The sequence below is a fragment of the Chelonia mydas genome, chromosome 10 (genome assembly GCF_015237465.2).
Source record: "Chelonia mydas isolate rCheMyd1 chromosome 10, rCheMyd1.pri.v2, whole genome shotgun sequence".
Lineage (NCBI taxonomy): Eukaryota > Metazoa > Chordata > Testudines > Cheloniidae > Chelonia > Chelonia mydas.
The window spans coordinates 61,807,995-61,909,990 of NC_051250.2; the positions used below are offsets into that span (position 1 = coordinate 61,807,995).

The window sequence follows — 101,996 nt, forward strand, 5'->3', positions numbered from 1 at the left end:
TCAAGAGATCTGTTCTTTTGCTGTGGATCCATTGTGACCTTTCACTCCACTTTTTTTATGAAAATATGCTTATGATAGGAATATGACATAACAGATATACTTTATGCAAGATGGTACATGTAAGATATTGGAAAGGTTGTGATTTACTGAATGTGATTATCCAATTTGTATGCTTGTATGATTTTTGTATCTGAAGTTAGGATTATTGACTATGTATCTGTATTTCAAACATGTTACTTTGGGTGTCACCCCCAAGTAGCCCTTCAAGTACAACAATGGAAAAACCAGAAAGGGCTAATGGCCCATTAGCAAAAACAGTGGACTGTAAAAGAACTTTGTCTCCCAATGGAAGAACACTAACACTCCAAGGGGTGGGTCCAGTACCAGGTGACTCACACCCAAGTTTCTGCAGGGCTGTGGCAGCCATTACTCGTAGGCTGTCTGGAGCATCCACAGGAAGACAGAGTTCCCCGCCATACACAAGAGCTATATAAGGCAGGAGTGATGTCATCATGGTTCTCTTCTGCCTCCCCACCCAAAGAGACACAGAAAAACACCTGGAAGCAAGAACTGAACTGGGGGAAGAAGGGGTGAACCAAAGCTGGAAGGGCATCTAGCTTGTAACAATACCTGAAGTCTCAAGCTGGAGACCTGTGTAGCTGCCTTAAAAAAAGTCTCATGGGGTTTGTCTGTACTAGGACTTCTTTCTTAAAATTTCCTGTAGCTGCTCTGAGTGCTAGCACCAATGGGTGTTCCAGAATACACTGGGTACTGATCTTCTACCCCAGCATGACCTAATTCTGCTTGGAGACGCTCTAGAAAGAATGTTGGTTACAATGCTGCTGGCCTGTCAGCACCTTGTCTTTTCGAGCTCTCCCACAGGTGGAGCTGTGGCAGTAGATCAGCTGCGTGGCTGTTTCTGCTGACAAGTTAATGGCTGGTGATCAGTGGCTTTCAGCCTTTCCCCTGAAAAGCTTATCAGGCTCCCGCAAAGGGACACAACTTGGGTGTCCTAAGCTCTCTTTGTGGGTGGTCAGAGACCTACATTATTTTTCAAAGTGGCATGGGAGGAACAACAATGTGCATCCGCCCTGATCACCTGCAGTCTATACTGCCTCTCGGGTCAGCATGTGCTACCCTTGCAAACCTCTTTCCTTTGTGACATTAGGCAGCTACTGTTCCCCACTGAATGCTTTCCACACAAATCTGATTAAAGGGCAGTGTGACTATCCACCTGTGTTACCTTTTCACTCAGACAATAAAATGGTGCTTGGCTGAGATTAAGGAATGCTTTCCTTTTTCCTGTCTTCATTCCCCTAGAACCAGAGCACCACAGCAAATACGTGTTAACATCTTCCACATTACACTCACTCTCCCTCATATAAAATGGTGATCTGTTTACAGGAAGTTTTTTTTTTTTTTTTAATCTCCCTGCAACAATATCTAGGGTGAGAAATTACTATTTGTAACCAGTTTCTTTAGTGAAACAAGCTTAGTTTGTGTGTTTGCTTTTATTTGCTTAATAATCTGCTTTGTTCTGTCTGTTATCGCTTATATTCACTTAAAATTCACCTTTTGTAGGTAATAAACTTATTTTATTATTAAACCCAGTTTATGTAATTTATAATGGGGGGAGAGAAAGGAGTCATTCACATCTCTCTTCACACTGAAGAAGAGGATGGATTTTTATGAGCTTGCGCTGTGCAAATTTTTCTGTACAGTGCAAGACAGTATTATTTTGGGTTTATCTCCCAAAAGGGGTATGTACGTGAGTGCTGGGGGAGTCCTCTCACACAGAGCTGACTTCAGTCTGTGACTGCAGCTGGGTTGGGCCCTACCTGTGTGTGTGCGTATGTGTGTGTGTGTGTGTGTGTGTGCTGCAAGAGGCTGGAGAGCCTAATTCAGCAAAGCAGGGAAAGGAAACCCAGGCTGGTTGAGCAAGAGAGGCTCAGTGAAATCCCAGTGCCTCAGGTGGCATCCCAGAAGGGGGGTCCAACCCATCACATCCGTACCTAACAATACTTAAGTACGGAGATGAAATCTTGGTCCCATTGAAGTTAATGGGAATTTTGCACTCATGCATTGTGAAGGGAGGCCAGACTATGATTTCAGTTACACCAGGCTAAATCCAGAGTAGTTACACTTAAATCAATGGAGTTACTACAGCTATTCCAGCTGTGCAACTGAGATGAGACTCTGTTACTAGAACCTTAATTTCAACCTAACTCTCTTTCCCAAGAGCTCAGTTGGCTTGCTCTTCCATTGTCCCAAGCCCCAGGTTTTTACATGAGTGTGAGTGGGGGTGGGGTAAGGAATTCACTACTAAAGCAAAATTGTAGTACTTTAGTCTCACTTTTCACCAGTGGGAGTAGCTAAGCAAAGGTGCAAGGTAATAGAGCATCATGCCTCCTCTATTAATCAGGTATCCTGTAGACTAAAGATGTTATCTGGGGTCTTGACTGCATCACCAGTGGAAGCTATAGTGCAGATAGGGTTCAGGCCTGAGTATGCTACATCTTCCACTATTGCTACAACTGGTGGTGAAATGTGGCTACAAAGTTTGCTGGTGAGGACACAGCTATGACTACTCCCTTTGGGGCTGATCCTACAGTCCTTATTTGTCAGAACTCCCATTTACCTTGAAAAAAAGTTTTGTCCAAGTGTGGACTCTATAAGCTGGCCTCTATTCTTATCTGCATTTGGCATACATGTGCCAAGATTGCTCTGCCATACTGACATTTAAACACTCAGTTACAAATATGGGTTTTCCTGGTAATAGCGCTGAAGTAGCCTAAAGCTATTCAAAAGGAAGGTTGCCTGTAGTAGGCTCTTACCTTTTCAGTGTCAGGTAGTCATACCTCAGTTTCTCCCTTGGAGCTGTGCCTCAATTTCCAGCCTGTTGCAGGGTCATTTGGGGGTATTCTGAGTGATTTTGATCCTCCAGCCAAAGCCAGAAGTCCACTCCTTCAGGGGTGGACAAAGAGTCCAGAACAAAACAGTTCCTTCAGTTCTCCCCAGGCTATGCAGTTTGTTGGTGCAGGGCTAACAGTCTCTTCGCCTTGCAAACGGGACTTCCATGCTTACTGAAAGCCCTGGCCTAGGTCTACTAAACAAACCCCCATGCCAATACTAGGCCTTAAGACCACACCATTGCTGTGCTGTCCCTGCCCCAGCTTCCATTTTCTCAACCTACCTCTTGACAGATTCTTTTCAACAGCCCTCCTGAATAACTTCCCCTGCTCTCTCAGTGAACAGCCAAACCCCAGATCTGCCCTCTCCCTGTTTTTCTTTTACATTTGAAGGAAAACTGCTCCTTATATTCTCTGGCACTCCTCCCAGCATGCCTTGCAGCAGCCTACAAATCCCAGGGTCCCTCAGGGGACTAGCCACCTCAGAATTCCTTTGTTTCACAATGAACCAGATGTAGGGTGTGCTTGACCATTAGGTGTCGTGAAAGGGTCAGAATGCACTCTGTTACACTGCCCGAGGTTTGACCTGAACTTGGGGACCAGATCCTGAACTGGTGTAAATCTGTGGCACTCCATTGACTTCACTGGAGCTATGCCAAATTAATTAACCCCAGTGGAGGAGCTGCATCTGTGTATATAACACAATTAGCCTGTTAATGTCTTAGATTTATTTAAATGGCAAACATTCACTTTCTTTGGCCTAACCTTTTTGAACATGGATTGCAAAAAATTACAAATTTGCCCTATTCAGAGGATGGCTGTTGCTGGTTTTTCAGATTGATGGATTTTATATTTCATACTTTAAAAGGTGAATATATGTCTGTGACTGAGTGCGTGCAGAGTTCATTTTAAAATTGCCTCACTGTGAGTTCCTCGGCATACTATTTGTACACATCCTTTTATTCCAGTGAAACAAAGGCTTCTGCCACACCGACTGAAGGTTCCCATAAAATGAATTAAATTGATGCTCTCCCATTAGAAGCATTGTCAACGCTTTTCCTGTGCTTTCGAAATAAAGGCCTCCTGTGGAATTGTTTAGAGGTTACCACATATTACTGTTGAGTTTCTTTGTCATTTTGAATGCTCTGCGACTTGCACAGAAGGCAACTGCTCCAGCACACACTCTCATAGCTAAATGGTAATAAAAATGTAATTTAAACATGTTGAACTCCAGAAAACAGAAAATAAATTAAAGAACTTGGTGCTTACTAGCAATGTCTCTTTATTGCTACTGCAGGGGGAAGTTTCTGCATTTGGTGAGGGAAGGGCTCTTTAAGATACTGAAATGTTTTATGTATTAGAACCTTGGCTGTCATTGTACCAGTCAATATGAGTGACAGTTTCAAGGGGACTGTTCTCTTTGTATAGTCCTTGTTGCTTCTCACTCTACCTCTATTGTTACTGCACATGCAATTAACTTTATTCACTTGGGAAGACACTATTATGTCCTTGTATTTGTATCAATTCAATATGAAGGGAGAAAAATATTTGACATGTGAGAGTCTCAATGGCATGAACCAAAGTGAGCGGCACAGGGATAGACAATATGAAAAACTTGTTTGGATCGGAGATGGATCAAGGAAGCTGCAGCCTGGTTTTGCAAAACCTCATCTGTTTTAAAACACCACCATGAGCAGTGGTTCAGGATGTGAATGACCAGAGTTCTGGCAGGGGTGAAGAGCACAGTGTGTAAACACGTCTGGTTTTGTTGTATTTTTCTGATGAGCAAACCAGGCATTTGTGATTTCAGTTTTCCAAAACCTTTTTCAGTCAGGGTTTGTAAAGTCAAAACCTCAGGGGGATTTGGACTGGATTCCATTTGACTCAAATCACCAAAGACAGGGTGTGTCAGATAAAAGGTTTTAGTTTTGGTTTGCGGCCCATTGCTAGTGTGGACAGAAGCGTGGATGTAGGGCTCAGGCTATGAAGTCTGTCCATTGACTTTAGAGGGTGATAGACTGAGCCCATAATTCCAGCCAACATTCTTCAATCATTGGGGCCTATGGTATTCACATTGATACCCATGAGAAACCTCCTATTGATTTCAGTGGAGCAGGATTGGGCCCTTCAAGAGCCTGTCAGTAGGAACGATGTATTTAGTCCGTTTCAGAAGAAAAAACAAACCACCCTCAACTTCTGTAGCTTGTAGCAAAGTGTTTAATAAAGTACAGTATCAGAAACAATATTCTAATAGAAAAGCTCATACTGTGAATACTGTATATTTTGTACTTGTTACAATTGTCAGTGATCATTTAGATAATGAAAGATTTTTTGATGCATCTAGCAGAGATACAAACAGAACAACAAAGACAAATTTCTTTTGTGGTATTAGAACTAGAGATGTGCAAGGATGGAAAATATTCCCCCTAGTTGTTAGTAGAGAAAATGCTGGCAGAACATGGTCTACTGATTTCCACCAAGTGCCCCGGTAGCAAGCAATGTGCTGCAAGTGTTGCATTCATAAATGGCTATTAACCTGCAGTACCACTTATAGCTCAGATCACTCTGACCTTCATTTAGCACAAGCCACAGCTGTTTTGCAGCATAGGATGATGCATCAGGCTGGCCCTGTCTTGTCATGTCATGTTATGAAAGGTGATGTGACTGCCTGAACTTGACCTGATATGCCACCAATCAAACCAGCAGCTGAAACATTCACATAACAAACTGGACCAGCTGTCAGGAGGAGAAATGAATCCAGCTTAAACAATGGTTTAAAAATGCGAATCTACTCACCAGAGTAGAGCTTATCTACGCATCTTTTCATGTTGACTTCAATGGGACTACATGGGTGAGTGATTACTCAGCAGGTTTCAGGGCCACAGAGTGAGATTCTGACCGGTTTAGAGCTGGTCAAGCAATGGGATGTACGTTTTTGGAACAATTTTCTCAAAAATTTCATCCCTTTTTGGTCGAAATTAACAATTTTGCAAAAGTTCAAAAAGTTTCATTAAAATTGTGAATTATAACAATTTTGGGCGAGGTCTGCTGTGGACACTGATTGCCTATAGATTCGTCACATGATATTGGCTGGCCGTGCCTTTCTTATGCTGTCACAACCCTGCATAAGCTTCTGACAATACCCAGCTAGGACCTCATCCTTGAAAAATCATTCAAAAATATTCTGTGACCCCTGATGTTGGCAGAAGAAGAAAGATTAAACAAAGGAGGGAGGGGAAAGCGGTGGGGGGAAGGAAGCAACTGTAAGGAGGAAGAAGAAGAGTCTGGATTAGTAAAATAAAAAGACAACAGTCTTAATGTGCTATTGCCTTCCAAAGTGCCAAGAGTTACAGCCACTTTTAACTCACTTTCTCTTGTAACCCCCAAATTGGAAATGAGTCAATATTTCCAGTTTAGTTTTCAAACAAGAAAGTGAGTTAAAAGTGGCGGGTGGGCCACGAACTGCTATCAAAGGGTAACTGATCTTTTGAGGGGCATGAGGAGGAAAAAGGAGTCTAAATAGTCTAGGGAACCTTAAAATGGGGAGTGGGCGAACAAAAGGAAAATGTAAAAGAGATAAGAAGGGCTAGGAACACCCCGCCACACATTCATTTGAAATAGCAAGGGAACCTTTTCCCCATAATTTTCTCTTATACTGCTACTAGGTACTGTTTTTCATAGCAGAGGAGTACACGGATCACATTATTCAATATTCTTTTTGATTTCTTAAAAAAAATATTATTAATGAGCAAAGCTATAATGCAATAACCCATACCGATAATGCACTAACCAGGGTGCATATAAGCAGGTTATGGTACACTTCTTGGATGCTTGAAGGCACTAATCAATCCATGCACCAACAGCCTTCTAACGTACATATTATTATGGCTCATTGCTATTACGTTCGATTGAAGTTTGCTACTGGTAACGTTGGTAGGTGTTTGCACTATGCTGGCTATTGGCCAGAGTTCATTCTGGCCGTCAGGAAAAATGTAGTTCAGATCTTTTCCCTTCTTATTCTCAAGAGTGCTGAGAAAATAAGGAAGTAGGTAGTCTCCCTATGTGACGCTAACACAGACCTTGGGGTGATCAAGGGCATATTGTACATCCACAGTCCCTACACAGCCAGACAAGTATTTACCTATAGTCTTCATGGCAGTCAAGTGAACATCCCAGATTTAAAACTAATGTCAAATGGGAGTTAATCTCAATCATCCAAAAGGAAGCCAATGAGTGCAGGAGACAGAACTTTCCCAGGAGCTAGACTAGAGAACTCACTCAATCCCACAAAAGTTAAGGCTGACAACTTCCAGAACTAACTTCAAAACTCATTGCTTTGCCTTCGCTTTTACATACAACAGAGAGAGAGAGAGAGAGAGTTTTCCCATAATGCTAAAGGAAATAATATCATCCAGTACAGTTCAGAGGTCAATAAATGGACCATTGGCCTGATTTTCAGAAATGCTGCACTCCTTCCACTCCCATTAAAGTCTGTCTGAAAATCAGGCCACATGTTCCTAAGCACATCTCTAATTGCAAGCCCCCCTCAAAATGATTTCATTATCTTTACATTTTTTACTTAGCAATTCAACGCTATTTACACTGTTACCAGGCTACTCACATCAAGAATGCAGTTGTTTATACATGCACAAAGAACTGACAGTTATCAAAGGATACACTAAAGAACTGCTAAGGGTGTTAATGACAATGTCTCTACCATGGTTGGCAGGGGAAACTTCAGCTCTTTCCTGTACCACCTGTATTAAAGGCAGTTGCAGTGTCAGAGATACATTAGTTAGTTAATGGCACACGTACTCAAGGAGCTGTAATAGTGAATGTGCAAACACAAACACTGACAGGAAAAACGATGATACACCAATGATTTAAAAATAAGACATTCTAGACATAAAATAATAATGAGACTAATGACAATTTTAATATGGAAATTATTTTCAAATATTTATTTGTAGAACTAGTAACTATCATTCATGTTCTAATAATGCCCTTTACAAATACATACAATAGCATCTTTGAAAAGCTAATGGAGTGAGAGCAGAAGGATGCAGTGTCAAAATAACTTTCCTCCAAAAACACACGGCTTTCGACCAGAGCACACCAAATGCAGACAGTATGTCAAAGAGAACTTTTTGTTGTTTACCCTGTTAAGTATAAATTTGATGTCATAATTCAGCCTTTGGGGTTGATATCTGTGTATAGGAAAATACAGTATGCAGTCTGTGTACATAGCAATAGAGCTCTTCACTTTTGCCTAGAAAAGATTCAGTACAACGCAAACAGAGCACTTTCTAATGATATCCTCAAAGTAACAGATCTGAGGTCACTGAGCTAGGAGTGGGTGAAGCTATACTATAGTTTCCTACATATTGGGCAGTCAAGTGACTTCACCATCCTTCCTGTGTTTTTACAGGCTGCCGTATATGCGCTTGATCACATCCGCCTCTTCTTTGTCAAGGATGCCCTTGTCCACGTAAGCATCAGCTTGCTGATCAATGAAATCCCTCAGCTTTGAAAGATCATAATCTGCAAAACATGAATTCATGAACACCATAAGCTTTCCCCGCTTTGCTGTTTCACCAATGAAACAATGTAATTGTCAACATTATCCATCAAGTCCATTCTCTGTCACCTAGGAAAGAATGGAATTCACTACAAATGAATCTTGGCATAGTAATAAAAAACACCCTTGTGCAAAGTCCTCTTATTTGTGAGATGCAGTAAGTATTATTCATGTATCTTTCTTGCTCTGTAATTGTTTTTTTTTAACATAGATCATCCTTCAGTCCAGTGGTTCAATGTGCTGGAAGTCTGTGCATGCAGAAGTTGTTGTTAAGGCCCTATTATGTTCCCAGTTATCACGGACTTCACAGAAAAGACTAAACTGACAGTTTCCCATCAAAAAACATAAAGCCTGTGTTCTTCAACTCTGACAGCTTTTTGCTTATGACAAACTTCCCTTCCTGAGAACAGACGTAAGAAATTCAAGAAATCAAGTCACTGGGATTAAGTGGACAGGATATGATTATTCAGCTTTGGCAGGCTCCAAGAATAATTTCCAGATTTGAAAAATATTGCGGTGAGTTTTCTGTATGTGCCAGTCCACATTACAAGTACTGAAAGACGCTTCCCATGTTGTGCTGCACTGCTAAATGATAAACACAGGCGCCTACACCAAAGAATTTGCATCTACCCAGCATAATGCAGGCTGAACGCCACTGAACAAAACCTTGCTATGATTGAAAATATTACTGTTTTCCATGGAAGAAGTATAGCTTTAGGCACCAATTCTGCAAAGAAATCTGAAGAACTCTCCCTGAGCAGCCAGTGGGCCATCTTAACTCTGACATTAGATATAATACACTAATGCACACACAGAGGCAAGATTCAATGGAGGAAACAATGGCTGGCAGTCTGGAGAATATCAATGTTCTAAAGATTTATGTTAATTTAAATGAATGAATATCTTTCCTAGAAATGTATTCCTGTTTAATTTTTACAGTATGAATTATTTAGTCCATAAACAGAGGCATCAGAATTCTCATAGAAAATTTGTTGTGACTTGTTCAAATGTGCATTATCATATAAATATGAATTTAAGGACTTCTTCCTCTAACTGTGCACTATTTGCATAATAGACCATAATACCTTTCTCTGCCTTGTAATGGTTGAATGAGTAAGGAGGGACGATGTGCAGGGACACTTTCAAAAGCAGATTAATTTATGCAATTCAGTTTTTGCAATGAAAAGAGTTAAATATTGAGGCAGTGGTAACAGTGCAATGATAACAGTGCCAAGAGCAGGGGGCTGGGAGTCAGGACTCCTGGGATGAAATCTTGGTCCCACTGAATCCAACAGGAGTTTTGCCACTGATTTTAACGTGGCCAGGATTTCACTCCTGGTTTGTGTTCCATGGTCTGTTACTGACCTCAGGTAAATACAGCCTTCCCTCAGTGTACCCATTTGCATAATAGCTATAATAATGCTTACCTATCTAATAGCAGAGCTGTGAGGTTTCATGAATGTTTGTAAAGTGCTGTGAGATTCTCAGATTAAAGGGAAGTGAAAAATATTTATTGTAATGGTCTTATTTATTTATTATTAACCATTTCAATTCGCTCCAAACCTTCCCCTTTTTAACATGATACTGCAGGTCTGGCTATCAGTAACACTTCACCTGTGACCGACCTGACATGGAACGTTTCTTGTGGACCTAAATTAGAAGGACTGAACACCTCATAATCGTGGCTTGTGTTAAAGTGCCAATACTGAAAGGCTGTAGTTCCTGGGAAATTTCTGTGAGAGCTGTGGATAAAGCAGGCTATCAAGGTAAGGATTCTGAAGGCACTAGTTTAAGACATCTGCTCAAATGACAGGGCCAAATGCAGCCTTGCTGTGAAAGTGACATGACGGGTGGAGTTTCACCGAGGCTGACTATGGTCCATAGACATCAGACATCAGAACAGGCCAGAGATGGGACATGCTCTCTTCTTTATGTGGAACAGTTACTACAGTTAACTGCATACATATAAAAGGAGCCAGTGCCCTGTTAGCATAAATTTCACATTTCTATTAGGTTTCAATACTAACCCCATAACTTCTTGCTCCGGAGCCAAACTAGATTACCAAAAAACAGCAAAGTCAAGAATGAGCAGATTAATTTGCAGAAAGTGAAAGGTAACACAAGACAGGCCTGCATTTAAGAATATATATGCCAGGTCCTTGCAAAGCATGGAAGATATTAAACACACAGTCTATGAACCCAATCTTTGTACATGAGAACTCTTACTGAGCCCAGTAGAAGCAATGTGTGGGTAAAGGCTGAGGGATTGGGCTTTTAAGAGAGCACTTTTTCTTTGGCTGAGATACTCCACAGTGTTGCCAAGCTGTTCTTGGTGCAAGACTGCATGCGATAGGCAAAGATGGCGTTGAGTCTTTATGATCCAATGAGCTGAGGGCCTGCCAGAGACCAATCTAGTTCTCAGCATAAGATAGAGCAGCCCTGAGGCTGCTCTAAGTAATGCCTAGCTGAATATAGCCTCAATAGGATTAATTCCACGGGTCAGCAGGATTTATAGATTCTCCAGCCATGCTCCCTTTTCCCTGGACATGCATGCACCTTTATGCCGGGGGCAGGGTGGAAAAGCTGTGTATGAGCCTTCATGGTGGCTCTATGCCAACTGAGGATTCCTATATTCAAAGGAAATGCCTGGGGACCAGATATGCTGGTTTTACAGTTGCTTTGCACGACCAGAGCATGGCAAAATAGCCGGAGCAGGGTAAAGACTCTGGTTTTTAATATGCAGATACATTAATGCTAGTGAGTTAAGTCTTATATGCCTCCATGATGAAAATATGCCCAATTCTTCAGCCATTACTCAAGCAAAATTCCTATTGCTTTCATTTACAAAATCCCCAGATTCACTCTTGTTTTACATTAATATTTGCAACTACTGGATCAATTACATGGAAATTTGATGGTTTAATTAAATGCTAATTGAAATTACAACAGTGAAGATTTTATCCAATTTTGGCTAATTTGCATATGTAAAATGGCAACATTATTGTAGTTTCCTTTCGATCTCAGCATATGTCAGCTATGTAACATGCCTTTTAACTGCAATATTTCTTTACGCCTCATTAACTGGAATATGTAAACAAAAAAAAATCTTCTTTCACACATCTGAAACATTACACTGAACTCTGAAATAGCCATACTAAATTATACTGAGGCTAATTTACATATACAAATGAAGTCATTTGGTGGTATTTCCTAAAAATAATCATCGAAATCTTTCTACTCTATGAATGGTGAGAGTGAGTGTTATGAAACTTGATGGTTCTCTCATTACCTAAGTATTTTGTGAACAATTCAAAATATGCTGATTTGCATATAGTAATTAGGTAACTCACAGTTATGTTTCCGAGGACTAAAAATTAATATAGAGTTATTCAGAAAGAAGGCAACCTTCAGGGCTGGGAGCTATGCCAATTTACATCAGCTGAGAATCTGGCCCTAAGAGTGTGGATCTCAAAGGTGGATAGAGCATTCAAATAACAGCCTAATTCACCACTGCATTGCTTGTTTTATGCCAGTGTAACTCCACCAATTTGCCTGGGTCTTCAGCTCCCACCAGGACTGGAGACAGCACGGATGGGCCCACAGAATCAGGGAGCCATAACTGGCTCCCTGATGACCTGCCTGTTCCCGTGTTCAGCAAAGTTTGGTTATAGAAGAGAATAAGGCCAGAAATCAGGCCCCAATTTCTATTAATGGTCACCTAAATCACATGGGATTGTTTCTGTTTCCTGATTGGATGACTGACTGTTTTTAAACAGAAAAATGGCAAATAGCAAATAAGGGCTGATGAAGTCCCAGAGGGAATTTTCAGATGAATAATCATTTCTGTTAAAATTCATGAAACATTCTGGACTTGCAAACATTTTCCCAGGTAAGCTGACTCATCCATATACTTACAAGCAATTACTAATACAGGCCCATGAGTGGAGCAAATGTGCCATGTTTATGCACAAATATATTTGTGAATCACTTTTTGTATTATTCCACCATGTCCAATTTGCTAGTTTGAAAGTAGACAAAGGATTGATGAGCATATAATCTTGAAGTGAAGGATTATGACCCTGTATGATTCAGTCTGGGATAAACTTACTCAGTTTGTACTCCAATTACAACCACTGCTAGATTTTTGAATGAGCAGTTGCCAGAATACACAGTATAGAAACTAAGGGGTAAAGCATCAGGAGATTAAGGATTTTATTCTCATTTACTTATAGTTTAAGGCCCTAATAGTATAAAATATAATGATGTTCAAGATTGCCATTGTGGATCCATTCATTTAAGGAATTCACATCAGCACATCTTACTGCTTTTCCAGACAGATAAAATGCCAGTATATCCGTAGTCACCGTCATTTGCAGTAATTTGCAGTAATGCTGGGGAAAAGGTTACTGTGAAGAGGAGTGAGGGGCTGCTCAGGAAATGGTAAACAGAAAACAATCCCATGTGATTGAACACTAATTGCTGTAACAAACGCACTGATAAATGGAAATATTTATTGGAATTGGCATGAAAACTCTGCAGTAAAATGCAAGCCTGCCACCAACTACAACTGTTGCTGTGGGTTGTTTGGAGAGGATTTGAAGAGGGAAGGAGTTATACGTGAGAAAATCAGGTCATTATTGTTCAGTCCAAACATCTTTTACTGAGCTTCTACAAAGGAAATGAATGTGTCAAGCTGTACTCATGCACTGATTAAATAGCGCCCATCTTACACTTTATCACATATAGGGGCTGCTGAGAGCACGTAGGACAGACTCAGTCTCAACTCCCCCTCCTCCATGGCTGGTGGCGGAGCTCTTTCTCTCCTTTTCCAAATACTTTACACACTTTCCCCCACCATGCCCTGTGGTTTCTCCTTCCCATGGACAGGATGATGGTGAAAATCCAGCCAATAGCACCAGGGCTGAGACAAGAGCTGGAATGCTGGTTCTGTATGATGCTTTGAGGGAGGAGATTGTATGGACAAGCCAAGTGGTCCTGTTGTTCCTGTGGATCCTGCCCTTGCCCCTCTACCCCTCCCCAGCCTTTCCACACTGTTGCCAGCCCCATCTCCTAGGAGAAGCAACGTGTTGGAGAAACAGTCTACGGAAGGTTGGGCAGCTGTTTCAGTCACTGTTCCTCTTCTACAGAGCTTTACATATGAAAGATGCACAGTGCCCTTAGAGCCAATCCTAGGAGCAATTAATAACACCATAATGCTCTCATCCTGCAGATGCGACTCCTAGATGTTTTCACCTTGACAGTATATGAAACAAAATCTACAGGATTAGAGTTTCCTGCTACTTGGAAAGGGATGCACAGCACTAGCACAGTGCCATTGGGTTCCCACAGATGCATGCATACATTAAAAAGATCCTCTTCATGAATGCTAAAAAAAATAATCCTTAAAACACCTCTATTGATCTCACGGTGTAGGACTGACATTCAATGCATGCTGCAAGGCTAATTTATTATGCTCTGGAGTTTGGTGAGTGGGTGCTTAGGTGGGGGGATGAGGGGACTCAAGGAGTTTATTTCCAGCAGGTTAGTCAACATAAATTTTGTGAATTCAGGGCCAGTCTGGACAGGCTAGTTTTTATATTTTGTAGTAGTTCAGTGCAATATTAAATATATTTCCATAAGATCATGGATCTTTATAACAGACTATTTATATAATTTGTACACATAGCCTACATTTGGGCCTAGACTACTTGACAGTGATTCTAGCATCACTAATTATGAGGCTGTGATCCAGACATGTCCCTAGTCTCACATTTTATATTTCTATGGTTCAGCTCATCTCATCAGGCTAATTTATACGATGTAATTTATAAACTAAATTGTAATCTGAGTAGCGTCCACCCCACATGTGCAAGATTATTCATTTCATACCTTCTTTATTTCCCTGCTTGTTGTGCTTCTTCAGCCATTCTATATTCTTCCTGATGGCTTCCAAATACGCCTCAGCTTTCCCTGGAGGAACAGATGAGAGACAAATCAAACATCCTTCATCAATGATTGATGCAGCTTGTTTAACTGAGAAAACTTGGTTACAGTGAAGGCAGATTAAAACTGTTCTTAGTTTCCATTTAAGGGACCAGCCCTGTCATCCTTATTCAGGCAAAATTCCCATGCATGGCTAGCAGATCCTGTCTGCGAGAGATTAGTCAGCTCTGAAATGAATTTATGGCCGTTTCCTCGCTTTGATTTGTGTAACTCCTGTTGATATCCAGAGATATTGCATGAATGGACTAGGTCAGTCTGTGGTGTTTAGAGCACAACAGCTGTTAAACAAAGATTAAAATGTTAAGTCACTGGGGTATGATTTTAACAAGACTGAAAGCTTTGTGCATCAGCTCACATACTAAAAACATCAGAAACCTCTTCTATTGACTGGTATAACAGTGCACATCAAATATAAGATTGTGATGTTCTGAAAGGCATAAGAAAAAACCTACAACCTGAAATGCAGGCACAGTATTAGCTGAGAAAAGGAAAGCATGAAAACTATATAATCTCGTTATAGCCTTTATATTTTGAATTTTGAAATAGTGTCTATTTTTAGCCCCAAGAGCACACAGGTCAAAATTAGTTCAAGGATTACCTAATAAGGCCCTGAAAGGAATGTTATAGATAATGGATTCTGAATTCTTAACTTGGCTAGAGCTTTATTGATGTAACATGCTCATATTTGTCAGGAAAAGACTAGTGTGATTAACTTGTGGAAGACTGTTACTGCCTACTGTGCATGTCTGATCCCATCAATAAGTGGATACAATAGTAAATATACTGAAACCTTTGAGCTAGGAGTGCAGAGTTAGCGTGGAAGGAAGTCAATCTGTGAAACAGCAAAGCATGTTAGATGAAGAGACAAAGGGTCAAATTCTGATTTAATTTATACCTGTGCAGGTCCATTGAGTTGAATGTGGTCGTGAAGGTCTGAGAGCAAAATTTGGCCCAAACTGGATACATCCTCCGTAGACATCCCACCACTAGCTAGGGTATCTTGCCTCAGATTGTTAAATTAGTCTGCAGTTGTAGACTTCTCACTGCTACTGGATGCTCAAATAGCCACAGCAGCAAAAATACCCACTTCTCTCTGTGATTGGCTATAAGAATGCACCCCATCCTACTGGGTGCCAACCTAGGTATGGTGACTCATGAACTGTGACCTCTAGGCTTGATTATTGCAACTCGTTATATCTAGCAGTGAAACCACATATGCTGAAAAAGCTCCAACCAATACAAAATACAGCAGCTGCCAGCTTGGCAACCAGGTTGCCATAAACATATCATCCCAGTTCATCACTCTCTGGTACTGGTTCATCAGTGAACAAAGAATCCATTTCAATGATTCTGCTCTGATGTTCAAAGTCCTCCATGAGACTGGCCTCAGTTACCGAACAAATCACCTGTCTCTGCAACCACGACCTCCCATGACAGCTACCTTCTACTGGAACAAGAAACTGTTGACCATTGAGGAGGCTTGTGAGTGTAAGAGACAGACGGTCCATGGGAGATGTAACTAGACTATAGAACTCACCCCAGCAACAGATACAAATGACCCTGGAGCTTGCCACTCTCATAGCTAAATGCAGAACACATGCAAAACTTAGCTTTCCCTCAGTAAGTCCTACACACAAACACATGACACCCACTCTCTCTCACACACAAACCACCACCAACCACAAAATCCTATGAAGGAATCAAAGTATTTTTCCTACAAGCTGCAAGGAAAGAATTATACAGAGAAAGTATTACTGTTCTATTTAAGTACTTGAGAGGTGCTGAAACACGATAGTGATGGGCATTATGGAAGTGCCTTGACACAAGAGATTTAGCTAAAAGTACATTTGTGCTTGTCTTTGGATTTTGGGTCATTCCGTGTCTGAAATACACACTGGCGAGACATGCTGTTTTCCGTGGATTTTCTGTGTGGTATGCGCGCAGAGTTGGGTTTTTTCCATTTACTATGGATTTCTGTGGAAAGAGTAGCTTATGGTCAGGCTAACCTGCCATTGCTTGCAACATTAAATGCTGTGTTGAGGCAGCTGGCATGGTAACAGGTATCAATGCTCTGTTTCCTCTTTGAGCTGCTAATTTACTGCCAGAACATAAAGTTCTGCATCACTTTGAAAAGGCAATTGCTTAGGCTGACAATGATTGTTAAAAGCACCCTCACTGTCTAGCAGTGGGCCATCCAAATTGCTTCATTCTGTAGAACAGACAGCTCACTGCCTTTCAATATCAGCTTCTCATAACACAGATTGGAGAAATCAATATGTTCAGTCCAGAATATTGAATGCACCGATGATCTTAGGTCACTAAAATGCCACAGATGCAAAGAAGCAATATCTCACTGCACTAGTGTATTAAAAGGCATTTGATCTGATTCCTAATGTAGGCTATAAATTCTGTAATAAAGGATTATGGCCATAGTTCAGCTAGGCACATGGATCTGTGTATTTAAAATTAGGCATATGCTTAAGTACATTTCTGAATCAAGGCCTATGTGCAGAGGCTTAGGAATAGCATGAAACAAAATAAAATACATTTTAGGAGACAAAATGAGAAAACAGTACTGTTGCTAGAGACATCTTTTGAGGTAGGATCATATTTACTAAATAATACACTAGCTGCATACACACTGCAATCACAACTACACTAACGAGTTATCTTCACTCAGCCATTGGGATTGCTAAAGAATCATGTTAAGGGACTATAATATTCATAAAATGGTAATTAACCAATTTAATAAATTAATTCATACTTTTTTGCAGATAATGGACTAAATTAATGATATTTTGACCTTACAGATGTCAGCAAGCAAGCCTGTATAAGGAGACTGTTAATCATTCCAGTATGAATTTCTTTCATTCATTCCTAAAAATCTTAAGTTGCAAAGGGTTAAAAATCTTAGAAAAGGAAAAAAATACTATTTTAAACTCATATTGTCTTATTTTCATAATTTAAAAATAAGCATTTTGGGTTCTTTTCTGAGCACCTTTGGGATTCAAAACAGATCAAAGGCCCAATCCTGCTCTCTCATTAGACTCAACAATATAATTCCGATTGACTCCACTGTACACAGCTGCACTATCCAGGCTCTTTAAATTACGCTTTAAACAAAATAATTTGCACCGAGAAACTTCTCAGGGCAGAGAGACTGTCTTCCTCTGCTTTACATGGAGCCAGCCATGTCTAGTGCTTAAACAAGTACTAAATGATAATATACATGTGACTATACTGCATTCACATTTAAGGGATCTCTTCTTCCCTCGATGTGTATGTGTATCTCATTTACATTACACAGAATTATGCTCTTGCATAAAGAGGCTGCTGATATTCCACTTCAGTCACTAGGGTAGTTTAAGGATACTAATAATCATTCCAGGCTGTTTAGACTGGGGATTGGTGGCAGGGAATACAGACTGCTGGATTTAAGCCAAAGTGCTAAATTAGAATTGTCATTACTCAGTACCAGCTTATCTGAAAGGCCTGAGCAATTCCAATCAGTTTAGGGGTCAAAGAATATATAAAGAAAAAACTTCACAGTGCAGAGGAGAGCTAGGGAATTCACTAGTTTGGGTTGAAATTCATGAAGGTCTGCCGCCCAGCAGCGCTGGGTGCATTTGGGAAGAGCAGGTCACATATGCATGAACGGAATTGTATTAATATTAGGGCTGGCTGAAAACTTTCCATCAATGGGAAATTGTTTTTTGATTAAATGAAAATGTTTATGAAAAATGTCTGCGTTCAATGGAAAATTTTGATTGTTCATCAAAACACCATGCACACGACAAGCATGTCAGCTCAGAGAGTGAGAGTTCAGACCCAAGAGTTGAATAGGAATTGGTCCCATGCCCGCACAGAGTGCTAAACACAGGACCAATGGGCTTGTCTCATTAAAAAAATTATTCCAGTGGTGGTATTATGCTGTATCCACACACCTGTGCTACTCTGCTGTGTATGTAATCCACTGCTAGCCTGACCAGGAAAAAAATCCAATCATTCGGTGCACAGGCTAATAGCAAGAGTACCTTTTGGTTCTTCATTGTTTCCTGCTGTATTTTGTTCTTCCACTTTTGTGGAATCCTTCAATGTTTCATATTGTTTTTCCATTTTAGCTGCTTCTTCCTTTGTACTGTCTGCCTCTTCATTGCTCTTATCTAAAGAAGCTGCAATCAGAACATTCCCTTACTTTTGTACCATACGTACCATAAGTGTTTTGAAATCACATCATTCATTGCTAAGCATTAGCATGTTATTTTGGGAAGTTCAAAGACTTTGACTATTGATTCAGAAAGAAACTCGTAGAAGCCTGAAAATGGTGCATCTCTAAAGGTCATCTCCTGACTTGGTCACTGAAAATGCCTACATTTTCTCTTGCAAACACTAGTTCAAGTCAGTCAATTAAGATATAATCATATATATTCCCTAAGGGCTGGTTTCAAAGTTCATGGAAGCTTATGGGAGTTTCTCCATTGACTTCAATGGGCTTTAGATCAGGCCATACAATCCACAGAATGGGGCCAGTCTTTATTTTTTTCTTGTATTTCAGTGCGTACAAAGAAATCAAACCCATCGAAGTCTAGGGCCAGGTCCTCCAAAGCATTACACAAGGGTTGTCCTTGCATATGGGTAATGGTCACTGAAGTAAGGATAGTCCCCAGTGGAATAAGGACGCTTGTGAATAAAGATTTGGAGGTTTTGGCATTATGTGACAACTCCTTCCTTCCAGCATAGACACGATAGTTACAGCCCTGCATTTTGCAGGCTCAGACCCTTAAATTACCAGTCTGACACCTCGTGCAATTAGTTTACTTATAACTAAATAGGTTGAACAACAATGTGCTATTAAACAGTGATTGCAAGGAGATAGAGGAACAGAGTAAATACCTGCTAGTAGCTTGTTTTTGGTGCTGGTCAGGGGGCTTTCAAGTTTACTCTTTGTCTGCAGAGCTATCATTGCATCCAAGTTTTCTGGAAAATGAAAAACATCTAGTTACTCTCATACTGAAAATGACAGTGCCCAGATTACCCATCTGTGCAAGAACATGGTTAAATTGCCTGTAGAAAACAAAAGGGTTAAACAAGGAATTAATAATTCTTGTCACTGAGGACATAATGTAAAGGCAATTGATTACCAAGTAACAGAATAGCTATTTGGCTACAGAGAACTTTGAATATTTTTAAGTTAGAAAATATGCTACAGCATGATAATATGGGCACTAAATAATACCAATATGCATAAAAGACAGCAAGAGAATGTAGATCTATTCAAATTAGAGTATTTAAATCATCCAGACTCTTCTTCCATTTTGATTCAGTGAATGAGCTGACAAAAAATACAGACCACATTGTGCCTACCAACTGCTTGTGGTGTAAGGAATGGATCTGTGCAATTACAGACATTATCTCAATCAAAGCTGCAAACAGCATGTTTCTTTTTCCTGGAAGGAGCATATTCCCCTGAACAGTTTCTCTGACAAGTGCTTTTATAGTCTAGTTGGGAAATTAGTCCAGTAAAAAGGTTTTGTGTGATATTTAAACTGGAATCAACTTTTAGAAAGTTCACTAGATCTAAAACAGCATTTGTACAAGTGCCGCAGAAAACAAACATTTATTAGAAACTTAGCAGACTGTGGAGACTTTATGTGGCCCTAGGAGCCTGTAGAACAATACTTTCTAGTACTTTAAAAATCTTTAGGGCTAACTCTTGTATCCTACAAAAGTCAAAGCAGAATTTGGCTCTTAGAAGGAAAAACATTAACACTTCAGATACAATCAGTGCATACTAGTACAAGGAAAACGAAACCCTTTAGATATTGTATTTAATTACACACATAATTAGGAATCCAGAATTAAACCACTCAAAAATTTCACAGAGCAGCTGCTGGTTTAGAACTTAAATTAACTGTTACCACTCAAGAAAGAGATCTTGGAGTCATTGTGGATAGTTCTCTGAAAACATCCACTCAATGTGCAGCAACAGTCAAAAAAGCGAATGGAATGCTGGGAATAATTAAGAAAGGGATAGATAACAGGACAGAAAATATCATGTTGCCTCTGTATAAATCCCTGGTACACCCACATCTTGAATACTGTGTGCAGATGTGGTTGCCTCATCTGCAAAAATATATATTGGAATTGGAAAGGGTTCAGAAAAGGGCAACAAAAATGATTAGGGGATGGAACGGCTTCTGTATGAGGAGAGATTAATAAAACTGGGCCTTTTCAGCTTGGAAAAGAGATGGCTAAGGGGAGATATGATTGAGGTCTACAAAATCATGACTGGTGTAGATAAGGAAGTGTTTACCACTTCTCATAACACAAGAACTAGGGGTCACCAAATGAAATTAATAGGCAGCAGGTTTAAAACAAATAAAAGGAAGTATTTCTTCACACAACGCAGAGTCAACCTGTGGAACTCCTTGCCAGAGGATGTTGTGAAGACCAAGACCATAACAGGGTTCAAAAAAGAATTAGATCAATTCATGGATGATAGGTCCATCAATGGCTATTAGCCAGGATGGGCAGGAATGGTGTCCCTAACCTCTGTTTGCCAGAAGCTGGGAATGAGCTACAAGGGATGGATCACTTGATGATAATCTGTTCTGTACATTCCCTCTGGGGCACCTGGCATGGTCCACTGTCAGAAGAGGGGATACTGGGCTAGATGGACCTTTGGTCTGAGCCAGTAGGGCCATTCTTATGTTCTTAAGTATAGAATTGTGGATTGATGTTCAACTGTACTTTTAAAAGGTTGCTGAAAGAACAAGCAAATTCTAGACTAACGCCACAATATAAATGAAAAAGCATAACTAATTACATGATAATCTACAAGACCCAATGGGATTTGTGCTCCTCAGTCACTTCACTGCTTCTGCAATTCCCACCCACATGCCTAACATTTCTTTGTATTTTTCTATATTATCAGTGCAGTCCAATTTCAACTCAATTTATTGCTGATAAACAATACACGTTATCATCTTGTTGAGTACTCTGTGCACAAGACAATAATGTCTGTTGTTCACCAGCAATGCAAGTATATATATATACATAAAATTAGCATTGTTTACGACTAGTAAATTGGGGTTTATCACTGAAATCAACATAGAACAAAACATGATGATAAAAAAAAGTTTAATCTTCAAAAGCTGATGTATAAAACTCTAGTCCTCACAAGTAGATGTGGACAATTTCTTATAGAAGCCCTTTCAATAGGGAGTGCTTTTTACAAGCAAAACTTTGAAGCTGCCTAGTTAGCTGCATGGCACGTTAACATTAATATAAACATTTAGCGAACTACTGTATTTTCAGTTTCATATATTGGGAGTTAGCTGTGCAAGCCATTAATGGGGATTGCAATGACACATTCTCACACACAACAGTGATACGATTACCCAAGAGGCCAGATTCTTATCAAAGAGGATTGGTTGCTTCCTTTTTTTCCAAATTAATTTCCCCTCCCCCCCAGCAGTTTTCATTTTTTCAAAGCACTGGTGTTTCCATCAGATGTGGATGGACCACGGTTGAATGATGTTTGCTTTGAGTTACATTAATGGCGTGAGTCATCTCAGAAATGACATGTGCAGGGCCAGTAGCTAAGCAACTGAATGTCCTATTTGGTGGTCTAACAAGATCTGATGACTTTTCTAGTCTGGTTACCCTAGCAACCTATTTGTTACAGAGAAAGAATTCATAAAGGTGTTGACCTTTTGTCAGCCTGGCCACCTCTTTGTAATGGTACTAATCAAGACAACAAAACAAGAGCTAAGGAGCTAATGGATGTGACTCAGGTTAGTAAAACAGCTATCCCAAGGGCAATAGGCTTTGAGAATGTTGTTACCTATCATGAAGGCACTGTTGTCTAATGGTTAGATCCAGACATCAAGCAGATCTGGTTTCTACTCCCAGCTCTACCACTAGCTTACTCTTTGATCTTGGGTGAGTCACTGGGGCCATTTTGCAAAGTGGCCTCTTATTTTGGGTATGCAATTTGAGACATCAAGAGACAAATTTACAGAGGTCCAGAGTACCGCATTTCCCTCTGACTTCAGCTAGAAATGTGAGAACTCAGCTCTTCTGAAAATCAGGCCCAAAGTTTCTCTAATTGGGCACCCAAAAAACGAAGGCACCTAAAATCAGAGGCCCCCTTAAAAATGATTAGCCTTACACCTCTCTGCCTCAGTTTCTCATTTGTAAAATGGGATAGTAATACTAATCTATTGTCATGAACCCCTTTGAAATTGTTGTGTAAGAGCCAATTATTGTTGTGAGAGCCAATTATTATTACTTAAATGACTATGGGCTTGTTAGTGGGCAGTGAGTAATCTGCCCATGCTAAAGTTTAGCTGAATGAATAATGAAATCCAACGCTGATACTTCTGCCCCTGTGTACAGATCTTTTCATGAGGGTTTCCGGGGTTTTGTAACATTTCCTGGAAAGACATCATTTCTTTGCATAATCAACCTGTGCCTAGGAGGCACTTTCACATTCTAAACTTGTTCACTTGTCAACTTAATTTGAAAGTTGACTGATGACAAAAATTTATGGCATTAAACAACACTTCTGCAAAAGACTTGTTCTGTTGTGTTGTTCCCATGCAGCATAGAAATGCTGGGTTTTTAAACAGAATGTGATGATCATAGCTCCTGACAGCAATCTTAACTACAGGTAAAGAAATCAGTTTAACATGCTGTAGCAGGCTTCAGCATAAGAGTTTGTGCTGCTAGTTGCCAGTACGTTGATGTATGTTTCAGTCACCAAGAAAAGCAGAGCTCAACCAGGCTCTCCTGCTTCTTGCAATGGGTGATCTGAGAGGTCTTGCAAGCTCTCTTTCCATCTCTCACAAGATGCAAGTCTGCTCAGTAATTGTTTATGTATTGACTTGAGTATATACGATTCACTGCTCCCTCCTGCATGGAATGTCAGGCTGGCTCAATAATTTGGGCCAAATTCTGCTCTCTGTTACACTGATGTAAACACAAGTAATTCTGTTGACTTCCATGGCTTTTCACCAGTGAAACTGAATGCAGTATTTGGCCCTTAATCAGCTTCACATATCTCACCCCATCAAAAAGGGGTTATATGAACTACTAGTAGCTAGAGATTGGCCTCCAGCACTGAACGAGAGGTGGGTTGCAGTCATGAAATGGAGGTAGCACTGGTTTTGCTGATGGATGATTCACTCTTGCCCATAGACAGGAGAAAGATGTCCACAGTGACACATCTATGGACATCTGGATCTGTCTGTGGCATTTATCATCACTGATCATGGCATACTACTGTCCTTCCTCAGAGGGAAGCACTGAAATGGCCCACATCCTTCCTCTAGGGATACTGCAGAGAGATGTGATAGTGATAGGTAACGGCCCCTTTGCCTCCAGAGAACTCACCTCTGGAGTGTCGAGTCTCTCCTCCATCCTATTTAACATCCACACCAAGTTAAAAGAGCAATCCTAAGGCACCATGGTCTCAAATGGCAGCAACATTCAGACAACACCCAACCCTACATCTTCATTACTTCTGACACAAGGAGCACCCTTTCCAGCTGTCCCATTGGCCAGCCATAACCAGCACCTGGATTTAAGCAAGCTGGCTGAAGCTGAACCCACACAAGACAGAGGTGATGGTGGGAAGAGGGAGATACTTTGAACATCTAGCAACTATTGTCACGTCATTTTCTACCAAGGGAGTCTGCCTCCATATCATCAGCTCAGACCATAGCTTTTAGGTCCTTCTAGACTCCCCATTGCTATGCTGTTTGTTTGTTCCCCAGGTCCCGAAAGGGGTAAGCATCCAGAGGGACTCGGCTGGAGAGCTGAGACTCCATCCCCTTCAGAGTGCTACAGCCACTTGAGTAACCAGATCTGGAGTTCGTGTATAACCCATCAACACCCACAGGGGGCACTGGTGCAGGACCAGAATGCTGACAGTCTGCCACTGGCTAGGAGGCTGAGGCCTCTACTGTTTGTTGTGAAGCTCTAGCTGTGCTGCTCCATGCTTTTGTGACATCCAGGCCATACACAGGCATAAACACACAAACATCCACAGAACTCGCCCCAGCTACCTAAGAGAACCCTGCTCTTTCCATGATGATAACCTCCCCTGACTGCTACATTCTGCAAGAAACATGGAACTCTCACTCTCAAGGGTGAAGTGTGGGAGAGCAGGAGACAGGGCTTCCTAAAAAAAGTAATGGCTATATGTCATGTATGTACACCATGTGGCCAGCAAAACTGCCCCCCGAGGCTGGGGTGTGGCTCCTTCTTACTGTTGATCATCTGTCAGAACACAAGGATCACTGGGAAATTCTGGCAGAGTAAATGTCCAATTCTTACTTAAGCCTTGTGAATTTGTCATGCATGTTTCTGGTACTTCTTCCCAACACACTTATCACCAGAATATTTTTACATGTGAACATGTCTCCTTTAGAATCTGCCTGCATGGTGTCACAACCTGCAGCCTCACCATTACCACTCATGAGAGTGTCGTGTCAGGTCACATATCCCGGGTGGGGGCACCATGGAATGAATCAGCCAAGAGGGGCAGGTTGGTCTGAAAGGAGACAGATGCAGCCTCACACACTGCTCTCTTGGTAATCAGCAATGAGAAGGAGAGGACACTCTGAGGGGGACATCACAATTAAGAGTTAGTTAGTTTGTTTGTTTGAGGCGGAAGCAGTGTCAGGATTTCCTTTGTTATTCCTGTGTAATCCCCTCCCACAAAGGCTGGGCGTCAAGCTAACTCCTTCCTGCGGCTCGGGATAGCTAGACGCGGCGCCCTCCAGAGCAGTGGTTCTCAACCTATTTATCATCGTGGGCTGCATATGCAGCTCTCTCTGTGTTGTGTGGGCCACCTCCACACAATATACATACTACCTGTATGGTCCTGAAGATGTCACAGGGGGCCGTAGCCATAGGTGCCGACTCCGTGGGTGCTCCGGGGCTGGAGCACCCACAGGGAAAAATTAGTGGGTACTCTGCACCCAACGGCAGCCAAGCTCCCCACCCCACCTCACCTCCACTCCACCTCCTCCACCTCCCTCACAGCAAGCTCTGGGAGGGAGCGGGGAGGAGTGGGAACATGGCATGCTCAGGGGAGGAGGCAGAGAAGAGCCAGGACCGGGGAGTGGATTTGGGGAAGGAGTCGAATAGGGGCAGGGAGGGGGCGGAGTTGGGGCGGGGACTTTGGGGAAGAGGGTGGAATGGGGGCAGGAGAGGGCAGGCAGGGGTGGAGTCGGGTGGGGATGGGGGCAAAGGGGGGTCGAGCACCCACCAGTGCCATTACAAACCAGCGCCTATGGCCACAGCTGTGTGCTGATTGGGCCGCAGGTTGAGAACCACATTGGTTAGTCTCTAAGGTGCCACTAGTACTCCTTTTCTTCTTGCGAACACAGACTAACACGGCTGCTACTCTGAAACCTGCTCCAGAGCATTTCAACAACATCACTCTGAGGTTAGCCAGATGGGAAATCTCTCAAGAGCCATATGATGCAATTCCTCCTCCTATCTAAACCCCTCCCTCTGTGGGGCTGCTCATACTGCCTGGGCAGCCCATTAAGTAACAGTTTGATAGCATGCATCTTGCGAAGGGCACTGGAGTGGGACAGGGGTCATGTAAACCCAGCTGTAACTCAAGGGGAGAAATTTAATTTGGGAAATTCAGATAAATGGCACCCTCCCCCGCCAACATCCTAGTCCTAATCCCACATGTACGGTTTCAGTGCTCAGATGTGCCTACAGAGACACTGACTCCAGAAGGCAGTCCTTATGCTGAGCTGTTAAATAACAACAAAGGGGAAGGAAAATGATCTTTTCACCACAAACAAAAAAAAAAGTGACAGGGTGCAAAGCACTGGGCTTTCAAGAATCAGAGAAACTAAACATCAACAGAGAAGATATTAAGAGATCCAGCAGGGAGAGCGGGAAGAAGTCAGCAAAGGGACGTAGAAGAAGAGCCATGGTATTTGCAAGAACAGAGGAATGAAACGTAATATCCTCTTTTTAGTTGAAAGGGTGTTTCATGGGGTTTGGAGAGTCAATGAGGGAGGAGTGGTTCAATGAGAGGGGACTAGTAATACTGAAACAACTGAAACCTCCCTATAGTAATTCAGCTGATGAGCCTGTGGATATGCTATGAGCTCACATGTCACTCAGATTTCTCCCTTGGCCCAAGATGTCCATATCTATACACTACAATATGGGGCAAATCCTTTCAGAATCTCAGTGCCATGTCCTAGGCCGGCAGTCACATGCTTTTCAATCTGGGGCTGCCATTGGCTCTTTCTGGAGTCAGATCTGGCACTCTCTCTAGACTGAAGAACTCCCACTTGAAGCCTCTGGGGCTTTGGATGGGAAAGAAATGTAGGGTCAGGTCATTATTGAAATTTTTGTTCTGGGACAACCCACACAAGCGCCACACTGTCTCTGGGGAAAGCAGGAAAACCATTTGACTTGTTTTGCTGTTGAATTCAATGCCGTCCCATAGATTGGCCAAGGGAGACTGACCCCCAATGTCCTTCTAGATAAGAGTGGATGGATCCAGACCATCCCTTTGGTGCCTCTTTATGGTGCGAAGGAGTGGATTTGGCCCTTAGGACCCAGGAGGGCTGGCTGACCAACACATCCCTTTTTTGAGATGGAAGGTTTAGGGCCAAACTAAGAGGTGTCCTACATGGTGGTGAAAGTTAAACATTGGTGAGTGTGTGCATATAAGTAGATGTAATTTATGTGTTGATGGGGGCAGAAGGTTGTAGCAAGAACAGCAACTGGCACTGTGTAATGAGGGGTTTGATAAGGCTTAATTATATTCATGGGGTGCCCGCCTTATGTCACACCTGCTTATACACTCCTGCCACAGCCCCCATCCTTCCTTCCGCTCATCATGTAAGTTACATTCACCAACCTATGTGTATCCTACATTGACAGGGAGGCTTTCACCTGGCAAGTCAGATGCAGTAACAGTGGCTGAAAGAGGAACAGGCTGCTGGACACTTTTCTGCTCTCTGCATTACGCTATTGGCCCAGTTCTGATCCAACCTAAGTAGCTGGAAATTTTGCCATTGGTTTCAATGGGAACATGTTCAGGCTCAGTGTCTGGAGTGGCTGTATTGAGGAGTACTGCACAAGCTTGGCAGTGTACTCAGCTGTGTCCTTGTGTCTCCCAATTATAGTCCAGGTTGTGTCTCCTGGGCACTGGTCTGTGTTGTGGTGGAGCTCTGAGGGGCACTGTGCAGGAGGGCCAAGGAAAGAACACCCACTTTAGCATCCCAAATGGTAGCAGAGACAGCATGAGAGCAGCACAGCGGGTCAGTGCCCCCATGGGATCAGAGGTGCATTTCCCCAGGGTCTGAAGGGTTTGGGGTCTGCACTCCCTGTGTCCTCAAAACTTTCCACCAGAGAAAATCTTTGCAGCTGAACCACATGGAGATTCCTGGGTCTTCTTTCCCCTCCTGGTGGGATTTCCTTCAGAGGTACAATTTGGCTCCAATATAGTGTTACAGTAAAATTGTATTATGAGTAATATCTTTAGAGAAAGGACAAACTAGTTTTAAAAACTCCAGGTATGTCCACCCTCATACGGAGGGTGTGTGCCTACCTATGAACCACCTACCCCTGCTGGTATGTCATGTCATTTAGAATCCTTCTCTGAATAGCCCATGAGAAACAAATGACAAGGCGAAGGGGACATGCACAGAGACATCTGTTCATGTCCAGTTCCAACCAAAATAATCTCCTACTCAGTTGTGGAAGGGGCGAGAGAATCTGACAGTGATTCAGAGCTGGAAGGAGGTGTGAAAGAGGTGGCTCTGGCTCAGATTTGAAGTAAGGAGGTGGTTCTGACTCAAATACTATAAATATTGAAGAGATGAAGCCATGTCTACTTTTCCTCAGAACTGGTCTGCTTTTGGTTCTGTGTCCGGCATGTTACAGCTCTCTATAGGTGCCACTGCTGCATCACCTCTAACCACAACATGCTAATTGCTTTACTCAGAGCAGGTTAAGCGGGAAATCCATCAGAGACAGCAAATCCACAGAACACTTAAACGTGTTTTCCTTCTCACTGCTCTGCTTTCATCTCTCCTCCTTGTCATGTTTCGCTATTCCCCTTCACACTTCAGTAGCTACTTAGGATGCCAAGGAGACGGCACTTGCTCAAAACCCAACCAGTCATCCTGGGTAATAACGGCCAAATCCTCCCATTTATATACCTACGGAATTACAGACGGGGCAATCTGCCTACACATGAATCCTCGTTTCCTCCTGTTCTCCCCTTTGTGCCCCACACTCTGCCCGTTCTCTCTCTTTGATTCTGCCTTTGTCCCCTTTCCCTCCTCTGTCCCCAAGCTTTTATCCATGCTACTTGGAGCAGCCTGATATTTCCCACCCACCAAGGCCCTGTCTAGATTGGGAAAACATAACATGAGTTACTTCTGCTCAGGGTACTGTTGCACAGAGGAACATGTTCCCTGACTCCTCCCCTCTCCACCTGGCTCCTTTAATCATAGGCAATCTATATTCCTGGTGCAAAGTTGCCACAAGCGACTATATGGTGGGAGGAAACATACCATGTAGATGCCTTTTCTTATCATCATGCAGACCGTGCCCCCAAATTCCACTTTATGTGGATTCTCTACAAATTTGCTCCCTTCCATGCTGTACAAAAGCAGGGCATGTAGACCTTAATTTGGATACTGAAAATAAACTGACCCACCCAGGTCATCACTGAAGATACAATACAAGACGTCTAGCACCAAAGCATAAGTCTCTCTCACTGGAGCTAAAGGAGTAACTCCATTAGCTGATTGCAATAGTAGGCTATTATCTTCTGTACACTAGCCACTAGAGCAGTGGTTCTCAAACTTTTGTACTGGTGACCCCTTTCACACAGCAAGCCTATGAGTGTGACCCCCCATATAAATTAAAACACATTTTTAATATTTAACACTATTATAAATGTTGGAGGTGAAGTGAGGTTTGGGGTGGAGGATGACAGCTTACGACCCCCCACGTAATAACCCCAGGGCTGCCTGGGGGGTCAGGACCCCCAGTTCGAGAACCCCTGTACTAGAAGGGATACGATACATTAAGGCGGCATGTTACGCAACATAACCTACACTTGGGGGATACATGGGGTTAGAAGTTCATGTGCTAGTGCAGATTTTATTGAATTGGGATGGCAAAGGATAAGATTGCTACCATATTACCCCCATAAATGCAATGCCAAGAGGTAAAATGTAACCCCCTATTCTCTAAAGAGTATAGGTTAAGTGTTAAGTAATTCATTACCATATTTATATGAACTGGAGCTCTTTTGGGAGCCATGCTATTTGTTTGGGATCCTGGCAGGCTTTCACACTAAATATTTATTAAAACTAGATGATTTTCTTTATGCATTTAGAATCAATAGAAGAGTGGGATGATAGATTAACCTGCACCCATCTTCATCTGCCCAACCAGAAAGAAGGAAATCCTAGCCTCACAACCAGTTATAAAGCACCATAGTGCAGTTCTGGATTAGCTCCAGATAAATTAAGAGCAATTCAACACCTGAAAAAAAAAAAAGATTCACCTACATGGAGATACCCTTCCACCATATTATCACCAGCTGGGGTGATAATATGGTGGTGGGGAACCCACATGCAACACACTGGAGAGGAGACTCTCGCAGCACACAGAGAAATCCCTTTCTTTGTGCTGTTCAGCCTGTATATATTTATCTCATCGTTATAGACACATGCCTCAGATAGGAGAGACAAGCGATCAAAGGGAAACTCCATCATGCTTCTACTCAGCACAGTGAACGAAAGCTACAGAAGGAAAGTGATATGTTGTTCATACTCCAATATTAAAATGGTGCATTGCACAAGGATCTGTATAATGTGGCCTTGATCCTGTCCTGCTGAAGTCAATGGTAGTTTTGCCATTAACTTGAACAGGAGATGAGGCCTGTCAGCACCTCTAAGGAGGCACTTGGCACCTTGCAGGATTTGGGCCTTTACTGATCAGTCTCAAATTGTTTGTAGAACATCCAGAATCAGCTAGTTGTTAAATAAGTAGAAGCCTTATCTTCAAAGTATAAATATAATGAACTATGTGTCCTATTCGGCATACAATAACCCAACTTCCCCACTCTGAAGGGCTCGAATGCTCCTTTGCATTGTTCAGAAACTGCCTGGATTCAGTCTCTCCGATAGATTTTTCAAAGCAGTCTGGAGGACAGTAGACACACATCTACAATTAGCTTTAGTGGCCGACAACATGTCTAAATTTCATAGACTGCACTGAAAATCTCAACCTGCCATTTTAAATATTGGATTTTGAGGAATGTGTGTTAGAGGGATGTAGACCATCTGCCTATTTGCTTTATTATTTATTAGTTGCTATGGGTCATGAAGTGTAGAGAACAGCTGTCTGCCCTTTCATCTGTGCATCACTTGCATGAATTTTCACCACAAGTCACTAACATTCCTAGATCTCCCTGCTCCAGAAATTCTGCTGCTCCTCTCCACTCCCCAAGCCAATGAAAATAGATCTCCCATACACCAGAGTTTAATATTTGAAATGTATGCAAGCTTTCTGGAATTTTTCTAAGCCCAGGCAATAAAACTGTACCCTATATCCATGTTGTCCCTTTTACCCTGACACCCTTTATACTCTTTTTTGGCTGCAAACATTTTTACTAAAATAGCATCCAACCTTCACAGGGCAGGGGTACTCCCCAGAAAGAATTTGTAAAGGGGAAGAGTCTCCCTGGAAACATACTGCAGGGCTTTCACATTGCTGAAGAATTTCCCCCCAAAGTGTGGCATCAGTAGTTAAAAAGTGGAGTGTGTTGGGAGGATAGCTGGCATTCTGCCAACTGCAGGACGTTGCCTAGTATGATGTGTTTTGGATGAATGCACATTTTACGTCAGTTTGTTCTAGCTTCTCTTTAATGCTTCCAGACTTGTGCTTTCTGCTAAAGTGCATCACTGGTTTTACATATATAGTGTTTCTTGATGTATGGCTTCTGCATTATGGATTAGTTACATTACAAGACTTTCAATATGTATTGGTTTTATATATTTAATTATCAATTTTGTTTTTCTCTCCGTGTGTGTGTTTCCCCAGCACCATCCTTCAGCTAGATCCTGTGCAACTTAGGGCTAAACCTAATAGCATCATTCACTGTTGCAGCAAGAAATTTTCCCCCCGAGTGGGATATAGTGATGATGACATAATGCTGTGGTTTCAAATCCCAAACCAGCGGTTACTGGTAGATGCATTTAAACTCACTGCCTCTATGTCCATGGAAGACACAAAAGCTTATGACTTGATTTAATAAATGATTTATTATTTTTAATATATAATTCAGGGATGTAGTTTCCACATGGCTTCAGTCATAAGACAGGCAAAAGTAATTTATGCAGCTTAATGGTGTAGTAAAACAGGGTGAGAATATAGTTCCATCTGCTCAGATACTCTAAGTATTTCCTCCTTTGTCAAGCAACATGGGATTTGATGCTGCCGACTAATTCTGGTCAGAGGGAGAAATTAAATAGCTGTGTTTTTTTTAATAAAGGCAATTTTTTCTTCTGACACATTTATAATAATTATATTTTTTACTGTGTATGTGTTATACATTGAGCCCATATCTGTAGCACCTAGACGTCACTAAATAGCACTTGTACATATGGCAGAATTTACATGTATATTAAATCATTTTGTAATGTTTAGATGTATAACATTGACTATGCCACTATACCAAGCTAATATTCTCATGTGTTTTCTATCCTTGAACACTTGAAAATATTTGCTCAATCTATGAAGGTCAAATTTAAACTCATTTCTCAAGTCAGTCAACAGTAAATCTAAAAAAAGATTACCACAGAAGCAACTTGAGACCTATGAAAGAGCTTTTTCCATTACAGTAAATTGCTTTGATGGAGCACAAAAAAATCTCTCTCTCTCTCTCTCTCTCTCTACAAATCACAGGTTTGCGAGGCATAACCTGACTACATCAGTTGCTAGAATATGTTTTGTCACCAAAAACTCTTAACCTAATCCCTGTCCTCTTCCCCACTGTGTCATCCTGGCAATTTGTTTCCAGGATTGAAGTATTTATATACCCAAAGAAAAGCCAATTTGAACAAATGTCCTAAATATTAATAGGCTAAATGTGTCCCCAGTGTAACTCCATTGACTTCAGTGGAGTTAGATTAGAGATAAAATGAGCCAGTTATGTTTTGACATGACACTATGGTGAAAAGCATACAGGCCACACTATCTCCATTTGCAACGATGATAGTGAAACCTCCACAGTACTTATATCAACCACTTTATTGTATGTGGCACCCTTAATACACATACAGAGACTGTGCAGTAAAGGACCAAATACTGACAGATGTTGTCTGAACATATGATGCTTTTAGCAGCCCACTAGAATGGAGTGCAAGACTTGTCCAGGGATTTACTACATTATTTAGAGTACAAAAATAATCATGCAGTGTATTTTCATTATGAGCTACAGTACCGTCTGTGACCAGGTTATTGATAACAAATCCATGCAATTAAAGTAGGATCCAGTAATCAGATATCTGCAACTGTCCACGTCATACAAGGCTATGGTCTCCATGAAAGGTCACTGCTGATCCTGGCTCTGTGACAGGCTGATTTATTTAGCTGAGAGGTCAAAAACTTATTATGCAAAACCAGACCAGGAATAGTTGAGAAAGTGACGGGTCGAGAAGAGCTCATGTAGATGAGCCCTCCTCCTGCATCCCTGGCTGCTCAGTTTGAATGGCTATGAATGCTTAATGCTTAATCACAAGAATATGTGATGCCAAAAGAGGAGGTTTATGAGGGAGAGTCTGTATCATTCCAAGATCTCTCAAAGAAAAGGGAGTTTGCATAGCCAAGAGTGATATGAAGGGGTTCTGGGAGCCAGCAGCTTCATAGCCTATGGCTGAGCTGTGACCCAAAGTTACAGTGCAGCAAACTTGACAGATGGTGGGATATTTACGTGATCCAGGTCCCCAGAGTTAGGCCCACTCTACTATAGGTGTTTGTGGATGGCAGAATAAAGGTCCCAATATGTAGTATTTCTTTTGGGAAAATATAAGGGCCTGATTCATAACCAGTGTAATGCCACTGAAATCAATGGAGTTACACCAGTGTCAAAATGGAGTAACACTGCAGTGAATTAGCCTCTAAATTTGCATTTGATTGATAACCTTTCATTTCATAAGACGAAAACAGTGAAACATATGAAATTCAATACTGTTGTGAAGAATGATCATAAAAGTGATTCCTCAATATTCTGAGTGATCATGCCTGAAATAAGACTGGCATCAAGTGGGATGACAATATAATTATCACTGTTAGTGGTATAAGAATTTAGGATGAATAACGTTATTATAAAAAGTAAAGTATGTGCTCTTACCCAGATACGAAACACCTTCTTCTGGTGTGATTGTTCCATATTTAACCATCATCTTCACAAAATCAATCAGTGTCTTCATGATAGTTATCAGGGTTTCTTTTTCTTTTGCCTCCTCTGTGTTAAGGGACAAAGCAAACTATAAGGAGTCAGAACTATGGCCAAGAGATTCAGTCCTGAAAACTTTTTGTCAAGTTCACGGATAAAAAACATGTCCTGGTCATGAAAAGAAAAGGCTGAGATGGCTTAGTGAAGAGGAGAGGTGTCCTATGTCTTATGTAATGAACTAAAACTGCTCCTTCAAAGCTGTTATGGCCTGCTGCGGAAAAAAGTACTGTAGAGATCTAGTCAGGCCCAAATCTATTCCCCAGTAGCCGACCCAGAACAACTTTATAAAGCCTCTGAGTTACAAAGCAGTAGGGGCTGCATCTTATTCTGAGGAGTTATTCACCCTCAGAAGCTGCCAGTTGCTCCGTTACCCAATTTCACTCGTTCTGTAGGGCACAGTCCATGACTTCATTTGGGGTTGTCAGCAGGTGAGCCTCCCCAATATCTGATATGGAAGGATGGGCTCTTCTCACCAGGAATCACAATGGACTCCGCAGCCCAGAGCATATGTCCCTGGCTGCAACCTTCAGAATAATGATTGTCACTTAGGCCTAGATTTTTAAATATATTTAGGTGTTGCTGTGCTCAGCATCACAAAGCCAAACAGATTTAGGAACCTAAATATCACTTTCAAAAGGGATTTAGGCACTTAGAAGTCTAATCCTAGGGACAATCAATTAGGCATGGTGATGCTGAGTCCAGCAGTGCATCAGTGCCTTTAAAAATCTTGGCCTTAGCTTTTCTATAGAGCTTTTTGTCTGTGTATCTCAAAGCACTTTACAAAGGAGGGCAAGTATCATTATCTCTATTTTACAGACGAGGAAACTAAGGGCATGTTTACACTGCAGCAGGAAGTGACTGACTCATGCTAGCAGGGCTCAAGCTAGCACACGAAAAACAGCAAGTATGGATGTGACTTTGGCAGCAGCTCAGGCTCTCAAGCCCACCTGACCCCGCTCACGTGTGATCTTGGGTGGCTAGCCTGGGTCTCTGATAGAACTGCCATGTCCACACTGCTATCTTTAATGTACTAGCTTGAGTCTACCTACCTACCTGCCCTTGGAGGCTTACTCTCAGCTTCAGTGTAGACATACCCTGAGGTAAAGTGACAATGGTCACCCAGCGGGCCAGGGACAGAGTTGGGACTAGAACCCAGGTTTTCTGACTGCCAGTCCACTTCCCTAGCCACTGGACCACATACCTCTCCCCATCTTCTTATTTATCTGCGAAGAACCTATCACAGTACTGGCATTATATCCTACCCTGCACTAGCAAGATAGCTCAGAGACTCTCTGCTTGGGCACTACTCCTCTGCTCTCCCCAAACATATGACTCAGAAGAGTGAGCCCTAAACTGTCAGCCTGACACAGAGTGGGTTACATGAAAGCAAAACTATATTTTACCACTTTAAAGTCTATTTACTTAGTCACATCAAGAAGATTGGTCTTCAACGACAATTACATTATTTTCTCATGGTGACATTCACTCCTGTGCAGAGGGGTAGCATAAGAGCTATGCAGCACTTACATACCATGTAAGTCCTCAAAACAGGGATGCTCCTCTGTATTTCACCCTCAGTGAGTACCTCTGAAAGCTGATGTCAATGTAGATATAAATATGTTTTCACTTACTGGTACTTTTACTTGAAACTCCTACAGAATGTGATGCCTGCATTCTCCCCTCAAGCAAAGACAGTAAAATCAACTGGCTGCTTACTATTTAGAACTTGAATCACTAGTCTTCGTACCTACACTACAGGGCTTTTTTCTTTAACTAAACAGACCTTAAAAAAGCCCAAGATCTAGGATGCATGGAGTTTATTTATTCATTTATACATGGCAATAATTGCAGTAGCATCTGGATCCTTCACTTGAATTAAAAACATATCGTTAAAATAAATATTACAATCCACATAGCCTACTCCACTTCCATTGACGATTGATGGTGAATGATTGGATGGAACTTAACGCACTGGCTTGGCAGCTGAGAGGGAAATGTCATCCAGTGAATTTTTCTTATCTGGATTTAGCATGGATACATGGGTCTTAAGCGATCTGCATCATTTAAAACACTTCAGCTTTAATGGGAGAGGAAATCCTGTACTGGCAGGATTAGGACCCTAATTTACAGTGCCCTCAATGCTACAACTCAATAATACCATTTAAAAAACAATCTGAAGGTCCTGATAACTGAGGGCTGAACAAGTCTTACACTACAAAGTCTCAATTTATACATAAAATGAGCTTGATGTTTCAATAATGCATATTCCACAGTCCTGGTGTGTTCTTTTACAGGTCTCATGTCCATTATATTTAACTTCCCAGCCCTAATTATACTCCAAAGAGAACTGAAGCCAAAAAAAGAAACAAAAGCAGTAAGCTTCTTGCTCTAATGAGTAATTTCTGCATGTTTCTAAGGGGATAAACTCACAGAAATATGGCTGTAAATTGAAGCTGCCTGGCCGTGGAGGTGTGGATCTACACTACTGGCTCTTCATCCAAGTGTTAACCAAAACATGAGACTGAAAATAGTGGCTGGAAGAGAAAAGGCTTGAGAGGGTGAGATTACTCTACCTAACAGGGTTAGCCTAATGGAAGTAAGAGCAGGCTTTGTTGTAGAGCGCTCTCTCACCCCCCCCCCCCCCCCCCCCAAATTCCCTTTTTAATATCTCCAGGGCAAATCCTATTCCCAGTGTGCGATACTGGGGCAGGCGGGGTGCTGGTGGGGAGGAGGAGGACGGACGACAAGAGGAATCATCCCCCAGCTAGAGAGAGTGGCAGTGGAATCATTCTGAGGTTATTATGAGGTTATTATTGCAGCCTCTGGACTTCAGCAATCTACACTGCTGTTGTGCCATCCCCCACTCAGTGGAAGTTAGGCTGGTGGACTAGCTCCCAGAACCCTTTTGTGCACTGAGGTGCAGGAGATCCCGCTGAGTCATGCTTCCCTTTATGGGGGGGGGTGCAAACACTTCCACTGTGCAGCAAAACTGCATCGGTTCCACTATTCTCAAAGCCTGATGTGACTGCAGGAGCTAAAGGGGATACAGAAGGAGTTTCCTTTATTTGAATTACCATATTGTGCAATTAGGTGGAGAGTTAACTGAAGTACTCCCCTATCTGTTGTTGCATTGGCTTTTTGCTAGTCCTCTTGTGTTGTACAGCGTAAGATATAGTTATTCAGAAGTCATCAGGACTTTTCCTAACATAGACAGGAGCAATTTTGACTCAGTAATCCAGAACATAAGGAAAGACCTGTGTTAGCCCTCTGTTTTTGTAGTAGAACAAGCACTAGTAAATAATTATATCTCCAAACTACAGTATCTGTTCCAAACGCTGCCTTAGATATCCCAGCTTCATGTTTCTAGCAATTAGAAACATCTTTCTCAATCTTCCTTTGAGTAATAAAGGCTCAGGATAAAAAAAGCCTCATTTTTTTTTCAAGACAAGACTAGAAGATCAGGGATTAAAGGTCTGATGCAAAGTTGATTGAAGCTAATAGAAAGACACCCAGGCTTTGAAGCAGACCCCAAATTTTAGTCCATCAAGCACAGGTAGTTGGATGAAGATTTTCCATTGTGAGTAAAGTTGGGATGTGAGAAAAACATGAGATCCTGACACTTGATACAATGTGAGAGATTTAAAACAAAAAAAACTAGCCTTTGAAATCCCCGAAATGCTTAACAAGAAAATTTATCCAGGATAAAAATAACATCCAGATATGTACAGAAATTGTAGTAGAAAATTTATTCTTGCACCAGAAATGTATATCCTTCCAAGAACTACAAGATAAAAACCAATCTGGAGGCCAGAGAGATGTCCAGGTACAATCAGCTGAAAGCTGCACCCAGGGTTAATTGTACATTTTCTGAAATGTTCAAGAATCTAATCTACAAATGGTCTTATCCTCCAGCAATCATAATGAACATCTTATACCTACAACTGGATAGCAGACCTTGAGGTCAAAACTCCTTGTGATGGGAAATTATTTTTGGGGAGCAAGAATTAATGACTTTTTAAAAAAGGCTTGGAATAAATCTGTTCCTTATGCTATAGAGTAGCCAGGGGTTGCCATGAAATTAATAAATTTTAATACTCTGGCAAAAAATTTACTGGACCCCTGGAGAACTTCACAGGCTTGGACTCAAGGATTCTAATCTTTTCTGTCAATGCTTGTAAGGTGCAGGGACAAAGCAGCATGTGTCTCAGGACTGTCCAATGAAGAATACTGGAAGAAAATATAATTCTTTAAAGGCACGTCTTAGAAAAAGATATGAACATGGCAATGCCACTTTGTATATGGGAAACTCATATCAGATCCATGGGCTCACAAAGGGAGACAAAGTGTCTCAAGAGAAGTTTATGGATTGCCACAAGGGTATGACTCACATATTGGAAAGATGTATCTGCACATTCAGCGTTGGGGTGGATCCTGACCATCTCAGGGCCTGCTTCTTAGCCAGCGACTTTCATGATAAATGGAAGCTAAAGTTAGAGCTAAATTTAACAATGTCCATATATCCTACTTTCTTGCCCATATGTACCCCCTAAATGACTTTCCTCATTACTTTTGCTCCTCATTCTTCTCTGCTCCATTCTACCACAGTTACATACCAAACAAGTCATTGCTATTTCTGCCTCAGCAGCATGAAACTCATCCACCCCCACACAGTTATGTGCATGGCCTTCCGCATGCCAAATTGTCACTAATGTACACAATGAGGAATCAGGTCCACTGTCAGGCAGGGCTAGGTGGAAACACTTTCCCTGCCTGAGCAGGTTTTTACATTGCTGCCTGTAAGTCAACACACAGCTGCAGGGTGTGATTGCATCTTCTCTCTCGTGGTTTGATGCAGGCTGACAGGGGAGGAGGGTGGGATACAAGAAGATATAGAGATATATGCAAGGGCTGGTGCCCAGTTCCTTGTTCTTGACAACCTACTGAGGCACACAGGTCACCCTCTTCTCTGTAGGCAGAGAGAGGAAAGAGGAAAAACCACCACCTCAGGCTACCCAGAGGAAGAGAACAAAAAGAAGAACCCAAGCCTTCTGGAATGGACCAGGGGAAAAATCCCCTCTGGTTCCTGCTCCCCACTCATTGCCTGTGGAGATGGGTTGGGAGAGGATCCAGACTCCAGCAGAAAGAGGAATCTGCAGAGTAAGTGGTTGCTGGCTACGATGGGGAGAGAGAGAGAATGTTGCTGGCTGGGGGGGAATAAGAGTGGGCGTGAGACCGAGTGTGTGCTGACAGTGTCTGTGGCTAGGTGCCACAATCTAGCTCATAATAAACTGGGACAGAATAATGCCTAACTCCAGAATAGCAAGAAGTGATTCAGGGCTTTCACTGCAATGTCTAACAAAGTCTGTGGTTTTGTGAATAGGGTGGGGAGGTTAAGGCCAATTTACCGGCACGATCATTGTGTTGATGATAACGTAGCCTGATTCACTTTTTGTATCTCCCTTAGCTTAGGAGACAAGGGTGTTACTGGAAATATCTCTGGGTAAAACAACTTGCCATCTCTTTCAGCTTACATCTTAGCGGGAGGAGATGAACAGAATACGAATTCAAGGCTCCTGGGTCTCAGAACACATGCCTGGTGGGGCTGCAGAGGTAGCATACTTTGCACCTGGTGAATGAAGTTCATCACATCAGTCTCTCTAGCTGATCTAGAAGTGAGGGTGATGGGATCCAAAGGGAGTTGCATTCAGCCTTCTCATCTTAAGGAAAGTCCTTAAGATATGGGGCTTTGAAGTTAGAAGGAAGGGGATTTCAGGCTGAGAGGAAGAAAATGGGAGAATCTTTTGCACCCAGATTTTTTTACTAAATATTTCTATAAACACATGACAGAGAAAATATAGAGATCACCTGAGTTAAGACTTTTTAGTAGTCCATAAAAGTTTGGGAAATACTGGAGGTCCTCAAAATTATCCTCAGAAGGCAGCTCGTTTCTTCTTTCCAAGACACTGGAGGAGGGCCAGGTATTATCCAAAGTATCATCAATTTCTCCATTCATAACACCAATTTGATCAGCAATGTTTGGTGTCTCCACAAACAACATTGAAAAATAAAAAAATATATAAGTACATGGATATGGATGATGTCATTAAAAGACCAACAAACAGCATCATTTTCTTATGCTGGGTCTCAACTAGAGCCAGCATTTCTGTAATTAGAAGGAGGTCAATGAGTTACTCGGTTATTCCAATTTTGGATCTTGTTATAAACTTTTATGTAATGCATTGCTCATATTTTCTAGTTGCTGGCATTTCTTTAAAAATCTTTCTATCGTTTCCAAATTGAACTAATTATTCCCTGAAGCACAGAACAGTGCATTGGTCTTCTCAGACTATTTGGTAAGTGAGTCAAAACAATTAGCTAACAATAATTACCATTTTTTCCTCCTGCTTTTCTTCTGTATCACTGTCTGTTCTGCTTGGAGGGTAATCAAGATCTTCTGACTCCTTCTCACGATCTTTTGCTTCATTAGCAATTAACTGCTGTAAAACCTCAGCCACTTCATCCTCTAATGTATAGGCCTGGCTCTCTGTGATCTGTTAATAATTTAATAACAGGATTTGTTTTTTCTTAAATTTAATATGTAATTTGAGAATTGAACTTTATAAACTGATCTTATGTTAGTTAGTTACTTAGCTAGCTTGCTTCAAGACTGAATGTAGCCAAATTAAGTTAAAAACCTACACAGACATTTTCCCTCATGAAATAAAGGACTGGCTTTTGCTATATATCAGTACAGTGCCTAGCACAATGGGTCACTGAGCTGATTGTAGCATGTAGATGCTACTAAGAAAGAATACATATTTGATAGAGTACAGTTACATAAAGATGGAAAATAAAGTCAATTGTCCACAGCTCCACTAAAATGCATTTGCTCTTTTATGTTACTTCTTAACAACTATTTTTTGAGCCTGGACTCAGTCCTGCACCTGTTCCACACAGATCTCCCATTCAAATTGGTGGGAGTTCAGCATGCAGCAACTGGAGGTTTAACAGGACAGATAATAGTACTATTAGATTAAAACATAAGGACTGGGTAGAGCAGTAGGTTAAAACACCAGCCCGTCATCTCTGGAGACCTAGAATCAAATCCATTTTATGCCATAAATCAACAACAACCAGCAGCACTTATTGCGCCAGATTCTCAGCTGGTGTAAATCACTGTGGTGTCACTGAAGTCAATGGAGCTATGCTGATTTACACCATTTGGAGCATCGTTTACAAAAATCACAAGGCACTTGACAATACAAAAGAATTCAATGAAAACAAAAAGTGAAATGGAAGTAAAAATGAATATGCTGCTTTCCTTCTTGTCCTCAGTGGACTTTTATTTACACACCATAAAACCATTTTACAACTTGGCATCTTTCATAGCAAAGCTCAGGACTGGAATAGCAGGGTTATTGCAGGATAAGATTGATGTGCAATGGCACAATTGAATTGAGAAGCTTGCTTATAGCCTGACTCACACGCTTCCTGATTCAAGCCAGTGTCATTAACTTTTCAGTTGCACAGACACCGCATTCAGCCCAACTATTAAAAAAAGAAGTAAGGGAAAATAAACTGACAAAATAGCTAGATGAAATGACAACAGGAAACTTACTAGACCCAGATTTAGAAGCTTTGAGACAATTTTGTCAAATACTCCTCTATCATTTTCCTCATAAATTCTCGTGGCAATCTTCTGGACAATGTCTTCAGCAGTTAAGGGAGTGCCATCTAACTGATGAAGACCATCTGGATCATCTAAAAGAATTACAATTTAACTATTTACTGAACGTCTCTTTTTCATTTGATTTAGATATCATTTAAAAAATATCTGTACGTTGCTTTCTCCTTTCAACACAAACATCCACTTTTCTCCAAATGTTGAAGTAGGGTTACAGTTATGCTTTGCCACAGTGTTTTGTAAAGCATTATATCAATAACAATACAATGATCTTAACACACAAGTGCTTACCCTCTTCTGAAAAATGCCTTTCTCTGGCTGAAGCTTTCTAATAAGCACAGGGAAATATATTCAATTGATGTTTGTAGAAAAGTACTTTAAAATGATATACCATTGCTCCCGTATATGCTTGCGTTGTTGGTATTTTATTTTAATCATATGGCTTTGTAGAACAAAACAGGTCATGTTGTTTTTTCCTGTTGGGATTTCAGTAAATCAAAGGTTCAATCCTGCAATCCTTACTTATGCAAATAATGCCATTCTAAGCCAATGCGACAGTGAATATGATGAGCAGGCTTTGACCCATGACCAGTCGGTTTTGGTATAAATATAAATCACCTTGAGCCAAATACTGCTTACCTTACCAATAGGACTTACTTAACCCACTGAAGTCAATGAACTACTCCTTCAAGTAAAGCAGGCATAATCTGGTCCTAAATCATTTTTCCTTCTCCACTGTGTGAAAAATAACTAATGTGCTAAATAATAGACTTAATATCTGAAATAAACAGGTATGCAAAGTAGGTAGTTCTTTATCACTAATACATACTTTCTTTTTACTAATTTAAATTTATGTTTTTATTTTTAAAGTGGTTTTGAGGTATAACACCATCAGGATACCCCTGCCACTGAATATGAAAGCTCTAAAACTATGCAGATTACACATTTGGAGCAAATCTATGCAAGTTGTCTGTGAAAATTGCCAATAATTGTAGGTTTCAGAGTAGCAGCCGTGTTAGTCTGTATCTGCAAAAAGAAAAGGAGGACTTGTGGCACCTTAGAGACTAACAAATTTAAGCCGTAGCTCACAGAAGCTTATGCTCAAATAAATTTGTTAGTCTCTAAGGTGCCACAAGTCCTCCTTTTCTTTTTGCCAATAATTGTGAAATTCTTTGTACTTTTGTGTCAAGCTGCACTTCCTATGTGGTAGGTTTCTAAAAAAATTGACAATAACTTAAATTTATAGGCCACTGATGAGTATTGTGCATTTTTAGGTAGGTAATTTTGTATGATCCATAACTGCAGTAACTTGCATGAAAAATCAAAGGTAGATGTTACTGAAAAGATTATGAAATACCTTGAAATTTATAATCCAGTCCACTTTTAGTGGAGTCATAGTCATCTACCAGCCTGCGGTTCTTGGTGGAGTCTGCATCATCAGGGGCCGGTTGTTGATGATCATGTAGGATTGATTCCCTCTCCTTTTCATTCCTCTCTTTTCCTGTTACTGACTTTAGCAGGTTCAAGTCATCAGTAAAGGAATAATTTCTGAACTCTGGCTTATTTTCTGGAAAATTTATGAACACACATGTCATATAGTCTAACCCTCACAATATTTTACTATGTAGATTAATATAATTGTTAGGGGACATGTTTTACCTGTAGGGAGTGTTTTCCTGATCTTGCCTGCCCCAGCTTCAGCAATCTGGTGTGTGAGAACAAATCCGAGATGGGAACAATGAGTACGTTGTAATCATACATTCTTTATTCAGTTATACACAATACAATTTATTTTATCAGACTTTATTCTGGAAAAGCCATAGGGCCTGACCTGCACTCTTTATTCAGGAGTTAGGAAGTTTGCCTAAGTATGATCAAGCTCTTAGGGTTGTTGTTGGGTTGTGGTGGTTTTTGTTTTTTGTAACATTGTATCTTTGGGTTAAAGAGCCTCTTGGTGGAAACTTGTAATATATTGCAGATTCGTAGATGGATGCTGATCCCGCTTTCCTTGTTCACCCCAAGCTCCCATTGACTTCAGTGAGAGTTTGGGTGCAAAAGGATTTGTTGTGCTGTTGGAGCTAATGGCACAACTTTAGCATCTAGGCCAGTAAAACTTTCTTTTAGCTCATTATTAATACTTATGAATTACTGGAACTCTAAGACATTTCACCAAAGGCTTCCAATGTTAATTTTACCCTTAGAGTTTCTGTTCAGCTGTTGAGAGTCTCATCGGTCTCACAACTGAAAGCTCACAAAATTATATTTACTACAGTTAAAATGTCAAAGAGCATTCGGATAATTTTTCATTTTACCTACCTGTTCCTCCAATGGTCTCTCTTCACTTAATTCTCTGTTGTATATACCTTTATCTAGAATAAATAAATACATATATTCAGTTATGGTATGTGTTATGCACACAGAGGCAGCATAATATTTAAAAAATGAATTGTAGTTTTTTTCCTAAGAACACATGCATTGAAAATTGATGTCAAATATAAATCCTTGTGAAATAAAATCAATACATCTGGAAAGAAGGGGGAATAAGCCAAACATTTAAATTAGGGGAAAAAAGAAATCCTTGTTTTTTCCTCCTATAAGAGAAGGCGCTACATACTGGACTAACCTTATGCTCTCTGATCAGAAAAATAATAAACACATTAAAAAAAACTTGTGTAAGAGCTTGACTAAAATAGTAATAGCATAATGGGATTGGCATAATCAAGAGATTAAAAGATCTATGACATCCAGAACACCACCAGAGAAAGAGACAAAGACTTGAAAGCTACTGCAGGACAGAGAAAACAGCCCTTGGAAAAGAACAAAATGTGAATTAAGAACCGATCCCCACCCCTCTACCTATTTTTTAAAATCTATTTTCAGTTTAAAATGCTCCCTCCCACCCCTCCAGTTCAGTGTGTTGATTCCTTGGGATCTACTCGTGTTTAGCCAAGGGAGAGCAAAGTTGTAACTCTTCTTCATTGATTCCATGGAAAAGTTTCCCCATCTCGGTGCAAAGGGATAATGAGGTCATGACTTACCTCTGCTGCTCTCGGGCTTAGGGAAGCCGTGAACCTGGCTCACGATCAGCGCCAGGACCTGAACCAGCGTCGCCCAGTTGAAAACCATCCTTGTGGCCTTCGGGGTAGCTGCTAGAGGCGAGGCTGGCTGCAGAGCTCGCAGGGAGGCGGGCTCGCTGGACTGAGGAATGAGGAGGCGCCCTGCTTTGCACAAGCCGGCTTTGTGTGTAACCTGAGCCCCAGCCCGCAGCGCCGAGCCCCGCACCAGCCTGCGGCGGAGGCACAGGGAGCTGTCCGAGCCTCGTGGTGCTGAAGGCCCAGGAGCTGCCGCGGCTAGAAGCCGCCGGCTGGATTGAGGGCTAGGGCGTGGTGCCGTATTGTTCAGCCCCTTGTTCCCTTCCCTGGCAGAAATGGATGAGCTGGTCCCTCTTGATGGCTCGGGACAGGAGTGGGAGGAGACGAGGCGGGAGGAGGGGGGATTGCAGATGGAGGAGCATGCGTGCACCACCTGGCTCCACCGCACTGGCTAACCCCGCTGGCTGGAGCTCTCCGGGCCAGGGCTGGGGCGGCGCTGCGGCCGCCGTGCTAATGAGCTCCCTTTCCAATGCAAAGACTGAGGCTTCCCATTCCCCTTCTGATCTGCAGGAAAACAAGATCACCGCCTAGCTCGTTTCCGGGGAGGCGCCAATGTCAGCGTCCCCACCCCACAGGAGAAGGTCAAATCTGACTGAGGCGTTTTTATGATATCCATCAAACTGATGCACATGACATATGATTCATGGGCAGCGTGGGCCAGCTTTCTTTCCTAATTGCATGGAGATGGGACTGAATAGCACGGTTTAATTGTAAGACAATCTTCCGGAGAAAGCCCAAGGGAGAATCAGATCATGCTATTCAAAGCCCGGTATCACAGAAAGATTTGGTTTGGAGTCAACACAGAAAAGCAGCATGTTACCAGCTTTATACTCTTTAAAGGTGAAATTCGCCCCTCTGCAGCAGGCCAGCCCATGCACCACTTAATTTCACCGTTCAGGCATATTCATGAATTATTCTTTTTATTCCATAGGCAGGGCACCATCAAAAGTTTAGCCGCAGCACATCTTGCCTATGAATAAAGAATAAAGGAACAGGAGAACAACTGAAAAGAGAAAATAGATCTAGAGGCTTAATTATGAATAACCAGACACGTGATTATATATGTAAATTAAAATGTAACCATATCAAATACTCTCTTGTGATTCCCCTGCAATCTGAGGAATATATTTCCTCATCTCAGTTTTATGTTAGGAAAAAGGGTCATGGCCTGTGCCTGCAGCAGTTCTATTTCAGGGCTAGTGGGAATCTTAAATAAGACTATTGGCCTGCTTGAAAAATGGGAGATTAATTATGGTCACATCTTCAAAAAAGGCTTCTAATTTTGCACCCACAGTTAACTGTGGATGGAAAAACTGAAAGTGTAATTGAAACATTTCAGTATTAACTAACTGATTGCATCTCAATAGTTAGAGTGGTGATAGCTGACAGAATTTCTGTCTAAAGAACCCCAATTTAGAAAAGCACTGGAGGTAAATTTACAAACCTGGAGCATGGTTCTGCAACTCTGAAATCTGAGAACAGAGACTGCAGTGGAGTGGTTCAAACTCCAGCTAGTTCCTTACACTTATTATTATAGAAATACTTGGGAAAATGTGTAGAACCACAGAAATGCAAATAATGCCATAAGTGATAGTAATGTCTCAGTTTCCTATCTGTCCATTTAGCCATATATCAATCTATCTATATTTGTATAAAAGCCACAATGGATTGCCATCCCTCCTCCATACAGTTTTTAATAGAATAGTGGTAGCAATGATGGATGCTCTTATGTACATAAGATTCCCTGCACCCTGCTCAGAGCAAGTCAAATGACATTCAGTTAAACACACTCACAATCACAGGAGACTTATCTACATTATGGCTCTCACTGTTACTACCACTGTTGGAGCTGCATTAGGGTTAGCAGTGATGCAGGAAAACATAGTTACGTTAAACAGAAGCTGCCCTGCAATTTAAGACCACGTGGGATAAGCAATTGACTATCGCTGGTAGTTTCCAAAAGAAAACATACAACATTTCTTTCCAGTTAATTTACAACTGCAATCAGAAATCAGATTTCTAAATGGGTGCAGTATGGGCACATATAATTGAACCAGTTTTTACTTGCAAGTACAAAGTACACCCACGATGCTACAGACTGTTTTTGAACATTTGGACAAATATGCATTATAGTACACTAATAACAGGCATGAACTATAACAGGGGTTCTCAAACTTCATTGCACCGTGACCCCCTTCTGACAACAAAAATTACTACATGACCCCAGGAGGGGGGACCGAAGCCTGAGCCCACCCAAGCCCTGCCACCCGGGGTGGGGTAGGGGGGCAAAGCCAAAGCCCAAGCTTCACCTCCTCTGGTGGGAGTGGGGGGCAAAGCCGAAGCCCAAAGGCTTCAGCCCCAGGCAGGGGGCCTACAACCTGAGCCCTGATACCCAGGACTTAGGCTTCAGTCCCAGGCGGTGGGGCTCAGGCTTCGGCTTTAGCCCCAGACCCCAGCAAGTCTAAGCCAGCTCTGGCAACCCCATTAAAACAGGGTCCCGACCCACTTTGGGGTCCCGACCACAGTTTCAGAACCCCTGCACTACAACATATAACACCACAATATCCACTAATAATCATAAGAACATAAGAATGGCCATGCTGCAGACCAAAGGTCCATCCAGCCCAGCATCCCGTCTGCTGACAGTGGCCAATGCCAGGTGCCCCAGAGGGAGTGAACCTAACAGGTAATGATCTAGTGATCTCTCTCCTGCCATCCATCTCCACCCTCTGACAAACAGAGGCTAGGGACACCATTCCTTACCCATCCTGGCTAATAGCCATTAATGAACTTAACCTCCATGAATTTATCCAGTTCTCTTTAAACCCTATTATAGTCCTAGCCTTCACAACCTCTTCAGGCAAGGACTTTCACAGGTTGACTGTGTGCTGAGTGAAGAAGAACTTCCTTTTATTTATTTTAAACCTGCTATTAATTTCCCATTAATTTCATTTGGTGCTCCTAGTTCTTATATTATGGGAACAAGTAAATAACTTTTCCTTATTCACTTTCTCCACACCACTCATGATTTTATATACCTCTATCATATCCCCTCTTTTCCAAGCTGAAAAGTCCTAGTCTCTTTAATAGTCTCTTTAGTGCTCATATGGGACCTGTTCCAAACCCCTAATCATTTTAGTTGCCCTTTTCTGAACCTTTTCTAATGCCAGTATATCTTTTTTGAGATGAGGGGACCACATCTGTATGCAGTATTCAAGATGTGGGCGTACCATGGATTTATGTAAGGGCAATAAGAGATTCTCCGTCTTATTCTCTATTCCTTTTTTAATGATTCCTAACATCCCGTTTGCTTTTTTGACTGCTGCTGCACACTGCATGGACGTCTTCAGAGAACTATCCACGATGACTCCAATATCTTTCTCTTGATTAGTTGTAGCTAAATTAGCCCCCATCATATTGTATGTATAGTTGGGGTTATTTTTCCCAATGTGCATTACTTTACATTTATCCACATTAAATTTCATTTGCCATTTTGTTGCCCAATCAATTAGTTTTGTGAAAGCTTTTTGAAGTTCTTCACAGTCTGCTTTGGTCTTAACAATCTTGAGCAGTTTAGTGTCATCTGCAAACTTTGCCACCTCACTGTTCACCCCTTTCTCCAAATCATTTATGAATAGGTGAATAGGATTGATCCTAGGACTGACCCTTGAGGAACACCATTAGTTACCCCTCTCCATTCTGAAAATTTACCATTTATTCCTACCCTCTGTTCCCTGTCTTTTAACCAGTTCTCAATCCATGAAAGGATCTTCCCTCTTATCCCATGACAACTTAATTTACGTAAGAGCCTTTGGTAAGGGACCTTGTCAAAGGCTTTCTGGAAACCTAAGTACACTATGTCCGCTGGATCCTCCTTGTCCACATGTTTGTTGACCCCCTCTAATAGATTAGTAAGACATGATCTCGCTTTACAGAAACTATGTTGACTTTTGCGCAACAATTTATGTTCTTCTATGTGTCTGACAATTTTATTCTTTACTATTGTTTCAACTAATTTGCTAGGTACTGACATTAGACTTACCGGTCTGTAATTGCCAGGATCACCTCTAGAGCCCTTCTTAAATATTGGCGTTACATTAGCTATCTTCCAGTCATTGGGTACAGTAGCTGATTTAAAGGACAGGTTACAAACCATAGTTAATAGTTCCGCAATTTCACATTTGAGTTCTTTCAGAACTCTTGAGTGAATGCCATCTGGTCCCAGTGACTTGTTACTGTTAAGTTTCTCAGTTAATTCCAAAACCTCCTCTAGTGTCACTTCAATCTGGGACAATTCCTCATATTTGTCACCTACAAAAGACGGCTCAGGTTTGGGAATCTCCTTAACATCCTCAGCTGTGAAGGCTGAAGCAAAGAATTAATTTAGTTTCTCTGTGATGACTTTATCATCTTTAAGTGCTTCTTTTGTATCTCGATCGTCCAGGGTCCCCACTGGTTGTTTAGCAGGCTTCCTGCTTCTGATGTACTTAAAAAACACTTTATTACCTTTTGAGTTTTTGGCTAGCTATTCTTCAAACTCCTTTTTGGCTTTTCTTATTACATTTTTACATTTAATTTGGCAGTGTTTATGCTCCTTTCTATTTACCTCACTAGGATTTGACTTCCACTTTTTAAAAGATGCCTTTTTATCTCTCACTGTTTCTTTTATATGGTTGTTAAGCCACGGTGGCTCTTTTTTAGTTCTTTTACTGTGTTTTTTAATTTGGGGTATACATTTAAGTTGAGCCTCTATTATGGTGTCTTTGAAAAGTGTCCATGCAGCTTGCAGGGATTTCACTCGTCACTGTACCTTTTAATTTCTCTTTAACTAACCTCCTCATTTTTGCATAGTTTCCCTTTCTGAAATTAAATGCCACAGTGTTGGGCTGTTGAGCTGTTCTTCCCACCACAGGAATGTTAAATGTTATTATATTATGGTCACTATTTCCAAGCGGTCCTGTTATAGTTACCTCTTGGACCAGATCCTGCGCTCCACTCAGGACTAGATTGAGAGTTGCCTCTCCCCTTGTGGGTTCCTGTAGCAGCTGCTCCAAGAAGCAGTCATTTAAAGTATTGAGAAATTTTGTCTCTGCATTTCATCCTGAGGTGACATGTACCCAGTCAACATGGGGATAATTGAAGTCCCCCACTATTATTAAGCTTTTTATTTTGATAGCCTCTCTAATCTCCCTTAGCATTTCATCATCACTATCACCGTCCTGGTCAGGTGGTCAATAATAGATCCCTACTGTTATATTCTTATTAGAGCATGGAATTACTATCCATAGAGATTCTATGGAACATGTGGATTCATTTAAGATTTTTATTTCATTGGATTCTACATTTTCTTTGACATACAGTGCCACTCCCCACCCCGCACGACCTGTTCTGTCCTTCCAATTTTGTACCCTGGAAGGATTGTGTTCCACTGATTGTCCTCACTCCACCAGGTTTCTGTGATGCCTATTATATTAATATCCTCCTTTCACATTCTCCTTTAATCATCAGACTATATTGAAGGAATATCACTGTCAGAAAAGTAACTTGTTAAAAAATATCCACATTTTTTCCTCAATAAATCTGTGGCTTTATTTGGAATCATCTACTTTTTTTTTTTTTTTTAAAACAGACAAAAATAAGTTTTTACTCTTTCCTACTTCTCTTCATACTGCAGACACAGACGGCAGAAAGCATGTGTGGTATTCTGTTTTGGCTCATGCATTATCAAATAAGCTCCTATTGTAGAATTGTTTGTTACCGGTGATGACGCATGAGCCAGAAAGCAGACAATTTGACAGTCAAATGACAGGACGAATTTAAAGGAATAGCAACTAAAAAATCCAAACTCTTTATTGGTAAATTGAGTACATTTGACACGCAGACACTGAGAATAAATTTTGATCCCATCAACATTATTTTACAGTCACATTTTGGGATATAACCACTCTTCAGGTTTATGATTAACAAGAAAAGCAGGAATTGAATATATTACAGGAATGCAACATTGCATCCTTACGCGAAGGGAGCAGTTTTATTTTGTGTTCTTTATTTCTCTACCTTAATGTTGCATTAATGCTAAATCTCCACATTAAGCATCCTTGTTATTTAAAGGGAAAGAAAGAAATTGTTAGGAAAAGAGTTATTAGCCAACCTGAATCATCCATAATAGAAATACCCAAAACTGGTCATCCTTAACAGTGCTTGTAAGTCACATAATATGTGACTTGGCCCCTGGTACTACAAATACTTATATATGTGGATAACTTTATGCATGGCAAGTAGTCCTGTTGACTTCAATGGAACTACTCACTGCACATCAAGTTTGTCAAGTATGTAACTCTTTGCAGAATTGAGGCCTTAGATTACATATTCTTCATAGCAGTGATTATCTTTGTTCTATTTTTACAATGGGGCTAGGACCTCTAGGTGCTACCACAATAAAAATAATAAATAATAAAATTGAGCTAATCATCCTCCAGAGCTTATGCAAATTCCATCATCTTCACTAAGAGAATAATTATCTTCATTTAACTGAAGACATTCGGTGTGCAAAGCTTGAAGTTTTGCCAGCTTCAGTCACACAGTAGGATGTCTTCAAAAGGGATATTCTAAACTGTGTTGTCCTTAACAAATGTAGTCCTTAAAAATATCTAAGAACACAAACAGAAAGCTTTTAATACATCTTCATGAAATTGCCAACTTTAAATATTTTAATTTTCAGACTACAGACCTGAGTTTCCTCCTAGTTGTTTTGTTAATATCAGAGAGGTACAAAAACAAGCCAACCAATTTAAAGCTTTTATCTTTAAGTCAAATGTTCTGATCAGACATATAAGGAAATTTTTTTTTTCCCCTTGCAATCATATAACTCAAAAATGGTTGACACAGTTTGCTCACTCTCTAAAACAATTACTCCTTGGGTTGAAATTAAATATGGGATATTTCAATCCAAAAAGAATTTGAGAAAATCATGCAAAACTAAAAAAAGAGGTGTATGTCTGTATTTTAAATGGAAGTGGGCATTCAACTTTAGCAAAATGGAGAGCCTGCTATTCTGCGATCATGAGCAAGCTGACTGACTCTCACTGATTTCAGTGGGACTAGGATTTTCCCCTATTTACTATTCAGCAATGGAAAAAAGCTTTCACATCTGTATTCAAAAATACATCAACAATTATGTGAGCATAGCTTGTAGCAACTGGTGGAAAATCCCAGTATACCAAGCCTAGAAATGCCTGACTCAGAGATCAGAGAGAAATGAATAGACAAACAGTGCATTTGCCTTTAGGGGGTGAAATCTAGACTGAGGTTGTAAGTTAGCCACAGTGGTCCCCTCCTCCACATATTTATGCCGTTGCTGTCTTGATGCGTGTTCTGTTCCACTCTTAGCATCATCTGTGAGATTCTCCTTCCATATAGAAGCATGGGAAGTTACACTGTTGTGTTTCAGGGCAGTTCTGAGTCATGGCCAAAGCCTGAGGTATGTGACTGACAAAGAAAGCAAGAGATGGGGGCCACTGAAATGAGGATTAAGCTCCTTCAGTGTCAAACTGCTGAGGACGACAAGACTTTTGCTTTTAGCACCTGTTGTAATTTAATATCTGTGAAACTAGACCTAAATGCGATCATATAAAATGAATCCTATTTGGAAAAGATGGAGTATTGCATGGGGGAAAAAAATGGTATCTGAAGACAGTCAGACTCATGAATTTCAAGGTTTTCACTTTCTCACCACAAATATTATGTTTCACAGCTAAGAAATCTTAGGTTTAGTTTAAAAGTGGAACAAAAATCATAAGTGACACTCAAGGGCTGCATTCTGCAAACCCTTACTGACATGAAGGCTTACTTACTAAGGCTCTTGCTTGTATGAGTACTACTATTGAGAGCATCAAATTCATATGAATCAGACCAACTCCTGGGCATCATCCTGGACTTGGACCTCTCTCTATGTTCTCACATCCAGGCTATGCCTAAATCTTTAGACCCCTGCGCAGATACAAAAAGTGTATCAGCATTGGAGCTGCGATCCACAAAAATAGTCTGTGGATATCTGCATATTTGCAGGGCTCTAAACAGCTCCACAGGTCACTGCGCAGTAGTGACACAGGGCTGTGTCAAGCACCCAATTCCCAGCCCCACTTCCCCCCAGAGACCTCCTGCCCTGCCACCTGCTCTGACCCTGCCGTACCTCCTTCCCCACTTCAGGCAGGGAGGCTATAATTCTGGGTCCTTCTATGCAATGCCGCCCTCCCTGTGGGAGGCTTGGACACCTCAACCCAGTTGCAGGGGCTCTAATGCACGCAGTTTACCGCCTGCTTATTTAAACAGCAACCCCACCTTATGGTGCTTGGCTCAATCCCTTCTGGGAGTTGTAGTTTACCTCCTCCCTCCAAGTAATCAGGGGACTACAACTCCCAGAATGCCCAGCACACTGCTGTGTGATTCAGAGAGCTGAACTGGAGCCTGCAGGCTGGGCGCCAGCAGCTCTGTTCAGGTCAGTGTATGCTGTAGAGCCCTGTGTGGATACAGAATTTGTATCAGCATCCACACTGCGATCCGCAAAAATGGTCTGTGGATACCTGTGGATTTGGGCTCTATAAATCTTGCTAATTCTTCCCGCATAACTTTTCTAAGATATGGTCTTTCCTATCCACCCACCAAAATTCTGATCAAGATTCTTCTCATTGTCTTGCATAGCGATTACTGTACCACCCTTCTCTCTGGGCTTGACAAACACAATCTTGCCCTGCTCAGATCCATTCAGAATGCTGCTGTAAAGATCATATTCCTAGCCAGTCGCTTTGATCAGGTCACCCCTCTCTTTGTATCCCTCCACTGGCTCCCCCTTCTCTATCACAACAAACATAAGCTACTTGTCTTCATTTTCAAGGCCTTTCATGGCCTATCACCACCATACCTATTCTGTCTGATTCACTATTTAGATGTCAAATCCTGCCTCTGACCAGCCTATGAAGACAACTTCCATCACCCACTTGTTAAAATTTCAATCAAGCACCTTCATGTTTTCTTTCATGCTGCCCTTCATGCTTGGAAGGAGCTCCCCACAAACATCAACAAAACTACCTCATTAATCCTCCTCAAGGCTCTTCTTTGAGGATTTGAGGATTTTCGTCCCCGGAAAAATCATGGAGCAGGTCCTCAAGGAATCAATCCTGAAGCACTTACACGAGAGGAAAGTGATCAGGAACAGTCAGCATGGATTCACCGAGGGTAGGTCATGCCTGACTAATCTAATAGCCTTCTATGATGAGATTACTGATTCTGTGGATGAAGGGAAAGCAGTGGATGTATTGTTTCTTGACTTTAGCAAAGCTTTTGACACGGTCTCCCACAGTATTCTTGTCAGCAAGTTCAAGAAGTATGGGCTGGATGAATGCACTATAAGGTGGGTAGAAAGTTGGCTAGATTGTCGGGCTCAACGGGTAGTGATCAATGGCTCCATGTCTAGTTGGCAGCCGGTGTCAAGTGGAGTGCCCCAGGGGTCGGTCCTGGGGCCGGTTTTGTTGAATATCTTCATAAATGATCTGGAGGATGGTGTGGATTGCACTCTCAGCAAATTTGCGGATGATACTAAACTGGGAGGAGTGGTAGATACGCTGGAGGGCAGGGATAGGATACAGAGGGACCTAGACAAATTGGAGGATTGGGCCAAAAGAAACCTGATGCGGTTCAATAAGGATAAGTGCAGGGTCCTGCACTTAGGACGGAAGAACCCAATGCACAGCTACAGACTAGGGACCGAATGGCTAGGCAGCAGTTCTGCGGAAAAGGACCTACGGGTGACAGTGGACGAGAAGCTGGATATGAGTCAGCAGTGTGCCCTTGTTGCCAAGAAGGCCAATGGCATTTTGGGATGTATAAGTAGGGGCATAGCGAGCAGATCGAGGGACGTGATCATTCCTCTCTATTCGACATTGGTGAGGCCTCAACTGGAGTACTGGGTCCAGTTTTGGGCCCCACACTACAAGAAGGACGTGGATAAATTGGAGAGAGTCCAGCGAAGGGCAACAAAAATGATTAGGGGTCTGGAACACATGACTTATGAGGAGAGGCTGAGGGAACTGGGATTGTTTAGTCTGCAGAAGAGAAGAATGAGGGGGGATTTGATAGCTGCTTTCAACTACCTGAGAGGTGGTTCCAGAGAGGATGGTTCTAGACTATTCTCAGTGGTAGAAGAGGACAGGACAAGGAGTAATGGTCTCAAGTTGCAGTGGGGGAGGTTTAGGTTGGATATTAGGAAAAACTTTTTCACTAAGAGGGTGGTGAAACACTGGAATGCGTTACCTAGGGAGGTGGTAGAATCTCCTTCCTTGGAAGTTTTTAAGGTCAGGCTTGACAAAGCCTTGGCTGGGATGATTTGATTGGGGATTGGTCCTGCTTTGAGCAGGGGGTTGGACTAGATGACCTCCTGAGGTCCCTTCCAACCCTGATATTCTATGATTCTATGATTTGCCATGATGCTTCCAACTACTTGAAAATGATTAAGCTGCTGGTATACTGAGACTCACAGCTTGTCATGCTGGCCAGTGCTGTCTCTTTGTTTCCTTATACTCCCCCAGATACCTGTATTCAGCTGTTCTTCTTGTCCCATACTTAGATCGTAAGCTCTTTGGGGTAGGGACTGTCTTTTTGTTCTGTATTTATACAGCAACTAGCATAATGGGGTGCTAGTGCGTAAACAGGGCTCCTACGGTAATATAAATAATAATAATGTTAGTGTTTGCAGTATCAAAACCACATGCTAGTTAAAGAGACAGTACTGAAACAAACAAGCACCCATAACATTGTAAATGATGTGTCAGATCCTGGGTCTGTCGGAAGTGTACAGAATGCATGTAGGGACGGTGTGGTGCAGTGGTGGCACCTTTCCGCTCCTGTGATCCTGGGGCCACTGTGAACAGGCCCAATTGCCCAGCATAAGAGCTAGAGCAGGCTGAGGGCTGCTTTCACTGATGCCAGTTGTTCTAAGGAGCTAAAACCATAACCAGAGATTGGCACATGCTTTCTTCCAGCCACACCCGCTATGCCAGCAGGATGGAGGTGGCTAAACCTTTCGGGAGCTTCATGCCACTGGATAATCCATTTTACATTGATGTGATTGTACCAGGGCTGACTATATGGTCTCTCCAACCACATTCCATTAGCTGTTTAGTACAGCAGCTGCATCACACCACTAGAACAAGTTACCTAAGGAGGGTGTGGAATCTCCAAAATTGGAGGTTTTTAAGAACAGGTTAGATAAACACCTGTCAGGGACAGTCTAGATAATACTTAGCCCTGCCTCAGTGCAGGGGACTGGACTAGTTGAACTATCGAGGTCCCTTACAATCCTACATTTCTATGATTCTATGACACTATACCATACGATCCAGCCCAATATTTATTGCTGAACCAAGTTAAAAAAAAAAAAAAAAAAAGCAAGCTTTAGCTTTTGATAATTACACTCTTCAGGTTACAAAACAGAAACTGAAATTTAACAGAAACTGATTCAGATTTAATAATTTAAAGGTTAAAAGGGGCTTCTTAAAAACAAAAAAGATCAGGTATTGGGTAGGATGTTTCACTCCTTACTTACTCTGTCTGCATTTACACTGACAGAAAACTGTCAATTAGAATTTAAAAACAAGATGGAGGAAAAGAACAACCTTAATATACAACAAAAAGAAACTCTTCTTAAATTAATCGTTATTTACAAAGTAGATGCTTACTGAATATTATGGGTAATGTGTCTGGAGAGAGTAATTTCACAGTACAAAAGAAAACAATCACAACTGAGAAAATGATCGTACATTGCCACGATCTCTCAATTTAATTATGAAATCTGAATCAGCGTGTGATTGAACATTTCGTTTTTCAGCCTTATCCATGCTGTTCCCATTGAAGACAATCACAAAACTCCCACTGACTTCATTGTTGAAAGATCAAGCTCATGTCCCACGGTATACACACATTTCTTCACTTTCAAGAGCGGATGCTGTAAAAACAAATTTTTCATCTCTAAATGAAAAGCTACTGAGAAAAACTTTAACAAATTAGCCCCCTGGGGCATTTTAATTTATTTCTTTGGGGTTTATTTTGTTGTTTCTGCTACTGAAGAAAAAGAGAAAAATCTCTTATTGATATTTTCCATTGGAATAAAGGATCTGAAAATTCAGTTAATTCTGCTACTTAACTTTAAACTCATTCTTTTCAGACTTTCACAGATGAATAAAGACCTATAAGCATGTAACTGATTTGTCACAGCTTTTACACATCAAAATAAGTATTTTACTAACCTATCCCAACCACTGCGTCCCTCTCGGGTTGGCAGGATGAGTGACCATCCTAGGGTTTTGAGATTTTGTGAAAGGACTTATGAAGAGAGGTTACCTAAAGCAAATCTTGCCAAGTTTCAAAACCTTGTGCGAGCAGTCCTGTCTGATTCCAGGATCCTTCTGTCAAGACTGAATCCCCTAGCTGTGCGCTCCAGTTTAGAAAGCGGTGTTTCAGCTCCACCTTCAGGTTTAGCAGGCTGAGTATGGCAGGGTGTTGGGAGTTAAGGGACGCCAGGAAACCTCTCAAAGAATTGGGCGTTGCCACTCACCAATGGTGATCAGTGGCGAACGCAGGGAGCCGCACAGCAGATGGCCAGCTCTGCTCCCCCACACAACTGAGCCGGGTCCATATGCAGCCCACTTGCTGTGCCGAAGTGAAGCTGATGAGCAGGGCACTCTCCCCTCTCTGTGCCGGAGGGAATGCCAAGTCTCCATGCCCCCCAAGCTCAGACGAGGGCCCTGGGGGAAAACCAGAGTTGACAAGAGCAGCCCACAGTGCTCAAGGGGCGGACTCCTACTCTGTGCCGGGGCCTCGGCCCCACATGCTCAGCCCGCTGGGGTGGATCCATACGGCCTGTGCGGGAGAACTGTATAAGCTGCCGCCCGCAGGGGCTTCTAGGCAGCGCCGCAGGCCCCAGCCCTTCAGGTCTGCGGGGCCAGGCCTGGTGCTCAGGCGGGGGTCGCTGCTTTCCCCAGGGTTCCCTGAGGTCCCACATCACCTGGCGGGGACTCGGGCTGCCTAGACCCCAGGAGCCCGCCGCTCTAGGCGCCTCTCTCCCCGCACCAGCAGCGCCCCGGTGTCCGCTGTCCACGCCGGGAGCCTCAATAAAGTTTTTTCAGTCAGGGAAACCGGAAGTTCGGGGCGGCGGGGGCGGGAGCAGGCCCTGCCCTTCCGGGAGGCGGCAGCCTGCGAGTGGGGGGCCGCCGGCGGCGGCGGGGCTGGGCCGGGTATGAGCGACGTGGTGGAGCGGACGCTGAGCGCGCTGCCCGGCCTGCTGGGGCAGCACGACCCGGGGGCTGGGCCTGGCGGGGGCCCGGGTCGGGTCTCGGCCACCTCGCGGCTGGGCGGCTTGATCCGGAGCATCACCGCGCTCTCCTCCAAACATGTAGGGGCTGGTGGGGGAGCGGGGTGGCTCCGCGGGGCTGGGCCCCTGGCCGGCCGGACGTTCTCCCCTGTGAATTGTAGCCAGTGGTGAGCTGCCAAAATCTTAACAGCAGGTTCCCTCCTCACCCCACGAGGGGGTCGTTGACCACCCCCACCCCCTGGGACTCCTGCCTTATCCAACCCCCTCCCCCCCGTGTTCCTTGACCCCCCCCCCCCGGATCTCTGTGCCGTCCACCCCTGTCCCCTGACTGCCCCCAGAACTGGGCAGGAGGGTCTCATGGGCCATTGTAGTGGGTGCCCACCCCTAAGAGCCAGAGGCACCTGCTGGGGGGGCGAGGTGGGGAGTCCCAGAGGAGCTTACCTGGGGCTTCTCCCAGGAAGCATCCGGCAGGTCCCTCTGGCTCCTAGGGGTGGGGAAGCGTAGCTGGGGGGGGAACAGGGGGAGCGGCTGCTCCCCCACTGATCACATCAAAAGTGGCGCTTTAGGCACGGACTCCCTGGGTGCTCCGGGGCTGGAGCACCAACGGGGAAAATTTGGTGGGTGGAGAGCACCCACCAGCAGCTCCCTGCCCCGCGCCCGGCCCCAGCTCACCTCACCTCCACTACGCCTTCTCTGCTGAACGCGCTGACCCGCTCTGCTTCTCTGCCCCCCCCCCCCCCCCCCCCCCCCCCCCCGGCTTCCCGCGAATCAGCTTTTTGTCGGGAAGCCTGGGATGGCTGAGAAGCAGGCGGCAGCTTCTCGCTCAGGTCAAGGGTGGCGGAGGTGAGCTGGGGTGGGGAGTGGTTCCCCTGCGGGCCTCCCCTGGGTTACCTGCTGCGGCATGGGCGGCCCTCTTCGCGTCCCCCTGTACCTCCGCCTCCCTGGGCCTGAGTGCAAAGCCGCTGCCTGCTTCTCAACTGATTCACTGGAAGCTTGGGGGGGACGGAGAAGCAGAGCGGGGTGGCGCGTTCAGGGGAGGAGGCGGAGATGGAGCGGAGGTGAGTTGGGGCTGGGGGTGGGGCGGGGAGCTGCTGGTGGGTGCACTGCACCCACCAAATTTTCCCCTTGGGTGCTCTAGGGCTGGAGCACCCATGGAGTCGGCGCCTAAGGCGCCACTTTTGGCCGGTTAAATTTAGAAGCCCTTTTAGAACTGGTTGTTCCAGGTGGTTCTAAAAGGGCTTCTAAATTTAACAACCGGTTCTAGCGAACCGGTGCGAACCGGCTCCAGCTCACCACTGATTGTAGTCATGGCCTCGCATCCCCCACCCCAGGCTGAAAGCGAGCGGGGAGGCTGGGTCCGCGGTCTCCCTTCTCACCCGTGTCCCTGGCTTCCCGTGCCGCCTGTGTCTCATGTTCTGGACAGGCGCGAAGCCATGGGGGTCCTTGTCGCCAGGTATTAGAGCAGACGGGTTTTCGGCCAAGCAGCTCCGCCCGCCCCTGCCGTGGGTGGGGTAGAAAAACCTGAATCTGGAAGGTCAGAAGGTGTTGGCAGCTGCCTCTGGGGTGAAACACACCTGTTCAGCCCTGCCCAGTAACATGCTTTTCTTTCTACCCACCCTGCCTATTGATATGGCCCCAGTTACAATAGAATCTGGGTGCCTCATAGGCTTTAATTAGGGTGCCAACCCTCCAGGATTGTCCTGGAATCTCCAGGAATTAAAGATTTTGGAATTAAATATTGTCATGTGATGAAATGTCCAGGAATACGTCCAACCAAAATTAGTGATCCTACTTTTAATATATTTATACTTAGTATGCTTACTTCGCCTCTGGTAGAAAAGTGCTGTAAATCCCTATTTTACAGATTGGGAGCTGAGGCACCGAGAGGTTAGATGGTTTGTCCATAGTCACACAGGAAGGCAGTGACAGAGCAGGATCTCAAAGCCAGAGTCTAGAGCCCTACCCATTGGACCATCTTTCCAGTTTAGTACAGGGAGTAAATATGAATGCAATACACAGTGATCAGTTTTTGTTAGAGTAGGTGTAAATAAGATGATGTAACTTGGCCAGGATACAGAGATAAATCCCTTTCTATTTCTAAGAGTGCGTGGTGTACAAGTGGGCAGGACCTTAGTGTTATCTGTCGCCCAAAATAACACATCGTATCATTCCCTGACACCATGCTGTGTATTATTTCAAATACTGATTTAGAAGAAAGGGTGTTACTGGCTGAATTACCAGTGTAATTGTCTAGGCACTAGAGGTCTCATCAAAGGGCATGTCTACGTTTACCTCCAGAGCGATTGATCCAGCAGCGGTCAATTTATCGCATTAGTGAAGACGCGATAAATTGACCGCCGAGCGCTCTCCCGTCGACTCCGGTGCTCCACCAGGGCAAGGGATGCAGGCGGAGTCGACGGGGGAGTGTCAGCTGTCGACTTACTGCAATGAAGACACCGCGGTAAGTAGATCTAAGTACGTCAACTTCAGCTATGCTATTCATGGAGCTGAAGTTGCGTAACTTAGATCGATCCCACCCCGCTAGTGTAGACCAGGTCTAAGTCCTAACTAGGGCCAAGCTTGCTGAGCTTGCAAAATGGCTGCAGAATGCAGTTTTTGTTTTGAATGGCATGTATTAAAACTGTGCACTTTAAAATATTTTCCAAGTCCAAGAATATAAATGAAGTACTGTTAGACTCTTTTAAATCAATAAACTTATGTATACTGTAATACAGGCCAATGGAAGAGTGAGCAGATGAAAGTGTAGATATGGAAAGTATACCATTTTTTGTGCTTTAAAAAAAACAGTATATGGAAATCTAGTGAAACCCTTTGAAGCTGTAAATCTAGTAAAATTGGAAGTGTAATAGCTTTGTAATATTATTTATACAAAAAACAAATGAAGACCGTAAGATTATATAAATTATTTTTGATAGAATTCTAATAGTTCATGCTTTCCTTGCCATCATTCGTTTCGTTTTTTTAACCCCCCCAAAATTATGCAAGATCTTCAAAATGTTTAAATTATTCTTTTATAGGAGGAAGAAAAATTAATACAACAGGAACAAACTAATTTGAAAGCAACAGTTTCTGCTCCCACTACAACACTTGTAAGTTTTAGTCTTATTTGTAATGAAATTTACCTTTACTGTAGACTGAATTTAAGAATAGCAATGTGCAGACTTGTGCTTGGCAGGGTGAGTGAATACTAGTTTGGTATAGTTGGTATACACGAGAGAAATCTTGCATTTGTTAGCACCGTTACAAGAACATGCTGTACTTGTAATACACCTTATGTCTACACCCAGGTGTTTGCAATGGTGCCCAAGCAGCGAGAGTACTATCGCAACTGTGCTTGCTTGGAGCAAGTATTGCCACTGTTGTACCTTGTAGTGGGTCACTCTGTACTCTTGCAGTACTAGTGTAGACAGGGAAATCAGGTGATGCAGCTGAGCATGTCCAATTACTCCTGCCAAGTGCAGTTTAAGGCCTGGGCTACATTGGGGGTGGGGGTTCGAACTAAGATATGCAACTTCAGCTACGCTATTCGCATAGCTGAAGTTGAAGTATCTTAGTACCTGGCCGTCCTCACGGCGGTGAGTTGACTGCGGCGGATCCCCTGTCGACTCCGCTTACTCCTCCTGCCGAGGTGGAGTACAGGCTCGATTTGGGGATCGATTTGTCGCATCTAGACGAAACGCGATAAATCTATCCCCGATTGATCGATCACTACCCGCCGATCCAGCGGGTGGTGAAGACATACCCTTAGAGTTCTCCTGCCCATCTGTTTGTGCTGTCTCAGAACACTGGTTCTCCCATCTGTCAAGTTACCACCCACTGGTTGCTTGAGATTAGTCAAGGAATTCTCTAATGGAAACCAATCATTACAGATTTCAGACAAGCATGCTTCTGTGTTCATAATAATTACCTTTCTAACCTAGCATGCAGTTCCATTGTATATGCAATCTAGGGATTATCTGTACTTGAAAATTAATTTGGATTAAGGTAGCATGTGAATTTAAAGAGTAAAAGTGGTTCCAGAATAACTCCATATGTGGATGCTCTTATTCCGGAATAGTCTATCGACACATGACGTTATTCAGGAATAATTATTCCTGAATAATTCGATGTGTATACAGACCCTTAGTATGGTATCTGTCTTTTTGCGACATTGTCACACCGCAAGATCATGTTTAATCTGTCATTCATTATTGGCTTTATAAAGTTGTGGTCCACACTACAAAAAATGTTTTTTAATAGAGAAAGTATTTAGTGGAACCATTCCTCTTCCATTTGTGACTGCACTGACCACTTTCCTCCCATTGGTGATACAACAACAATGGGATGTGGAATAATTTGTGGTATTGTACGTACGGTGGTACAGTGCCTTGTGACTGTTCATTTTAATACCCATGATGGTCATAATTTTGTTTTGATTGCAAGGATGCCACTCATAACCAGATAACATATTTATGCATGGAATTTGATGAAGTTCAGTTGTAGTTTAACTTAAATTTGTTTTGAAACATTAGTATCACATCAAATATTGATAAACTTTAATTTTAGAAATGTTAAATTCTGTGTTAAGAAAAAGTAGTGCTTTTTGTTTATAATATATACTTGTCTAAGTCTCAAACCTCAATATGTTAGAGCTGCAAAGAGGAACAGAGCACTTATAACTATTTTAAATTTCTTAATATTTCATTCTTGGTATTTCAGAGACTGATGAAAGAATGTATGGTGAGACTAATCTATTGTGAAATGCTGGGATATGAGTCCTCCTTCGGATACATCCATGCTATTAAGCTAGCACAACAGGGAAACCTTTTAGAAAAAAGAGTTGGTATGTGTATATAAGACTGGTATATCTTAATATTGCGCTCAAAATTGCCACAAATGTCCCCTGAAATTGGGTTGGAAGTCATAGTAAATACAAGAACTGCTTGAAAGTTTATTTTCAATATGTTTTCTTTTTGGGGAAAAAAAAAATCAACTTAATATTTCAAAATTTGAAAATACAAAATTATTTTAGTTTTAAGGAGTTTTAAGTACCTGGTTGAAAAATGGGTGCAGAGGGGAAACCATAAAAAAAAAACAAAAACCCACCACCTTTGTATTATTTAATAATTTTGAATATCCGCTCTAGTAAACAATAGACACATACAAGCATTTTCATTTAAAGGGTATTTCAAAGAGACACATTGGCTTGAAGGTCAATTTCCATGTGGAAACTTTATATATAGTTGTCATAAATAACCACTTAAAATAATATAAGTGGAATATTAAAGAGACAATATTTAGTGGAGTAAGAGTGCTTCCAAATTGAGAGTGCTGGTTCTCCAACGTTCAAATGTATTTATGTTTTTATAGGGTTTTATAATCTTTTCTTTTCAATATTAGTGCAGTGCCCTTTAAGCATATTCTTCCCTGTCTTTGTACACATCGGTCACCTCGGGTTAGAGGTGGCTTGTGACAAATGAGAAGAGAGGGAAGATAACGAGAGCGCCAGTGCAGAAGTCTGTGGAGAAATCTGACTGATGGTGTAAAAGAATTTTTGAAATTTTACACCACATATTGTATGGGTAACAAAACAGAGATATGAAACTCTTCTTTATCTACAAAGTCTTATCAGTAGATTTGTTTCAAGGAGTTGACATTCTGATTAATCTGGGGTATCTCCAAGAGGTTGCTGATTCAAGTGTCTTAGTGAAGACAGGTTTCAGAGTGGTAGCTGTGTTAGTCTGTATCAGCAAAAATGATGAAGAGTCCTTGTGGCACCTTAGGGCTCGGCTACACTTGCAAGTTAGAGTGCATTAAAGCAACCCCTGGCGCCCTAACTCCTGAGGTGTCCACACTGGCAAGGCATGTAGAGCACCTGGACTCTGCAGCTGGAGCGCTCCTGATAATCCTACTCTACGAGAAGCCTAAAGCTTGCTGCGCCCCGGCTGAAACGCCCAGGCGTCAGTGTGGACGAAGTGTTGCATTACTGCGCTGTGATTGGCCTCCGGAAACGTCCCATAATCCCCTGAAGTCAAGTGGCCACTCTTCTCGTTGTTTTGAAATTGGCTGTAGGCATGCGGATATCCCCTTTCAAAGCTCCGTTTCTGACATCCAGCATGCTTATCTGCTCTGGAACAAAGCAAACAATTAGTGTGGAATGCTGCTGTTGTGAGCGTGTGTGAGAGGGTGCGGGTCTGCTGCTATCTGAATTTACGAGACAGCATGCTGACACGCTCTCAGCCCCGCAAAATACACTGTCTCTCCCCCCACATACACACAACACACTCCCTGTCACACACTCTCCCCCCGTCCCCATTTGAAAAGCACATTGCAGCCACTTGCACACTGGCATAGCTACCACAATTCACTGCTCTGTGGCATTGCAAGAGCTGCTAATATGGCCATGCCTGTGCGCTTGCAGCTGACAGTGTAAACACATAGCAGCATTTTCTCTGCTGCGTTCTCCGAAGGGTGGTTTAACTCCCAGTGCTCTACGTCTGCAAGTGTAGCCAAGCCCTCGGAGATTAACAAATTTATTTGGGCATAAGCTTTTGTGGGCTAAAACCCACTTCATCAGATGCATGGAGTGGAAAATACAGAGGCAGGTATAAATACACACCACATGAAAAGATGGGAGTTGCCTTACCAAATGGGGGGTTAGTGCTAACGAGCCAATTCAATTAAGGTAGAAGTGGGCTATTGTGATTTTTCCTCCCTTGGTATCCACCCCTTCTTGTCAACTGTTGAAAATAGCCCACTTCCACCTCAATTGAATTGGCTCGTTAGCACTGATCCCCCACTTGGTAAGGCAACTCCCATCTTTTCATGTGGTGTGTATTTATACCTGCCTCTGTATTTTCCACTCCATGCATCTAATGAAGTTGGTTTTACCCCACGAAAGCTTATGCCCAAATAAATTTGTTAGTCTCTAAGGTGCCACAAGGACTCATTTTTTTTAGTGAAGACATTTCTTGTGTTGCAGAGAAAATAGTTCAGATGTGGGCCAAATTATCTGCATCCACAATAGCAAGGCAATATATTGGGTAAAATAACTGTTAGGTTTTCTGTGTTTGTATTTGGTATAATTCACTCAAGCACTGGAGCTGGATAAATCTTGTATCGGAAACTGTAATTTTAGACCCATGTCCTTCCTCACTATTGAAGACCAGTGAAAAGGTGCTCAGTGTGATGTTCATAGGAATTGTTAACACCTTGTGGAAGGCAGGGTGCAATCTCTTTTGAAGACTGCTTGTATATGGTCTCTGATCAAGAGATTATTTCTTGACATTGACAAACTGGCTAACTGTCAACCAGTTTCATATCTTCCCTTGTAGGTAATATTATTGAGAAGGTTGTGTGAGGCCAGTCTTTCAGTATCTAGATGCCTCAGATATCCTGCACAAAAAAACAGCACTCGTTGCTTTGGTTTGAGGATCTACTAGTAATGGAGAATGAGTAGGTGTCTAAGCTGATATTATAAAGTTGTTCAGTTGTCTTTGGTACTGCTGACTCTACAGTTGTATGCAATGGTGGACAGGGATCTTGAGTGTCTCCATTCTTTCCTGGGTGAGCAGTCCCGGGGGCTGCATTAGGGAATTGTTCATCTGCCTCAAGGGTTTTCTTGTGGAGTCATCCTCCATCTTGTCACTCCTTTTGTTCGGGGGGTGTGTGTGTGTGTGTGTGTGTATTGATTGTGTAGTGATTTAGTCCTAAGCTGAGCACAGAATCTGGTCCAAGAGGTGAATATAGCTGGGCTGCTTGGTAATAGTGACCATAATATAATTGAATTTCATATCCCTGTGGCAGGAAAAACACCACAGCGGCCCAACACTGTAGCATTTAATTTCAGAAAGGGGAACTACACAAAAATGAGGAGGTTAGTTAAACAGAAATTAAAGGGTACAGTGCCAAAAGTGAAATCTCTGCAAGCTGCATGGAAACTTTTAAAAGACACCATAATAGAGGCTCAACTTAAATGTATACCCAAAATTAAAAAACATAGTAAGAGAACCAAAAAAGAGCCACCGTGGCTAAACAACAAAGTAAAAGAAGCAATGAGAGGCAAAAAGGCATCTTTTAAAAAGTGGAAGTTAAATCCTAGTGAGGAAAATAGAAAGGAGCATAAACGCTGGCAAATGAAATGTAAAAATACAATTAGGAAACCCAAAAAAGAATTTGAGGAACAGTTAGCCAAAGACTCAAAAAGTAATAGCAATTTTTTTTTTTAAGTACTTCAGAAGCAGGAAGCCTGCTAAATAGCCAGTGGGGCCCCTGGACGATCAAGATGCTAAAGGAGCACTCAAGGACGATAGGGCGGAGAAACTAAATGAATTCTTTGTATCAGTCTTCCAGGCTGAGGATGTGAGGGAGATTCCCAAACAGCCATTCTTTTTAGGTGACAGATTTGAGGAACTGTCCCAAATTGAGGTATCATTAGAGGAAGTTTTGGAACAAATTGATAAACAGTTGTAAGTCACCAGGACCAGATGGTATTCACCCAAGAGTTCTGAAGGAACTCAAATGTAAAATTGCAGAACTACTAACTGTAGTCTGTAACCTTTCATTTAAATCCGCTTCTGTACCAGATGACTGGAGGATAGCTAATGTGATGACAGTTTTTAAAAAGGGCTCCAGAGGTGACCCCGGCAATTACAGGTTTTTAAGCCTGACTTCAGTACTGGGCAAACTGGTTGAAACTATAATAAAGAACAATATTGTCAGACATATAGATGAACATAATTTGTTGAGGAAGAGTCAACATGGTTTTAGTAAAGGGAAATCATGCCTCATCAATCTACTAGAATTCTTTGAAGGGGTCAACAAGCATGTGGACCAACGGGGTCCAGTGGATATAGTATACTTAGATTTTCAGAAAGCCTTTGACAAGGTCCCTCACCAAAGGCTCTTTCGCAAAGTAAGCTGCCACGGGATAAGAAGAAAGGTGCTCTCATGGATTGGTAACTGGTTAAAAGATAGGAAACAAAGGGTAAGAATAAATGGTCAGTTTTCAGAATGGAGAGAGGTAAATAGTGGTGTCCCCCAGAGGTATGTTCTGGGACTAGTCCTATTCAACATATTCATAAATGATCTGGAAAAAGGGGTAAACAGTGAGGAGGCAAAATTTGCAGATGATCCAAAATGACTAAAGATAGTTAAGACCCAGGCAGACTGCAAAGAGCTACAAAAGGATCTCTCAAAACTGGCTGACTGGGCAACAAAATGGCAGATGAAATTTGATGATAAATGCAAAGTGATGCACATTGGAAAGCATAATCCCAACTATACATATAAAATCATGGGGTCTAAATTAGCTGTTACCGCTCAAGAAAGATCTTGGAGTCATTGTGGATAGTTCTCTGAAAACATCCACTCAATGTGCAGTGGCAGTCAAAAAAGCGAACAGAATGCTGGGAATAATTAAGAAAGGGATAGATAATAGGACAGAAAATATCATGTTGCCTCTACATAAATCCATGGTACTCCCACATTTCGAATACTGCATGCAGATGTGGTTGCACCATCTCAAAAAAGATATATTGGAATTGGAAAAGGTTCAGAAAAGAGCAACAAAAATTATTAGGGGTATGGAATGGCTTCCGTATGAGGAGAGAGTAATAAGACTGGGACTTTTCAGTTTGGAAAAGAGACGGCTAATGAGAGATATGATTGAGGTCTATAAAATCATGACTGGTATAGAGAAAGTAGATAAGGAAGTGTTTACCACTTCTCATAACACAAGAACTAGGGGTCACCAAATGAAATTAATAGGCAGCAGGTTTAAAACAAATAAAAGGAAGTATTTCTTCACACCACGCACAGTCAACCTATGGAACTCCTTGCCGGAGGATGTTGTGAAGACCAAGACCATAACAGGGTTCAAAAAAGACCTAGATAAATTCATGGAGGATAGGTCCATTAATGGCTATTAGCCAGGATGGACAGCAATGTTGTCCATAGCCTCTGTTTGCCAGAAGCTGGGAATGAGCAACAGGGGATGGATCGCTTGATGATTACTTGTTCTGTTCATTCCCTCTGGGGCACCTGGCACTGGTCACTATTGAAAGACAGGATACTGGGCTAGATGGACCTGTGGTCTGACCCAGTAGGGCCATTCGTATGTTCTTATTCATATACATATACACACACACACGCACACCCCGAACCAGAAGAGAGGCAGATGAACAATTCCATAATGCAACCCCCTGGGATATATATTTGGGGCTTCTGGGAGAGTTAGTGAGACGGCATGGGCTCTCATGTCTTCAGTACGTTCATCTCCTCTCAGTTGATCTTGCCATTGTGGTTGAATGTTAGGTGGCAATCTAGGCACAAATGAGAACAAATTAGTTGAGGCCAAGTCCAGATATGACACAGGCGATGTTGGTAGGTTGGGAAAAACCTCTGAAGTGGCTGGCAGGGATTATATCGGCTTTCTTGACTGCAGGGTTGTGCCCATCACAGTGTAACCTCCTATTTTGTTGAAGTTTGCCACTTGAGAGTTCAGTTAGAAAACAGCTACTGTTAGACAATAAGGTAGCACCTGTTAGTTACCATGAAGACTGCTTTTTAAAAATCAATGTCTGGCCAGAAGGCTGTGGTTTCTTCTTTGCAATATGGAATTTGCTACCATAGTCCATGTCTTTATCACTTACTGATACTAGACTACTGCCATGTACTCATTGTAGGCTACACCTGAAATTAATTCAGACACTGAAGGTAGTCCAGAATGCAGTGATCTGATTGTTTAGAGGTTTATCATACCAGGAGACATTTCACCAGTGGCTCAAGACCTATCTATTCGTTCCTTTGTGGAATCTAAATAGTAAAACCTTAAAAGGCCTGAGCCCTGCCTGTCTGAGACCCACAATCAGTTCCACCTTTTCTGGATAATCACATGGGATCAGAAGAGGTGCTTATTCCATCAGGGTCCTTGATTCTGGAATTTAGTTCCCTTCTTAGTTCCACATGATTGAAGTCTGTGACCTTCAGGCCATGCCCCAAGCCCCGTCTGATTTCCTGGGTATCTGAGGAGGGTGAGGGCATGAATGGGGTTTGAGCTGTGATAGAGGATTTGTTTGCCCTGCTATAATTATGTGGGTTGATTTGTGCTATTTGATTGGAATGACCAGTTTTAACCAATTTTTTGTGTTTGATTGTGTTATTTTAATGATGTCACAGTACCTAGAGCTCTTTTGAATAGGTCTGTTTTATAATTACCAATCCAAATAAATAAAAGAATAACTTAATTGAGTAACACTGGAAAATATATAGTGTTGAATTATTTAATGTAGTAAATAAACTGGGACACAATAATTCACTTAAAACTAATATTTGCTATATTGGTGTCTCTGTCCTTAAAAATGAAGTGCAGGCTGCTTATGGGTAGTTGTCTGGTCTACAGAGAATATAATTTTGTTAGTGTGGGGGGGGGAAAAGCATTCATTTTCTAATGAATTGTCTCTTGTATGATGTCATCCTCAGCGCTTTAGATCTGACAGCGTTACAGAGGCTTCTTAATTTTGGACACAGCTTGTGGGTTTCAAGTCCATCCTTATTGAACAGTACGACCAGCTAAATATCTCCAAGCAACCAGATGATAAAAAACCAGTTAATTTAAACCCTGAAGTTAAAAAAAATAGGATGCATCTACACAGCAAACTGCCCATCCCGCACAGCAGCGAATCTGAGTCAGTTACTTGGGCTGTGAAACCCACTGCCGCAGGGTTTTCCCCCCTTTTCTAGACTTACCCACAGAGATCCTATAATCTGCCTGTATTTTCACCGATGATTTGAGCCGTCAACTCTTGTGCTCTGGATGTCTTTCATTTTCCTGTTAACATTTGGAAACAGTTTATAACTGGAAAAGGTGATGGAGGTTTTTTTTTTTTTCTTTTGTAGGTTACTTGGCTGTTTCTTTATTCCTCCATGAAAATCATGAACTGTTGCTTCTACTTGTGAACACAGTTGTGAAGGTACAGCTTTATGGGAGGTTTGGAGAAAAACATTACACTAACTTTTTAGGCCAGTGCTTTTCCAAGTATAATGCCAATTAATTCTAAACTATGTATTCATTAATAAAATCTACTTGTTTATCAGTTAACACTGAAATAAGAAAAATGACTATTCAACCGAGTTTCTTATGGGAATCTAATGTATCCTTTTGCTGTGGTTATAGTTTCAAGTTCTGTAGCAGTATTAAACAAATATAATGAAAATGTCACAGAAAAATTGAACAATCCCATAATTAGCAGAGCATTAGAGAGCAGTGCTTCACAAGTATAGCATAAAAAGTGGAAGCTTTCCCACATTTGGCCTTAGAAATGAAAAGTTTCCCATAGTTTAAATTAGAAATGACCATTTTGTTGTCTTAATGACTGTGACAGGACTTGCAGAGCACTAACCTGGTTGAGGTGTGTATGGCACTTACTGTTGTCAGCCAGATCTTTCCACGGGAAATGATTCCAGCTGTACTTCCCCTCATAGAAGACAAACTTCAGCATTCTAAGTACGTATTCACTGAGAAGGATTTCAAGCATTGTTATGAACTTGGGATGTCCTAAAATTTAGATATTTTATTTCAGTACATAAATATTTCTCTTAAATACTGTTTTTGCTCTGAATCCTTCCTTAGTCATTATTCACAACTTTGTGTTCCTTTCCAAATTTTCCTTTTGTGTCTCTCCCTGCCCTACCCGCTTTAGTTTGTGCATTCTTGATTGCATAATGAATGTCTTTTGTTTTGCTTAAGCATTGTTGATGGATAAATGTCATGTAACTTTATACATGTGGAGATACTGTTATACAGTGTATGTAGGTTAAGAAGTGTTTGTAGTATAAATGGAGTAACAAATTGTACCCTTGGAATTCATTACATCACAGAAAGATCTATGCCTGATTTTTGGAGAAGCTGAGCATGCGCAAACCCCACTGAAGACTGGTGAGGTGCAGGTGCTCAGCCCTTTGATTATCAGGCCTTGTAGTTAATAACATTACATACAGAGCTAGCGCGGTGTACATGCTAAACTAAAAGGTAGCAGAAGCATGATCTAACTCCAGGAACTACTAAACTCTACGCTTGCTGTGCCACTGACTCATCATGTGGCCTTTGCCAGATTACTTATCCTCTCTCTTGTCTCGGTATCCTCATTTGTAAAACTTGAATGGTAATATTTAACTATTTCAGAGGCATCATGATGTGATGATTAGTTAATATTTTAACTAACTAGCTATAAAAGTGGGAAATGTTACAAAGTCAGTAGTTTTCTTAAAAATAAAGTCTCTATTTCATAATATAGAGAAACAATTTAGGTTAAGTAAAGCTTCTATTTAGGGTCAAGTTGCTTGATCTTTTAAAGAAAAATGTTTCTCTTTAGGGAAATTATCCGAAGAAAAGCAGTTCAGGCATTGTATAAATTCTATCTCATTGCTCCCAACCAAGTCCAGCACATCCATGACAAGTTCCGGAAAGCCCTGTGTGACAGGGATGTTGGAGTCATGGCTGCGTCTTTACAGATTTACCTTCAAATGATTAAGGTAGGCTGAGAATTAGAAGTCTAATTGAACATATAGGCTGTTTTTTAAAATGCACAAACAACTGTAAAATTGTTCTGTAGGAAAATCACTCTGGAAGGATAGTCTGTCAACTTGTCTTCAGATTACCACGATTCACCTTCATAACTGTACTATATTCATTAGCGTTCCAACCCTTGACAAAGCCCCAGCTGACCATTTCGGAGCCTGACCCTGGTGATCAGCACCTTTGGCATAAAGGCTCTGTTTTTAAGTCTAAAGTTTAGGTTTTTTTCAGTGTGTTATAGATTATGCTGAGGATTGCCTGTGAATTCAGTGTACCATTGCAAGGGAAATGCTTTCAGTCATATTCACTGTCTTGTTAAAAATACAGGGAAAACACTTAAAGCTTAGAGCAAAAAGGAGTTGATGTTGGGGTTTGAGAGGAAGAAGTGATGGATTAGGAAATGGAATAGGATAGGAAATTATTCATTGAATAATAGCTAATAAGATTATATTCCTGTCATGGCTTTATGGTGTATTTCTGAGGCACTGTACTTAAAATATTTGAATTGTATTTCTCTTTTCCTTGTCTAGAAAAATGCATCTGGATACAAGGACTTGACAGAGAGCTTTGTAACCATTCTAAAGCAGGTAGTGGGAGGAAAGCTTCCTATAGACTTCAATTACCACAGCGTGCCAGCACCATGGCTACAAATTCAGCTCTTAAGAATACTGGGGCTGTTAGGAAAAGATGATCCAAGGTAACCAGTTTCTTCTATGTAATAAATTCTTTGAAAATAGAAAGAATACACAGTGAGTCATTATTTTGTGGTAATGCATAACTTTTACTGTGCTTTCACAACACAAAGGAAAATAAAGGATTAATACATTCTATTTGCTCTTTATTAACAAATACTGTAAAAAGTGATTTATTGAAAAGTTGTTATACTTGACTTGTTTCTCAGCTCCTGTGTGGGTCAGGCAGCTGATTATGGGATATGTGGTGAGAGACGCTTGTGGACTTGAGATCAGAATTTCCATTAATTTGGTTGATAATATGATCCCAGTGAAAATCCAAGACAAGACAGTGTAAAAAGAATGCTGTCCTTTGTAAGGGTTTAGCTGTTTGTGTTCTTTATTCCTCTTAACCAAAAAGTCTGTCTTATTTACTGATCAGCGAGGAATGTATTTTTAGTCTATTTTGATGGAATAGACGGCTTATTTGAAAGTAGCAAACATCTTGTGAGATGCCATTTAGAGCCAGATTGTAGAGCCCTTACTCGCGCTAATGAGAGTTAATTAATATGAATAGTCTCATTGAAATCATGTGGAGCAGCTTGTAGGATTAGGATGTTGTTTTTTCACTAAACAGGTATATACAGGTGGGGGGGTTTTGTTTGGTTTTTTTAATTAATTTACTGGGCTTCAAATAAAGTGAGAACTTTTTTACAATTTTTATTTTGTAACAGGACAAGTGAATTAATGTATGATGTTCTGGATGAGTCTTTAAGAAGAGCAGAAATAAATCATAATATTACATATGGTGGGTGAGAATATATTGTATAAGAACAATTATTTGCAAAGAATGAAAATTTAAGTGTTTAGTTATTGTGCTGTTGACATGAGTAACTATGTATTCTTTTGTTTAGTAATCTGGTGAGGTCATGAATTTGGGTATTGTGACTGGTGAATTATAAAGCAAGGAAACATAATGTTAGTAATGTTAACACATGAACAGAAATTACATATTCCTGTATAATGTAGTTTTGAAATGTTTTTGAAGTGAAGAATATTTATTTAATGGGAAACAACTAAATATTTGTAGATCCAAATTTGCGTGCCTTCAAACTGCTGCATACTATGTGAAAGTCCTCCAAATTATGTTGGGCTTGCTCTTTTCCTCAAATATGCAACATCTTGTACTTGCGAAATCATCAATTGCACAGGTGTATTCATTATAGTTAGTAGCTAACTTTCTTTAAAAAAAAAAAAAAAAAGTGATACTGCCTTGTGTGTCAGAAGGAAGGACTGGACTTCAGGTTTCTTTTAAAAAAAATGAAATAATCCTCCACATGATTAGTAGTTAAGAAACTTAACAAAAAGTAAGTGTGTGTGTGTGCATGCGTGTACGCTATCCTTTCCTTTCACAAACACATTTGTGATCTCTTGAGTTGCACTCTAGAACCTCCTGTTAAAATTATTTCCAGAGCTCATTGACACTGATGCCTATGAAAGTGAGTTTTGACATAAGGCACTACTGTAAATCTTATAATTGTTGCAAACGGCCATGTTAATTTACTCTTTAAAAAATATTTGACAATAGAGCAGAATCAACAAGAAACAATTCTTTCCAACTCATAAGGGCATTTTGCAAACTATGGAGAGTTTTAAGGATGTGTGGGTAGGTTGGCTTGTTTTTGCTATCTTTCAAGAACAAATATCTAAGGTTCTAGAACACGAAATTAACAACTGTTCTTTTACTCTTAAAAAATGTAGTAGTTCATGGTTTTAAAACGAAGCCATAAATGTTGCCAGCGATCGATGGACAATTAAGACGTGGTGTTGAAAGTGGTTGAATAACAGTGGAACATATGCCCCAAAGCTCTAGGAGTCTATTTTCTTGACTAGGTGTATTTTCTAAGCATTAATGAAAGTGAGGTGCACGTGAAATGCTGAATACCCCCCCCATCCCTTTATTTTATTTTTTTGGCAAATATACGCTGATGAAACATCTGTCAAATCTTACAGCCATCCGTTCACTGTGTTTCACTTTGCTTGTATGTCAGAGGTGTGCTTGTATGTCAGAGGTATGTCAGAGGTGTGCTTGTATGTCAGAGGTGTGCACAAACAGCAACATAGACATTGAGGGGTTTGTTAGTGTATGATGGATTTACACATGCAACTCTCAAGAGAGTTAATGTACATAAATTCTCTGCACAGTGAGAGGAAATTGGATTCCCAAGACTGAATGTTAAATACTTTAGGGATCAGAGTAGACAACCATATGTGAAAAGCCTTATTTTGGCACTTATCAAGTGAAATGTACACAGAGAACAGAATTTACATGTGCGTTCCTTTGCTCACCATATGTTAATTGTTGATAAAGCGCTAAAGAATCTATGATCCAAGCCAATGTGAAAATGTTAAAATCTCTGATTTCTTTGTTGCAATATAGCCAATTCTCTATTAAAAGCCATACCTTGAAGACATTCCTAGCTTGTTGCATGTAGCTGCACAGTTAGTGCATATACCTTTCTCATATTTAGTTTAATTGCTAACAATTGATGGATTCTGGTCTTTTCATCTGGTTGCTAACCTAATATGAGATGTGGAAAAAACATGTGAATTGCTGTTATGGTCCTAAATACCAACTGGCAATCTAACTTGGATATTGAATTTTGCTATTGACTCACCTAAATTGGTGCCCTAAAAGGTTGATTTGTATCTCCTTTCCTTCACTTCACTAGTTTTCCCATTTAGCTTTTCCCAGCAGAAATATTTTTTTTTCCCTCAAGAGGAATTATGCCTCTGAGCTCTTGTCCCTTTTGTCTATGTCATAAGGTTTGTTGATCTTGGTTGTTTGTGATGACTTCGTAACTGCTGCTGTGATAGTTCCCAAGTCCATATGAATGTGCCTTTCCTGAAAGTCAGTCAGAATACAGGATGGTGGAAACTTCTGTTCAACAAAATCAATTCAAACTTTTCCATACACTAAACGTAAATGGCAAATCAGTTTTAGATAAATTTCTCTCCCTAAAAACTTAATAATCCATTGTTGGACCCCAAGGTCCTGTCTGTTGTTGACAGAGAAGTATATTATTGTGGTGTTGTGTTTTTTTTTTTAAGTCAAACTACTGAGCTTCTGCCCAGCCTTTCTGCAGTTCATCTATCTATCCTACTACATAAACTGTACTAGGCTCCCTACCAGATGCCCTCTGTTCGCTTTCATGTTACTAACAATAGCTGCTTGCTAAATTTTTCTACATTAAGACACAAACATCATCTTCCTCTGATGTCATCTTCCTGGTATGTGGATGATAAAGCAGAGAAAATACTTCCAGTCACTTGTGCAAAGTAATTGAAATCCCACTCTGCAATGGTGGCTATGTACCCAACCTAGCCATTGTCCAGCTACATTATTTGGCCTCTTCTAAACAGGACAATCTTGATATCTCCTCTAGTTGGGTGAATCACATTCATGGGAGATGCAATAGGGCTATTGCTTGCCTGAAAGAAAGAAATTTATTCACATCTAAACAGTAACACTTGTTTTAAAATATTTCATGGGATAATATTTTAGATCCCAGAAATCTGCATGCAGCACACATATCTGATTGCTTTAAAATATTAAGCCCAACCCCTTTCCAGAGAAAGTCATCATTTGACATGAAGATTTTTTACTTGTATGTGCTAGCTTTTTTATGAAAATGCATTGTTATAGAAATGTATATTCTTAAATTACTGCCGTTTACCATTTGTTGTTTTCCCACCAGCTATCTTATTTGAATGTGTACAAACAATTTATACCATTTGCCCCAAATCTGATCTGCTTGAGAAGGCTGCCAAATGCATTGGGAAATTTGTTCTATCACCTAAAATTAATTTGAAGTATTTAGGTAAGGATACCTGATCATCTCAGCAAGAAGATTTTAATCTGATCATGTGTATGTGATCTTTTGTCATATCTCTGTGCAATAATTTATTTTCTAGGATTAAAGGCTCTGACCTATGTTATCCAGCAGGATCCAAATCTGGCACTTCAGCACCAAATGACAATAATTGAGTGTCTAGACCATCCTGATCCTATCATCAAAAGGGAGGTAAGTTGATTTTTGAACACGCACAAAGAGAGCTTAATGTTTAAAGTCCATGCTATATTAATGTCATTTTAGAGTAAATGCCCTTAATATTACAATAGTGGCATCATCAAACAAAGGCATGTTTATATTGTTTGGCTCTGGTAACTGTGTGAAAAGAATTCTATAGAAAATTTGGTCCTCTTTATACTCTTTGTTTTCTCCTTTCCTTTTCTACAAATCTTATTTCATTCTAAAAACAGTCTAAAAACATTTCTTAAGAAGATAAATGCCAGTATGATTGGAGAATAAAACAAAATATATTGTGTTTAAGATTTTTGTCCAATTTGGCACTATGTACTAAGTTCCTGTCTGTGTGTCACTCCTGTGTTGTGTGATTAGAGTTACTTAAATGTTGTTTCTTTTGTTTTCCCCTTCAGACATTGGAGCTTCTCTACAGAATTACCAATGGGCAGAATGTAACCGTCATAGTTCAAAAGATGCTGGACTACTTAAGACAAAGCAAGGAAGAATATACCATCATCAACTTAACTGGCAAAATAGCAGAATTAGCTGAGAAATATCCTTTTCTTTTATCGAAGATTTAGAGCCAAAGCTTCTGTTACAGTTTCATGTGACATCACTAATCACACCCTCCAAAGATCATTTTGTGGTCTTCCAGGAAAAAGAGGGAAGCCAGGATTTTATAATTCTTTTTCAAATTTAAAAAAATAAACAGAAGAAATAATGATCTCAGTATTTTTTTAAATTTCATCACAAAGTAAAGGGCACTGAAGCATTTGGGCTTTGCTTTGGAGTTCACCTTTTAAGTTAATATTAATAACCTTCTCTTAAAAGAAAACTTGAAAAAACATGCACTGTAATCTGAGGGAGAGAAGGAGTTTAGTGCCTTATTGAATTAGACTTCAGCACTTCCTAATTGTGAGTGTGGTTTTCCTAGTAGAGTGCAGCTCTTCCAATGAAATAGGTAGTTGTGGAGCATGATATGGCTTTGTTTAAAATAAATAAATAAATAAATAAATCCCCAGTAGTCCGAAAAGCATCCTCATTAAATAAGAACACTGCAGGACAGCAATGGTGCATGCTTTGGGATTGCAAAACACTTAGAAGAAAAAAGATTCACAGTTCCATATGGTAACACTTTTGGAACCACAGGCTCTGGGAAAACTGCCCTATTCGTCCTTTTTCTCCTTCCTTAGCTTGGAAAACATTTAAATAGCAAACACTTGTCTGTCCAGATATTCCGTATGTGTATTGCCCTCAAAACTTTTTACGTCTTTCTTTTTTTTTTTTCCAGATTATAAGTAAAAATAGATAAAATATACACTAGTGTATTATGTTTATCTTCCCTTAATGTTCTGGATACATATGCCCCTGACAATGAGTGGTTCATCCAGACTATGAATGCAGTATTTTCGGTAGGAGGAGATGTAATGCACTCTGACATCCCAAACAACTTCTTGAGGCTGCTGGCTGAAGGTGGGTAACTTACTGAATTCTGTAAAGAGAAGCCATGCTTTGTTAGCTAATGTCTTGGTTTTATTTGTCTAAATCTGTCTTGAATTCCATGACACATGTAGCATAAGTTTTTAAGCAAAGATTTAATAATGTGTAATTTTCTTTTTAGGATTTGATGATGAAAAGGAAGATGAGCAGCTACGGCTTTATGCTGTCCAGTCTTATCTTTCTTTGCTGGAGGAGGAAGATACTTTTTATCCACAGAAATTTCTTCAAGTTATGAGTTGGGTAAGGTTGATGCAGTATGAAAATATGATAGATGTGAAAACTGCCTGTCATAAGTGATGGCTTTTTAAACTTTATATTCTCTTTAAAAAACAAAAACTTATTACACTGAAACTTATTCTACAAGCACCTGTTTCAGTGGCTGTGAGATTCTGTCTTTTCCATAGTAAGGCTGTATGTGTTTGTGAAAAGCATTCCTAACCTTATGATGACCTGCCCAGCTGCTGAACTTGTATTCTGTGACACCTGTGAAAGCAAGCAGATTCCACTTGAACTGGAAACTGAGCAGATGGTTAATTGTGCTTGTATAGGTATTGGATTAACACTGTACTAGGCAGCTACTTGATTTAATGAACCAAAAATTGGCATCCCATTGATGTATTTCACTTGCGTTTTCACAAACACAGTAAAATGTAATCTCAGACATTTTCCATTTAAAATTGAAATATAGCTTGGAAAACCCTATCTGCACTAGAAAATCTGCACTTTGCTGGCTATGATTGTCACAAATGAGTCCCCTCGAACCAGTGCTGAAAACAGTTTAATTGCTAGGGTAGACATGAAAGGCATCGTTATAGAAAACATTATTGATTTGCAAACAGAAACCTTAAGTTGAAATTGATTTTTTTAAATAAATGAAAGTAGTTTGATCTGCTCTGCACTAGTAATTAAACTATTTTCAGGGTTAGAGAGGATTGGTTGCTGACCACTGTTCTGAGTGGTGGTCAGTTTTGTAGAGTAGGTAGAACTACAGTGAGATGATCTTAAACTGAGGACCAGCCAACAATACTCGAAAACCAGCAGACACTATGGCTCTTTCCACAGTATATTCCTTGTTTTTATTTTAGGTGGATATATAATTAGAAGGAATTTTGTACAAGTCCAGAATTTAAAGGATTTCCTTATCTTATAATGGTTTGTTCAATGTGAGGTGGATTTTATGTTCGAGTTATTACCATTACATATTACTTTCCAAGATGAAAGCACTGATTCCTGTGTAACTGAATGTCTGTTATATCTGTGTCTTGCTCATAGGTTTTGGGGGAGTATTCCTACCTTGTAAATGATGGTGATCCAGAAGTCATTATAACAAAACTGCACAGGTTGCTGAAGCAGACCTTTGTTACTTCTGAAACTAAAGCCTGGATTATGACTGCAATCACTAAAATATCATCCCGTATGCCTTGTTCTAAAACAGTTGATAAACTAATCCAGGAATTCAGCACTTCTCTAGACACATGCATGAGGCAATATGCCTTTGAATTAAAACATTTGTGTGAAAACAAGGAGCTGATGAAAAACGTGCTTCCGCTTGATGCCAGTTGTGATGAGATAATGGTAAGATAACTGTAACATATGTATTCTGTGCTTAAAGATTCATGTATTTCTATAAAATACGTATTTAAAATGATTATATTTAGATATGTGTAAGAGGAAAGATGCAAATCTATCAAATCACTTAGAATGAGTTGCAATACGCACTCTTAACGGGATTCTTCATAAGTCTTGATGTGCTGGTGATATTAAGAGGCAATGAAGTTGTCATTTGCTATGCCATATTCATATTTGTTATTTTATAAAATGATTTTTTTAGGAAGGCAAATTCAGCCTTTTGTGTATCCAGTGTTATACAGCATTAGTTTGTCTTTGTGGTTCTACTTTTTGTTAGAACAGCCTACTAGTAATTGAACTGAAGTATAGTATTTGGGAAGGGAAATGTTTACCTCCCTTACTAATTTTACTGTAAAATTAGTATATTTACATGGTGTTCAGTTAGATTGTGTTGGGATGCAAGTTCTTTTGTTCAAGATTTCTTGTCCAAACATACCAGTGAGATTGGAAAATTGTAGAGCAGCTAATTATGTTTAAGAACTACCATCCAAATTGATGTTCTGTTTTAACATGTTATCTCAATACCTTCTATATACAAAATACTCCCCATAGTGTAAGTATGGAATACATTATCTTCTTAGTGATGCGGGTGTGAGAACTGTGAGATGTCAGCACTCTGCATTTTTATAAAATGGAAAGTTCCTTTGTTAAGAAATATTAGTTTCATTTAATGGAAAGATTCTGATTATTACTGTCTTTCTGAATTCAACGTAGGTAGATGCTTCCTTATCTTTCCTAGATGGGTTTGTGGCTGAAGGACTTAGCTGTGGTGCAGCACCATATAAACCTCATCACCAGAGGCAGGAGGAGAAGCTTTCTCAGGGAAAAGGTGACTGTTGGTTTGTATTTATTAAATGTATGATAAATTAGCCAAACAATTAAAACAAATTAAAATGTTAGTATAACGTTGGTGTAAGAACACCATCCATTTACATCTTCTTCCCCAAAATGTTACGTCTCCATTTAAAAATGTCATCCACAACTCTAGGAGCGAATCATATTGCCCAGCTTCCTGAATTACATAGGCTATAGATTGCAGTGCTTACAAACAAGGCCTGGTCCAGAGTCCATTGAAGTTGATTAAAATTCTCCAATTTACTTCACTGAACTTTGGATCAAACCCATAGTGTGCACCAGCACACTATCTTTCATATTCAGCTTTTGATTATGCAGAGGATCTCAGGCTGCTCTGTGATGTTCTTCAGACCCTCTGCTATTTTGTGCCACTTTCTTAGCTCACTCTTGGCCACTAGGATTCATCCAAAAAACTCTTCTTTATTGAAGATTGGACTAAGCTCCCTTTGGGACTTGGCTAATGCCATACCTGATTAGCATGTGTAACTTCATCTACAAATATCTTGTTGCTCCGGAGTCAAGAACATAAAGATAAAGGTGTGGAATTCCAAGTTTTATAGTACTTAGCGTTCACATCTTGGCCACATATTGTCCATCAGAATTTTTTTTTTGATTGGTTTCTGGGCTTTGTTTTTTAGAAGAAATATCACTTTTGCTTTACTTATATAAACAGTTTAGATAACAGGGGATATCCCTTTATAAAAACCTTAAGTAGAAAGATTCTATAGATCTAAGAGCAGAATTATTTGATCTACCCTATTTTTAGTATATATTTAAAATGAATTTTGTAGCTATTTTGTGTAAAAAGGCACAAAACATTGTTTTAAGTGAAGTCCCAAGGAAGATTACAAGTGTAGAATGTTGTGGTTCGCTGTGGAAAATCAGAGAGTACAATAGTCTTGTGTATAGTATGGATAGTTCTAGCATTTGATTTTCTTAAGCAAGGTAGGTACTCCTGGCTTTCTTTTAAGTTATATGGTATCTACTGTCCTCTTTTTCTGGGAAGTGAAACTTAACTGTGGAAACGGGTAATATAAAAAAAAATCACACTTTAAGAAGTATTTAACGTTAATATTGGTTGTGGATGCAAATATATTTAGTTCCCCTTTGTTCATGTGGAAGAATTGATGGCTGAATTACTGGTATTTACATTGTCAAACATACCCAAGTGGCGGTCTGGTGTGCAGTTTATTTATGGATTTATAAGGAAACATTTATAGAAATCAAATATACAAACAGTGGTTCTTCAGGTAGTCATTAGTATCTTCTACTGGTTTAGACATATTTTTAATAAGAGGTGAAATAGTTAACTTTAATTTAATAATGTTATTGCTGACAGTGTGTTCGCTGACAGTGTGTTCACTGACATGAAAACCTTATGGTTTTCTGGAAGATCTAAGTGTTTGTGATAATTTATATCAAAGTGTTATATTTAAAAAATGTAGTAAAAACCCAATCCTACGCCCTCAAAGAAAACTCCTGCAAACACAAAAGGTTATTTTCCCCCGTTAAGGATCTGAACAGAAAACCATAGCAGCTTCGATGATGGCCTACATGCCCCATTGCCAAGAGAATAGTGCGATAAGCATGAAACAGTGAAGAGCTTCTCATATGTATGTGCTCTAAAAAATTGTGTGTGAGTGAGAGAGAGAGCGTGGACAAACTTAATGTGAATTCAAAACACATTAGAGGATGTGCAGTCTGAAGAGCACATGCAAAAGTTGGTTTATTTTGGTCCTGTGCAATGTCTCTTGAAAATAATAATAAAAAAACAGTATTGACAGTAATTTTTAGGGGAGAAAATATAACTTCTGATGTTTTTCAATTTAAAAAAAAGTTGTATGTGAATTTACGTACTAACCAAGGAGGTGTATGTTACATGTTTCTTTGAGAGAGGAAAAAGCCTATCTGTCTAAAATAAAATAAAAAATCAGCAACAGGAACAGCTGGTTTTAATAAGGATAAAATCCTGAATGTAAAGGCTGAAAATTGACAAATCTTAGCTAGAATAACTTGTCTTTTTCTAAAGGAGCTAGATTTTTTTTTTTTTTTTAAGTTTTATGATCCATCTTGATAAATGCCATTCTGTCTGTATTGCAGCTCTGAATTTTGAACCTTATGGACTGTCATTTACTTCAAGCATGTCTTCATCCTGCTTCACTGGCCGGCAATCTCCTGCTGGTCTTTCTCTTGGTTCAGACATGTCTGGTAATAGTGCCGAGATAGGACAGAAAGAGTGAGTTTTCGATCTTTGAACTCAAATATAGAATTTCATGTGCAGTTAAACCTATGTTCTTGTCAGGGGTTGACTTCTTGCTACTTGTTTAATCACATGGGACTTCATTTAGAACAGTAGATCTTGAAAACAGCTATTATGTAAAAAGAAATCACTATGCTAATCCAGTATACAAAAAAGAAATAATCAAGGATACCTTTTTTTGTCAGATTAACTAGAAGAAATTTATGCAGTGAAAATGCAAGCTTTTCAGAATCTTACTCTTCAGACTTCAGACAGTACAAAACTCTGTAATAAAGGAAATTTCCTTAAGTTTCAGAGATCCGTGAATAATTATAGTTCTACACAAATTAGTTAGTTATTAAATGGGACTTAACATCTTTAAAATATCCTGGAACAGCTGGATGTTCCTCACAAGTACTGTTGAAGAATTTCAGAAATGTGAACTTAGTCAGAAATTCTCTTTTTATTAGCACAAGGGAAAACATAAAACCCTACTCATTCATTGCACTTACAGCCATAGAATATTTACAAGTCTGGCAAGTCTTGTGCTTTATCTGAGAGTCTGTCCAGAGTGTTGAAGCATATTCTTGTGCTGGTATTAGGCTCTGCTGGTGTTGAGGTTAGTTTAAATTGAATAGAAAATTAACTCATCTCAGATTTGTAAGGTCCAAACATATAATGATGTGCAGCATTTACAAAGTGCTTTACATCTTCAAGTATATTACAGGTTTTCACTACTTACTAAGTGCAATACTTCTATGAAATAATGTATTCCAGTCTCACTATGCTTCTCATCCCTGGCTTCTCATTGAACACCTTGTCAAATTCTGGATCTCATTCCTAATCTTCAAAGCCTTACATGGGATTGGCCCAATTTATCCAAGGAAGTGCCTCACTCTAGATCAGTGGTTCCCAAACAAGTTCTGAACCCCTTTCACTAAAATGTCAAGTCTCACAAACCCCCTCCTAAAAATGAATATTTCCAGGGATTTTCTCTTATACCTGAGTATAAATTATAAAAGCAGTGATCTTGGAAATATAACATTTGTTTTTATGACCATGCTTATTACACACTATTTATTATTCATTATTATTTATCATTACAGTACTATTATTACATTATGAAAACGGCATCACTCTTCCAACATCTCACTTTCGTACCTTGTATCACTTTGAATAAGCCTGTTATAAGACAAAGCTCCTATGTTTCATCAGGGAGTATCAGATGTGAAACAGCATGAAGATATTTAAGAAGCCAACTCAAAGAAGCATTCAGGTCTTGAGCAGTCCAGGCAAACAACGCACGTTACAACAAAGCTTAAACATGTTCTTCATAATCATTTTAAAAACAATACTAGCTGCCTATTTAATTTTAAAAACAGTAAAAAATATCCACCTCCCTTTACATTTTTTATAAGGAGTCTTGAAGTTTAAATCTCCTCAGTGTGATAGATATGCTTGCTTTGATCTGCTTAGCTCTTGGAAGTCCAGGGGCTCTGGGCTGCTAGCCCCATGCTGCCCGGGGTTCTAGGGACGGCTCTGTCCGCCATTAGGGAAGTTTTTCCCGAGAACCCCCTGTAACATTTCACGAACCTCAGTTTGGGAACCACTGCTCTAGATGATTATGATCTGTCAAAACAATTCAGTTCTGCTGGAACAACAGAAATATCAATATCAAGAATGAGACTTGTGTCTGCATGAGTCAGTTTTCTCCGCATCTGGCCCATGTCTGTTAAATCCCACTTCCTCAGCTTTAGTGACCCCACCTAAATTACATATCGTCAAATCTACAACAAAAATATTCATAACAAGTGAAGGAAAGAGTTTTTTGTAATCGCTGATGTATATAAAAACCTAAATAGCTGAGAGCAAACTGGACATAGTATATCCATTTCTTTCTGATTTCACAGCAGGGACTGTGTGTGCATTTGTGGGGTGCTTAGCTAGTAGCAGAGAAAGTTGCTAGCATGGAATGTCCATGCAGACAGAAGAAGGCTAGTTTCTATTCTCCTGTCTATTGGAATGTTAGAGTGCAAAGTGTGTGCAAATTTACAGAAATCTCTGTAAGAATGGCTTTGCTTTTCGGAATAGCACTTTCACAAGCTGACCCTGCTTTATTACATATCTTTTTAGGACCAATTGTCTGAAACTTGATGGTGTGAGGAAACTATGGGGGAAAGAAGGCTACCTCCCGAAAAAAGAGAACAAAACAGGAAAAGAAGATAAAACACAACCTGTTCCTCAGGATAGCATATTAATGGGACATGTAGTTGATCCTCCTCTGACACAGTCTGAGCAACAGGTAGTCAGCCTTTCAGAGGAAGACAAGGAGAAGCAGCAGCTCGCATCAACGTTGTTTGTGGGGCTAGGGTCAAACAATACTATCAGTCTGGTAAGTGATTTTTGTAAATTACAAGTTACAAAAAAGTTTACAAAATAGCTGTATTTAATTAGTTATTTATATTCAACTGCCCTCAAATCAGCGTTTCAGTAGCATTTAGAATGTGACATTAATTAAAAAAAGGATATTGTCATTACCTAAAGAACCTGTTTGTCGGGGCTCCTAAAAAGAAAGGAGCAAAAAATACTTTAAATGACAGATTTTTAAATCAAGCAACTTCTTTGGTTATTAAAGACTTTGGAGTGAACTGTCCTGAGTAGCCAGAACTCCCCTGTGTTTGCTTGCCCTGCCTCCTCACAAAGCTCAAGCTATGCTAAGCTTCCCGAGTATTCGCTACCTTTAACCCAGCTTCCGAGAGCCCTTGGAGGTTGCAGAGCTCTCATAGCTGGCAGTACGTGTTAAGACTGACACATTTTCCATAACTTATGCCTGGGTATAGTAGAATGTGAGAAGTAAAATCACTCACCATTCAAAGACTCTTCTTCTAGTGACCTTTATTAGCACTGCTTGTTCAAATCTTAGTCTCTTATCCCTGATTTTCTGCAAAACCTTTATGTACATGTAGATGCTTTTCAACAGAGGATAAAGTATTTCCTAATTGTACAGGGACCACAATGATGCCTGCACTACAGAACAACTCTAATGCCCTCAAAGTAACTTCTTAAGTGTCCCATGCAGTGTCCAGTGCATATTTTAAAACAAACCTTTATTTAAAGGTCACCTCTGTTGGATAGTTGACTTTTATCTGCCCTTTGTCCCTTGTCCTTCCAGACAGGTTTCACTCTGTTAATTAAGCCAATCACCAAGTTAAAGAAAATAAATATAAAAATCTCTTCTGTTTTTTCTTCAGATGGGGAAAGCAGATACCACCACTCAGAAGTTCAAAAAAAAATCAAAAATAAGTGAAACCCAGAATAGCAAAGAAACATCTAGTTTCCAGAATATTGCTACCTTGCCTTTCAGTCCTTTACCTGATTCAGCTCCTAACAATAAGGAAAACTTTCAGGGCAATGAACATCTCGGATTAAGGAAAGTCTCACTGAGTTCTTCAGAAGTTTTGGAAGCTAGTGTATCATTTGATACGTCTCAATCCCTGACAGAAGCTGGACTGGATGAGAAGCTTTCAAACTGTAGACTATCAACATCCTCTTTGTTTGCTGATAGTAATATTGAAGTTTTTCAGCCTTCCCAAAGTGTTCCAGATATAGTTGCCAATAAGGCCCCCGTGAGTCTTTGCTTACCAGGTGAACTAGCTGATCACCCTCATTCAGAAATAGTAGAGCTTTGTAGCAGTGACATCCTGACTATGTACTCGTGTAAAGTTTGGACAGATGACTGTTTACTGCTTATCTTGTTTGTTGCCAACAAAAGCACCTCACCACTCAAAACTGTGACCCTAGTGTTTGAAAATGCAGAGCATTTTAAGGTAAGAAAATGAATTGTTACTTGTACAATAGAAGAGAACCATTGGTTTCCTCTCTTTTTTACTTATGGCATACAGTGAGTTTTTCTTTTCAGGTAGTTCAGTTGATAAGCTTTTGATGACTTTTAAGGAATCAGACATGTTACTATTCTTGTTCTCATGTAGTGAGAGCAATCAAGATGTTTTAGAGATTTCTTTAGGACTTCAGCTACATCTGGGATTTGTATAATGGTTGGTAAAGGAGTATCAAGGTAAAAAAACCATTAAGGATGTAATAGAAAAATCTTATTGATTGAACCGCAAACCTCTACATGTGTTAATTAATCTAAGAGTATGTCTATATTTGAGCTGGGAAGGGTACACATATCCACACTGGCTCTGCTTGAGTGACTGCCTAAAAATAAAAGTGTGTCCACAGCAATATGGCTGGCTCTTTGGGTTAGCCTCCCTGTGTACATTCGGGTATGTACTCAGGTGGCTAACCTGAGCCGCCAGCTGTGCTGCTGAGGACACACTGCTACTTTTAGGCACTAGCGAGACATGGGTACATGTTTGCAAACTAGGAATCACACCTCCTAGCTCAAATGTAGATGTACCCTAAAAAGTATTTATGGATTGCTATAAATGTCCGTGGATTTTGCTATATTCCAAGATGTAGCCACTTGCACATCCCCGAAACATAGTTAGATATCCTCAAAATGACAGTATATGCCAGTGATAGTATTGAGCATTGGATAATCAATGTTCATAAGAGTGCTGACTGATCTATAGAAATTGTCTCCTATTCAAAAGCAGAAGGGTAGACTTTTGGGGTCGGAGGGGAGAGGGAATCCACTGAAAGGGAATTCAGGTACGGAGTCATGAAACCTCAGTTTCTGCAGAGGTCCACTGCTAACTGGATCAGTGGAAATAAGCAAAAGGCTTATTAGAAGTAGCTTTAACAGGTAATGGGTTTTGATGCCTTTTTCCTTTAGAATTTCTGGTTTGAATCATGCTAGGTTCCTGCCATCACATGTCTAGTTGGTTATGTTGTTCTTAGCTGACAAGTGTCCATACCACAGACTGCTACCACAGTTGGCACCTGTGCGGTGGCAGAGTGGCAGTCTCAGCAGAAGCCAAAGACTGAATGTTGATGGAAATGTAATTATCCTCATTCCTAGACGTGGTATCCACTTCGTGGTTTTGCATACAGTTGGCACAGTGTGGGGAATCTTGCAGTTTCACTGTCTGTGGTGTGAACCTGTATTGAGGATAAATCAAGGCTTTCAGTTTCCAAGGCTGTCAGTTCAACAACTTTCCTGAGCACTAAATTCACTTTGAATAGTCAGTCAAAGTGTACTTCTATACAATTTTACAGTTAAACCTGAACCAGCAGTACAATAGTCATGTGTGGTAGATAAAACATGCAACAGTATTATGGTTTTATTCAGCAATGATGGAGTACAGTGAGAGAGCAGTTCAAAGCGCATTCTCTGTTTACAAGATTTCCTGTTTACCCTCTGCTAAGACACATGGCTATTTTATAATAAAATCCTGGTAGAGAAGTAGTTAACATTTTGTTGAGTTGAGTGTTTGGAATTTCATTGTTTGACTAGTGAAATTGCTGTGTGTATTTCCATAGAAGTTAAATGTAATTTAGTGTGCCTGGTGAGGTGGGATTGTCCTTTGTGATCCTGATCTCACACCTAATGGAAATTGGGATTGATGCCATTGCAGTCAATTAGGTTACATGTGTGTAAGATCAGAATCAGTCCTGGTGTGTTCAGGGATTGTAAACTCTGGATTAGCAATTTTTAGTTTGAAAGTAATCTGAATATTTTCTGTTACCTTTTTTCTTTATTTGTAGATCTTTGAGAGTCTTAGCTGTCGTTTTCCTGTAATGGAAGCTCAAAGCATGGAAAGCTGCCAAAAGCGTGTGCAGCTGGAAAAAGTCTGTACAGAGGGCATTCTCTTCGGCTCCATTCGTTATCCTCTAGATATGGATACTCATCTTGAGTTTTCACTAACTTTCTCATTGTCCGATTTCATCAGGTAAATCACTGATAAAATGAGACTCTTTTTTAAAAAAAAAAAATCTGGTATTGCAGTCAAAGTAGTAAATAGCACAGGATGGCTCAGGAGGCTGATGATGGGAAATAGAGACTTCTGTCTGTGGGCTGTTGGTTTTTAATTTAATTCAGACTGGTAATGTTAGTACAGTATGTCACCACTTGTCAATGGCCTATTAATATGTGAAATAAGTGTGTTGGCATTAGTCTGGTTCCTAGAGGCCAGTAATGCCATCACCATTCCCCCCCATCATCGCAACTGGCTCCTTTGTTAGCAGTCTCAGCAGAAAGATGATGGAATGACTAGGCATGGAGAGCGAGCAACCTGCTCATCTTAAATAGTCATCAGTCCAGGTTAAGCATTCATAGCAGGGGCAGTGTAAGGAGGCTAGTACAGCAATTGTCTTGCTGTGCCTATTCTTATAAATTGAGGATTTCAGAAATTAGGAATGTCAGTCCAACACCTTCAATGAGCATTAAAGTTCACATCATTTTCATGGCTTTAAAAATTATATACACAGTGACTTTCACAGGCTTTTCTGCCACCTTCTCTTTTGCTTTTTAAATGTATATTTGAGATAGTGAGAAGTTTTTCTGTTGTAAATTAAGATGGCATGATCTAAGTTCCTTGCATGGTCCTATGAGAGAGACTGAGATTAGTAATTCAGGCATGAAACTTTTTCTCCTCTTCTCTCCTCCCTCTTCCCAACTTCTCTCCTTGGAGCTTAGCTTTTTATTTCAAATAATAATAAAAAATACTTGTCTCAAAACCACACTATAAAAGCTTAACTCTGTTTTGTTCTGTACTAACACTTACAATTTTTTTAGTATCTACTACTTATTTGCTACCATGGAAAATATGGTATTTTGTGGTGAGACAAGGCACTTAGTAATGTTGCCACAAAGGTTTTGCATAGTAAAGAATGTTAATACCCCTGACTGCTTAGTTTTGGTGTCTGCCCAAATAATTATCTTTAGAAAGGATTCAATTACCTAGATTATCCAAAATATTGATTTCCACTGAATTATCAATTTAAGAGCTAAGTACAAATCCCTTAAGACTACCTAATGCTTTTTCACTTGGACACATTCACTGGAAATACTAAATACTCTTTTGGAGTGTTGAATGAAATTGATTGGACAGAAAGGAGAATAAAGACGTTGCTTCAGCAGAAAGTAAATTGTAAATCTTTGAAACTGAGTTTATTTTAAATTCAGGGACCCAAATTGTGTGAAAGGACTGACCACTTTTACAGTAAAAACAGCTCATGCTCTTTATTTTTTAGCTCTCAATATTTTCATTCCTGAAGTAGTGGAAGTAACATTTTGTGTTCAAGCAGCCAATTTAAGTTTTTAAATTAGACTTTGTACTTGAGAGTGACATTTATAAGGTTTCCATAGTAAACTCTTTATTTAAGGGGCTTATAACTTGGACATTTAAGTGGCATTATTCTGAAGTTGGTCAGCACTAATGTTTGATTTAAGTTAAATTATTTTTTTTTTTAATTTAGAGGGCTGTAAAAAGCAATTCAGGCTCTTCATATTGTGGGGAGGAAGGTTTGTGTTTCCACAGGTGCATTTTTAAAATAGTTTGCTTGCTTTGCTATATAATGGTTTCAGATACAGATTATTTTGGAGATCAGATAGATCCAGACTCAGATTTGTGTTTAATTCTTTTTCAGACCAATGAAAATTACCACTGAAGACTTTGGGAGACTGTGGCTGTCCTTTTCTAATGATGTGAAACAAAATCTAAAAATGTCACCTTCTCAGGGATCTCTCTCAGTAGCTCTGAACGCCCTGAAGCAGAAATTAAAGCTCCATATTGTTGAAATTATTGGTGAGTGAATTAACATTTATATTCTATACCTTGGTGCTGTAAGTTCCCAGGGTTTTGCACAGCACATAGGTTGTGCCAAGTAAATAAGTTCCTGCCCCAAAGAGTTTACAGTCTAAGACTCTGATCCTGTAACACCTGTGCACGTGAGTAACTCTACACAGTCATTGCTCCCTTGACTTTAGTAAGTCTGCTCAGATGCTGGGGGCTGGTGTGTAAAGGTATAAGTGGGTATAATACAATGGCAAATAATAGAGTGGCATGTTCTCATTTTTATCTGAAGTGCTTCCCAAAATAGATATGTTTTCAGAAGTATTTTGAAAGAGGTGAGGGAACTGGCAGGCAAGCTTTGAAGGTTTGTATGAAATAAGGCATGAAATTGGGAGTGACGGGGGCTAATTAGGAATGATGTTGGGTGAAGCATGGGATGAGTTGCAGGTGTGAGAGAAGAATAGGGCAGAAAAATGTTACATTTGAAGGCACACTTCAATTTGAACTATATTTAATATGAATTGCAATTATTTCTTTTAGTTTTAAAGTTATTTGTTGTTTGTTTTTAAGGTAATGAGGGAATAGTGGCATGCCGGCTACTTCCATCAGTCCCCTGTCTGCTGCATTGTCGTACTCATGCAAGGACACTGGCACTGTGGTTTAGATCCTCTTGTTCTGCTCTTCCAGACAGTTTACTATATCTGTGTCAAAAGGTGATGGAGGAATCTTAATTGCAACAGTGCCTGCTTTTCTAACATATTGGTGTAAAAATAAATGCATACAAAAGACTTACAGGGTTACACAAATGTTTACCAAAGCAAAATGAGTTAAAACGATACTCAAGAGTGGTTTCATCCCCCCAACTGGCATGTGCCATATGGACTAACGGGAAAGCAGAATGATCCACGATGTGCCTGCAGAAATGTGCTCAGGATTTTACAGTTGCTGACAGATGACCCGATGAAGTATTGCTAACTGTTTAAATGAAATGTATATTTCTTAGTTTATTGTAGATGATTGAAAGTATTTATTTTCTATTACGTAATTTTTGTATATAGCAACCCTTTACTCTTAGGAGCAGCTACTTAGTACTTAAATATTATTTTAAGGAAAACATCACAGCTATGAAGTCAGCTTTATACAGTAAAAATGATTCAAATGCTTGTCTGTAACATTACCATTTACTTCATTTATGAGCTTTTTCTAAAGCTGCATTTTAAGCACTATTGGAAACAAGACCCATACTGGCTGTTGCACGTGGTATGTTATCTTACCACAGAGGATAGAAGTGCATGCTTCATAGTTGTTTCACTGGCTTTAAATGGTCAGAAGTACTGCACGTGATCTTTTGGTCGTTTACCAGTTAAGGACTTGACTCATATCACACAGACAGTCTTTGGAGAATGGGAGAGGTGTCTAAAACTGGGAGTTGCATGATGATGGCTAAATTGGATGGAGATCCATTGCTATCCAAGTCATGTGTATGGTATCTGCAGCTCCTTGTCATTTTCATTTTATTCCTCTTCTTCACTTGCCTTTGGTAGAAGTCTGTAACACTCATCAAAAGAACTGTGCATGTCCCAAAGATATTTTTCAAAAGGATAGTAGAGGAAAATATTAAGCCTGGATTTATCATAGCTGTGTGACAGTATTGAAGGTGCTGTGTATTTAATTTGGACTGAAACATTTGAATTTATTTTGAATTTTCTTTTATAATGCTAATTATCTACAGTATTGATTGGTTATCAGTCTTTGTAAATTACTGCTTATACGTGGTTTGGATGTAATTGTGTGGTTACGAATGTTTCTAAAGGCTTGTTTACACAGAGCAGCAATGTGCACTATGGGGGTGTGATTTCTAAGGTGCACTAACTGGTCCAGGTAGACACTGCTGGTACGCACTAAAAGTTCCCAAGTGCGTTTTACTCTAGTGCTGTATATTGAAGTGCATTAGGGAACTTTCAGTGTGCACTGGCAGGGTCTACACCAGGGGTCTCAAAAACATGCCCATGGGCCAGAGTTATTTCCTGCGGCCTGCTGTGGGTGCCGACTCCACCGGCAGCGAAGCTCCCCTCCCCTCCTGCCCCCGCCCCGAGCATGCCGCATCACCACTCCGCCTACTTCCCAGCGCTTCCCATTGTCAAACAGCTGTTTGGCAGTGCTTAGGAGTTTCCAGGAAGAAGTGGGGAGGAGCAGGGATGTGGCAGGGCCGGGGTGGGGATTTGGGGAAAGGGTTGGAACAGGGGCAGGGAGGGAGTGGAGTTGGGGCGGGGACTTTGTGGAAGGGGTTGGAATGGGGGTGGGAAGAGGCGGGGCCTTATGGAAGGGGGTGGAGTGAGGGCGGGGCAGGGGACAGAGGGAAGGCTTTAACCAAAGTAATTCTAAAAGTAAATGCATGCTTTGTCGTTTGAGTGAGATGAGTTACTGAGTATTTATATTTTATTAAAACCCCTCTTCATATTACAGTTTTGAAAAAAGTTAATACATTGACTTTTAATAGCACACTATATTGCTCTTCATTTTTTTTCATGTTTGACTATACTTTTATATCATTGTATGAAAAGGTTTCAGTGATGTGGCCCTCGGGCCACTGTTCTCATCCTCATGTGGCCCTCATGGTGATTTGAGTTTGAGATCCCTGGTCTACACGGACCAACTAATACACAATGTGTTAGTGAGCTTTCGAAATCACACGCACATAGTGTACATTGCTGCTTTGTGTCGACAAGCCATAAGGCTTAATAGATCTAATCAGCCTAGCATGCATGCTGTGTGTGTGTGAATTGTTTCTCCCCTTCTTTATCACTACTATTCCCAAAACCCAGCATCTACGCCTTGGAATCCTGTGATCTGCATTTATTTAGACAGCAAATGAAACACATCACTGTCTTGCACAACTTTACAGTAATTCACAAGTAGCTATTTTTCTTTAAATTTAGAAGAATTGACATTTGTGCAAACAATACTTGCAAGTGTGGCATACAAAGGAAATGGAATTCTACATCAGTTTGCATTATCCTTATGCTATTTTTTATATTGAAAAGGAAAACCTTAGGAGATATCTTAATATTCTCAGTTTTCATCTGGCAGACATCAGTGTTTAAGGAAAGAAAAGTATTAATTATTTTTATTTTGCTTCATTTTGTTAAATGTTCATAAAATCATATAAAGAATGTAATTTTGATACACCAGTGATCATAAAGATTGTTTTAATAACTTCTTTTAGAGATTAAGCCAATTGTCTTATATTACCACAGGTATTATGACATAAGAAAAGATCTTTTGGTCACTGCTATTACAAAACCCTCTAATTGAGGGATTTATTAAAATGCACTAAGTCTGTAAATATATTAAACATTCTGCATGCATTAAATAATGTGTATTTAATGCTCTGGGACAATTTGTATGAATGAAAGCTTATTTTAATTTCCCTGCTAGTACAGAATGTAAATCAAGTTGGGTGCTATAATTGGATTTCAGCGTATTATATAAAATTACAGAAATATCTGTTCTAGCCTATGCATTTTTCACCATTTCTTTAATGGGATGTTAAGTCTCTCCTGATATGAAACAAACCAGTGATGCCTTCTGTTTACTTGTAGGTGTGATGCTCCTCTTTATCCTTAGTTTTTTCCACCTTGGTTTGTTTAACGTAACCATATAGTTAATGCACTTTGAGCTGTAAATATGCAGATTCTGAGAAAACAATCAAGGGTCTTATGTTGCTGTGACATACAGGGGTTTGCTCGCTTGTACCCGAGGTACAGCCTTTATTTTTAGATCGTCCACCAAAACTATTGTGTTAATCTCTTTGTGTTTACACTTTTCTGTAATTTAATAATGTGCATCTAATAAAATCTCCAGCCCAGTTTTACAGCTGTTTTAACTGGGCATGTGTCTTTGGTGCTGTGTACCTTAACAGTGGTACTATTAGAATAATGGCATTTAATATTATTGAAGAATTGTTCCCCAACATAGATGATTTGTAATTTGCAGGTCTAGACTCCCACTGCCAAGAGATGATTTGTAATTTGCAGGTCTAGACTCCCACTGCCAAGAGATTAAATAAAAGACAGAAAAATGCTCCGTCTATACTGGCAGGCATTGTGTACATAAAACTTAAATGAGATATGTTAGCAAGCAGAGACAGATGTGCCTGTTTTTACATGTTGAATGACAGAGTACTAGCCCCCATTTCGATTATTGTTTCTCAGTGCAACAAAATAGTGACAAAGAATGTAACATATGTATTTCACTAAGTTTGCTCACCATGGCAATTAATAATGACATGTATTCAGCTTCAGGTATACGAAGGATAGATGTCACACTATCTTTGAGTCTATTATTTCAGCAGCATTTTGTATCCCATGGCTTCTTCATATTCTTTTTGGAATTGAGCCAGATTATGAACTCGGCACCGCAGGAAAACTGTGTGGTTGAGCATTCATGCTTTTATCATTCCTAGAGTTGATTAGTGCAATGGTGTTATTGCCTACAAAAAAAACTTGACAATTCTTAGGCTACTGGTATGCTGTGTTCACAGCCTGTCTTGTGGATATGTATCCTTGTACTCCCCTGTCTACCTCTCTTTAGGGAAGGGGCTGTCTGCTTTGAGCATGCTGTTCATATGGTACATTGCTGCTGGAGTTTGGAGCAGGAACTGGGAATTCTGGGGCTCCAAATCTAGCTCTGAATGCATCTGTTCTGGAGCAAGTCAGTTGTACCTCTCTGCATCAGTTTCCTGATCTGTAAAATGGAGGGTGGTGGTGAGATGGGCATAGCTGGGTTTATTTAGGTAATTCTACAACAATTTATATTATCCTTACTCTAATTTTTATAACGAAAACCTTTTAAGAGGTATTGCAGGCTTCTCAGTTCTCATTTGCAACCACATCAGTGCTGTCGGGAAAAAAATTACTCTGTTCTTACTTTATTTTGTCTTTTGTATAGCACTTAAAAGATGCACTACAAAATAATATAAGAATGATATAATTCCAGTTTTAAATAGCCCACCTTTGTTACTCATGTTTTGTACTGATTAATTCACTATGGTCCCAGCTCTGAGATATGGAGACCTGAGCCTTTATAAGACAAAGGAAATTTTGCCTTACCTGTCAAAGTTCTCTACTTTTAAAAGGATGTAGACATTAATCTGTTCTACCCTCTGATTTTTTTTTAATTAGGTAGTGCAAACCACAGACATGGTTCAGTTTCTATATTAAATGTCTGATTCTTCTTCAAGGGCTTCTGTGTATTCCCATGTATGAAAGCCAGCCTCTAGAACTGAGGTATAGAACTATATAAAAAAGCAGTGTCCACTGGGGGGTGCCAGGAGTGTCTCTGTTAAGATGATGTAATCACTTCTGTATAAGGGAGCGCACCTCTTTCTTTTGCCTCCAACGCAGAGAGCTAAACGGAACTGTCTCTCATGTCTGCAGGCTAATTAGCTAGCCTTAGAAATACGTGTTTTGGTAAGGTGGTGCTACAATCCATTTCTGCCTAGAACACCTTGCCCACTGTCCTCTTCAGGGCCCGCTTGCTAATCTCCCACAAGTGGGAATTCCCTGAGGCTTACGAGTAACTGTTCCTCAAAAATTGCCTCTGTGCCTTCAAACTACCCACCTGCCTTCTTTTGTGCCTCATAGTGGTTTATGTTTCAGGACTCTGAGGGCTAGGGAGAAGGAACTGATGTGTGGGAGGAGTGTATTCCCACATTTCGATAGAGCAGATGACTTTATCCAAGTACAAAGGCATTCCTGCACTCCCAGCAGATACAGCATTTTTACATAGTTCTGCAGCTCAATGCTGAAGGTGCTGTGCTGAAGAACAGCAGTTACTAGTAAGTAACCCCTATTTTTAAAAATGTCTTTGGTGTTTTAGCAATATCCTAGAGTTACTGCAAGTTTAGAATTTATGGGCAATTCTGTGACAGAACAGTCTGTCCTGTGCTTAATAATCTGATAGACAATTCTGAAGCTGCCACCATGCCCTGTGGAAGGAAGGAAACCACATTGTGAGGACTGACAGAAGATAAAATAATTGTAAGGTGAAATTCATCTCTCTCTGATTGGGCACAGGATTTCCCTTTATTTCTGCTAATTCCCCTTTCTTCCCACCTGTCACTCTCCCAAAACTAAGATTTGCAGTCAGTGGGATGCATCTGGGACCCATCCATCTTCTCTCTTGTGTCCATGAAGAGAGCATTAATGCAGCTGTAAAGCTATTGTTGCCACTGCAGGCTGTGTAGTCTCATGGGAAGGCAAAGCAAGAGAAAGTTAGATGGCATAGAGTGTACAGGATAGGAGAATCGTTCACATGAACTCTCTTCCTCGGACCAGTTCTGTAACTCCCTGCTGCACACATTTGTGTTGTCAGCTTCTGTGAGTTAAAACCAGGGGGCAGGAGACATGTCAAACTGAGGCCTAATTATGTGTTAACCACCATTTACAAGACTAGCCATATTCTAATGTGGCTGTAGTTAAAGCTCACACACTTATACACTGTACTTTTTCTTGTGTGATTCTGCATTTATGTGCACATCTGCATTTGACATTTTCCTTGTAATTTATTGGTTTATTAGTTTGCATAGTACAAATTATTTCTAAAAATCCCGCAAGCTACGTGCAGGGTTTACTCTTCCTAAGAATCTACTGGAACACAGATTCATAAGGATGAATAGATCTGATTGAGACTTTACCTGGAGGTCAGGAATAGCCACCATGACTTAATTTAAAATTGGGAAATTTTTCTGTGTCTTATAACTTGTGTAAAACCCCAATGTTGTGTCTGCATTTAGCACTTATGCTTGAAGAATTGTCACAGGCTTGCTTTTACAGCTACATTGGAGTTAGAGAAAATGTAATTATTGAAGTGTAGGATTTTAACTCCTAGTCTGACTGAACCAGAATGACACAACTTCCTTTTGGTGTTTTATTGTGAACTAAGGGCTCTTTGACATTTTTTGCAGGTTGCTACAGAAACAAAGACACTGAAATCTTTGCAAATTGGATTTTATGTACAGTTTTTATCAGAGGGCATTGAATAATACTTTAATTGCCCCATGTAAATAGAACTGAGTTATAGAGATGGGAGAAGTTGAACGGTTTTCTAAAGAGGACAGATATTTTACAATGTTTAGCAAAGTCAATGGTTATTTTCCATCTGACATTCATAATTAGCCAGTTCTTCCAAAGTGCCCATGTTGTAATGGAGTTAAAGAAAAAGATAGCCAGACCTCACAAGAGCATTCTAAGGCCAGGTCTACATCAGTAGAGCTACATCATTTGGGGATATGAAAAATCCACACCCTTCAGCAACGCAGTTATACTGATCTAACGCCAATGTAAACAGCACTACGTTGGTGGGGAGGGCTTCTCCCGTCGACATAGCTACCACCTCTCAGGGAGGTGGATTAACTATGCCAGTGGGAGAAGGTCTCCCGTTGGCCTAATAGTGTCTTCACGGAAGTGCTACGGTGGTGCAGCTGCAGTGTTTTAAGTGTAGGCCTGCCCTAAAACGTCTATTTTTGTGTACTTGCCACTATGTAGTAATTCATCCTTTTTTTGGTGCTGATAGTTGCTACTTTGTTAGAGAAGAGGCTGTTGGGGGAAAAAACCTGTTCCTTCTGTCTGCATTTGCAGTACTGCTTTTGCTCTCACAATCCACATTTTATCTTTTTTAGTTGTCATTTTTTTCTCAGATACTCTGAAAATATTTTCAACGGGACATCTGAATAGGAATATCCATCATATCTATTGTATTTCTAAATATGAATTAAAACTGCCCTATTGCAATCACATTATACCCCTTCCCATAAGTCTCTATCCCTGCTCATCCCATAATTTGGGCAGGAGCAGAGACTTGTTCTGTTTAATGGATAGTAGTCATTTTGATGGTTGTATATAGCACCCAGATATTACGTTGCTGCTTTCCTTGCAAATGCTTGAGACATCATTTTTAGACCTCTTTTTGGCCTAAAACAACTTGACAGTCCTTTCTCAGTGTATGTGTGTGTCTCTCTCTTTTTGACACTGTTACTTATCTGACATTCTACGTAGGGACGGGGAAATAAACCTACTTCTTCTACCATCTATTGTAAGACTGTCTTTTGCAATGTTATTGCTGAAATGAGACTATTGTAGTGTAGCTTCCAACTCCATTTTGAATCCATCACTTATACACTATTCTACAACGTATTTGCAATAAGTAAGACAGCATTTACTCAGTACTATTTATTGTGCTTCATATTGTTTAATAAATAGACTGCATAATGAATGCCACTAGCCACCTTCTCAGGATGTACTGAATCATACTTATATTCTTTAATATTACTATTACATACATAAAAATATTTGACACAAGTTAATTTAAACAAGAATGAAGTGAAGAATATAGTGTTTAGTCTTCTGCCTTCTATACCAGGCTGAAAGTGGTTTATTATAAGCAGGGCTGGTAAATGGTGTGTGACACTTCTTTTTAGTTGCTTACAACTTTGCCAAACTTTAATCATCTGGGCTGAAATTTTCCATGCTGAGTCTGCCTAAGGCTGAAAGCTTTGGAAAATTTCAGCCAAAATGATTCAGATGTTTGAGAATGAGACTAGGGAAAAATTCTGTGTTTTGTCCATGTTAAAAAAAATTCTGGCAATCCTTTTCTTTGAAATGCTCTAGTCCACCTTAGTGTTGGAGCAGAGACTTGAAATTTGTCAGGGAGCCTGAATTTGTGTCAGGGATGTGCCTTTTGACACCCCCCCCCCCCCCAAAAGCCCAAATTTGGCTTGGAAATATTGCAGTTTGCACATGCCTCTTGGATTTTAGCAGCTAAATTTCCCAAAGATTCTGTCTGCACTGAGCATATTCAAGCCTGGAACTGAGCAGGACTTTCCCTGCAATTGCAGTTCTGAGCTACTTTCAGCTGCACCTAATCTGGGCAATTAAACTGAGAGCATATCACCTGATGGGCCTAAGGCGTGTGGAGGAGGAAGAGGTCTGCTGTGAATGTGGAGGGGATGAGAGTCAGAACTTTGGTTTCAGAGTAGCAGCTTTGAGTGGGGAGGGGGAAATGGAAACCGAAACTGGGACTGGAAACAGGCATGGAGGGGGAGAGGAAAACTAGGTGTTGGGGTAAAGGGGAAACTCGGAGCTGGGGGCGGGGGACTGGGTCTGTCTGGGCAAGGAGAATGGGAGCTGGGGAGGGAAGTGTGTAGGGTGAGGGGACTGGGAGTTAGAGAGTGGAGGGAAAACTGAGGTCAGATGAGTCAAAGGGGAGACTGCGAAGGAGAAGGACACAGGGGGAAAGGGGAGGGGACACAGGGCTGGAGTGTGTGGGGAGAACTTGAACAAGAAGCTGGGGGTGGGACACTGAGTTTGGACAAGGAGCCTGGGGAGGGAGATTGGTACTCAGTCAGTGGGGACAGGAAATGGGAGAATGAGGGGCACTGGAGGCTGAGGTGGGGGGATGAGAGAGATTGGCCAAGGAGCCCAGAGGCAACTGGGACTGGCTGGGTAAAGAGACTGGGTATGGATAGTAGGGCTGGGGGAAGACTGGGACAGTGAGTCCAGAAAGATGTGTGGAAAGGCACCTCCTCAGCTTTGGCTCAGCGCTTGCCCGTCTGGCCTGGGTAAGTCAGCCCCTGACTTTGGATGGTGTTTATTCTCCCTGCTCATGCCATGCCTAGGCCTGATGGGATGTGCCAGAGGGGAGTCAGCTCTTCCACACCCACGCTATTAAAGAGCAATGGTGTTTTAAAATCCTGTGCAAAGGCTGTTGGCTCACACTGGGTTTTCCCTAAAGATGTCAACATTTTAGGTGGAATTCTGGGGAACGTGCAAGAGCTGCGGGGAAGTGTGGGGAAGACAGCACAAGTGTCAGGGCCTAGGCAATTGTACTGCAGGGTCCTCACTGCAAAGAGGGGTGTCAGCCATAAGATCTGCTTGTGGAATGCAAGCCTAGAAGCCAGGAACAGAGGCTAAACTCTGCCTAGCTGCCGTGCTTTGAAGCCACTGAATGACCACAGAACTTGAATGATAAAGAAGCTGCTTTCAATCTCTCTGCTCACCATTGACTGTATATGCAGCACAAAGGAGACACATGTAAATGGTCCAGAAGTTAGAGTGTAAGAGAATGGCCTCAGAGTAAACCAAACCACCTTAATATTTAGTTTAAGGAAACGTCTTGCCTCTTCGTGGAATTCAGTTCATTTTATTTTAGAATGATCCACAATAATTGTAATAATTTTACATTGCAGTGGTAGCCTTTCTAAGATCAACATGGAATCGTCATCAAAACGGGGGTTTAATATTATACAGGATTGTGATTGTTTGACTGAACTGAAAAGAAATAAAACCTGTATCCTTAAAAAAAAAAAAAAAAAAAAAAAAATCAGCTAGCTCTGTACACAGGGGACTCTGCATTTGGATCCCCTCACAGCAGCATGGCAATTCTCCAGCAGGAGGAGCCAGACCAGCTCTGTGATAAATGCTCCTCTCACAGGGATGTTGTGAAAATAAATTCATGAATGTTCGTGAAGCATTCAGAAACAGAGTGCCACAGAAACCCCCCTGAGGAAACGAACACTTCTGCCCGCAGAACAGCATTTGAATAGAATACAGTAGCTAAGGCTTGTGGCCACACTGAATGATGGGGAGAAAACAAAATATTGAATAGCTGCTCATTATGTGAGCACTGTTCATCCTGTGCATTGAGTGAGGCAGGGGTCCTGTGGGGAAAAAATAGTATGTGATCATATAATTAGTCTATCCTAATTCATATGCACAAGGGGGCCAAATTAAGGTTGTGCAGACAGCCTTAATTCTGGCATTTCCTCACTTTTGACTTTGGAACCCTAATAATGTTCTTTTAATGTAGTTTTTCAATGTATTTTTCATTTAGAGTGCTAAATTCCTATGCATGGTAGCATTGGTTGCAATTGCATAGACACTTAAAGCTGATAACCTCTTATGATTTAATAATCATTGTTTGATCTAAAGTAGCAACTGATACTAAAAGTTCTGAATTCGCCTATGAACTTCATTTGATAATTATTCAGGTGATGGGTTTGTTCACACCACACTTGCCCTGAATGGTTAATACAGACTGAGAAGGGGGCTAATTAACCTCACAGACCACAGCTGAAGGCAATCAGGGGGCCAATTAATCCACTGAGTGAGGGAGCCCAGCTGTGGAGGAACTAGCTGGGCTGGGTTTGTAAGGACAGGAAATTGGAAGCGGAGGGAAAGTTTGCAGTGACCCTTTGGGAGAAGGCAGGAGCGTTTGGAAGCTGCAGACGCAGGTAGCTCACAGTTACTTCCCTAGGTGCGGGAAGTAGGAGTGCAGGGGTGCTGGCTGCCAGCCCCGTGTGCCTGGGGTCCCAGCCTCAGTTCGGGAGGTAAGGGAGCTGGTTTTCAGCACCCTCCCCCCCCACTATTAAAAATGTTCCAGCACCACTGGTTGTTCCCTGGATGGGAGGAAGGGGTTGAGAGGTTGGCAAACTCCTTTTTTCTGGCATTCCCCCCTCTCA

General features: G+C 40.8%; 2 protein-coding genes across 9 annotated transcripts; one reads left to right on the plus strand and one right to left on the minus strand.

Moving 5' to 3' along the window:
* Nucleotides 1–6,352: 6,352 nt before the first annotated feature.
* SCG3 (secretogranin III) lies at nucleotides 6,353–57,690 on the minus strand. Of its 4 annotated transcripts, XM_027818845.3 has the most exons (13): nucleotides 57,251–57,690; nucleotides 44,744–45,827; nucleotides 44,022–44,074; nucleotides 43,365–43,410; nucleotides 43,063–43,272; nucleotides 41,640–41,782; nucleotides 40,411–40,572; nucleotides 39,887–40,073; nucleotides 33,917–34,030; nucleotides 19,384–19,467; nucleotides 18,525–18,653; nucleotides 14,377–14,457; nucleotides 6,353–8,450 (listed from the first exon to the last, which is right to left on the minus strand). In XM_027818845.3, the coding sequence occupies exons 2-13, from the start codon at nucleotides 44,829–44,831 to the stop codon at nucleotides 8,332–8,334; spliced, it is 1,416 nt and encodes a 471-aa protein (XP_027674646.1). In that variant the 5' UTR covers nucleotides 44,832–45,827; nucleotides 57,251–57,690; the 3' UTR covers nucleotides 6,353–8,331. The 4 variants fall into 4 exon arrangements, with proteins under 4 accessions (XP_027674646.1, XP_027674647.1, XP_027674648.1 ...); XM_027818846.3 differs by lacking the exon at nucleotides 57,251–57,690 and having other exon boundaries at nucleotides 39,887–40,064; nucleotides 44,744–45,799; XM_027818847.3 differs by lacking the exons at nucleotides 18,525–18,653; nucleotides 57,251–57,690 and having other exon boundaries at nucleotides 44,744–45,808.
* Nucleotides 57,691–58,042: 352 nt separating this feature from the next.
* Nucleotides 58,043–94,352, plus strand: AP4E1 (adaptor related protein complex 4 subunit epsilon 1). Of its 5 annotated transcripts, none has more exons than XM_037910176.2 (21): nucleotides 58,043–58,143; nucleotides 61,259–61,330; nucleotides 62,940–63,063; nucleotides 70,119–70,192; nucleotides 70,604–70,725; nucleotides 71,594–71,753; nucleotides 72,327–72,493; nucleotides 73,202–73,275; nucleotides 76,226–76,348; nucleotides 76,443–76,552; nucleotides 76,969–77,108; nucleotides 77,916–78,028; nucleotides 78,177–78,295; nucleotides 79,328–79,630; nucleotides 80,399–80,513; nucleotides 82,640–82,775; nucleotides 84,912–85,170; nucleotides 86,030–86,605; nucleotides 88,449–88,633; nucleotides 90,333–90,490; nucleotides 91,049–94,352. In XM_037910176.2, exons 3-21 carry the CDS (start codon nucleotides 62,946–62,948, stop codon nucleotides 91,207–91,209), a joined length of 3,213 nt encoding a protein of 1,070 aa, XP_037766104.1. In that variant the 5' UTR covers nucleotides 58,043–58,143; nucleotides 61,259–61,330; nucleotides 62,940–62,945; the 3' UTR covers nucleotides 91,210–94,352. The 5 variants fall into 5 exon arrangements, with proteins under 5 accessions (XP_037766104.1, XP_037766103.1, XP_037766100.1 ...); XM_037910172.2 differs by having other exon boundaries at nucleotides 58,077–58,301; XM_037910173.2 differs by lacking the exon at nucleotides 58,043–58,143 and adding an exon at nucleotides 59,517–60,681.
* The last annotated feature ends 7,644 nt before the right edge of the window (nucleotides 94,353–101,996 follow it).

Bases quoted from the DNA above. Each gene is read 5' to 3' on its own strand.
- SCG3 (XM_027818845.3), bottom strand. From the start codon at position 44,831: ATGGTTTTCAACTGGGCGACGCTGGTTCAGGTCCTGGCGCTGATCGTG. The intron at 44,075-44,743 runs GTAAGTCATGAC...TATTTATTCTAG, and splicing joins TAAGCCCGAGAGCAGCAGAG to ATAAAGGTATATACAACAGA. The intron at 8,451-14,376 runs GTATGAAATGAA...CATGTTTTGCAG, and splicing joins CAAGCAGGGAAATAAAGAAG to ATTATGATCTTTCAAAGCTG.
- AP4E1 (XM_037910172.2), top strand. From the start codon at position 58,146: ATGAGCGACGTGGTGGAGCGGACGCTGAGCGCGCTGCCCGGCCTGCTG. The intron at 76,349-76,442 runs GTAAGGATACCT...TTTATTTTCTAG, and splicing joins AATTAATTTGAAGTATTTAG to GATTAAAGGCTCTGACCTAT. The intron at 77,109-77,915 runs ATATCCTTTTCT...TGTTCTGGATAC, and splicing joins ATAGCAGAATTAGCTGAGAA to ATATGCCCCTGACAATGAGT.